The 100,959-nt window shown below is 34.7% G+C and overlaps 5 protein-coding genes, 5 long non-coding RNA genes and 1 pseudogene across 14 annotated transcripts; 7 read left to right on the forward strand and 4 right to left on the reverse strand.

Moving 5' to 3' along the window:
* Positions 1-887: 887 nt before the first annotated feature.
* On the reverse strand, positions 888-23,469 carry LOC124451653. Of its 2 annotated transcripts, none has more exons than XM_047002262.1 (3): positions 23,362-23,469; positions 7,283-7,402; positions 888-6,039 (listed from the first exon to the last, which is right to left on the reverse strand). In XM_047002262.1, the coding sequence occupies exon 3, from the start codon at positions 5,928-5,930 to the stop codon at positions 3,417-3,419; it is 2,514 nt and encodes an 837-aa protein (XP_046858218.1). In that variant the 5' UTR covers positions 5,931-6,039; positions 7,283-7,402; positions 23,362-23,469; the 3' UTR covers positions 888-3,416. The 2 variants fall into 2 exon arrangements, with proteins under 2 accessions (XP_046858218.1, XP_046858217.1); XM_047002261.1 differs by lacking the exon at positions 23,362-23,469 and adding an exon at positions 19,630-19,778.
* Positions 15,794-17,308, forward strand: LOC124451655 (protein ALP1-like). Its single transcript, XM_047002263.1, has one exon. The coding sequence runs from the start codon at positions 15,889-15,891 to the stop codon at positions 17,215-17,217; it is 1,329 nt and encodes a 442-aa protein (XP_046858219.1). The 5' UTR covers positions 15,794-15,888; the 3' UTR covers positions 17,218-17,308.
* Positions 23,470-27,447: 3,978 nt separating the features above from the next.
* Positions 27,448-29,302, reverse strand: LOC124451656. Its single transcript, XR_006950599.1, has 2 exons — positions 28,912-29,302; positions 27,448-28,739 (listed from the first exon to the last, which is right to left on the reverse strand). It is a non-coding gene; the product is annotated as an uncharacterized LOC124451656 (long non-coding RNA).
* Positions 29,303-33,514: 4,212 nt separating this feature from the next.
* LOC124451657 lies at positions 33,515-42,194 on the reverse strand. 4 transcript variants are annotated; one of them, XR_006950603.1, is made up of 4 exons: positions 42,110-42,194; positions 41,070-41,134; positions 40,917-40,977; positions 33,515-33,773 (listed from the first exon to the last, which is right to left on the reverse strand). It is a non-coding gene; the product is annotated as an uncharacterized LOC124451657 (long non-coding RNA). The 4 variants fall into 4 exon arrangements; XR_006950602.1 differs by lacking the exon at positions 33,515-33,773 and adding an exon at positions 40,297-40,586; XR_006950601.1 differs by lacking the exons at positions 33,515-33,773; positions 40,917-40,977 and adding an exon at positions 40,297-40,586.
* A 3,023-nt stretch (positions 42,195-45,217) lies between these two features.
* Positions 45,218-48,881, forward strand: LOC124452045 (pre-mRNA-splicing factor SLU7-like). Its single transcript, XM_047002638.1, has 10 exons — positions 45,218-45,294; positions 45,499-45,673; positions 46,187-46,249; positions 47,285-47,372; positions 47,444-47,521; positions 47,974-48,074; positions 48,183-48,245; positions 48,440-48,554; positions 48,627-48,695; positions 48,792-48,881. Exons 1-10 carry the CDS (start codon positions 45,258-45,260, stop codon positions 48,879-48,881), a joined length of 879 nt encoding a protein of 292 aa, XP_046858594.1. The 5' UTR covers positions 45,218-45,257.
* On the forward strand, positions 48,645-63,023 carry LOC124451652 (annotated as a pseudogene).
* A 731-nt stretch (positions 63,024-63,754) lies between these two features.
* On the reverse strand, positions 63,755-66,198 carry LOC124452046 (vesicular integral-membrane protein VIP36-like). The gene is given in 9 exon segments (XM_047002639.1): positions 63,755-63,835; positions 63,838-63,942; positions 64,067-64,189; positions 64,763-64,949; positions 65,046-65,141; positions 65,215-65,297; positions 65,395-65,509; positions 65,584-65,699; positions 66,037-66,198. Coding segments are annotated over 9 exon segments (1,023 nt in total). The 5' UTR covers positions 66,185-66,198; the 3' UTR covers positions 63,755-63,785.
* Positions 66,199-71,003: 4,805 nt separating this feature from the next.
* Positions 71,004-71,534, forward strand: LOC124451888. The gene is made up of 4 exons (XR_006950731.1): positions 71,004-71,045; positions 71,128-71,193; positions 71,293-71,358; positions 71,469-71,534. It is a non-coding gene; the product is annotated as an uncharacterized LOC124451888 (long non-coding RNA).
* Positions 71,535-71,755: 221 nt separating this feature from the next.
* LOC124451590 lies at positions 71,756-72,809 on the forward strand. The gene is made up of 5 exons (XM_047002209.1): positions 71,756-71,948; positions 72,052-72,102; positions 72,417-72,464; positions 72,586-72,630; positions 72,726-72,809. Exons 1-5 carry the CDS (start codon positions 71,769-71,771, stop codon positions 72,780-72,782), a joined length of 381 nt encoding a protein of 126 aa, XP_046858165.1. The 5' UTR covers positions 71,756-71,768; the 3' UTR covers positions 72,783-72,809.
* Positions 72,810-76,949: 4,140 nt separating this feature from the next.
* LOC124451069 lies at positions 76,950-77,758 on the forward strand. The gene is made up of 2 exons (XR_006950332.1): positions 76,950-77,460; positions 77,685-77,758. It is a non-coding gene; the product is annotated as an uncharacterized LOC124451069 (long non-coding RNA).
* Positions 77,759-78,187: 429 nt separating this feature from the next.
* Positions 78,188-80,397, forward strand: LOC124450904. The gene is made up of 5 exons (XR_006950259.1): positions 78,188-78,269; positions 78,575-78,637; positions 79,643-79,681; positions 79,768-79,841; positions 80,183-80,397. It is a non-coding gene; the product is annotated as an uncharacterized LOC124450904 (long non-coding RNA).
* Positions 80,398-100,959: the final 20,562 nt, after the last annotated feature.

The raw sequence follows: 100,959 nt of genomic DNA on the forward strand, positions 1-100,959 counted from the left end.
TCCTGTCAACATGTCCGATTCTTATTAATCATAATTGCATATTAAACTATTAAGTCATTAGTATTAAAGTATCTGTTTGCTACAACTTTAATGTAAGAAAATTCATAAGATTCTACCTGTAAAAGATGTAATTGTAGGTAATTATCTCACCTTGTGAACCATTCTTTACGTACATATATACGTCATACGGGGTGTTCCAAAAAAGGAACAAATGCAGGATGTATCAAAAAATAGTATTATAAAATTAAGTTTATTCTGAAAATTTAATTCCTGATCACCATGTCCCCCTAAGGCATTTTTCTGAACAAAATTCTAGGAGACTGATGATGTGCATGAAAGTCGTTTGATTTAGATTTAGAATCCTGCAAAGCATTCAAATCGGCAAATCAACTTTCGAATTATGTTTATACAATTAGTTCTATTTTTATATAGGTGCTGTGTATAGTAATTGCGATTGGTTCATTAGTAGTCACATGACATGAAATAAATGCACGTTTTCCTGCCAGTAAAACAAGTGAAAAAGTATTGCCCGCTTATTTTAATATCATACGAATAAAAGAGCTGCCAAGCCGAAAACTGAAGAACGTTTCTCAATCTTGTTTAGTGACGAAAATCAACTATTAATAAAAAAAGAATTAAGAAAACCCTCGGAAGTCAACCTAAAATGCTGTGGTCAATCATAGCATTTTGCAACAAACCTTTTGCCGGCCAATTCCCACCCGAAAGACACAGATTTAATTGACGAGTTGTCGAAATTTATGATTTTTTCACTATATAACAAAACACTTAATGTACTTTCCCTGGAGAAATAGTGAGCCTAATTTCCCGAGAGTCTCAATAAAGGCTTGGCGTTGTGGACAAATGTGAAAATTATTTAAGACATGATATATAGATTGACACACATATATTGTAAAAATTTTGTAGAAAACATATTTATACAACGATTATTTCTTCACTAACATACAAATATAATAAAATTATATTAATATGCGTTAAAAAACAAAGTTCAACAAAACGCTGCGCAAAAAAGAAAGTTTCTCTCTAAATAATTTTTTATAAGTGCTAAATGAATGAATCCCAGGCAGTCTTAAAAATGGCAACGGCAATTGTTCTGTTTTGATAAAATGTGGTTACTTTTCAACTTTCTTTACAAGATGCAGTTACAAACAATGTTGCTGAATGTGAGTGAATGTTATTATACAACTAATGAATGCTAATTTTAAAAATTGGTATTTTTGAATTCAAGATACGACACTTCCTTTTCTAAAGCAATAGCAATCTTCACATGGCAGTTTGCAAATGACTATTACTCTAAAAATGGTGTTGAGTTATGTTGGATTCATTTATTTGGCATTTAAAATTTAAAAAGCAAAAGAAAAATCTAGAAACGTAAAGAAAATGTGCAGTAATGAAAAGTCTGTATACAGTCAAGCTACTCGTAAACGGACATCATAGAGACCATGACCTAATGTAGGGTAGATGTCCGTTTATGGGATGTTATGAAAGATATCTATTCATTATACAGAGATATGTACATAACAAAATGAAATAAATTTAATGATTTAAAATTGTTCACTACATAAAGAATAAAACATCGTGGATTTAGAAACATTAAATCTAGAAAAAGAAAGACGTTGAAATTTTTCCATACTTTTCATTCTCATAACTTGATGTAGTTCTTACATGTTGAATTTATTTTTGTTGTGAATGATTTGTGACCGTTCATATGAACTAAACTGATCACTTTCATTCTACAACCATCCATAGTTGATATTTGTTTTTAATTTTCATGACATCTTGCTGTTAAGATCTTAATTCATATCACAAATGTTGTAGAATCATTCAAGTACGTATATATTTCAGAGCATGCGCATAGTCAATCAAGAGTTATAATATTCACAATGACAGTGTGCTTGTATCAAGAAGCAGCTTCAATTATAGATGCAGCAAAAAAATCCCTTTAGCCATTTCCAATAGCCACAATGTAAGAAAATCAAATTCTTTTTATTTACTCTCATGATTACTTATGAGTTATGTTCACATCAAAACGTCCACATAAGATGATAATTTTCAAGCTTCAGTTTTGTAAAAATTGAACAAAATAAACAGCAAGCTTCACCATTTTAAAAATGTAAAAGTTCACATCTTCCAATTTTGACAAAAGATAACATTTCAATGAACACGTGACAAGGGTGTGGTTACAAAGTACAACAATACATCCACATAGAATCATGGTTCTCCTTCTTGTATTATCGTTTGAATTAAGAGTACACGATGGAATTATATAGAAAAGCCATAAACATATCAAACTTTGGCAAAGTAACTTGCAGTATGTCTACTGATGTTTGAGTTGACGTTGTTAACAAATAATTCCCATAAAGTATCGATTCAAAAAGTAAAGTGTAACAATGCCTGAAATCGACTTTTCATTAAAAGTTAAAAACTTGGCATTAAACATCCTTCAATATGAAACATTGTCGTTTGTTTTCTGCTTCTCTATATTGCAAAACGTTCCTTCGCTTTTGTTAACTTCTCCTGTTCGTACAGTAACACATGCTTTGGAGTGTTCCACCTCAATGGTTAAATTGTTTATCACGATGATGAACGTCAATAATAAGTCATTTCTAGAGGAGTGTACAATTTACTTTTTAACAGTCAGTGACAAAGACAGCCAAATTTTAGCTTTTCTTAAAAAAATTAGCAAAGGTTCCATTTTTTAATTATAAATTTACGTTTTTCAAATTGGTAAAGATGAAAATGTTCATTTAACGGAAGTAACAATTGGGCTGTCTTTGTCTCTCTTAACAACTTAACACATAGATATTTTGTATATTAAAATGCAATAATTAAAAAGTACTAAGAAATTATTTCAGTGCAAGATACTATTGATTCAATTAGTAACAACTTGTTTTTGGTGTAAAAGAGTATCGAAAAACGTGCAATATTAAAACCATCCTACACTGAATACATTTGCATAAAAATTATATGTTTACATGGTGTAGATATAAACAAAACATAACCTATGGTACAATAACCAACAATAGTTTGCATTTTATATGTTTGTGTGATAAGATAAAAGTCAATAAAATCATTTCCTTGTGCAAGGAAACAAAATCTTTTTTTAGGCACAAAATCATTTGTTTATGGTTTGTCTGTATTGACATTGAATTCTCATCTTTAATTAACTTTAGCTTTTATGCATGATCTCTCTAAATGTTGACATCATCGTACACTGCGGTCTCTGTACAGAACAATCAAAATTAGACAAAGGTCGTTTCATGAAATCATACGCAAACAGACATTAATTGAAATGTCAACAATGATAGGGATCATGCACAAAAACTGAACAAGATTATCTTAAAGATAATATAGTCATCATCCAAAATTGTGAGAAGTTTTATCATCAAAGATCAAATTTATACTCGTGGAAAGATGATTTTTACGCAATTGTTTGGGACCTTTGAGAATGAAAAAATGAAAGCAAGTTTGCGTTTACGACAGTAATATAAATTTAGAAAAAGCAAACGCCCGAAAGGTATTTGTGCATCCTTAAAATATTTCAAATCAATCAAAACCAAGCCATCATTAATTATATACCTATCATCAAGAAAGAAGAAGTTATCCCCAAAAAACCACCAAGTAAAATTATAAATAAATTCTTTGTTTTTAACGTCAAACACTTTCACACTTCGTTTCAGAAAACCATCGTCACGAATTAATAAATTATCTGCTGAAGGTGAAAAAGCAGCGTAAGCTATACAATTACACTCAATTACGTCATCCCAACCATTAATAAGTTTGTCTTCATGCCACATACAGTAAATTATCCGATGGTTAATTTCAGCTTTAGCAAACACGTGATACTTAGAGCTACATGCAAATACATGCACATTTCGATAATTTTCAAAATTCACTGATATTTCTTTTCGCTTGTTTTCAACATTGAAAAACACAAAAGAATCAGTTTTTTGACAAGCAAATGATACATCACTCACCTCAAAAATTTTGTTTGTACCTTTTAGTTCATCGAAACTATAAACAAGTTTTGTCAAATCATTATTCCAAAGCTCAGGAATATTTTTTTCCGTGAGCAAAATAACTCCATTTTCTACAGCAACCATGTCACTAAAAAAACATTCCTTGACAACAAAGTCAAATGTGTTGAGATTGTATATAATTACCCTTGAATTTTCTTCATTGCACCGATACATAAATTTTCCATTTGAGCAAAATTTTCCTTTATGAAAACAGTTACTGTTAGTTAAACATGCACGCGGTATTATATAAAGATGTGTGTCAGTTGTACAATAAGTATGAAGAACATTGCCTTTGTTCAACAAAATACCAGATATTCCTTCATAAAGTTTGGAAAATCTTAATTTGTCGCAATTGAATAGATCAAGAGGATAAAATAAACAATTGTAATCAGGATCTAAGTCAGGAAGTTTCTCACAAGTGGGATTTACCATAAATTTTTTTTCCCCACAATAAAACCAAGAATGAAGACCAACAGGGAACAAAACTTCATCCTCATATAATTTATCAGACGGTAAATGATCGTCGTAAACGAATGTTTCATAATTATTTGCTACATTCAATATTTGAACCACTCCTTCTTTCTCAGCAACACACAAATATCTTCCAGAATGAGAAAAACACATTGAGATCACATTATTAAATCTAATACTGCGTTTCTTTTCACCTTTCTTAACGTCCCATACTGTCAAAGTATCTTTGTAACTAGTGACCATTGTGTATTTATCCTTAGAAAAACGTTTCTTGGTAAAGAACTTAGAAGTAGAATCATCACAATGGAACGGACTTGAGGAAATTTTACCATTAATATCTAGTATCTTATCAAGCTGGGAAGCAAAAATGAAATCTTTGAATGGATGAAAAACAACGCGAAAGGCATTCTCTTCATATTGCTTAAACTGACCAGCAATATCTTTTATCCACAAACATCTGTTTTTTCTCAATGAAAAAAGTTGCACGACGAAACCTTCATAACCACACACGACGTAATCATAATTTCGTGAAACATCAACAGACTTTAAATTTTCAAATAAACGCAATAATCGAGCTTTTACAAAACCCGTGTCTCTGAGCTCTAGATATGGTGAATCTTTGAAACGTGTTTGAAGCATTGTGGTTGCTTGAGACGTTAGATCTTTGACGTCGTTGGCAACGCATTGCAAAAAAGATACTTCATTTTCAAAGAATTTAGAGAACGTTATCACAGAATAAACTTCATTAAATAACAATCGAATGTCCTCAGAAATAAGAAAGTACACATCATGTGCGTTGAATAATTTAAAATTTTCAAAAGTACGAGAACGATCAACCAACACAGAAGCAACTAAAACTTCCAAATCAACAAGATATTTACCAACATTTTCAAAGATATAAACATTATCAGAAATATCAAGTAAATGAAGCAACCAATACTTGACTGAATACCTCACTGACGCATGTTTAATGACGTCATAGTTTGCACCTACAGCTTTGAGGTTATCCAAAGATTTTAAACAAAAGTTTAAAACAAGTCGATGACCCCAAGAAGTTTTTACTGAGTAATCATGTTTTCGATCATCCAACAACCAATCATTTAAGGATTTGTGAAAAAACGAAACACATCCTTCTTCATTGCTAACAAGCAGACAAGAGATAATTTTTCTAACCCCCGGTGATTTGGGACTCGAGTTCAAAGAAAGAAAGTCATTGATCATTTTCCAAGGAAGAGGTTCTTTAGCAACAGCCAGAGCATTTAAAATTGACTGAAACTTTTCGTTACTGATATCAAACGAATTTAATTCTTTACTTAATCTTGTTAAGCAAATTTTGTAATATTCACTGAGATCTTTTGGTAAGGACGCATTCAACAAATCCTGATTTTTAACTTCGCTGCTAAGAAGTGATGCAAGCAACATAAGTCCGTTAGCTTTTTCTGCCAAACTGTTTTTAACATCAGGAAGGCAATCAGTAGAGCCAATTCTTTTTTCAATCAAAAGTTTAATATCCTCTAAATTGCGATCATCGCTACTATTAATGAAAAGTGGATTTAATTTTTCAAACTTATTTAAAGCATCTTCGTTAGGTCTCGTGGTAATTACAAAGCGAAAACAATGCGGAAGTTTGTGCAAGTGATTAGCAATCAAATTAGCAAGTTCATCTCTTTCTGGATAACTACATTCATCAAGAGCATCCAGCACAATTAACATTCGCTTGGGAACTTCTGAGATATTATTAAACAGCTCGGTGAAAAGAAGGGAAAATAATCCTTCCACATTCATGTCATTCAAAGGCTCAGAGAGTTTACACGAAAGTTTTTTCACAAGAAGCTGTTTGTAAGCAGGACAATTATGACTAACTTGCATCGCTAAAGATTGAAGAAGTACATTGGCTTTATTGTAACGATTGTTTTTGTGTTGAAAGAAATGAACTGCAGTCAAATATTGTGGATAACGTTTACATAAAGTAGCTGCAATTACAGACTTACCCATACCAGCAACAGCAGAAATAATAAATGCACGATTTTGAGAATTGTCGTCTTCAAACCAATCTAAAAACTTTTTAAAAACCCATTCCCGTGTTCCATGCAAATATTTTTCATAATAATACCTAATTTCACTTTCAAAGTTACAGCTAATCAGATTTTTTGTCAAAATATATTCTTCTGAACCTAAGTGAGTGTGATGTCGTATTTCATGTACTTCGTCTTTAATTACTGTGACACTATCTTTTACCTGTTGTAAATCTTTCTCTACACCCTCCACTGCTTGCTTAATACCTCTCTGTTCAGTTTTAATATCAGTTAAATCGCTCTTTAATCTATCCCATTCTCTCAAAACTCTTTGGCATTCTTCATTACCAAACAAATCATTTTTCAATCTATCTATTTCTTCCTGACTTATTCCTAAACGAGCTAATGGTTTGCTTATTTCTACCCATGAATTTTCAAAATCATCAAAGCTTACTGAAGTGTTAGGTAAGTGAGCAAATCGATTATTACGAAATAACCTGATACGGGTAATATCTGCTTCAGTTGAATGATCAGTGACATTAGGCATGTTTTCCCATATTGGATCACGCGGTGGTTTTAAACCACAAATATTACGCAGGAGAATACAAAGTAAAGTAACGTCAAACTTATTTTCATTTGGTAATATTGGAGGAGGAGGATAAAGTAGATCCCATTGATGTTGCTTTATTTGCTTATCTTTTAGCGACAAAAGCGTACGATAATTTATTCTGTCATTTAAAACATAAAATAAATCAGTACCTGACAGTTGTTTCCTCAATGTTATTCTTAAAGCTTCTCCACCAACATCAACAATTAATCTCATCAACTTAAAACCATTATTTTTCTTGTTTCTGCTTAAAACTGACCCCATGTTGCTCCCTGCAGAAAAAAGTAGGTAAGATTTCCATGGTACAAATTCATTGTGATTATAAAGGAAAACCTGCAACCGCTTACAATAAGGCAGAACAGTTTTATCCATTTGATGGCAAATTGTTTTGAACTTTTACAAAATCTTTTAAATAGGAATAAGATGTAATTTGAACTGAGTAATCATTGAAATAAAATATTTCTTCTAAGATTACAAACTTTCTTTCACCTAAGGAAAATATAAACACCTTTTTCTACAAGTTTGAAAATTTTACTATCCGACAAATATTGCTATCCAGGCTTCGTGCAACCGTCCCCAGATGTACAAGGTACATAAAAATAGGTAGGAGGGTGTACATGTGGGTAGCCTTGACCATAGTTACAGTACATGGAACAAACAGTAGTCAGTAGTCCAACTGCTTAGTGTTGTATTTTTCATTAAATTAAGTCAAGTCCCAAGGCCATTCCCAAAGTCAAGTCCCAAGATCATTACGTAGTAAAAAACATATGAAAAATAACAAAAAATATTTTCATGTCAAAATGCCACAAAATGAAATCATTCCTTCCTTTGGCACTTCTCTTTGGTACAAAATTTCTCTGTGCTCAATGCTTAATAAAAATGCCCAGTAACTATCATGAATATTATATCTTATTTGTCTAACAAAGGTGTGGTGAAAAGATATATTAAATCGGTTTGTTTTGTTGTACGAATATTTGCTTTTCGATAGGACTATGTTGCCGATGACTCTGTTCCAATTTAAATTTTTGTGTTTATTGTTAAAATGAGGAGGCATAGCACATGGCACATATATCATTGCTGATGTAGTTATTTTCTATAGGAACATAATATATTTAAATTCTTCGTCATTTTTGACGATCTGTTAAACCCAAATCGTCGTCATTACTAATCGTCGTCATTACTATTCGTTATCGCTCGAATTTGCGACTATGAACGAGGACACAGTCGAAGATATCACGACGGACAGACAGACAGACACTGACTCACTCAGATACTTTTTCATTGTTGCCACCAAAATTTTTTTAGCAATATGAAATCTGTCTATGATTTTAAGGCTTTTTAAGGAAAAAACTTCAAAAATTTGGTCAAATAAACAAGCTTTTATGGCATCTTGAAGTTGTGCATTTTTTCCCAACGCCATCGTTTTCTATAATACAAAAGAAACTGGCACTAGAAGGTATTTTGACTTCATCCAATATAGTCAGCATTCTGGCATATTTAGCTTATATTAAACATATACGTTCTTTCGCGCTGTTCAATTATAATATTCGAGAAAATTATGTCTTGCAAAGAAAGCGATAAATCAAAATCAGAAATGAGTGTTCAGTCAGATAATTATGACAAAAACTTTATTCCGGGATACGTGACGGAAAACTCGGAAAGCAATGAAACTTGGGCGATAATGATTCGGATTTTGACTCCAAAGCATGGAAAGACACAAATTGTAATCTCATCTTTTTTAAGACCTGGAATATTAGCGTTCTTTTGATACGGCAAATTACTATAATGCGCTCCAAATCCTCTGGTTTTAATCGAGCCGAACAAAGTGTTGAAGCACTGGAAGGCTCAAACACGCGCTTTACTTTAAAACCTAGATATTCCGTCTTCGCTTGTCCTTGGGTCTTTTATCATTATAAGGCATAGTGTGAAGACTCATACGAGAGCAAAGGGTTGACTCATTCGTACAATTGGCTGCAACGCAACTATTTACCTTTTTTCTGCTTTTACTAGTGCAAAGGCAATGCTTTTAGAAGCTAATAGACATAAGTTGTGCCTCAGCCAGCATTGACTTGATAGCAATTGAATACACGACTCGTGTAACACGAGTACCTTGGATGACGTCAGAAAATTAGCTTGTTTCAGACTCCTCATTATCATGGACATGGTTCACACGAATATACGATTATAGTGAATTTAACGCTTTTACAAAAATCAAACGATTTTAGCAAATTTAAAATTTTTTCCTCGACGAGCCTTAAAGTCAGCGACAGATTTAATATTGCTGAAATATTTTTTCGGTGGAGGGTACACTTTCATAACCATTCATAACCATTTTCATTGTTTGGAAGGTATTATGATAAAAAAATGAGCAGGTGTAATTTATTTGGTCTAGTGCTTCATTCACAACTTACGACCTAAGGAAGACATAATGAAATTGGGGCACAGTTATAAAACATATAGTATAATTTTATAGAAAACATACAGTAGATTGCATTGAATATTTTAGTGCTATGCATATTTTATTCCGCAAGTGATTACCATAGTGGCAGTCAGACACTACCATTTTTTGACCAATAGGGGCACTGTGCTGGAAAATTACACCCAGTAATATAATTATTTATACAGCAGTAAGTTGCAAAGAAAGTGGTCCTATTGTATATTCTCAATACTGTGGTTGGGGTGACATAAACATTTGGATGTAATGATCCATCGACAACAACGGTTTTCAAAGGAACTTAACACATGTAGACTATATTATGCATACATAATATGATCTCCAAATTAACAATCATCCTACAGTCCTGCCACAGTTTTTCTTGTTAAAAAAGGTAGTGTGTCGAGAAGTCAGCAAAAGTGATGAAGGCAATAAAAATGGTCAACAAAACATTTTAATAAGAAAGCCAATGAAAAATTGGTGGACATAATTTTTATAAGAGTTGATCCAAAATTGTGTAAAAGAAGTAAGAATGTGTACGCCTATGACCAAAACCATTTTTCATTGGTTAGATTATTATTCTAAAAATATAGGCAAACTACATGAAATAGCTAGCAACTGAAGAATAAAAACATATCATTAACATAAATTAATATGAGCCCCCACCCAACAATTATTGATCTTCCTGTACATGAATGAATCCAAGTAAATAGATAAATCTTGTAACAAAAGTATATTTAACGACCACACATTCTCTAAAATCATTGATCAATTATAAAAGATGAAGAACACATATAAAATATTGACTTTAGTATGTTATTCAGTAGCAAATCAACACATATCAACAAACAAGTTTAATCATATCAAAAGTTCAAAGTATGTTGATGTTCGTTGTCATTAGTCAAAGTCTTACGTAAATTTTAAAATGAAAAACTGTCTTTGTTCTACTTAGATAGATACGTAAATTAAAATTAAGCCTAGTCGCCATCTAAGGATGTAAAATCTTTATCTTACTGTTTTATCTGATGGAAGGAATATTTCTTGATATCATGATCATAAATCGCCAGAAAATATCTCCAACTTACGTTGACGTTCTGATATTCAATAACATAAAAATTTTTAAATATTTCTCACAGCAGGCTGCAGCTTCCTTATTTATGTGCAATGGGTGTTACGCGCGCGATCTCGCAAGACTTCCACGTATGTATAGTCAAAGGTCTTACACTTTGGGCAACTCTCAACACAATATGACCAACCGTTAACTCAAACACTTTCACGAAACCGTTCATTAAAATATCTCATACGTAAATAGTAAAACACGAAAAAAATAGGGCGCAATAATAACGAATGACTTTATAATGCATGTGAAAAACGAGAATGTTTTTAGTGTTTGTCATAGCAAATGTTTTTCAAAACCTATGCTAGGTTTTTCGATATCTATATCACACGTTTGTGTTAATTAGCAGGCCGTCATGAATATTAGTGTAATTTTAAATTGAGAATATGAAAGTTTTTATTGTCAATTGTTTCTCGGTCTTGTCAATTCCTTGGAGAAGATGGCAAACTTCATTTTATTTCTTGGAAATTATGAAAAAACCCATAAAAGTGGGATGACCACCTTTAAAAGCAAAGCTATAAATGGTACTGTAGCATCTCTGTGGTGTCAGCTGTAGTCTATGTATTTAATGTATTGATCAATTTTCAGTCGTAAGCAAAACATTATAAATGCAAATTTCAATGTTTCATACGAACGCAGATATTTGCGCAACTTTCATTTTCACTGTCCTTTGTCCAAGATCAACTGACAATTGTTTAATATATAAGTGTGGTTGGTCCAAAATTCATAACATTATCTACTTGAACCTGACAAAACTTCAGAATGTTAACATTGTGCCAGCACTAATGAAAAGCGTTAGAATAAAAGCGCAGTTTTTTTGCATTAATGAACTTTCTATATTATTTGGTGTTTATAGCACTTTCATTATACTATTGTGAGCCTTTACAGTTCATAGAAAATAAGTGCGTGCACATTTAGATGTTTCTTAGCACTGATAACAAATCTCTAAAAAATAATAAAACATAAAATGAGCGTTGATGTTAGACACTCCCCCGATTGTTTACATTACTACTGACACCTCACCGGAAACTTAAAAACAAACTGACTCATCGCGCCATTAACCGTTTGAAAGTTAAGAGAAAATCTTGAATGTCCTTAGACTTGGTTAATTCCAGATGTAATGCTCTCGTGACTGCATATACATACACTACAATCCTGGCTTTTCCTTCAATACTTTTCCTTTTACGATACTTTATTGGGCCACCGTAGTTCACATGCATCAATTTTTAGTAACGGTAAACGCCACTCAGTACGATCTCTAGGTAGATTTCCAGAGACAACGCTTGGGTAGGGAATGGCTTGAAATTTTTTACATCCCCTTACACCCGCCTTCGGGATACTAGTCCGCCGCTTTACCAGTTGAGCTACCAAGCCCACAGGGATTGGAGACTAGTCAAATCTCTTTTAAACTGCGTATGGACTAGAGATTCTTGCCACTATAGCAGTTTACTGGATGGCACCGTTTTTCGACTTTATTCCAAAGCCATCATCAGAGAACATATATAATATATTACTCCTAACACGGTTTTAGTATGCACATGAAAAACATGTGACTTGGACGAGATTTTAACTCGCACCTTCGTTCAAATCGGAATACTAACGCGAGTGAAGTTATGAATAAGGTTTGTTGCCGTATGTACCAATAAAAGTTCTAGACGTCGTAATAGCCAGTTTCTCAGCAAGACGAGATTTGGCAGCCACCAAGCCCTTGCATGAACCACTCTCTTGATGAACAATGACCATCACTATTTTCCCAACTCCGTGACTGCTAGCATCAGCAAAGGTATGCAGCTTTTTGGATGATTTCCTGTAAACACATGAGTTTTAGTGGAAATTTGATAGATTGTGGAAAATATATTACCTAGGATGACCATTTATCTCTGATTTGTAGTGGTAATTCCTCATCCCACGATAACTTGGCATCACGGCAGTCTCGATGGTGGAGCTTGGACAACAACGTGACCGGAAGACATTAAACTCGGTGGGTCATAAATCTTCACTGTCTTTGCTAACCTCTCACGCTTCGTGTTGTGAGACATGTTCGTAGGTATCCAAAATTTGATGAGATTATTCTTTTTGTCCATGATAGCGCAGAAATTGTTTCTTCGCATGTCTTCGCTCCATATTGTTGCTTTGTATATGTAGTCTCATCCGTTTATGCGGTTGTAACGATTCCAGTTCAGGTACGTTGGAGTGCCAGTTACGCAACGTAAACTGCAGCTAAATTCTAGACTAAAGGCTTCTAAAGAACTTGCTATTTTTTAATTTCATGATGTAATTCTACACAGAAACAACTCCTTTCATCGCCTTTCTTTCTTTACATTGCTTACGTCATTTCCTTGTAACAACTATTTAAGATCACGCATCCTTGTACATAATCACTCAGCTTCATGATGACTTTGAATTAAAGTCAAAATATTGCTTTGAATCTTGTCTCTTGCTTTTACAACTCGAATCTTCAGTTTACAAGATGATGTCTTTTGGAGTGTGTTTTTTGCTTAAATGTATTGTATGTTTATGCTCATTCAAAATAAACAAAAAGGTATGTTCAAAGAGTGTAAAATGTACTGCCATGTTTTATTTTTACTAATATAATTCACTCGCATGTTTATTTTGTTGACAATGACAGAGAAAAGAAGCATTTATGTATTTGAACTCTAATGAAATTGATGTCATTGTTTGTTATTTGAAAACGATTAAATTCCTTGGAACTTTTAGTTTATTACATAGTTCATTGACAAATTTTCGGATCCTGCGAGCACAAAAAAGTGATCCTCCGACAGCCCGATTTGTCCATCTAAAATATCGTATGAAAATAGAGCTTGTTCTATTTTCATCAAACAAGACCAAAGAAAACTGACCAGTCAAATTACATAGATTTTAAAAAGACAAGTAAACAAGAACAAAATACGAAAAGTATATCGATAAATGTTCTGGATAACACAAATATAAATATCTAAACGAAAATAAATATCAACAAAATTAGTCAATAAACCAAAGTTAAGTCGGAACCGAAACAATCGGATACGACAAATCTTATCGTGTGAACGGGCATATGTGCATAACAAACGCAAGTCATGAATTTTCAGTGCTAAGAATACATTTTAGTGTTAACAGCAGAGAACGTTGATACCTAGAGAACATAATGCACATTCAAGTGTGCATAGACAGAAATAAAGAACCCCCGAGAATTCAACATAAACTTTTTCTACGAACATCTACTTTTAAAAGAGCAATTCTCTTTCATTTTACCCGCTAAATTTAACCTGCAACTTAAGACATAGGGTCACTTTTTCAGGCAGAAAAACAATGTATAGATAATGTCTTTGGCAGAGAGCTTATATGCTAACTATATTCACATGTAAAATAAAATTTTGCGAAGCATTTTTTAATTGATTTTTTAGAATTATTTGGTTTTACTTTCCTACAATTTGGCACATTGAAAAATTTCATGACAATTTTGTTAAACACAACTAAATGAAAAGAAGTAGAATTTTAGGAAGATCCGTGTTTAATCCCCTTATCCGTGTTTTATCCCCACAACCGTGTTTTATCCCAACCCGAATTGGACTATATACCAGACAGACAGTACAAGTTGTTAGTACCGGTCGCTGGAAGGGATAAAATTGATATTTCTGATCACTTGCGTTAATATGTGTGAGCTAAGAAATATTAATACGCGACGTCCGAATTACAATTTGCCTAACCTTTTGAGGTTAGTTAAGATAAATTCTTTGATTAAGTATAAAGTCTTAAATTAATACGAGATAGCATTGTCCAAATGATCTTTAAAGTTTCGGAAAGATCAATAAAGATACATAAATAAGAACCTCATGCAGAGTACATAATAAAATTAATATTAGTCAAATTCCAAAGGACTACGGCTAAATCTTATAAAGTTTCAACAAGTTTTAACTCAGGAATATAGAATCACCTATCTAAGACAGGATTTGAATGCCAATGATTTAGACACGATTTTTTAAAACTGGAATGGACTTTTTCCCTTTATTAATCAAAAACTCCAAACATGTATATTCTTGCATAAGCCGTTCATATTATATAACACGTCTGTTATTGAATGAACCATCGTAAATTATGAATACATGGCAAACATTATTGCACGCAATTATAATTACTTATGATCAATAAAGACACTATAGATACAATAGTAAAGGATGCAATAAAAGTAAACTTTAAAACTGTTAAACAAACATGATCAAAAGTATAATTTTAAAAGCTCACAATGTTGCATGAATCAAGATTTAAAAAAAAATAGATTCGGTTGCGTCTTTTCTCTGTGTAAATACATTCTTCCTATGTTTAACATTTGCTAATTCTACAAATGTTTTTACTTTAAAATGAATGGTTTGCTCAATACAATTAACAACATTTTGTTAGACACACAGCGATTAGTCAAAAGTGGCGTCGGCAAAAAAGGGAGGTGATGCATGATTGGACATGCTATAACCCTACATAACTTTTCACATATTCCGTTTTTCCAAAGACAAGAATGCTATTTCACCTCTCCAATACCTTTGAAATGGTTGTGCTTTTCTTTACCATGCAGCTTACATCAATAGTTAGAAAGTTGGTATATCAATTAAGATATGATTTCTCATGCATGTTTAGTCATACTTTATCGAGATGCTTCTTTAGCTAATTTGTTAAGCCTAGTTCTCATTCATCGGGAAACGTCGGCGATAGAGCTTTTGCGACGTCGGCGAGCGCTTACTATTAATGAGAACGCGTTAAAATTTATGTCGCCGATTTTTTGTGACGAACGCCGAGCGTCGGCGATGCCATCGCAAGAAACAAAACGGTTTGTTTCTTGCGATCATAGCCGATCATTACCGACAACTTTCCATAATCTAGTCCAACATGGCTGCTCTTGAAAAAAGACGAAGAATCAGACTTTGTTGAGTCATGCTCATAAACCACAAAAACATGTTAAGGAAATAGTATGTGCGTAGTTTAGTTTATCAATGTATCCGTTCCCACACGGCTAAGAGCCAAGGAACAGTTATTGACGTTAGTTAAATTCCTTATGTACCATATATAGCTTAAAGAGAGGAACTACTCCGACCAATAATATTTTTTGTTTGTAATAAAGACTATAAATACTGCTCTGTAAAACAATAAAAATCAGTTCGATCATTAAATTCACTCGTGGTTGTTACTGAAGGTATAGAGTATATTAAGAAATAGATATGGCGAGTAACTCGAACACAACAGACATCGATAGAAGCTTGCAATTGAATATTGTAATTTCTGTGCAGCTTCAATTGTATTTATTGGCTTTGTTAATAAGGAAAAAGCAAATTTTACTCAGATTAAACAAACCACGAAAGAGAAGGTTTTGGATAAGAGAAATGTTGAAGAAACGCCAGCAGGAAAGTCAATTTCATATTTTGGTTGAAGAGTTAAAATTGCACGATCGAGAGTATTTTTTCAAGTTTTTAAGAATGAGTCCAGAGAGGCTAGAGCATCTATTAAATCTTGTTGCCCCCTACATTACAAAAAAGAAATGCAACAGCAGAATACCAGTTTCTGCAGGAGAAAGACTTGTCGTTACTTTGCGATATTTAGCTACGGGGGATTCCCAACAATCCCAAGCCTTTAATTTCAGATTGGGAAAAAGCACAGTTTGTAATATCATAAAAGAAACATGTAGTGGAATATGGAATTCTTTATGTACCACATACCTGAAGGCTCCAAAGTCTGAGCATGAATGGAAAGAGATCGCAAATGAAATGTTTACTCAGTGGAATTTTCCAAACTGCATAGGTGCATTGGATGGAAAACACATTGCAATTGAATGCCCTGCCAATAGTGGATCTAATTTTTTTAATTACAAAAAGTTTTATAGTATCGTATTGATGGCCATGTGTGATGCTAGGTACTGTTTTACATTGGTGGATATTGGAAATAATGGAAGAGACAATGATGCACAAATTTTCAATAATTCAGCAATGGGCAAAACTTTGTCAAATAATGAATTAAATGTTCCATCCTGCAGTTCCATTGTTGGCCATACACTGCCTTATGTTGTTGTAGCCGATGAAATCTTTGCACTCAAACCATGGTTAATGAAGCCATATGGTGGTAAAGGATTACCACAAGATAAAGAAATATTTAATTACAGACTTAGTCGTTGCAGACGAACAATAGAAAACAGTTTTGGCATCCTTTCAGCAAGGTGGAGGATTTTTCGCCGCCCAATCAAAGCCAAGCCTGAAACAGTTGACTTGATTATAAAAGCATGCTTATGCCTGCATAATTATTTACAGCTAACATACAATGCCCATTACATCCCAGCTGGTTTTGTAGATGCTGAAGATACTACAGGTAATATCGTACCTGGTAACTGGAGAAGCATTACATCAGGTGATAATGGTGCAATGGAAGCATTCTCAGTTGGAAGGGCAAATAATAGATCTTCCTTTGAAGCTATTGAAGTTAGAGAAAAATTCAAGAAATATTTCACAAGCAAAGAGGGATCCTTGTCTTGGCAAGTCACTTATGTTAATAGTTTTTAAAGTTAACTGACATATTGTTTGGAGTATAGTCTAACCATAATCTGCACCACTAATTTCAGGTTTCATATAAATAAAATTATTAAGTTGTTAATAGCCTTGTTATTACAATAGTTGACCACATGGTTTTTATTCACAGATCAGTGATAGTTATTTGTAAAAAGCCAACCTCATTGCAGCATAATTTAGCATAGTTGTGTGTATGCAAATAAGCATTTGAGTTAAAATTTATCCTATCAACATCTTTTTATGCTTGATGGCAAATGAAATTATTTGCTCCAGGACTATTGACTCCCATGTTATCTACAACATTTACACTGCATTGCAAGATTTTAGACATTGTAAAATATATATTTGAAACTAACATGTATTATGAACATTAATTTTAAACTATGTAAACAATAATGAGTTAATGAGTATCTTACTCTACTTGCTAAAAACTGAGTTATCAACAAACTAAACAGTGCAGTAACTTACTTTGTGTGGAAATGATTATTTTAGAGCAACTGGAAGTGCTTATATTTGATTTAATATATTTGAAAGTTCTACAGTTGTATTTTTGGGAAAATTAGATAAAGTTAGTGCACTGAGTAGTTTCATGGTAATCACACAAAATAATGAAGTTTTATTACAGTAAGCAACAATTTCTTCTGAAACTAAATAAAGTAAATGTCTTATCCATCAAATAACAAACTAAATGATATAAACCTGTTTTGACAATAGCCGATATGAAACTTTTAATTATTCCCATAATTTGCTTGTCTATTTGGCACAGAACCAACAAAAGTTGGAAATGAATTCAAGTAATTTGGATTTGAAAAACCTCCATACTCAACTTCCATGAAAGCCTTCTCAATTAAGTTCCTAATTAAAGCCTTCTTTTTTCCATCAAGCCTTCTCAGTCTGGGGGCTAAACTCAAACAGTAAAAGTAGTCTTCATCATTCTCCACATTAGGTTTATCTTTTTGGCTGTTTTCCAAACATTTTAAGGACTTGTCCAACTTTGACATGGCTTCTTTAATTTGTTCATCAGTTTTTTTCAATTGCATTTTGTTATTGATTTTAGCTCCAACCCAGCTTGTACCACTAACATCTCTTTTTTGCCTTTTTATTGGCTACTTTTGGTGGGTCCCATTTTCTGTGTCTCTTATTTCCTCTGCAACATCACAAATTTGTTCAGTTGCTTCGCCTTGAAAATTGTCATCTACAGATATATCTAATGTTATATTAGTTTCTTCATATTGATCATTTTCTCTATCTGATAACTCTTCAACCAAGTCGGGATCTTCTGCACGAAGTGTAACTATATTTGAGACACTGTCTTTGGTTATGTTTGGTTGACTAAGTGATACATTCAAGTTACTTGTCCCTTGTCTTGAAGTCATATGGATTGTAAGCCATCCAAGATTCTCGAACCTTTGATCAATATTCGGAATATCGCTTACTCCAGACCCAGACTTTAACTTTTGTTTTGAAAGATAACGAGAAAATGCAGTACGAATAGTCTTGTATCTCCTTTCCACTTCTTCTGTTGTAGTTTCAAGCAATTCAGCTATTCGTTGCCAGCAGTTAGCTTTCTTTCGTTTGTCACGAAAACCGTTTGTTCGCTTGTCGTATATCGTGGGAAATTCACGAATAATTTCCATAAAGCTTCTATCATCGTCCTTTGCTTTAACAGCAAGAACATTTAATGCTTGCACTGAATCGAAGTCTGTTGTGTTCGAGTTACTCGCCATATCTATTTCTTAATATACTCTATACCTTCAGTAACAACCACGAGTGAATTTAATGATCGAACTGATTTTATTGTTTTACAGAGCAGTATTTATAGTCTTTATTACAAACAACAAATATTATTATTGGTCGGAGTAGTTCCTCTGTTTAAGCTATATATGGTACATAAGGAAATTTAACTAACGTCAATAACTGTTCCTTGGCTCTTAGCCGTGTGGGAACGGATACATTGATAAACTAAACTACGCACATACTATTTCCTTAACATGTTTTTGTGGTTTATGAGCATGACTCAACAAAGTCTGATTCTTCGTCTTTTTTCAAGAGCAGCCATGTTGGACTAGGAGCCATTTTTTTTCTCAAAGCAATCACCGACCATCGCCGATGGTGTGCGATGCTTTGCGATTAATGAGAACACAAGGCCATCGACACCGACCATCGGCGATACTAGCGACGTTTTGCGATGAATGAGAACTAGGCTTTATGTCTGTAATGTAGTTCTAAAATATTGCTTAATTTTTCTAAAATTACCATCGTTTTTGAAGTAAGACGACCGTGTAAACAAAATCATGCTTGCTTTAGTTCTATACATGTCACATACACAACAAACGGATGAGAGATTTAATATAAACAGCGCAACCACATACATATCAGTTAAAAAATAATGATCATAATTTATACCTTATTGTTACATCAAACTTTTATCTATGTAAGTTTCGTTACATAAACACAAATAAACATCGATCAAAAATGAAGAGTGATTCAGGATCTCCTTCAACAAACAGTACAATAAAACATTAATGACATCTATGTAGAACATTCTACTTATATAACTAAGTATCTTTCACTGACTAAAAACAATTGTTATAGAAATAAAGATACATAAATAAGAACCTCATGCAGAGTACATAATAACATTGAGATTAGTCAAATTCCGAAGGACTACTGCTAAATCTTTTAAAGTTTTACAAGTTTTAACTCAGGAATAGAGAATCACCTATATAAGACAGGATTTGAATGCCAATGATTAAGACACGATTTTCGAAACTGAAATGGATTTTTCCCTTTATTAATCAAAAATTCCAAACATGTATGTTATTGCATAAGCCGTTCATATTATATAAAACCTTTGTTATTGAATGAACCATCGTAAATTATAAATGCATGGCAAACATCAATTGCACGCAATTATAATTCTTTCTGATCAATAACGACACTGTAAATACAACAGTAAAGGATGCAGTGAAAGTAAACTTTAAAACTGTCAAATAAACATGATCAAAAGTATCATTTTAAAAGCTCAATGTGATGCATGAATCAACATTTCACAAAAATAGATTCGGTTGCGTGCTTTCTCTGAGTAAATACATTCTTCCTATGTTTAACATTTGCTTATTTTACAAAACTTTTTACTTTTAAAATGAATGGTTTGCTTAATACCATTAACAAAATTTTATTAGACACACAGCGATTAGTCAAAAGTGGCGTCGGCAAAAAAGTGAGGTGATGCATGATTGGACATGCTATCCCCCCTACCTAACTTTTCACATATTCCGTTTTTCCAAAGACAAGAATGCTATTTCACCTCTCCAATACCTTTGAAATGGTTTTGCTTTTCTTTACCATGCAGCTTATATTCAATAGTTAGAAAGTTGGTACATCAATTAAGATATGATTTCTCATGCATGTTTAGTCATACTTTATCGAGATGCTTCTTTAGCTAATTTGTTATGTCGGTAATGTAGTTCTAAAATATTGCTTAATTTTCTAAAATTACCATCGTTTTGAAGTAAGACGACCGTGTAAACAAAATCATGCTTGCTTTAGTTCTATACATGTCACATACACAACAAACGGATGAGAGATTTAATATAAACAATGCAACCACATACATATCAGTTAAAAATAATGATTATAATTCATACCTTATTGTTACATCAAACTTTATCTATGTAAGTTTCGTTACATAAACACAAATAAACATCGTTAAAAAATGAAGAGTGATTCAGGATCTCCTTCAACACACAGTATAATAAAACATTAATGACATCTATGTAGAACATTCTACTTATATAACTAAGTATCTATCACTGACTAAAAACAATTGTTATAGAAATAAAGATACATAAATAAGAACCTCATGCAGAGTACATAATAACATTGAGATTAGTCAAATTCCGAAGGACTACTGCTAAATCTTTTAAAGTTTTACAAGTTTTAACTCAGGAATAGAGAATCACCTATATAAGACAGGATTTGAATGCCAATGATTAAGACACGATTTTCAAAACTGGAATGGATTTTTTCCCTTTATTAATCAATAATTCCAAACATGTATGTTATTGCATAAGCCGTTCATATTATATAAAACCTTTGTTATTGAATGAACCATCGTAAATTATAAATGCATGGCAAACATCAATTGCACGCAATTATAATTACTTCTGATCAATAAAGACACTGTAAATACAACAGTAAAGGATGCAGTGAAAGTAAACTTTAAAACTGTTAAATAAACATGATCAAAAGTATAATTTTAAAAGCTCACTGTGATGCATGAATCAACATTTCACAAAAATAGATTCGGTTGCGTGCTTTCTCTGAGTAAATACATTCTTCCTATGTTTAACATTTGCTTATTTTACAAAAGTTTTTACTTTTAAAATGAATTGTTTGCTCAATACCATTAACAACATTTTGTTAGACACACAGCGATTAGTCAAAAGTGGCGTCGGCAAAAAAGGGAGGTGATGCATGATTGGACATGCTATCCCCCCTACCTAACTTTTCACATATTCCGTTTTTCCAAAGACAAGAATGCTATTTCACCTCTCCAATACCTTTGAAATGGTTTTGCTTTTCTTTACCATGCAGCTTATATTCAATAGTTAGAAAGTTGGTACATCAATTAAGATATGATTTCTCATGCATGTTTAGTCATACTTTATCGAGATGCTTCTTTAGCTAATTTGTTATGTCGGTAATGTAGTTCTAAAATATTGCTTAATTTTTCTAAAATTACCATCGTTTTTGAAGTAAGACGACCGTGTAAACAAAATCATGCTTGCTTTAGTTCTATACATGTCACATACACAACAAACGGATGAGAGATTTAATATAAACAATGCAACCACATACATATCAGTTAAAAATAATGATTATAATTCATACCTTATTGTTACATCAAACTTTATCTATGTAAGTTTCGTTACATAAACACAAATAAACATCGTTAAAAAATGAAGAGTGAGTCAGGATCTCCTTCAACAAACAGTATAATAAAACATTAATGACATCTATGTAGAACATTCTACTTATATAACTAAGTATCTATCACTGACTAAAAACAATTGTTATAGAAATAAAGATACATAAATAAGAACCTCATGCAGAGTACATAATAACATTGAGATTAGTCAAATTCCGAAGGACTACTGCTAAATCTTTTAAAGTTTTACAAGTTTTAACTCAGGAATAGAGAATCACCTAAGACAGGATTTGAATGCCAATGATTAAGACACGATTTTCAAAACTGGAATGGATTTTTTCCCTTTATTAATCAATAATTCCAAACATGTATGTTATTGCATAAGCCGTTCATATTATATAAAACCTTTGTTATTGAATGAACCATCGTAAATTATAAATGCATGGCAAACATCAATTGCACGCAATTATAATTACTTCTGATCAATAAAGACACTGTAAATACAACAGTAAAGGATGCAGTGAAAGTAAACTTTAAAACTGTTAAATAAACATGATCAAAAGTATAATTTTAAAAGCTCACCGTGATGCATGAATCAACATTTCACAAAAATAGATTCGGTTGCGTGCTTTCTCTGTGTAAATACATTCTTCCTATGTTTAACATTTGCTTATTTTACAAAACTTTTTACTTTTAAAATGAATGGTTTGCTCAATACCATTAACAACATTTTGTTAGACACACAGCGATTAGTCAAAAGTGGCGTCGGCAAAAAAGGGAGGTGATGCATGATTGGACATGCTATCCCCCCTACCTAACTTTTCACATATTCCGTTTTTCCAAAGACAAGAATGCTATTTCACCTCTCCAATACCTTTGAAATGGTTTTGCTTTTCTTTACCATGCAGCTTATATTCAATAGTTAGAAAGTTGGTACATCAATTAAGATATGATTTCTCATGCATGTTTAGTCATACTTTATCGAGATGCTTCTTTAGCTAATTTGTTATGTCGGTAATGTAGTTCTAAAATATTGCTTAATTTTTCTAAAATTACCATCTTTTTTGAAGTAAGACGACCGTGTAAACAAAATCATGCTTGCTTTAGTTCTATACATGTCACATACACAACAAACGGATGAGAGATTTAATATAAACAATGCAACCACATACATATCAGTTAAAAATAATGATTATAATTCATACCTTATTGTTACATCAAACTTTATCTATGTAAGTTTCGTTACATAAACACAAATAAACATCGTTAAAAAATGAAGAGTGATTCAGGATCTCCTTCAACACACAGTATAATAAAACATTAATGACATCTATGTAGAACATTCTACTTATATAACTAAGTATCTATCACTGACTAAAAACAATTGTTATAGAAATAAAAATACATAAATAAGAACCTCATGCAGAGTACATAATAACATTGAGATTAGTCAAATTCCAAAGGACTACTGCTAAATCTTTTAAAGTTTTACAAGTTTTAACTCAGGAATAGAGAATCACCTATCTAAGACAGGATTTGAATGCCAATGATTAAAACACGATATTCGAAACTGGAATGGATTTTTTCCCTTTATTAATCAAAAATTCCAAACATGTATATTCTTGCATAAGCCGTTCATATTATATAACACGTCTGTTATTGAATGAACCATCGTAAATTATGAATACGTGGCAAACATCAATTGCACGCAATTATAATTACTTATGATCAATAAAGACACTGTAGATACAATAGTAAAGGTTGCAATAAAAGTAAACTTTAAAACTGTTAAACAAACATGATCAAAAATATAATTTTAAAAGCTCACACTGTTACACGAATCAAGATTTAAAAAAAAATAGATCCGGTTGCGTCTTTTCTCTTTATAAATACATTCTTCATACGTTTAACATTTGCTTATTTTACAAAATGTTTTTACTTTGAAATGAATGGTTTGCTCAATACAATTAACAACATTTTGCTAGACACACAGCGATTAGTCAAAAGTAGTGTCGGCAAAAAAAGGGAGGTGATGCATGATTGGACATGCTATCCCCCCCTACATAAATTTTCAGAGATTCTTTTTTTCCTATAGACAAGTATGCTATTTCACCTCTCGCATACCTTTGAACAGGTTTTGCCTTTCTTTACCATGCAACTTATTGTCAATAGTTAGGAAGTTGGTTGCTCTAAAATATCGCCTAATTTTTCCAAAATTACCTTTGTTTTAAAAGTAATACGACCAAGTGAACAAAATTTTGCTTGCTTTAGTTTTTACATGTCACATACTCAACAAACGGATGAGAGATTTAATATAAATAAGGCGACCACATACATATCAGTTAAAAAATGGTGTTCATAGTTCATGCCTTATTGTAACATTAATTTTTTATCCATGTGAATTTTGTTACATAAACATACTAAATAAACGAGCGAAGATAAAAAAATGAACTAGGATCTACTTCAGCAAACAGTTTATGAAACATTAATGACATCTTTGTCACAGTATAGGCAGAGAATAAGAATATATAGAAGAGTCACTTGTGTCGGAACCAGGGGCGGATCTAGGATTTTGGATACCATAGGCAAAACATTATGACGTCATTCAGTGCTAAACCTATTACGTCATACTTTGCAAAACATACTACACTATTTATGCTTTCGATAAATTGTTTAAATCAAACAGTCTAATCATTCAGCTATGCAGAATCTTGTAGATCTCAATCGTATAAATACATAAAAACATTGTATATTTATACTTACATATCACAAGGTCGTTGATTTTCACTATTCAGAATATTGAATGCACACAAGACTGTTTCGCCCCACATAAGGGCTCATCAGCATGCCTAGGAACACTTTAACGCAAAACAAAAAATCGTGATCCGGCATGGACAGCCCTGTGAGAGCCGAATTAAGCAGACTGGTTATGGCGCCAGAAGTGCGCCTACACACCTTTGAAAAAGGAGTTTGGTTAGAAATGGGTGACTATATGGGATATTTCATGGATGTGATATTGCTCAATTTTTCACACCATCCCAGTCAATTCCAACCCTTTACCCCCCACCTAAAATGAGCACTCTGGTTTTGAAGGCGCCAGAAACTCGCCTTTCACACCTTTAGCAAATAGCAAAAGGAGTTTGGTTAGAAATGGGTGACTATGTGGGACATTTCATGGATGTAAGATTGCTCAGTTTCTTACACCATCCCAGTCAATTCCAACCCTTTACCCCCCACCTAAAATGTGCACTCTCATTTGCCAACAAATGAGCAGAATGTAAATGTAATGTAATAGTCAAAATAGAGCTTTGTATAAAGAGTCTTTGTGAAGACTAAAATTTGGTGTAAGGAAAAATTATTCTATTTATGCTTAACAATTTTGTGAAAGTAAATTTATGTCGACAACGGCCGAGTACCATACACGTACTCAGCAGTTTTAAGATTGGAATGTATATAGGGAAAAACCTTTATCGGGCGAGCTATTAGTTTGATGCAAATTCTATTGACGTTACTATTGTGTACAACGCACAATAAATGGTTAACATATGGACATTTCAACAAAATAAAAAACTAGGATATGAATAAATTCATGCAAATTTTAGCCTTGTATTTCCAACAGCAAAAGTATTAATAACCTCACCAATATCTGGTACAATTTCCTGATGAATTTGCATCAAGGCCAAACCATTTAAGCGTTCCCCAACCATGGTACTTCGCTGATAGTTTTAAGTGTCCTAAGGGAAGAAATAGATCGTTCACATTCACAAGAGGTAATGGGAGCGTTCCTAAAATACGTAGTAAAATTTTAATGTTTTCAAATCCGGCGAAATGAACAGATTTTAAAGTCTGGGCAATGTTATCAGGAAGGAGGCCGCAGTGGGTCTCCCAATAAGTGTACCACAACCTAAGTTCAGCATCTAAGGCCAAAGGATTTGGCAAATCATCATAATAAAAGTTAGCCACAGTTTTGAATGGCTCTTTCCAATCCACCCCATCTCTTGTCATGGACATCATTTTCGTCGGTACAATGCTAAGGCCTTTATAGACATTCACACTCTCAAGGTCGAATCGTGATTCTAAAGAAGATTGCAAATGATCTAGTAGAGGAAGAGTAATTGCACGTTTATAATACTCAGAAATGGTTGTGTGGGGATATTTTCCTGGTCGTTTGTTTGCGCACTGTTCTTGGTTTCCATTCTTCAATGCCAACTTTTGCTGCCAGTTCAAGCGCTTCGTCATACCAGGTGTCATGATAAAAATCAGAGGAATTCCTCATGTTCACCACCTCAGTTTTCAAAGTTGAAATTAAATGAATACCATCCATTATATCGATACTCTTACCCTGTAATAACTGTGTTACTGGAAGAGTTGAATCAAGAATATTTCTCGTGATAACTAAAGCAACGACGAAATCAAACCTGTCAATAAGTTGAAACAAAGATGAGGCATCAGACTGAAGCGACGGTTTGAACTCACCATCTAGATTTTCAGACATATCGTTAAGGGTGGTGTATACAGGTACAAAAGCTCTTGGAATGTATCTAAACCTTCGATACGTTCTACCCATCTAGTTTTGCAAACGTCTGTTAATCTAGTCTTTTCGAGTTTGTTTCTGAATTACGTATATGTTTTCAAAGGGAATATTGCGAGTTTGGGAAATTTTAATAAAATTAGTGGCATTGTTAACATGTTTCAACATATCATTGACAACACGTATACTCAAAGAATCGCAAAGGATAAGTTTAACCTATGACTATAGCAGTGTGTATAAAGAGCCTTTGGGTTAAGCTTTAAAATTTGAGCTGCTAGACCATTAGTGCAACCAGCAACTGAACCAGCCCCATCATAACCTTGCCCCCTACAATCATCTATTGATAAAGTCAGTTCCTTTAGAGCCTCTAAAAGTAGCTTGGAAAGTTGAGCACCACTTAGTCTCCACTTACAAAAAAGAAATGAAATGAATTCTTCCCTGATATTCATATCGGTATCAACAAAGCGCAAAACAAGAGACATTTGTTCTTTATGTGAAGAATCAGATGCTTCATCAGCAATAACAGAAAAAAACTTACTTTTTTTGATATCAGAAATAATCTGATTACTGATTACCTGGCCACAACATTTAATGATTTTATTTTGACTTGTTTTAGAAATATAACTTCTATTCTTACCACAATTCTTTAAATGATTTTCTAAAACTGACAGAATCATCACGATGCCCACGAAGAGGTAAACCTAGACGTCCACAAAAAATGACAGAATCAATAATTGGAGATAGTACTTCCCTATTCTGCTCTATTTCTTTCTTGATACCAGCATCCATGATCATCTCGATAGGCTGCAGAGTACCTGATATTTGGGAACGCAAAGCATCAAAAATTGGTGATGTGGATGCATGCAAACCGACTTCCCTCCCTTCACTTTTTCCAGCATGTTGAGTGAAAGAGCATTTAGCATTCTACCAATCTTGAAGAGGTTCAGTAAACAACTTTTTTACTTTACTGGCCTTGCCTGGGAATCTATTGCCAAACAACACACACGATAGACAATACGCACCATTTTGTGAAGGTGAATAGCAAAGCCATTCATGCTGGTCTAGCCAATCATGCCTAAATGATCTGCCATTAGATTTAGGAAAATGATACTTTTTATCTGGTTTATATACATTTTTTATCAAATGACATATTTCAGAATTATCCATACCCTTAACTTTCTCCCTATACAAGGAAACATCAAAATTATGGGTTAAAACAGCAGGTTGCATATCACCAGAAGTTGGAATACCAGGCAATAGTTCCTGGGATGATGTGTGAAGCAAAAGACTATTGGCTTTATTTAATGTCTGAGCAAGAGCTGCAGCAGAAGAAAAACTCTCATTGGGCATCCTTTTAAAAGTTGGTTGGGCAGCAGGCCTATTAGTTGAAGTAAAAAAATTTGAAATGTCAACTGTTTTTGGTGCAATATTTGGAAAAATTTTGACAAATTTTCCTTTCTCTGTTGTTGAGCTGCTAAAATTAGACTGTGTACAGGAATTAGACAATTTTCGCTTCAACCTGTGGGCATGGAAAATGAGAGGCACAAAATGATTAGACTGAAAAGTCTCACCTGGTTGTACAGATCCTTCATGACAAAACAAAATATTAATAGCATCCAAACCTCTTTGGCTTAATAACCGGGGCTGAACAATACGATTAAATAACAATTTATATCTACTTTCACCAGAATCAGGATAAAAAGTATGAATTTTTCTACCTAAAACAGAAGATAGGCCCAAAATACAAAGAAAAGATGACCATTTCTAGTCATTACAATTTAAAATAGCCTCCTGTTTTACCAGTTCATCTGTTGTATATCCAGTGTCTAAACATTCTTTAGACACTGACAAAGGCAAAAGATTGTTTAAGCTTTGGGCAAAGTAATCACTGTGCTCACTTATAGCAGACAAAAAGCATGGGTGTTGAGCATAAAAAGCAGCATGACCAAATAGCTCAAGCGATGTTAAAATTCGCAAAGTAGGGACCAATGCATTGTTACCTACCAGAACTAGGGAAGCTGAACTGTAGAGGCAATTGCCAGAAGCTTCAGTCTTAAAAAATATTCAAGAAAAGAAATTAATATTTTGTTTGGTAGATTGATTGCATTGTATGAATGAATTGCTGACTGTAGACAAAGATATAGCCTAGCGAAATTGAGATTTAACCATTTTACACGTATATATAAATACTACAATACGATATATATAATTATAATATATTTACCTTATTGCAGTACAAGTCTTTCCGTCATGAGCGTGCTTTGGCACATATATTTCATCTCCAAATTTTCGACACAGAGTATGGTCGGGGTCATAAATTCTATCTAACAGCTGCTCGTTAGTAAACATAGGTCGAACGTCGACCAATAAACGAGAATAAAGCTCATTAAGGCATTTTAAATCGTTTTTGGCCAACGCAGACTGAGCAGTCTCGTATAAATTACCACAACACAATGAAGACATTATAAAATATCACAAAACCGTAAACTGAGCACAGAGGCTGTTCAGAAACAATACGAGTGTATGTTAATTTTCAATTGCCTAATTTGCCTAGCTCAACTATGCTTATCAACAGCAATGATTGGTTGGAATTGCTCAAGTTAGGCAAAAAAAATTGACCAATGAGAATACCTATACGCGATGTCAAGTTAGGCAAATTCATCTTGTTTAGGCAAATTGCTAACAACCAATCAAATGGCTAGATCGCCTTCTTGACTTAGGCAAAATTGCTTCTTTGCCTAACGACACGAAGCTTTATAGATAATCATACGCATCTGGACTACAATTCATATCAAAATTACGTCATTTAATTGCACAACATTTCTAAACAAAAGTCAGATGATTTGACTGCGATAAAGTGCTATTCATAGTTTCATAATTCGATAAATTCGTATCGAATCTAAGTCGAGGTATATTTTGGTAATTTCACCATAGGCACTTGCCTATGGTGCCTACCCCTAGATCCGCCCCGGGCCCTCACTTACGAAGGTTTACAATGCTCTACGAAGTTGTGATACATGATTTTTTCTTTTCCAATAGGAATTCTTAGTTCAAGAAATATATGCTCTAGATGATTAGATGAGCAAATGATCTGGGGAAGCAAAATCATGAGAAAACTTTGGAAATTCAGATCTCTAGACGGCTGAAAATGGCCAATTTATAGATAACTTTTTTAAAGTCATTATATTACTTGCTCTACGGAAACAGCAACATCTTAGAAATTGTTTTTTCAAAACATTTTTTCCAATAATTAAAAGCCCAAAGGACCAAGGTGTTGATTACATAAGAAAGTTATCAAGGCTAGGAGAAGCAGAATGTGATTAATATATACGATGAATCCCAGATCTACTGTGCTTAGAAACAAAAAGAGGGATAAAAAATTCCGTTGAATATAACCAATTTACACATTGCTCATTGACCAATATGTTAAGCATACTTACGAATAAAGTTAATGTACAGTTACAATGCTTAATTATTCCCAATGGTTGTTGAATTTGTTAATTGTTGAATATTTAATGAACTTCTCGGCTAACCTTGACAATTCCAATAACTTGTTGACAACATAAAACTTATTTGGTTACAACAGATAGGGCGCCCCTCCTTATTTAACTAGAAATTATTGGATACAAAAAATATCAAGTTCTTTTTCCCCATAATATCTCTAACCTGTAACTCGAACTAAGCCACACTATCGCAGATTGTGCTGTGATACGATATTTAAATGTGCAAATTCCAGTACTTAAGCCTTCGTCGCTGCTGATGCTTTCAAATCGAGCTACACTTGAAATCAATTTTACGGCGATGTATTGGCGTATTCTGCAATTTTTTTCTTACAAACTTTAGTCACAATGATTTATTTAATAAATAGTGCAAAAAAGTTGATGCAACCTTCGCGATTTGCTAATAATTGCGAGATATTAACTTGGACCACATATTTTCTAATACAACGTCATATTGATTCTCACTACTTTGGGCTCCGGAGTAAATTTGCCCGGCTTCAACTTGTATGGCAGTATCTAGTGTATTATTAGATCTGTGGTGTGTGCCTATAAAAAGTGTATGCCTATAAGTATGTGCCTATAAGTGTGTGCCTATAAAAGTGTGTGCCTATAAATGTGTGCCTATAAATGTGTGATATGCCTATAACTATAAGTGTGTGTGCCAATAAGTGTGTGTGTGCCTATAAGTGTGCCTATAAGTGTGTGCCTATAAAGTGTGTGCCTATAAAATATGTGCCTATATGTGATAGGAAGTGCCTATAAGTGTGTGCCTACAAGTGTGTGCCTATAAGTGTGTGCTTAAAGTGTGTGCCTACAAGTTTATAATACGCTTGGACGCTCCCCATTAATTTATCTTATTTCCTTTTTATTGTTGTAATTTATGTACAATATTACTTTTATGTAAACTTTGTATCACTTATTATTTCACTCGTACTGAAGATGGCATCATAAGATGTCGAAACATGTCTAATTTATGATTCAAGTACAGGAATATTTTTTCCTGATAGCGATAGCAAAGTATGGTATCAATGCACGTAAAAATTCCAGAATATATATCCACGAAAAAATAACTTAATGCTCAGCAAATCATTTTTCTAAATTTTTAAGAAAACTAAACAAACAGAATTGTTAACAAACAATAATGCAGGTTTAATAGTTATTGGCAATTTAACAGTTTTTATTTTTATTGACATTTTCTATATTTTTAACTTAACCACTCAAACATTTTCAATGTAGAGAGCTATGATAATTGACAATAGTAATCTTGAGGAAGACGAGTTGTCTCTTTTTGAGTCCACTCAACCCCAGTCCCACTCATTATATGTGAACCCATATGATAATGACTTGACCAACATCACTGGCGATGAGTTTACTAAGATCTATTTGGAGTCACCAATCACTCTATCTTCCAACTATATTTACATTTCAAGTCACCAGGAAAGTCTTCTCCACGAAATGAAACGTCTTCGCCACGAAACAAATATGGCATTGCCCGTACAGGAGACTGGAGTGGCGATGAACAAGGTTTTGTTTTCTTCCACATTTTTGACATTGAAAATAGTAGATTAGCGGATGAAAAGACGCCACGTGAAGTGTGATTTTTCCCAACGGATTTGGAAATTCATTTTTTGGCGGCAAGGGAGGCTCAAAGCGTCGAAATTTTTCGACAATTTTTGGGGGGTTTGAGAATTCCTTGATAAACCTCAAAAATTCTTTTATTATCAGCAAAATTTATAAATCATTTTTATTATCTGTTTTCAAAGATCGATTCACTGAATATTAGAATCGAGGCAGTTATAGCTCTCTGGCAACTAACAGCACATACAAAGAAAATAGATTAAAAATAATAAGGTTTATGCATGAATTGCCAAGTGAAATTATTCACTCTTCACTGCTCTTGCATTATTTTTATGTATTTCAGTACATTCAGTTGTTTTCAAATCTCCGACAAAATCGGCGATTTGACAAAAAATGGGGAAGCAGTTGTCCCTCGCCACCACTGAGATTTCTACCCCTGGGGACATAAATTTTAGTAGTGTGTACCTCACTTTTTTGTAAAATATTATTAATACAATCATGAGCTTTTATTGTGTAGATATTAATGATGACACAGCTTCGTCGTGTTTGTATGACATGTATTTGTGTCCGAATATAACAAAATGAATTAATTACGATATATTTCAAAATATTATGAATATAATATTAAATAGATAAAAGGTAGTATTATGTGTTCATATATTTGATGCTCTTTTACTTCATATAAAATCACAAAATAAATTATAATGTCAACTTCTCCTGGAAAAAATGACAGTTTAAGTATTGCCTGCTCTTTTTGTCAATAAAATATTCACCCAGCAAGACACGAAAAAACTATAGACTTCCATTGTTTTATGGGCTTCGTTGGGGCAGATGAAGGCTTGAGACACAATCTCACGCCGGACTCGATCCCCCGGGAAAAATTGAAAAATTGAAAATGAGGGGTCGAAAACTTTATTTCCTGCGTTTTCATGATCAAATTATATGGTTTTTTTATCGCTTGATTCCACGTTTTTGTCAAATCATTTACAGTCTTACTGTCTTGTGTTTAAACACGTTATGCATCACCAGTGATAAAGGACCTTCACTATATATCATAGGTAGTTCTCTGCATGAAAACAGAATCACAACTTGAGACTCACTATAGTGAAACGTTCTTATTCATTGACAATGACGTATTAATTCATCGAAAATTCTTAGACAATTTATAGAGCGAAATTTCATTTATGATAGATATAAAGATGATCTCGCAATAAGAAATAGGACATGTTCACAAGTTAATCAAGTAAAATTATGCAAATTTCATTAGCTTCCTATAGCAACACATTCACGTAAGATAATATTCCAAAATCTTAGACTTTTTCTCTTATATTTTGAAGCTTTACACTATAGATATCGCTTCTACATGTGTTTGATACAGATGTTAGTCGTGCGGTTAAGAAAAATTGCAATCAAGCTACGCGATAAGGATGACCATAAGCACAATAAATGAGCACAAACAGAAGTACACGAACAGAAACAAAAATACACGAACACAAATAGTTTACATGTTAATTGCTAGCTACTTAATACTCCGAGCTTACATTCACAAGATCGAAGAAGCAATACAATATTAATTTAGTAGGAATTATTAAAAAAAACTACAAGCACTTTTATACGTTACAATACTGTTAAGGAAGTGATGACAAAATCCTACATGGTTGTTGACAAAAAAACCAGACCTAAAGCTAACTAAAGCAGATATTTATAGTTTCTACAAAATACAAATAATGAATCAATCAGTTGGTGAAATAATTGTGTCAACAGTATATTATGCATTTCACCACAAACAGCAAATACAATATTGGAATGTCATATAATATTTAGGCTGCGTTTACACTATACCGTATTCGCTGATCACGACATCTTTATTTGCTTTTAAGGGGTAACTGCTCGGAGTAAAAGCTAATTAAGCTGATAGATTTAGTCCATTTGATTGTGTTTCTGACGTTGACAATATCGAACGTCCATGAACTTTTCTCGCGAAGAATGGATAAAGAATCTTCCGCTACTTCATTTAGCACTGATAGGTGCTGGGAACTTCAAGTTAAGGACCAAAAGTATGCACAACAGGCCGACGGGCTGAACATTTAAGTCAGTGAATGTGATCTTCCACTTTATTTCTGGCAGAAGGACACTGGTTCCAATAGCGATCTGAAGAAATGCAATGACGTTACTTCCCAGAGATTTAATGAATTAGGTTAAGTGGTTTATTCGGTGTTTGTTGTCGTTTTTGTGGAAATGCATCAAGCATTTTAATGGCTTTCTTCGGTGTAGGCTTTTCGTAAAACAAGAAATATTTGAGATATTCTAAAATAATGCACCTTCGACCTTCAACGATTGTAGTATCGGATTCCAGCAGCTGCAATTATTTGGTAGTATAGTAACGGATTCCAGGGTTAGGAAATTACTTGGTCATATAACTAAAAGCATTTTCAAATCTTGAAAAAGTTTGACAGGAATAATATTAAATATATAATTTTGTTTTAACTATGTTGATTAAATCTACTTCATTCAGTAGCTATATACTTGCAGGCTAACATGTACGCATTGCGTACCTATTTTCTTAAAATGTATGCCATGTATTTAATAAGCGCAGTGTTTTGGGAGATATACCCAAAGGCCATGAAATGAAGAAAACAAACGTGAATATTCATGATAGCAACAATAAATAGTGTTCTGACAAAAAGTTTCGCTTGGCCCCAAATGTGGACACTGTTTTTTCCAAAACAAAACGAAATGTGAGGAAAAACCGGTGGATCTGGTAAAAAACCCTCTACATAAAAGAATCAGGATCCTTTTTAACGATCTCATGCAGTTACTTATGGAAGTTAATTTTAACACTCATCTACTCAACCTACAAACCTCAAGACATGGATTGTGTTTTTCCTCTCGCTTGTTTTCCATTTTCGTAGAATACAGTACGTTTTTAGTCCAATCACTCCAATGTTAATGTTCATACGTACATATGCCGTTATACAATGTCCATTCAAAACGTTTGTACCATTCCATGCACGAAGTTACCAGCATCATTAACCAATAAAGTAGCTACTGAGATCATGAATCGCTATTTCCATAGATTTTAATTGGTAACTTCAAGAGAAGGAAAAGGGATCACTTCAATACCATAGTTATATCATCACTCAAAGAATGCTTAGTGCAGAAATCATCTTCTGTAAATGACACCTGACCACCTTTAGGTGGGCTCATATAACAATGGAGCCCATCATCATTATATAAACAAACAACTGACATCAACAAAAAATCCAAACTACAAATGAACATTCTTGGCCATGAATCACCATGACACATGAGTAATGATAAACTAGTAAGAGTAACTGAAGTGAATGATACAGGTGGTAAAGGTACTTTCACAACTCCATCCATGTGGGATCTACAATATAAGAAAATATGAATCAGATATATAGAGGGTGAGCAAGTAGCAATATGTTTTCTGTTTGATTATCCAAATGGTAAAACATTTACCTACATTGCATGAATAGCATTAGTCAGTTGAGTTTGAAAATTGAACGATGCAACAAGAACTTTCAAACGATCAAATGCTTAACATCGTGGTCGAAGCATTTTACAGTGAAAGTTTTCATATTACAGAGCCAACAAATAAGACTAGTTGTTATTCCATGTAACTCTTACTTCACTACTTAGTCAGTAAAAAGGAGAGAATTTATATTATTTTATAACATTAAGGTGACTAAACCGTTGTTAACATTTCTTTAATATAAGTCATAAAAAAGATTTTTTATAGTGATTGTCTCCTTAGGAGCATGTCATCCATTTAAAAAGACAATAAGTAATCCTTCAGTGAAGGCTTCAGTGCTTTTAAATAAAAATAATTCATCTGAATTTTCAGATTTTTTCGCGTTTATATGACGTTATGCAAAGTAACGTGATATGATGTTGTAGATTGGGATTTAAGAGACGATAAGTAATGTAGAAACTAGACTTTAAATTTGTCCAAATGTTTATTGCATCTTGTAGTCATATCTTGCTAGGTTAAGGTTAGGAGAGGGTTTATATGCGTTCTGTTTGCCCTGAGTTTTCTCGACTACTAAAAATATTGTAAAAAATTCGAGCAAAAGACAATTATGGATCTCGTTTATTTCAATTCTTCACCACAATCTGAAAAAATTGCACCTCTAGCGCTCAACCACATAGTGCATTGGAGACAGACGACAAATTTAGTGCATTTATCATTGCATCTATTCAATAATGACTAATGTGACATTGAAAAAATAAACCAAAAGTCAATAGCATTAATAAAAAAACATTGAAATTTTCAGAAGAACAATATAGAGATAAATGAAGAAGCAAATAATCATTTATCGTCAGCGTAGTCACTTACATTTAGTTTCCAGCCGTGAGATTAATTTTTATACATAATACCGAAGTAAGTACGTGGGTAAAACATTTTAAAAGGGTTTGAAGGCAACACCTTTATTTTTCTTTGCACAATCACAAATCTTTATACTTGTCGTCTATGTGTATAGTCTTGTTCCATCTCATGTGAACAATATCTGCTTTCTACGACGCCTCGTGATTTACTTGTAGCAACATTTGAAGTGAATAGTATTTTTATGCATGGTGTTAAGCACGTCATTATATGTATTTCTTCCACATGATTGTTTAACATTCATTTTTCGTACTTGAACAAATTACCGAATATCTATCAAATCTAATTTTTTAAAACAAAACGTATTGTTATATTTGTACAAAATTAAAGTATAGTTTCCAAATTTAATATCGTCTCATGAATCTAAACCTACAACATCAAGCATCGTTACTTTGGATAACGACATTAAAACGTAAAAAAATCTGAAAATTCAAATGACTTTTTTTTAAACGCATTGAAGTTGATTTGAACGCAAGTCTTTTTGATAGATGACATGCTCCTAAGGAGCCATTCACAATAAAAAATTTTAGTCACGACGTTAATTAAAGAAATGCTAACAACGGAAAATTAGTCACTTAAAGGGCTGTTTATATGAGCCTGGCTAACCGGAATTCAGTGAGGCGTTAAATGATTTCGACGCTATGAAAGGGGGAGGGAGGGGGGGGGGCATCTCGAGAAGATTTTTCTTATGATAAGTATAGAATCGTTTTAGAATTGTATTAATAGAATTTTTGTCATTACTTTGTGTTGATGCTTGGTTTAGTGTAATAGTTGTTTTATGTTTGAAAAACATGTCCCAACAACTGTAGGATCAAGTTGCAAAAAATTTTATTAAGAAAAAAACTATGTAAGAAAAAAAACATGACTGAAAACATGTTTTTTGGGGAGGACATTTTGCTGCGTTGCGGTTATTGATTGATGATTGGGGGGGAGGCACTAATATTTATATACCGTATACATGTTTTACTATGTTAGTTATTTAATTTCTTTTGAAATCCATAGTGATTAAGGATTATACAATATGAATAATGACAATAAACTAATAAAAAGGTTGACTTTTTGTGCATCTTGATTCCTACAGTAGGTAGCAAAGAGTTGAAAACCCACAACAGACATGTTCATATATTTAAAATAATGTTCCATTTTATAACTTAATTAAGGCAAAAAATCTGCAATGTATAAATTAAGTGTTTCATAATTGTGGAAAAGTGTGAATTGGTAGAATATTGTTGTAAAAATAAGGCAGGTTATAATTTCACCTATCAAAACAGAAGATAGTCAAATTGTCAAAGTTGTGATGCAGTTGATGTGAAATAAAAAACACCCCTTAATCAATGACACCAAAAAATGCACTGTTTATAGGCAAACCTTGCTTCTATAGTTTCCTCAAGGATGCGACAACTTTGGGTAATTATATTTGTCGAATGGAGATTCTCATGTTGATTCACCCCACCACTAGCTTCATCTTTAATACAAGTTTCAACTATAGCCACAAATGAATTTTCAAACAAAGGTAAGGTCTAACTTCTTGGGGAAGTTGGTTGAAGCTATCTGAAGAAATGTAGAGAGATTAGGAAGATATAAAACAAAGTAACAATGTCCTGTAATACTCCAAGCTTGGTAAAACAAAACTCTGTAATTCAAATGCATCATTTACGTATATTAATATGCAAGTTAGGCATAGTAAAGGGTTCAAATTGGTATTTGAGGGAAGGAGCCCCTTTGCTTAAATTTCTCTCACAAAAATCAAGGCAATCTATAGTTGATAACATTGATAGAAAGCCATCTAGATTGAAACATTCACTAATTTAGCTTCAAAAACAAACTTAAACTTTTATGACATTTTGATTACCCTACTATGCTATTAAAAAGATAAAAAAGTGCACTATGATTCAATGTATTGACTTGAAATATATAATTTGCTTAATGCACATGATAAGGTAAAATTGTAACAGTGTTTTGTGAAGACGCAAATAATGCCATGTTCCTTGGTAATTCAGAATGCAAGATTAGTTATAATTATAATTATAAGTCAATATATATATAATTATATAGTAATTATATTAAGTCAATATATAATTATAAGTCAATATCTTGGGAATAGTAAAAAGTATCTTAAGTCTTAAAGTATGACTTCGAAAAACATCATAGTATTAAACCAAACAGAGGTTGATGCTATTGTTACTGTTACATTCTTAGGTCATTGGTGTGTAGTCTAATTTAACACATAAAACCCGATTTCCATATAATCGTGTCGATCGTCTTCGTCTGAAAGCGTGTAGGGACGATATTGCACGCAGTCGTTTTAATCGTCTAGATAGAACAGAGTTCCATCTTGACAATTGTAATCGCTTTGATGGCCTTGTTCGTTTCGATAGTCTTGAATATGTTTCCATAAAAACGCTCTAATCGTCCTTGTATGCTTTCAGACGATTGACGATCGAGAAAATTATATGGAAACCGGGCTTGAACGAATGCGGCAATGACATTTAAAAATATAAAATAAAATGAAGAAAAAAATGTGCTGCCTTTCGGACATTTCACTATACATCATAATTCATAAAAAATTGAAAATTTCGGTTTAGTTCAAAATCCACGATACTAAATCATCAATAAATTTAACTCACCTCTGTATATTTCATACTGTGTTGTAAACATTTATCGCAATGTCTTCTTTACGGTTCTCGGTTTGTTTGAAATTGCATCTTTAGTGGTCACTTACTTACATTTTTTATTCTATTTTTGCTCGCACACATCTATTTCCAAACACCCATAAACAAACGGGCAAATTCGATTGTATATTGTATTGTACGCGCGGAATATGTCTGTCGGGTGGACTCGGGAGAAGGTGAAACGTAAATAACGCTAAAAATGTTTTTTTATTTCAACCAATCATTCGCGCCATTGGTTCCCGCACTTGCGTAAAAAATTTGAGGTTTAAATTTAAATTCATCCCGCTGCACGAATCTCAATTCGATTTCATGCGCCACTAAAGAGAAGCTTTATATAAGGAAAAAGGTAAGTTATAACTTATATGTAGATCGGGTTTATTCAATTAGAATAACAGCAAGATGGATAGTTCTAATTAAAAGTACTTTGTATTTTACACAGATAAATTTGAAGTTATTGCCACATGATAATAAACGAAATGTAACTATTTAAGCTGATTTGTTATTTTCAAATCATTGTTACATAAATAAATCGTAATGCCAAACGCATTTTGGAAGTTTAACATACTAACGATGGTACAATTGTACGTATGTCGCTAAGTAGTACAACTGCACGTCGGCGAAGGCCGACCGAACTCTAGTGGACGAAATATACACTATAGCAGGCACGTTTATATGAACGGGCTATCTACAGGGTGTATCAATAACGACATTTAGAAACTAACCTATCGTGAAATTTCAAGACCTGATGACGATGCTAATCACTGTGATACATTTCAGCGCATGTTTTGTTGTTAGAACTTGTGTCAAATTCCCAGGATAAGAAAAGCTTTTGCGCAAGTATATACACGTAGCTAACAATACTTTACGCAGTAGTGAGCCGAGCCTAGTCGTAGCAATTGAAATTATCACAATACGTCAATTTCTAAAGATCTTTGATACACCCTGTACATTTTACACCCTGTATACATTACACCCTGTACACCATACACCCTGTACACAATAGACCCTGTACACTTAACACCTTGTACACAATACACCCTGTACACAATACACCCTGCACAATACACCCTGTACACAATACACCCTGTACACAATACAGCCTGTACACAATACACCCTGTACACAATACACCCTGTACACTTAACACCCTGTGCACAATACAGCCTGTACACAATACACCCTGTGCACAATACACCCTGTACACAATACACCCTGTACACAATACACCCTGTACACAATACACCCTGTGCACAATACAGCCTGTACACAATACACCATATACCTGCACACTTTACACCACGTACACTAAACACTCTTCAAGATTCATCACTAAACACTGTTCCAAGGGCATTAAAAAATTTAAACCATTTGAAATCAACTCAAGTTTCAACTATAAATGCATGGTTCAGCAGTAATTGTACCCCAAGGAGGCAGCTAGTGCACATAGTAAATCCAAGAATACAATTCCTTTTAATTGTGTTTACGCCTCCTTGTGGATCAAAGGAAATTCTAAAGGTCAGATGATATCTACGGATTGAAGTTTTTTAACACACCCTGTATGCTTTATATACACAATTTGTATAACAATGTACCCTCCTGTGAAATGGTGGCTCAGGACTGGGAAGAAGAACAGATGGTTACACATTGTTACTGTTTTACACTAGAGTCGCCAGAGTGCTCAAACATGTAGAAATATTCCTTCGACTTTTATGTTCTTGAGGACAATATTCATAAGACATCCCTACAACATAAGACAAGGTATAAACAGATTTTTAAACTTGTGGTTTGCCAGAGGGGTGAGGGCATCTTTAAAAGAATGTGGTTATGTGAATTCCAAAGATGATTATATAAACAGGAAAGGCATACTGTATATAATCTCAATGTTTAAAGTTGTGTGCAACACAAATATTGAAAATCAAATGGTCTGTCTGTACTGTATGCATGTTATTCAGAACTAGCTTCATTTAAATACTGAGTGATGCAATGAAATGCTCTTCAAAGTAATGTTTAATGGTGAACATTTCGTCTCCAAACGCTTTCATGCTAATCTTCTATACCCTAATATGCTTACTTTGACAAAAATTGCAAATGAGAAACCACACAATCAGCACGATGATGCAAATATAGATTATCTTAAGCAAAAAGAACGGAAAATTCACTTGGTAAATTAAAGCTTAATTAAGGTTTTTAGGGAAGCTTATTGAGCTTTAAATGAAATACATACCATAAGCTACTTTGAACATGATCGTATCTGACAGTGAGTTTCTACTCAACTTTAAAAGCAAGTTCCTGGAATGAGGAAAAAATTATTTTCAGTAAAGAATCACAAGCTAATTACTTCAACTAAAATGAATACTCCTCCTTAAACAAAACATTAAGATGCATTATTAGGGGTGTTGAAAGCATACAATAAGTGGAAAACATGACACAACTGCCAAATTGGTGAAGACGATTTTAAAGATATGCCGCCCCCCATTTTAGTCCTTCCGGTGCCGCTGTGCAATAATATAGGTTGCACCTGAATTTGTGCAAACTTGAAATTGATAGTTATTTGAATGCACCAGAAGAATGGCCAGCTTCAAAATATTGCACTTCATTCTTTCTGCACATGATAATATAGCCATAGCGCAACTATTTTTTTTTGAAATTCTCATGATTTTTTAAACTGCATCATCTTGTCTACAATAATTCCTCATTGGCATCTTGGTTGCAAAATATTAATTTGTAGAATGACAAGATGTTCATTCTTAGTGACTAATCCAATGTGACAATTTATGTTTAATACATTATGAGCATTGATCTGTGTAGATTGCTTCCCCTGTTCCATATGTTGTGATCATTTAAAGCAGGTAGGGCTGTCAAAGCTCGCCAGGCTGGATCTGGTAATAAAAATTACCAACTCTGATCGCACTGAACTAACCTCTCCTAAAACACTTGCAAGATACAAATAAAGAGACTTGATTCTAATTATGCATTTTAAAAATTCACTCTATATTCAAGGTTAGTTGTCGAAGGACTGCATCTCAAATTTCAAAAGACATTAAAAATTTCAGGACAACACTTTCCCAGGGCCACTGCTACAACATTAGTTAGGGAAGGGTGTTATTCATTAATGCAACAGATATGAGTTGGACGCATTGAGTTCTCTGTGACCTTGAGGTCTTATACAACTCAATGGTTGGGTGCAACAGAATATATGAATTTCATAGCCCCCACGGTACGACCCTGTCTAATCATTTAATACTTGTTTAACAAATATTTCACCTTCGCAGCTATTCTTTTCTTTGTCTTAGCACTTTCCATGCACATTGACCAGAGAGTTTCACAATGTTTATTCCCGTGTATAAAGTTCACCCCTTTCTGGCTGCAATTCAAACAGTCATTTCCAAATTGCAATTGGCTCAATTTCGATTCAATACTTCCCCAGTCTGCTTCCACATACAATCAAACTTCATGATTCACTACGGCAAGAGTTCAATCACCCTATCAGTCCAAATGGGACGGTCTTTCTGTTAGAAATGCGTCGAGATTTCGACTGTCATTTGCCGCCATACGGCTACTCCACATGCACTAGTTCGTGTTGCAGGGAAATGACGTAATTGTAGAGAGATAAATAATGATTTTATTTTAATTTTTTTGCTTCATCGGATTGGATTCATGATTGGATTTCGATTCCGACACGGTATGAGTCCAGTATCGTGTGAATAGTACTAGTACAGAATGTACATAAGCTTGCATAGGAAATTATGGTATAAAAATAGAATTAAGTTAAGTTTATGGTACAAATGCCGGAATTTTTTCCCAGATAACAAAGCGTGCCATTGAAGTAAATGTGACTTTAATCAATACTTTTTACCTTATGCTCTTGTAAAAAAACCCCAGAATATTTCTAGATAATAAAAACTTTAAGCTCAGCAAGTCATCTTTCTAAATTGGAAAGGATGTGCTATAACTTATCTAAATTGACTGGTTAAAGGATGTGCTATAACTTATCTAAATTGACTGGTTAAAGGATGTGCTATAACTTATTGTAAGGAAACTAACCAAAAAATTTAACTTTTCTTGAATTCGGACATGCCCAAGAGTGGACATTGTGCCATTGTGCCATGGTACGTGGGCCCTTAATAGTATATGAAAATGGACCCTTTATACACACATCTATGAAATACCAATTTTACTGAAATTTAAAGAATTATTTGATTCTCGTACTTTTGCAGGTGTGACAACGAAAACAGTCAAGAAGTTTAAAGCAGTTCAAAAGGTGCGCAATAAAACTCCCCGGATGTTTAAAGACAACAAAAGTTCCAAGAATGTGTAAATACTTCAGATCAGCGTCAAAGTCATTGAAAATGAAACAATTTCTTTTTTTGCCGCTGGGGTTGGTTGCAAGAAGAATGGATAGCGTTATCCACTGGATAGTAAATTTTTCTGAACGCTCATAAAATCTCTCATAAGAGAAAAATATACGATTTGAACTGTGCAATCACTGAAATAAAATATTCTTTCGAAGATTACAAAATTTCTTTGTCGTAAGAAAAATATAAACGCTTTTTTTACAAGTTTGAAAATTTTCGCTATCCAATAGATAACACTATCCAGGCTTTGTGCAACCGGCCCTAGGACTGTGAGCTGGATAAAGACTACATACAACATGTAACGATACTCACGGGTTTAAATCATTCACTATATCAATAAAACACCAATATATTGCCATTCGTGATTTAATCAATATTTTGTACTTTATTCGAGACATCCTTTATATTACAAAACTTAACCGTACTTTTGAAACTTTCTATATGTAGAAGTAGAATGGTTGGTTACAATAATGGATCTAATTCAGCCGATGAGTTCCACCTTATTTTGCCTATTCAAGAGACATCTGATGGTGAGTATACTGCCATGCCAAATCATGGACCAACGACTTATCAAAACATATCTAAACATGAATCCTCGTGTAGTAATTATAGAATTGCGAATCAAATGACTTTTCTTTTGACTTAGGAGAAGTTATCTTAATGATGATCTAGATGATGACGAAATGTATTTCCCAGTGCATAAGGAGGAGTCCGTTGAAGATGATTTTCTTAGTCAGTTAGAAAACAGCAAAATAAATAGATCTTTAGATAAATAGTACTGCCCAGCAAACAATACGTAATATTTAATGAAATAGATTTAGTTGACATATATGTAATTTTAATTTCTTAATGGGTGTATCAATGATGTTCATTAAAAAAATACAATTCTTGCCAGCACTAAAGGAAATTTGCCGGAAAGAATGAACATCTGCGTATTGCTGCGTGCGTATAATAAAAGTTTGTATCAACGCACATGCATTTATGATTAAGAAGTGAGAAAGGAGTTTATTTTGAGTAGCTACTCATATTCAGACATCATTTTGAGAGAATAAGAAAGGAACTATTCCGTAGTCAGTCTGTTAAAACATATATAACTCGGGCAAAACGAGATATATTGCTGAGCATTGCAGAAATAATTCACATACTGCTCGTAAAACATTTCATGTAAATGTGGAAGCTTATTCTATTGGAATATTTTAGCAAAAATCTTGCAATTGTAGAAGAAATCACTCTGCTATTAATTAGAGAGAACCCGATTAGCGTGAGAGAGCGTTTAGAAAACGGGCGTTGGTCTCAAATTCAAAATAAAATTTACTAAAGCGTATGGTACGTAGCTGCCGTCTGGTTTAATAGACCTCACTAGCACACCAAAACTGCTTTCTCTTTGAAAGTGGTGAAAACAAATCATAATCTTTGAAAAAATGAAACAGGCTACGTCACCTGTTCAATTTGTATCCTCTCACCAAACTGCTTAGTAAAGTATAAAATCGTGCAAAAATTGGAGCAAAGAGAACTGTGATAACACCACTGAACTATTAAATGAAGATATGATCTTCGCACTTTGCTGGACAATTTAAGCAATCGTCTCAGGACCTGAAAAAATCAGGTGACATGCTTGTCGACAGTTAACTGAAAATGTAATTGACAGAAATTTATTTGTTGTTACATTTAAAAGCTTGCCTGCGGGTTTTAATAAGAGCATGATATTTAATAAATATATATTGTCTTTATTATTTGAAAAACTAAGCCATGAATCATGCATCATTGAAAACTTTACAGCATTTGCCAGTTAGACGAATCGCAGATGCACATCTTTCAATATCTTACCATAGGTTATTAGTATAGTCGTTTAATCGGCTTGTTTGCAAGATTTCAGCGAGTCCAATCTTTTTCTTTGCAAATCAAGAATTTTTATGTGATGACTTGCAGCTAAATCGAGAGATCGGAGCACAGACGCCATATTGAAATTTGATGCGTGGGTTCAGTATATTACGTCATTATTTCTAAAACACGGCAAAACACTTGCCTAAATATATTTTCTTTTCCAAAACCAAACGATGTCGTTTATTCGTATTCTGTCTGGTAAGTGTCCGTGTAAGTATTTAAATTTATTAACACTTCATCCCATGCACTGTCTCAAATACAAATACATTAACACAAGAAAGTGGAAAGAATTTATTTATTTTATGCGCATACGATGATGTTTTTTTACAAAAAAGTTAAAGTGGGTAAAATCGTATTTCGCGGCAAGACGATAAAACAATTCGCGCGCGCAACGATGGTGTATTTATCTTTCAGTTCACGTTTCACGTGCCAAATTTCAATATGGCGTCTGTGCTCCGATCTCTCGATTTAGCTGCAAGTGCGGCAAGTTCTCAGCAAAAAATGACAAGAACAGATTGGATGAAAGAAAAGAATTAGAAGAAGCTAGAAAGGCAGGAACTGCACCAGCTTTGCAGGATGAAACAGGAAAGTATGTGTACCGTCTAAACTTTCTTTTACTTGTCAAAGGCTAACCATCTTGCGCCTTTTATGTTCGTAATTTTGTGATTGCGAATACTTAACAGTTTCCTTCTACTTCAAACATTCGATTTCAAGTTCAACTAATTTATATCTCATTATTTATGAATTTTACGAAGCATTTCAAATTAAAAATATATTACTTAGAAATGATTCACGTTATATATAAATAAATTTAAAATATACTAGTTTGTTTATTGTTTAAATTTTAAAGTTTATATAATAATTCTAGATTGTATGTGGAATAAATATAACACATATTGTGAGAGAAAACATGTCATGTGTGTCTGAACCATTCACTTTATAAAATCCTATGTCCAAGTGTTGTCTTGTTATGCGATAATTAAAATTACTTGGTTTTTTAAACCACTGAAGATCTTGTAAAGTAGTGCTTAAAGTACTTTATTTATGAATTGTGTAAATATTTTCATAATATCTGATACGTTCAATATTTTGCTTTATCTAGAGACATCAACCCTCATATTCCTCAATATATTTCGGATGCACCTTGGTACTATGGAGCATCTGGGTATGTTAAATAGTTTATATTGTGTTGTTTCGTATAGTTTGTTGCTGAGGTTGCTGGCTTGGATTTTTAAATTTGATGCAAAATCATATATTCAACTTGTTTGTTTACTGAAATACAAATAGTATATGCAGAACAAAATTGTTGACTTTAGTGTAAAGCAATCAATTTCCGAAGTTCAACATCAACATCTTGAACTTTCAAAGCAACTTGCTAATGCAAAGAGTAGTTTTCGAGGGTTTTCACCTTCACCTCAGGTTCTGGATCTGGTCGGATAAAAACTTCAGCTTTGGCCAAAAAAACTTAGTGTTAATTTTCACGGTCTTTCAAATACTGTAACTACCCACCACACTGGAAAATCTTGCTATGAATGAAGAAAAGGTTTTTTACAAAATAGTTTTACTTTCATGAAAAACAGCACCTTGTCTCTGAATCACTTTGTCATAAAAATATTTTTGCTCTCACATTATGCAGTTGTCATAGTGTGAGAGCAAAAATACTGCTCTGAGAGTTGTCATAGTGTCAGATACAGTCGAAATATAGTATTTTAATTTATGTATAACGAAAGATGTCATGTTATCTTTCGTTATACATAAATTAAATACTATATTTCGACTCTATCTGATTTTTGACTTCAAACATTAATGTTTTTACTCATTTACAAAAATCTGACTGCCAGAGCTTTTGTTTTGACATAAATTTAGACTCCCTTTGAAAAATATATCAAAACTGCTGCAAGTGCACAGTACTAACCAAAAATAAGCCTTTACTAGAATTGAACTCCCAATAGTTGTTTAACAAAAAAAAGTCAGATATGCTACATTGACAAGTAACCATGGAAATGCAATCCAAGCTTGAGAAACACCATTCCCTTCACAAAATCATTTTTAGATTCATCCTTGTGTTTAGCAATGAACACCACATAACATTGCAATGAATATTATTCTATAATGAAAAGGTGTAAGATTGTTTTATTTCGAACCACGTCCTGTGTAAAAGTACAAATGCAGACCTTAAATGATTTTTCTCAATATTTAGACCAACTCTCAAGCATCAAAGGCCACAGGAAGAAAGGCAAAAACAGTTTGCGAAAATTGATGCATCGTATAAACGTGGCTTGAAAGAGGTAGTGAGTTACACGTTGGTGATTTTTCATCGTTTTGAAAATTATGTAATGTAAGCCATCTAAATCTTTAGACTGCAGCGATAAAATTTCGAAAGGGAGCCTGTGAAAACTGTGGTGCGATTACTCACAAGAAAAAAGACTGTCTTGAGGTTTCTTTCATGATAATTATGTATTTGAAATCTTTTTTAACTCTTGTTGTCTGATGAGATTGATTAGTGGCGTCGGTCTTTTTTTATGGGAATTTTGCCTAGCCGAACATCGAGGATAGTAGAGCCTAAATCCGGATCCGGTTATAACTTTAAATCAATCACTTGCATGATTAAAGGATTACCTTAGACTCTCGACTGTAAGACCTGCACGTGTTACTTTCGTGAGCGATATATGATGGGCTAATACAATGGGCGTGTTGTTATATTCAGAGGGCTTAAAGTCAATGCTTCACGGTAATCTACGCACAACAAGAAACATTTAAACGACTCTTGTGATTGCACCCTGCATGTTGTAATTTAATAAAATGATCTTTAAAGTATGAAAATATGGCATTCATAAATCGCGTTGCTTATTTTACAATCTGTAGTATTTATTTCACTTAACTTGGTAGCGTCCTAGACGTGTAGGTGCTAAATTCACCGGTGAAGATATAAAACCCGACGAATATGTCCCTGAACAACATAGCTTTGACTACGATGGCAAAAGAGACAGGTATACATGGTTTACACATGAAGTGGGATTGTTCAGTGATACGTCGCTGTAGTTATGTACACAGCGAGTACTTCGCCATTGATTTTGCATGGTGTTCGTTACTTTAAGATGGGTTGGATATGATCCTGAAGAACACCAAAGGGTGCTAGAAGAATATCAAAAATGGAAATGGTAAGCGAAAGTTTTGTGAACAAAGAAACCGAACTTCAAATTGTTCTTATCATCGCATTCTTACTTAATGAACCTCTTGGCCAGTAGCACTGCGAGTACTCATCACGGAGTAAAGTTCTCTTTTCATTCATCTAAATATTCTACTCCGATTGATCTATATTTATCATTGATACGAGTACTTTATGCACCCATAGGCGTACGGGACAGGGCAGTTGGAAAGTTGGGCAAATTTTAACGGGCGAAATTACGGCGGGACCTCTTTGTGAATTGGGAAAATTTCTTACTCCCTCTCCAGAAATGATAGCTCCCGTGCGCTTATGTATGGACCTCATCTTTATCTATAAGTTTTCTAAAGCGAAGCTTACTGATATTTCTTTGTAGGCGAAACAACAGCTGAAATCGGATAAACTGCATCAAGATTTAATGGACGGAAAGAAAGTTGAGGAAAAAGTGCGTTCTTGAATTTTGAATTCTCCCCCCCCCTGTTTCACCCAGTATCTCGACGTTTCAGTTGTCACTTACGTGCATAACATTTTATGTTCATAGGAGAAATTAAGTGACGATGACGATGACGATGAGGATAAATATGCTGATGATGTCATTATACCTGGACAGAAGTTTGACAGTAAGAGGTGAGATCATGGTAGTTGCCTTTGAGATAGATCATGGTAGTTGCCTTCAATACACCACAGAGAGTGAGATAGATCATGGTAGTTGCCTTCAATACACCAGTATCCACAGAGAGGTGAGATAGATCATGTTGCCTTCAATACACCAGTATCCACAGAGAGGTGAGATAGATCATGGTAGTTGCCTTCAATACACCAGTATCCACAGAGAGGTGAGATAGATCATGGTAGTTGCCTTCAATACACCAGTATCCACAGAGAGGTGAGATAGATCATGGTAGTTGCCTTCAATACACCAGTATCCACAGAGAGTGAGATAGATCATGGTAGTTGCCTTCAATCCACCAGTATCCACAGAGAGGTGAGATAGATCATGGTAGTTGCCTTCAATCCACCAGTATCCACAGAGAGGTGAGATAGATCATGGTAGTTGCCTTCAATACACCAGTATCCACAGAGAGGTGAGATAGATCATGGTAGTTGCCTTCAATACACCAGTATCCACAGAGAGGTGAGATAGATCATGGTAGTTGCCTTCAATACACCAGTATCCACAGAGAGGTGAGATAGATCATGGTAGTTGCGCCTTCAATCCACCAGTATCCACAGAGAGGTGAGATAGATCATGGTAGTTGCCCTTCAATACATGGAGCGATACTCCCGGTTCAAACCATTCACTTTAAGCATCATCACAAGTCAAATAGTTACAGTGAAAACCACCATTTCCTAATTGACTTACTTCATTTCCCAGGCGAGTCTTGTCATGGACCCGGCCGCCTTTCTCGAAAGACGAACTCAATTGAGAATTGAAGAACAAACTGAAAGGATTTTATCCGGAGCGCGAAGATTATCCGACTTACCAACAACACGTCCAACAACGAAGGAAAGGTTACTCGAAGAATGCGTCAAAGTTCACACGGCCCTACAAGAACTTGTTTCTATATACATACATTATGTAAGGCTAAAGTCATGCCGTTTACGTTGCTGGAAATGAAATTGATGGTCTCGTCTTGCCTTTATTTGGTTTGTTTTTCTTTTTGCGCAGGCCGAGACAAAACAGACACCGACACCGAACGATGAACTTAATGAGTCCATTGATAGCATGGCCGACAAAACTCAAGATCTACGACGTCAAGTTTGTATCTTTATTCTCCAATCTGTAAAACGTGTAAAACTTGTGTAAAAGTGTGTTGACTACGGCCGTAAACATCATGCGTCAACACTCAACAGACATACATGGCTTTCTTATTGTCAGAAATTTATGTTTTAGATGCGTGTTGCCGTGGCTGATCATATCTCGGATACCTTTCTCGACACTCTTGTACCGCTGATGTTGCTTGTTGACGCTGCCAAAGATGGTAATCAACGTGGGGTCGAGGAATGCGCCATTGTGTTCAGCGAAGGAGCTGCGAAGCTGGAAGAGGTAAAGAGTTGTAGCATACAGTATATGTTATTTCAACCGTTTAGTCGTAACGAAAAGTAAGATAGTCTATCCACCTTGCGAAATGTATACTCACCACCAGTTGGTACGTGGCCTTATAAGTACGAGTGCAAGATAAAGGAAGAAACTATTGGAGCACTCCGGGAAAAAACCCAGCATAAACAAACCTGGAGGGAGAGGGGAGATAAAACGCGCACATATACCCAATCTCGCTTGCTCTGTGTACTTATGTGTACCTGCATTGACTAACATATTTTCAAAATTGCAACAGGTTAACGTAAATGTAAAAAATGCCATTTTATTGTGTCACTTGAGGTCGCCAATCTTGCTTGCTCTGTGTCTAATAATGCTGAGGGAGTTAAACTTGTTCGAGTGATCACCAAGAAAATTCACAATTTATGTCCACAGGTTGGTAAAACAACTATATATTTGTTGTTGTGTCTGTGTAGGTCTTATGAAAAAGTTTGCATTCAAATGTATTGCGACACATTGTATTATTCAGCCCCAGTCTTCTTATGCTCGCACACCGCTTTTTTTTTGCCTAGCTTTTGCGAGTAAAGTCCTCACTTTTAGGTGATAAATGCAGCCCGCACGTTGGCAGCCCGCCCACGTAGTCGTACGGCACGTGCCAATATCGACACATTCAAAGCGACTTGGGAAAGTCAAGTTCATCTTCTGGTTGAAGCTGTGGATGAGATCACGGAGATTGACGAATTTCTAACTGTTTCAGGTATGAACACATTGATCACCTCACCTGCTTAATATACTAATGATTTATCATGGTGTATTCTTAGTGCATGTTTGTGTTTGTTGTGTTATGTTTTGTGCTGTGTGTCATTTTGCTCAATTAAGTCTAGTGACTGTCGTCGATCCTAATGAGTTCAACGTAGTAAGAAAGATTACCTAGACACAAAATGTACAACAGTATTAGCCAGTTTCCAAGCGTGTGTTTTGCTTCAAACTTTACCACAACATTCCTTTCCTACTAATGTGCTGTTTACAGTTGCTGTATAAGTATTTAATTGTTTTTTTGATAGAAAATCATATTGAGAGGACGTTGAATCCTGTATCAAGGCGACAAAGGAGAGAGATGTGGAGACGCTGGATGGGACTGCTGGTCTCATTCGTGGATGCACGGAGCGCGTTGCTGCAGTGGTATTGGCTGAAATGGAAAATTTCGAGCAATGACCTTATACTGAAAATGTACAGAAGACTGTGAAATCACTCGAGGAAGACAGTAAGTGTTTTCCAACTTTCACATATGTTCGATTAACGCTGGGTAAAATCTGTCACTGGCATGTAGCTCTGGTTGGATATGTGTAGCTCTGCTGGGATATGTGTAACTCTGGTGGGATATGTGCATTGAGTTCTATAATAACTGGAGCGGCTAACTTTACTGGGGCGAGGTCGCCAAAAAAATGGCGGCCAACGGACGTATTTCCGCTGAAATGATCGCTTTGCAGAAAAATAATATTCTCGACCTCCCCCTGGTGTCTATAGTAAATTATAAAGAATTTTTCAAAAACAAACACGATATCACAGAATATGGATATCGTTAGTTCCATATTCTGTGACGATTCTTTTTTGGCATTTCTTTTATAATGCCAACACTTCAATCGTTCAATTGTTGGATGTCGTAGTTTCCACAAAAAGGAACATATCGCTTCTCACAGGTGAGGTAGTTGTTTGTTTTGTTAGTCCGTCAACGATTGAAAAGCAATTATACATGCACTTGAAAAGCCATAAAATACATATTAAAGATCGTATTTTTTAAGACTGACTTGAACGCCAAATATACTGATGTTTTCCTGTTTTTGTCTATAAAATTCTGCATACTTTTCTGTCATTTGTTAATGCATGAAATCGTAAATTTACCTATCTATTTGCAAAATAGTTTCCCTAAAGCAAAAAAGACCCTGCACACATTTTGCTCTGTGAAAAGTATCAAGAAGAAATGATCAGCCCCAACAGTACCCATGATTTGGAGCAGAGCTTGTTATGTTCTATTTGCTGACAACATGCAGGGAAGACCAAGGAGTAAAGATGACTGGAAGATGTTATTGACCAGGCAGAGTCTTAAAAAAATGATAATGCTGTAAAGATAATTGATTTATTGTCTGCCTTATCCAGAGTTATTTAATTTGATCATGGTCAAATTCTATGGATGGAGACAATGGATTCACTAATGATGCCTTGAATGCTTTGAAGTTAAAGTTCATGAACCAAAAGAAAAAGAAGGTTGTGTGTGTTTTGATGCTTAATTAAATGTCAATTCACAACATATAAAATGGAAAGGCCATAAAGTTTGTGTCTATGTAAACATTTGTACTGAGATTGATGATGACTTGATGCAGATGTGAAGCATTAAACTGAATAAGCCATTGGGTTTTATATAACTTAATGTTTAAATCATGTCATATCTTTATCAAAATATTTTAGTTGAGTGTTGTTTAAATGTTACTAATATCTAATGCACTATACTGAAGCATTAAAGATTCAGTGATGAAACCTTTAAAATTACTGTACTGTATATTTCTTATATATTTCTTATATTTCTTTAAGAAACAGTTTGAGCTTATTTACCTATTAGAGTACAGAATGGAGATTTATCATATGCATCATTGCTGCTTTTTAAATAAATGTTTTTTTTTCAAAGCTTTTCTACAAATATTTTGCTTCTTATTTCTTTTCATGAGATTGATGATATAGAGGTAATATAATCCAATAACTTTATAATTTCTAGAAAGCTTTTAAGCTTCTAGCATAAAAGTACACTATAGGTATTTAATTCATTTGGTTTTATTGCCTTGCATATCCATATGCATTTCATCATTCATGTATGAAGAAAACACCAAATGTGGATACTCAGAGAACAAAATGCACTACCAACTGCTTATGAAATTTATTATTGAAGTGAAAACTGTGTTAATCATTCAAATTGTGCACTTATATTGAAAATATAGGAAAAACAAAACAAAGTGAAAAAGAAGGGTAGAAGTATTAAAACTAAAATGAATTATAAACACCATTGGAAGCATAAGTGTTTTGATGATTATTTGCATTTTGCCCAATTTATATATCAATACAACAAAATCAAAATGTGCTACAACTTTACAAGTATTTGATGCAGTTGCACTTCAGAACATCACAAAAGGTTACTTAAAGTAATTTCTATACAATATTGTTTGTTTTCATTTACCAAACCTATGCAGACTTGAGTCTTTTTGAAATTTAATATGAAACTCAATTACAGAAAATCCGTAAATATCCAGAGATTTAATATTTACTTTTTTAAAGAAACAAGTAAAAATCCTACAATTGTGGCGAAAAAGCCATTGCCTTTCCATGAAAAGAAGCAAAATAGCAATGATAACAAATAAGCTAACTTTCTCTCGTGAACCACTGTGGAGATGAACTATGATATACTTTTTTGTATAGACTAAAGAGTTTAATCGATCAAACAAGTTTGACGCTGGTAAGAAAACGACGCATATCTGCATTCATAGATGTGTAGCCGACATATAGCTCTTTCGTCGATAGTTATAAATACATCCTCGTAGGAGCCGATAACTGGAAAGCTAGGTTGACTCGCTGTTAGGAATTGTAGGTTTTTATCGTGATTTTCATCAAAAAATTGCTTGCCAAATCCCAAATACACACATACATTTTCTTCACTCTTTCCTCAGGAGGGAGTGGGAAATTGTGAAATTTTCGGAAAAGCGGTCAATTTCGGTAAATCTCAGCGGCAACGGACGAAATCCGCCATTTTTTTGGCGTCATCAGATATCTAAGGCCGCGCTTGAGATAGCCGCTCCAGTTATTATAGAACTCAATGGATATGTGTAGCTCTGGTGGGATATGTGTAGCTCTGGTGGGATATGTGTAGCTCTGGTGGGATATGTGTAGCTCTGGTTGGATATGTGTAGCTCTGGTGGGATATGTGTAGCTCTGGTGGGATATGTGTAGCTCTGGTGGGATATGTGTAGCTCTGCTGGGATATGTGTAGCTCTGGCGAGATATGAAATCGATAGGTTCGAGTTTTTGACTCTTTGATTACAAATGGCTAAATGAACAGATAATTGTCTGCACAAGTTGCATTTCCGCTAATTAGCACAAAACAAAGCGCGTTCATAACTTAACACTTCTGTTTGTTTTTCTAATTGGAGTTGAACGAATACATTCAAATAGCAAAGTTTCATCTTTCAGTACAACTATATAATATCCGTTGGAATCGTTTTATTCCAAATCATGAATTGGATTGCGAGTGTGCAGTTGATAAGTTAGTTGTTAAATCGCTCTATCGTCTGTTTTTGTAATGACCACAAGGTCTGTAGCAACTATTAAAAGAATTTAAAACTAATTATTGCTTACATTTATAACTTCTACAGTTATTCCAAGATTTTCCGACGTCGTCGATTCAACTGTGGAAACTTTGAACCGAAATCCTCGCGAGAAAATTGACGGGGAAGCTGTTGTTCAGGCATCGCAACTTGTAAGTAAACATCATGTCTGGTCTGGTGAAGTGTTCACCAAATTTTCACCGAACTTCATGTTGTTACATCTTGCTACATGTTTAAGGCGTTTAAAGTGCACACGACACGAAAGTTGTGCTATTTAGATTATATTTTCATTGAACATAACGTTCAAATAGATAGCGTTTCTTCTAAAACCGTTTATTCGTATGACACTTCGTTCTCAAGATATTGTAGTTTGTGTCGTTAATGTACGCTTTGCAAAATTTGTGACGTCACATTGCATCATGAAAATTTGAAATTTTGAGGTATATTTGCTGATTTGTTACGTCAGTGGAGCGGAGTTCCTTCGTTGTGAAGAATTGATCGCATGAAAACTGCCCAATCGTATCAACCAAAAGTTTGCAAGGAAACTGGCGGATGTCTGAAAGTGTGCGTCGATTTATTATGCAGAATGACTTCACGAGTTGTATGAGTCGGACTTATTCAAAAAACTTCGATATCTTAGGAATGAACTCTAGAAAGTGCAGTGTCATTTTAAAAGTTCTATTCAATGAAAATATAATTTAAAATGTCACACGCACTTAAAGTTAAACTGTTCATTTTTCTATCGCCGTAGCTATAACATGAATTGGATTATTATGAAGACTGTAAGAATTTGATTATTATATAGGTTTACGATGCAATAAGAGATGTGAGAAAAGCAGTTAACGTGAAAACGGTATGAATGTTTTTGCATCGTTTCCTCGAAGGTTTTAGGCTCTTGCTAAGGTTTACGTTCTAATTTGATGTAGAAACGTTACATTAACGGGTTGGAAACGAATATCGATCCAATTTACACGGCCCAGGTTCAACAAGAATTGACTGTCGCTAAAGAAGAGGCCGCCTATGAACAAATACAAGCTGCAGGTAAAAGTGTTTAAGGTAGAAACAGTGTTTTAAAATTGTTTTAAAGTGAGCAATTGCCATGGTGGAAGGCCAAAATAAGCTAGGTGTTCTAACGTTTACTTTTTCATTCCATTATGAACGTCGATTCAATCGATTGATTTTACGTTTTCATTTTGCAGACGTTGACACCTGTTTGAGTAGTCTGTCGGAATGAATCCCGTGTTTTAAAACAGTTCTTTTTAGATTTATTGGGTCGGTGTTTTGGTTGTAAACCAGTTCTTTTGCTAGAAGTCTTGCGTTGTTTTGGCCCGTATACCATGGCCATTGCTATTTTTGAAACATTTTGTAGATTTATCACCACGACAGAGTCTTTATTGAACAGTATTTTATTTCAAAGTCTTCTTCATCTCAGACTCGTCCAAGCATATGACCATATTTGAAATAATTTTCCGAAACAAGATTTTTTAAACTCCTCTTTCGCCCTTCACTTTAATCTCGTGACGTTTTTTACGTTCATCTGTGTTAAGCCCTTCAATTCTGGTGTCGTTCTCTGTATTCTCTTACTGCTGTCCTTGAAAAGACACAATTATTGTATTTTCATGATTGATCGAATTGTATTTGTTTGTATATTCAAGATCCTCACATCACTTGTGTGTTTTTCATTGAAGTCCTGCATTATATGGTCATTAAAAATACACAATACACATTAATATCGTTATCTACTCGCACATAAACACGCACATATACCCAAACATATTACGTATAATAGTTGCAACTAAAAGTTACGACAATTTCATGAAGTATATGTAATAAAACATATTCGGAAAACTGTAACTAAATATAACGAGATGAGATAACCCTCTTTCAATTTCATCGAGAATGTTACAATTTAAAGGAATAGATTTCTGACTTTTGTGTTTGTGTGTAATAATTCGCATTAAGGTTTGACTGTTTTATAACTTTTATTTTTTACCAAGGTAAAGTTCATTACGACATCCGGGCATCTGGTGGCGATGACGTTGGTGGTATGGGTGTGGCATCTATCAAGGTGAACGGAGTAGAGTATTGTCACAAGCGAGTTGGACATAACGTGGTCGTGTTGGATCCCGCAGGAGAATTTGTGGCGTCGGAAAATTTCGACACAACAGCGCCAGAGGGTGGCGTTGCCATGGGAAAATTTTTGGATGAATTGCCCGAAGACCATATTGTATTGGTTGCTACCCAGGAAACTACTGGTGCGTTTTATCAACTTCAGCCTCTTTTATTATTATTGTTGTTGTAATGTCGTTAACCGTGTAGGTCCTGGGGTCGAGTACGCTGCTCCCGCCCTTGGAAGACTTGGAGCTCAAGGGCCATTTGATTCCGGTTACCGATCATCTTGGGCGTTTGCTGGATACACGGGACCTGAGCAGAAACCATGGATACACGAGAAGAGTCGTCCTGCAGGGCAAGGACCAACGTTGGTGTCGAATCTCATGTTCACACCGGCTCATGAACAGGGTAACAAATTTTAAACATTGCTGCCCTGTATGTGTGTAGTCAATGGTCTAAAATATCTATTGAAGTTGGTTTTGTCCAAAGTTAATCGAAATTCCTTTACATTAAGATTGAATTTATTCTATACCAGCAAAAAAAGATTTTGTCAAATTTAGAAATTGTTTTAAAAAGAGAAAATACCACGGCGAATGGTCAAAATAATAACATAATAGTTCTTAAAAGAACTGTTTGAAACTGGAACACTAACCCAAAACGGTTTAAAAACAGTTCTTTTAGAATTGTTTATTTCCAGCATTAAGCTTGGGTATAATCATAAAATTACAGGGAAAATCAAGATAGTTCTTCGTGGCGAAGGCTCCGACGACCCTAACAAGTTAGGCTACTGTAGCATAAAAGTAAACGGTGTAGAAAGAAGCATGAAACACCGAGGTCATAACGTTGTCGTCCTCGACGACAGTGGAAACTTTGTCACATCGAAATGTTTTGATACCGGTGATGCATCAAAGAACGAAGGTGTTGAAATGCAACGTTTTCTCGATGGTTTACCGAACGAAAGGATTGTACTCATTGCTACACAAGATACTAAAGGTATGCAGTATTATCGTAGAGGGAAAGTAACTGCAGCCCACTTGAAAGCAGCCGTCTTTTTTTAACATTTAAACTAAAGAAACGCGAAAGTACGACCGCCTTCACGAAAGTATAAGAACTTTTAAGAGCTTTGCAGCATTTACGTTTTTATTCAAATAAAAGGGTTCATACGCGTTTGTATCAACTACCTCAACCTTCCATTCCTTTAAACTCATTGAAAAATATCGTTTTTACAACGTGGTTTAAGATTTGACCTTTTGAGTTAACCGATATCGAAAATAACTCGTGCGTTGGGGCGACTTTAGAGACTCTACTGTTGTTTTCCTTATACGGTCGTTGTGAAGAATAATGGGGAGTTTTAGCAAGAGTACGACTACGACTACGAGTACGAAATTTGACCGTGTAAGAGAATGGCACGAGGAAGTTTGTTGTCGTTGTCGCTTGGTCAAAATTTTGCTTTAGTTGTAAACAATAGAACGAGCCTTTTTTATTGTGTAAAACACCGACGTTTGCGAAGCAGCTACGGCTCTATTTTTCAATAATGATATCAAAGAATCGATAATACTGGTTTTACAAGAATATAGGACTCTTTAGACTGAAAAATCTTCACTATTTTAAGTTTTATGTACGATATATTTGTACTATTTTATTGTTTGTTTACCTTTCACTTTGCGTACGAAATACATGAAAGTTTTGCAGGTCATATTTTCCTTTTTAATGAACATCTGCGCTCAAAAAGGGTTCTAAATTAAAGCCTGGATGCTCGAAAATAGTACTGTAAACTAATTTCTTACAGAATGAAGACATATACCTACTTTCTTTGCTTAAAAAGACATCGTAGTCGCGATTACGAATTTTTTACAAAACATCGTACTCAGATTGATGACGGCTACGTGTTTTTGTTGTCGCAACAATGTTTTCGCGCCAAAATGACGTAAATCGTACTCGTAGTCGTACTCGTAGGCTCTGCTAAAACTCCCTATTGTTAGCTAGAAGAGAGCACACGTCTATACTAAATAACAATTATATGAATGCAAGAGTTTAGATAAATTAGATGAAGATATGATCTTCGCACTTTATTGGACAATTTTTAAGCAATTGTCTCATAAACCTGAAAAAATCAGGTGACTCAACGGGATTCGAACCCATGACCTCTGTTTCAAACACCGCACTGCATAAAACATTCATAGTTTAGATAAACTCCGGATTAAATTAGATCAATGTCAAATCCAGATTTACGATCAAAGCTCATTTACAGGTGTTAGTGTTAATGAAGCAAAGGATTCGCTTGGTCGTATCGGTGCTACTGGTAATGTAAATCCTGGACCAGGTGGCTCTTGGGTATTTATGGGATACACGGGACCAGATGCAGTAGATTGGGTCACACAGGAATCGAAGCCTCGATACGAAGGACCCTCAGTATTATCCGACTTTGTTTCTTTACCCGCTACCGTGAAGGCAGTCGAGGAAGAACCAGGTATTTTGTTTAACGAATTTTGCATCACTATTAATGAAGAGCTTTGCAGAGATTCTCCGAAATGCGTGTGCAGCACGTTTCAACACGTTTCCTGTTACTTTTAGTTCGTCCGCCTTCGCTTGTCGCCGTCGACGGTTTCGAACTCGCAGCCGAACCCGAACCTGAACCTGAAAATGATAGCGATGATGAAGAAACTGGAACGAGTTTCGCGGAAATGAGTGACAGGGTAAGTATGCTTTATATTAATCATTACTAAATAATATTTTCATGTCCTTTTCTTTGATAAAAATTTCCCGTTATGGCAGACTGTATTGGTGGGGTGCCCTCTTAAATTAAACCTGCCAACACCTTAATGAAATTGAGACAGTTGTAAGATGGCGCGGTGCGTATCGATCTACGTATTTCCATTTTAATATCTACTTACATACGTATAGCTTAGCCATATACCATGATGCATTGCGTTGTGCTTTGTGATTGGGTCAGTTTTTCGATCTTTTTTTTCATAAAACTAGGCAAAAATGAAAGCGATGCCCGCCGAAGATAAGGCGAAAATTGAACAACTGTCAACCGAGCTGCGTTCAGAGAAATCGAGGTTCGAAAATATGTTGTCACAGTGGGATGAATCTGGCAACGAGATTGTTGTTTTGGCTAAGAAGATGTGTGTGATGATGATGGATATGTCGGACTTTACAAGGTACGTTGATTACATGTTTGTAAATGTAGATCGTCCAGGTTGGTATAGAAGGACTGTTTTCGTTGTTGACTCTGAAGATGACTACCGCTAAGGTTGTCGAAACGTCAGTCAACAACAACAAAAACAGTCCTTCTCAAGACTATACCAACCTGGACGATCTACATTTACAAACCTGTAACGATACTCCTGGGTTCAAACCATTTACTTTAGTACGTTGGTTAATCACGACTTTCCTTATGTCATCTGAGATCAAACAAACGCTGTTTGTTTTTTTATATTAACAGAGGTACTGGAACATTGAAGACAACCATGGACGTTATAACTGCGGCAAAGGTGAGTGTCGATTCTGAAGCAGATGAACTCCGACTTGTGATTGATATTCTAAAAAAAAGTAGAGAAAAATCTGCCTTATATATATGTCAATGTACAACACAGCACAAGAGAAAATTAAAAAAAAATAGTCACAATATAATGTGACGTCAATGTAATAATTCTGGCCATTTCTATGTCAAGATGACCATTGAACTAAAATACATGGAAAGCATGTATTTTAGTTCAATGGGCATGACTTCAAAGTGCCGGCTTACAATATGTAGAAAATTTATGTTAATTATTCCTCTTGTGGGTGATTCTGATATTTTTTTGTTTGCGTTTGGTTGTAGCGTATTGCAAAAGCTGGCGAAAGAATAAATCAATTATCAACAGAAGTTGCTGAAAAGGTGCTTGTGATTTATTTGTTGAGCAAACATAATAGCGAACAACAAGGGCAAATTTTTGCCGCCTGAAATGCTTCATTATGTGAGCATTGTACGTCTCTAATGCCCGGGCAAATTCTTTCAGTTTATTTTAAACTTAATTATTGTGAGAAAATTACATTTATGTCTCAACAAGATAGGATGTTCTTGCGATGGTATCCAGTGGAAGATAAAATCTGTCCTTTAGACAATGTCAATGTTACCCTTTGCGTTTGCCAATTGTCTAATCTGGATATTTAAGCAAACGAAAGAGATTGTCTTTCTAAAAAAACAAAATGAAAGCTTGAGTTTCTTGTAAATATTATATTGCAGAGACCGGTTGCACGAAGCCTGGATAGCGTTATCCATTGGATAGCAAAATTTTCCAAAAGGTGTTTGTATTTTACTTACGACAAAGAATATTCGTTATCTTCGAAAAATATTTTATTTCAGTGATTGCTCAATTCGAATCTTATATTTTTGCGTTATGGTTTTATAAAAGTTTAAAAATTGCTGCCCAATGGACAACGCTATCCAGGCTTCTGCAACCGGCCCCAAGGGCCGTACTTTTTATTGCTCTCTATTGCATGTATTTGATTTTCGCACTCGTGTTGCATCCAAGTTTCTTTTCCTGACTTTAGTGTCCTCATTCTCAATCGAAGAACGATCTTCTCGCATACATTCAACGCGTCTCTCTTTTTTCACATCAACTCACCATCACCAGTCGAGTGAAAGCTGATATCCAGACAATCAGTGGCGTCGAAGTTGTGTCAGCGGTAAGTCCGTTGTTGTGTCAGCGGTAAGTCCGTTGCCAGCGGAGATATTTGTGACTTTCTTTTTCGAAATAAATTGACCACTTTAGCGGTAGTTGCCATAGCGTCCAACTTGAAATGAAATATGCGGAGCTAATTGTGTCTCCTTTGCTTAATTAATATACTAGCTAACTTCGAGACCATGATTTAAAGTTTCCTTTTCTCTTTATCAGTTGGAAAGTGCAACTTCTCTTATAACAGCTGCGAAAAACTTGATGAATGCTGTTATACTAACAGTCAAAGCTTCTTATGTCGCTTCTACTAAGGTAAGTGAGCAATAAACAAGTGATTTGACTCAACGTTGAATTTCATAATTATTAAGATTTGCCATTATTCCGTTTCTAGTTTCGAGGTTCTAACAGATCAGTGGTAAGTTATTAAATCATATTATAAATTAAACACAATGAAACGTGTGCGCTGATTGGTCTAGAGCTGTGTTTGCATTGGCCTTTGCAAAACACAACTGAGCTCAACCAATCATAACAATCAATCAGTCATAGAGAATTTGCAAATTGAGCATGAATACATTTTAGAAGAAAAATTAAAATGTTTGTCTTTTTTGCATTTTTATTTTTAAAGAAATAAAAGATGTTTTTCGTGTTTACACAGGCTTATGCAAACCTCTCGAGCATGTGCAACCCTCAACCTTCGGTCTCGGGCTTGCACTGATCTGCTTTCGAGTTCTTCCGAAGATCTCCTCGGTTTGCATAAGCCTGTGCAAACACAGTAAACATCTTTTATTTCTTAAATATCGTGTTTTATTCATGAGTAAATATTATATTCGCCCATCAAACTTTAGGTTGTGTTACATTAAGGTTTTGTCGATGATAGATGTGTATAGATTACTACCAACGATGATCATTACATGTGTAGCTATTTGTGATTGCTGGGGCATAGTTGCTTGACTGCAAGTATCTTGTCAATTGGAATGACCAATTGGATTGAAGAAAAAGAGCAAATAGTGACGTATATGACAAGGTCACGTTTGACGATCTCTAAAACGTAGTTCTTTTTCAGGTCAACTGGACAATGAAAGCGCCCAACATGAAACCGCTTGTCACTCAAAGGAGTTTCGCAGACGATGACTCATCACCTCGTAGGTTAACCAAGTCGACAAGATATAGTGAAGTAAATCCACTTGTCCCTCTCGATCAATTCGACACATCTCGACCAATGAAAAGAGCAGATTTCTAGAAACTATCGATTTTATAGGTAAATAGTAACTTATGTATGTTATCGTATTGACAGGTATGTGTGGGTAATTCAAGGCTGCGATAGATGCACTTTGATTGTATGAAATTTTAGGTAATTTTAATGACGATTGGTGATGGCGGTGGCCCTAAGGGCTCGCCATCATTCAACTCACCTTATTTTGTGTCAAGACTTGCTTGCAGCTAATCATATAGCTGCAGTGTAGGAGTTCTTGTCTGTAAAATGAACCTTAGCACGATGTATTACAGAGGCTGACAGGCTGATATTATTTAACTTACATGGATAGACGAAGCGTTCTATCCTTTGTTTAAAAAAACACGTATTTTACTTGTAACGATGTCTTCAATTAATTAATTATGTCTTCGTCTAATTTTCAAATAAAGAAAATCCGAAATATTTTTATCCAAATGTAATTTGGATATTTGCTAGCGTCCGGATTTGTGATGTATACACAGATTATTGAATGATAGAAAAAGTAGCTAAAATAGTGAGCACAGTAAACATATACGTTAACCAGTAAATTGATACCGTTATGCATTGCGCGGCGGCGCCTTGTTTCTTCCAGTTAACTATGGTTGAATTACTTTGCCAATGAAAAAAAAAGTTCGAGTGATTAGTCTTTCAACGACCTGTTTGAGCCCGCATTCCCGCGATAATTTATTTTGAATTATTTATAGAGCTACAACAGGCGGTGAGTGTGTTGTTGCCTCAAACAATGTGGCAATTCAAACGCAACAATTTGTAACTTCTCGATTGTGAAATTAACTGCAGATGGCGGATGAGAATTTTTCCAATAACTGGAGATGACGGAAGAGTATTTTTCCAATAACTGGAGATGACGGATGAGTATTTTCCAATAACTGGAGATGACGGATGAGTATTTTCCAATAAGTTATGAATACCAAATTCGATTTGACGTACATATTGTTGAACAGACGTCGTTTCGAGATTACACACGCACAAACACACATTCATCCGTTTTGTGTGAAGATTGAAATGCATTCTGGTAAAATAGACATGCCGCCAACATTCTTGAGGCATTTTGTGTAAAGATTACAAATTTTTAGCGATGCAGAAGGGTTATTTGTTCATTTCGTTAAAAAAATCGTTTGCGTGCAGCCTCCTGTTGCTTCTTGTATACAAAAATCCGACCACACAAACAATGACACCGACCACTAAAATCCAGAAAAACCACGTGAACGCTTTCGTCATTCGCCGTGTATAGTGTCCTTTCGGGGAATTCTCGACAGGCTCTGGAAGAAAAAAATTTTAAATGTCAACGTCGCTGGTATGATGAGTCATGATATTGTACAAGGTATGCAAAACAAAATCGTGCCCTAGTATGTATGAGCCATGATATGTATTGAACTTACTGACCTTTAACAGGTTCCGCTTTTACAAATGGGACAATGTCATCGGTGTTTTCTGTACTTCTAACTGTTTGTTCATCTTTCTCAACTTCCAACTCGTAGAATTTCAAACCGACGATGTCGTGATTATCTGTTGTGCAGGAATTATGATTAGTACCACGATAAAACGACGTTTTTCAAAGATGATCTTAACAGGTAACGCGACATCCAAAGAATGAATATTACAGCACGCCTGTGTTTACTACTGGAATTAAACTTCTGATATATGATGCAGATAGTTCAACTGAATAACTGAACTTAAAATAACGTCTTTCTCCAAACTTTACTCTTGCTATTTCGTCTTCATTTCATGCCCTACCACGCTTTAGCGTTAATAGACCAGATTTGGCAGGAAAGTAGACATTTTGTGGAACTAACAACCTAAAATGACGCCATCATTGGATGTCCCTAAATGGCTATGGCTCGCTAAGCGCGCAAGGCATTACTGTTATACTCGTTCTTTAATGTCTTTGTCAGCAATGTGTTACGTTTGAAAGCAAAAAAACTACCAAAATCCTATTTACTCAATCTTTTCAGGGAAACAAAGAAATGCTTGGCCGACACAACTTTACCATAACACAGTTCAGAAGAACGACTTTTCTTGTATTTTATCAATATCTTTTTTGCTCCTGAGAAATTCATAAGCCATTTTACAGTGACCCACCTGCCAAATTGCCAGTAGCAGCGCTAAGACCAATGAAATATGAAGTCGGAAGTCGTATACCAGAGACCTGAAGACATGCTTTCCATTCACCATCACTATCAATGTCTGTCATAACTGTTAAAGTTTCTTTGCTACCCAAGTACTGAATCAAAGCATATGTTTCCGCTCCATTATTGCGAAAAGAAGCCTAAGAAAATATCTGAACTGTCAAAATTGGACCATGAAGATATTCAATGAGCGCTTGAAATCATGAAAACAGTTATACAAGAGGTAAAATACAAACCGAGCAGCCCTGTATTTGTGAATAAGCACCATCACGATTATGGTCGTAGTTTAAGGTACCATTGTTTACCATAGCTGATATATAAGGGTGGTCTGCCTATATCAAGAAGAAAAATCATTGCTGAAATGTGGTTTGCTTTGAAGAAAACTTCAATGGATATCAATCTTACAGCGTTATCACCATTTGCATTACTATAAGTGTCAAAGAAAACAGCAAGTCCTGAGAAGAAATTTTTGCTTCCAAAGACTGGACCTAAACAATACAAATAACATTTGTGCATAAATTTATCATATGAACTTTCCACATCCATAGATTTAATGAAATTTACTAAATAAACTCAATTTATTACCGAATTCCATTTTCTCTTTAGCATAATGGAACGCAAAGCCATCTCCATAAAGTGAATCTCCAGAACCATGAACTGAAAAATGGATATGGATTTCCCAATCGCGAGCTGTTACAGGCTGTATGGTAAAAGAAGTTTTCATGTTAATTCACTACTCGGACATAAAACAAATCTTATTTTATTACCACTGACCAATGTGTTCCAAATAAACCCTTTTTGACTTTGATGATCCTCGGTCAATCGGATATGATTACTGGTTATCAATGTGTCACCACCAAAATCCCAAAATTGCAGGCTAGTGCTACCAACTAAATAAAAACTGCTGTAAGCTCTAAGGACTATGACAAAAACGCCACAACTTACATGTTGGAAAACTTTGAAATACTACTATTGATTAATTCTGAACATGCTGAGTTAGCAAATCAATTGTAGATTTTCATCAATGTCAATTTATTTCTACATAAATTAAAAATAACCAGCAGCAACGCTTAAGAAGTGTCAAGAAGGCGCATATACAAAAAGTGCATGTTTTGAGAGCGATCCAAATTTGATTTCCGTCAAATTTTGGAAGGCTCAAAAGTCCGTCGGGCGCCGAGCACGAGCAGCCGGTTCGACCGAAGAAAAATAGTTTTTAAAATGCAGCACCTTGAAATGGTTTCGAAAGTGAATGTTCTCTTCTCACATATCCATTCGAGCTTGCAAGTTCCAAACCGTATATGCTTGAGAAACTATGACAAAATAATGAAAAAAATAACACATTTCGAATGAATATTTGGCCACAGCGGTTCGCCATATTGAAGAGCACAGATTTACTGAAAATATAAATGATGAATTTTCCTTTGTGTTTCCATTTGTTAAATACTGCAACCTTACGAGACATCAGCCAATCATATTACGAAGAAATTTTTTGAGTCAATACTAACATAATAAAAACACTTAATTCACGCAAAAAATAAGTGTTCACTGTCCTAACATCAATTAAGTTTTTTTGGCTTTTTTCAGTCACGGTTCGCAGCCTGCATAACATAGCAGACATGCCTCTGCTTTACACTTTTTCCATAGACAAGCAATTGATTCGGGGAGGGAGGAGAATTCAGCGTCCCACATACACATACATTTTCTCATCTTATTCTCCTCCGTCCTCTTTTGAACAGGCTCCGTAGTCAGTGTTTCAAATTTACTCGCTTGTTCTGCTGAAGTTTAATTATTAGGAGAACTACTATACCTAATTTCAATACAATGCCATATACGACCTCAATAACTGTCTAGAGAACAGCCAGCTATACAACACTAGGATCCACTTCAGTGTGTTTGCCATGATTTAACGTCACAGGTTGTGCTAGAGTTCCCAAGGCACGACCAGCATGCACCGGGCTCTTTAGAATTAATGGTGTAACAAAGCGCACGGAACCAATTAGTGACGTAACAATGCTCACGGAGCCAATTACTATCGTCAGAATAAACACGCAATGTTAATTTGTTCATTTCGCAGCAATAGCTCGCATCGCAAGGTTCTACATATTTTCAAAGCAATTTCGAAAGAGAGATATTTTCATTGCAGTTAAGTAGCAACGAGAAAATGGGTAACTGTTTCTCTTGCTGCTTCGGAAAGGATAAAAGCAAACGAGAACGCAGAAAAACTGCGTCTCGAACTCCGAATCCAAAATGTTCAGCGTCACGATCGCGGAGAAGACATCAAAAGTTGATCTTTCTGAAAAAAATTCAGACGAAGTAAGTACCAATCATTTTTATAGTATCTTGTAAAGTTTAATTGCTAAATATGCTCTTTTGGGTGAGTAGCTATAACGCAACAAGTTAAACATTTTTATAAAGTTTTCTGAAGTTTTTGTCGCAATTATATTACTTTGTAATGAATTATGTTATAGCTAATTGTGTGTTTTTTCTTTACAGTAAATAAAAACATTTTTTCGTGTTTTTGTTTTGTTTTGTTTTTTTTTCTTGGGTCAATAGCTTTCTTATGAGTAATACGAGTGTAGCATTTTTTCGCTATGAATCGAAAGGTTTTCTGCGCTTTCTTGCTAAAACTAATTATTTGTCATAGCAACAAGAAACTCAGACCCAGGTCTCCTTTAGCGATTGTGCTACGAAGTGCATGCGCACGATTGTGATTGGTGAGAAAAGTTTGATGAGGTTACTGATAATTGAATTGGAATAAATGAGAGTGCATTCATTTCGGAAAATTTTCAACCGTTTTGGAATGTAAACATGAAGTCCAATTTTCATAAAGACGAAATTGCCTACGGAACAAAAGACGAAAGACTACTTCCTTTAACTTAACTCGACGCATTTTCAAGAATTTCAATTGTTTTCGATTTTTGGAAAACATACAAAAACATTCACCAAAACAAAACAGTATTTTATTGCTCTCAACGCATCCCGATTTCATCTTGAACTTTTAGCTACACTATGTTTGACTTGAGCAGAACAAAACTTACATAAGCAAACATTTTAGCTAATCACTTTTCTAATCAAAACAAGTCTAAATAATTTCTTCATGAAGCCATGGCATCTTTACATGATCATGCATTACGTACATTAATTTCTTCATGAAGTCATGGCATCTTTACATGATCATGCATTACGTACATTAATTTCTTCATGAAGTCATGGCATCTTTACATGATCATGCATTACGTACATTAATTTCTTCATGAAGCCATGGCATCTTTACATGATCATGCATTACGTACATTAATTTCTTCATGAAGCCATGGCATCTTTACATGATCATGCATTACGTACATTAATTTCTTCATGAAGTCATGTCATCTTTACATGATCATGCATTACGTACATTAATTTCTTCATGAAGCCATGGCATCTTTACATGATCATGCATTACGTACATTAATTTCTTCATGAAGTCATGTCATCTTTACATGATCATGCATTACGTACATTAATTTCTTCATGAAGTCATGGCATCTTTACATGATCATGCATTACGTACATTAATTTCTTCATGAAGTCATGTCATCTTTACATGATCATGCATTACGTACATTAATTTCTTCATGAAGCCATGTCATCTTTACATGATCATGCATTACGTACATTAATTTCTTCATGAAGTCATGGCATCTTTACATGATCATGCATTACGTACATTAATTTCTTCATGAAGTCATGTCATCTTTACATGATCATGCATTACGTACATTAATTTCTTCATGAAGTCATGTCATCTTTACATGATCATGCATTACGTACATTAATTTCTTCATGAAGTCATGTCATCTTTACATGATCATGCATTACGTACATTAATTTCTTCATGAAGCCATGGCATCTTTACATGATCATGCATTACGTACATTAATTTCTTCATGAAGTCATGTCATCTTTACATGATCATGCATTACGTACATTAATTTCTTCATGAAGTCATGGCATCTTTACATGATCATGCATTACGTACATTAATTTCTTCATGAAGTCATGTCATCTTTACATGATCATGCATTACGTACATTAATTTCTTCATGAAGCCATGTCATCTTTACATGATCATGCATTACGTACATTAATTTCTTCATGAAGCCATGGCATCTTTACATGATCATGCATTACGTACATTAATTTCTTCATGAAGTCATGTCATCTTTACATGATCATGCATTACGTACATTAATTTCTTCATGAAGTCATGTCATCTTTACATGATCATGCATTACGTACATTAATTTCTTCATGAAGCATGGCATCTTTACATGATCATGCATTACGTACATTAATTTCTTCATGAAGCCATGGCATCTTTACATGATCATGCATTACGTACATTAATTTCTTCATGAAGTCATGTCATCTTTACATGATCATGCATTACGTACATTAATTTCTTCATGAAGTCATGTCATCTTTACATGATCATGCATTACGTACATTAATTTCTTCATGAAGTCATGTCATCTTTACATGATCATGCATTACGTACATTAATTTCTTCATGAAGCCATGGCATCTTTACATGATCATGCATTACGTACATTAATTTCTTCATGAAGCCATGGCATCTTTACATGATCATGCATTACGTACATTAATTTCTTCATGAAGCCATGGCATCTTTACATGATCATGCATTACGTACATTAATTTCTTCATGAAGTCATGTCATCTTTACATGATCATGCATTACGTACATTAATTTCTTCATGAAGCCATGGCATCTTTACATGATCATGCATTACGTACATTAATTTCTTCATGAAGCCATGGCATCTTTACATGATCATGCATTACGTACATTAATTTCTTCATGAAGTCATGTCATCTTTACATGATCATGCATTACGTACATAGAAATCATCTGTGTTTTTTACTTAACTTTTTTGGACACATGTAGACAGGAAATCTATGATAACTCTATAAAAACTCTGTATAGTCTTTAATACTTTTCGCTGGTGAAATTAAGCTCCACGTCAAGTATATGAAGACATTACCGTATCCAGCAAACGTGTTTCGTCATTTTCACTGTATAAATTTCAGACATGATATCATTGCGTGTATATATTTGCTCTGGAGGAGTAAGCTAAAATGGACTGGCCAGTAGTAGTGCCCCATCGTTTATGTAGCCAACATTTACTGCACATAAAATGCTACGAACCCTAACATTTCGTGACTGTAGTGATTGAGTCATTGTGTAAGAATTGAAAAGTAAAACTTTTACCAAATGAGCCAACTTTGCACGTTGTGTCTGAGTGTAAAATCAATACTTATTTGATTAATTTGCTACGTAGCACAAAGGCTTGCTCTTGGCTATCCGTTTTATATTAAACATTCATTATGTTGATGATCCATACTTTCCCCATAATATAACCTGTTTCATTCATGCAAACGAATTTTAGGCGCAAGCTCCACAAAAGCAACAACAATTGGCTATGATACCATACATTGACATCAGTTCCAAGCTTGTGAGTTTTCGTTATCTACCTCTTGGCTATCTATGAAACCATGAAGTTGACTAATATCGTGAAAAATTTTAGATGCCCGTGTTAAAAAGAAAACTTGTCGTTGATCGTGAACCTCACGAGGTCAATGTACCAGAAAACGTTAGTCAAATCTTTCTTAAATTGATAAATGTTTCATTTGACTTTATTGACATCATTTGACTTTATTTCATTTGACATTTGACATCATTTGACTTTATTTCATTTGACATTTGACATCATTTGACTTTATGTTTGAACTAACTGAACTATTTTTTATGATCATACGCACCAACCATATTCATATTTCATTTCATTTAAAAGATGCAACAGTTGGCCATCATAACATACATCAACATGAGATCCAAATTTGTGAGTTTAGTGAGTCATCTTTCAAATGTAGTTAGTGATCGTTCCTGAGCCCCGTGGCTCTTCGCGAACCATTTCTCAATTGACAATATGTCGTGAAAATTTCAGATGCCCGTCTTAAAAAGAAAACCAGCTTATGTTTTTAAGCCTTATTTGGCGAACACACCAAAGAGCGTAAGTTCAAAGTCAACTTGTATCTGTTAGATCAAGATCTATATTTGATAAATCACTGAATATTAATTTGTCATATGTTGCCACAAATTTCAGATCCAACTTGTTCCAAAGCAGAATGAGTTATCTATAATACCATACATAGATATGACATCAAAACTTGTAAGTTTATCGTTTGTCAAAAGATCTTTCAAATCCAATCACCTTTACTCTATGTACAATCACGTCACTAAATAAACTTTAGATACCAATGTCAGAAAGAAAACTGGTGGTTGCTTATAATCTGTACGAGATCAATATAGAAAAGAGCGTGAGTTTAATTTAATGCCAGTTACATATAAATGGTAAAGAACATCCAATCTGATAAACCAATAAATATTGATTTGTCGTATGTTGCCATGAATTTCAGATCCAACTTGTTCCAAAGCAGAAAGAGTTATCTATAATACCATACATAGATATGACATCAAAACTTGTAAGTTATCGATTGTGGAAAGATCTTTGAAACACGATAATCATCTTTACATAAAGATTATTTGCTTTTTACCATCACACTTATTGATAATATCTCTCGACCAATTTCAGATTCCTGTGTTGGAAACGAAACTAATGCTGGTTCATAATCTGAATGTTGAAAACATTCCAAAGAGCGTGAGTAATTTTTTCGTTGATAGTTATATAATTTTCTAAAAAGATATTTTCTATTCGTCTTGAATGATGATCACAATTGATGATCATCATTCTTGGGTATCCATGATCATTCTATATCCTTCGATCCCACGATGTCATCAATTGATGATGACATCTTGGGATCGAAAGATACAAGAAGATGAGTTGAACGACATTGAAGTGCAGGAGCATAACGAACATCACATCCTTCAGAATATGAAAGACGAAGATGACATTGACAATGACATCATGGGATCGAAGGATACCCAAGAAGATGAGTTGGACGACATTGAAATATTGGAGCGTAAGGACCTTTCGGATGATTCTGAGGACGAGTCATGCCATTCGAAGGAAAAGAACAAATCTGAGCCACGTGTGTCTATAGATCCTTCGGAGGTAAAGTCATATTTGTTTACAAGAACGGTGAGCAATTTCCAACTTGCGAGATCGAATAAGGATTTCATGGAGCTTGTGAAAACTTTATGATTTTATTTTGCAGCCGTTGACAGCAGCCTACATGAGCCAGACATTATTTAATAATCTCAACATTGTAAGTAAAAAACAAAATAATTTCAGCATTTATATATTTTTCAAATATTGCCGTTTTTTAAAGGAACCCATGATTTTTGTTGGGTTAGTTAATCCAGAAATTGATCAGAAAAAATGAACAAACATTTGAACCTGAAAAATTCATTTTCTTGAAGACTTATCTTGACTTTATACAACTATCGCAAAGAAGTTAGTTATCTCGTACCAAACATTGTCTCCTGTGTCAGTGGTCATTAAGAATGTATACGTCATCTTCATGTATATAGTCTGTGACGTATACATTACGTAATTCATAATTTTCTTTAATATCTCCAGGTTCTGTACGTGAAGATAAACGTTCTGATGCATCAACCGACTATCGTAGTAAGTAGAAAATTTATATTACTTAGTCATCTTAGTCTTCTCAAGACGAGACTTGCAAATGGCGTTTTTCAAATTCATTAAATTGTATGTAGTTTTACTGACTTGTTACCTTTTATCACAGAGAACAGCCAAACAAATTGGCCTTCTCGATGTTCATCCCGATACGGTGAGATTCTTCTATCGTGTAAAACACGTCATCATTAATAACGAAGACATACTTGAAAGATATTGTTTATATTTGGAAATTTATTTACTTTGCAGTCGTTGGTCGGAGTAATGGGATCCAGGAATTTTATATCACTGTTGCATCAGGTATGAACTATACGATTTTATGGTTTGTTTTTCGCGAATGATCAATCCACAAAACAAGTGGGCTGTTCATTTGCGAAATGTTAATATGTTATGGTTTTCCCGTGTAGATTTACAAAAACTGCAGGAATACAATTACGTTGGAAAAAACGATTTGTTTGAACTGATTGATGTGGTACGTGGAGTAATTTCATCTGTGCTTCATTTTTTGCTGCAATTTGTTGACGTTTGTTCAAACAAAATAGCCTCCTGAATATCTCTAACATGTTCCATTCTTATTTTTACCTCAGCCGAGTTATATGAATGAAGGACATTGCTCCGATGATCTTGATGAAGATGATACGGTAAGTTACAAAAAATACCAAAAGTTACCTAAAAACCAAAGGAAAACAGTAAAACAAAGTTTATTTACAGTGTATAATCAACTGCAAAATATTTTCTTCATCAATTTAACATTCTGAATGCATATATATCTGAATATCCATGTATATCCATATTCTGATAGCGTGTATCCTAATATCCACGCGTGTATCCTCTTTAGTAAAAACGTTGTTTGGGTGCATGGTAAATAACCTTTATCAAATAAGAGAGAGCTAGCATGAATTAGGAATGCTGCACGATAAAAAGCATGTTAGGACACGGGTTGTAAAACGTGTATAGCATAACAGAAATTTATCAGGCTAGAAATAAGGTAATCAGATGACAAAATCACGTGAGTTGAAATAGAATAACGCAGATTACAAAGGAATTTACGAAATCATGCGTTAATGGCTATTTGCAGGACTCGTCCGAAGATACATCTCGATCAGATTGTCTGTTTAAAGAGGTAAGTCTCGAAATCTTTGGAAAGTCTCTATTTGCCAAAATACGTTCGTCATATAACTCTGGTGAAAATATGCTTTTCTATAGAAAAGACGTATTTTCATATCATCAAAATAAAGCATAAAAATGTTGAATGATGCGTTTTTCTTGACGTTTACACTGACATATGATATTTTCAGCCAAAGTCACAGGATGAAGAGGCTGCAAAAGAAGCAGCAAGCGTTGTGGCTGATGTTGTCAAAGATGTCATTGATGAAGATGTACGTTTGAATTTCCTCGAAACGGTGTTTGTGATTTGTATAATTTTCTGGCATTTTCACGTACACATATTTTCTTGCGTGAAACTTTCAAAGTAACCATAAAGCCAAGATGCATATTCTAGTAATGTTTTTAGGAATCGAATTGCGGTGATGAAACCACAAAAGATCAAGGATATACTCCGCCGTCATCCAAGAATAAAGTTAGTTGAAATTGTAGAATCGAAAAACTTAACAAGGACTAATTAAAGGAAAGATTTTTTATCATTTGTCTTTTGTACAATTATTTTAGGATGACAAAGTTGACAAACAAAATATGAATGAGCATGGGCACAATCCCGTTGATGAAAAAGTAATTTTTAATTTCAAAATCGACGAGATATAAATACGTTTATTCATTCGTTTCCTCAAATGTCTGCTTTCTGAATATTTTTAGTTTGCTAATGTTGAACAGCAGGAAGCTCCAAATGAATGGTCTAATGGGAATGGTGATCACTATCATATTCCCAATCAATGGCACAATGTCCATGCTCATCAACATGAAATTCCCAATCAATGGCACAATGTCCATGCTCATCAACATGAAATTCCCAATCAATGGCACAATGTCAATGCTCATCAACATGAAATTCCCAATCAATGGCACAATGTCAATGCTCATCAACATGAAATTCCCAATCAATGGCACAATGTCCATGCTCATCAACATGGGATTCCCAATCAATGGCACAATGTCCATGCTCATCAACATGGAATTCCCAATCAATGGCAATTGTCAATGCTCATCAACATGAAATTCCCAATCAATGGCACAATGTCCATGCTCATCAACAGGAAATTCCCAATCAATGGCACAATGTCCATGCTCATCAACATGGGATTCCCAATCAATGGCACAATGTCCATGCTCATCAACATGGGATTCCCAATCAATGGCACAATGTCCATGTTCATCAACAGGAAATTCCATATCAATGGCACAATGTCCATGCTCATCAACATGAAATTCCCAATCAATGGCACAATGTCCATGCTCATCAACATGATTCCCAATCAATGGCACAATGTCCATGCTCATCAACAGGAAATTCCCAATCAATGGCACTTTGTCCATGCTCACCAACATGGATTCCCAATCAATGGCACTTTGTCCATGCTCATCAACAAATTCCCAATCAATGGCACAATGTCCATGCTCATCAACAGGAAATTCCCAATCAATGGCACTTTGTCCATGCTCATCAACATGAAATTCCCAATCAATGGCACAATGTCCATGCTCATCAACATGAAATTCCCAATCAATGGCACAATGTCCATGCTCATCAACATGAAATTCCCAATCAATGGCACAATGTCCATGCTCATCAACATGAAATTCCCAATCAATGGCACAATGTCCATGCTCATCAACAGGAAATTCCCAATCAATGGCACAATGTCCATGCTCATCAACATGAAATTCCCAATCAATGGCACAATGTCCATGCTCATCAACAGGAATTCCCAATCAATGGCACAATGTCCATGCTCATCAACATGAAATTCCCAATCAATGGCACAATGTCCATGCTCATCAACATGAAATTCCCAATCAATGGCACAATGTCCATGCTCATCAACATGAAATTCCCAATCAATGGCACAATGTCCATGCTCATCAACATGAAATTCCCAATCAATGGCACAATGTCCATGCTCATCAACATGAAATTCCCAATCAATGGCACAATGTCCATGCTCATCAACATGAAATTCCCAATCAATGGCACAATGTCCATGCTCATCAACATGAAATTCCCAATCAATGGCACAATGTCCATGCTCATCAACATGAAATTCCCAATCAATGGCACAATGTCCATGCTCATCAACATGAAATTCCCAATCAATGGCACAATGTCCATGCTCATCAACATGGAATTCCCAATCAATGGCAAAATGTCAATGCTCATCAACATGAAATTCCCAATCAATGGCACAATGTCCATGCTCATCAACATGAAATTCCCAATCAATGGCACAATGTCCATGCTCATCAACATGAAATTCCCAACCAACAGGAAAATGACAATGCTCATCAACATGAAATTCCCAACCAACGGGAGGATGACAATGCTCATCAACAGGAAATTCCCAACCAACAGGAAAATGACAATGCTCATCAACATGAAATTCCCAACCAACAGGAAAATGACAATGCTCATCAACATGAAATTCCCAACCAACAGGAAAATGACAATGCTCATCAACAGGAAATTCCCAACCAACAAGAAAATGTCCATGCTCATCAACATGAAATTCCCAACCAACAGGAAAATGACAATGCTCATCAACAGGAAATTCCCAACCAACAGGAAAATGACAATGCTCATCAACATGAAATTCCCAACCAACAGGAAAATGACAATGCTCATCAACAGGAAATTCCCAATTAACGGAAGGATGACAATGCTCATCAACAGGAAATTCCCAACCAACAAGATAATGTCCATGCTCATCAACATGAAATTCCCAACGAACGGGAGGATGACAATGCTCATCAACAGGAAATTCCCAACCAACAAGAAAATGTCCATGCTCATCAACATGAAATTCCCAACCAACAGGAAAATGACAATGCTCATCAACAGGAAATTCCCAACCAACAGGAAAATGACAATGCTCATCAACATGAAATTCCCAACCAACGAGAAAATGACAATGCTCATCAACATGAAATTCCCAATCAACAAAATGGCAATGCCATCAACAGGAAATTCCCAACCAACGGGAGGATGACAATGCTCATCAACATGAAATTCCCAACCAACAAGAAAATGTCCATGCTCATCAACATGAAATTCCCAACCAACAAGAAAATGTCCATGCTCATCAACATGAAATTCCCAACCAACAGGAAAATGTCCATGCTCATCAACATGAAATTCCCAACCAACGGGAAAATGTCCATGCTCATCAACATGAAATTCCCAACCAACAGGAGAATGACAATGCTCATCAACATGAAATTCCCAACCAACAAGAAAATGTCCATGCTCATCAACATGAAATTCCCAACCAGCGGGAAAATGACAATGCTCATCAACATGAAATTCCCAAACAACGGGATGATGAAAATGCTCATCAACATGAAATTCCCAACGAACGGGCGGATGACAATATGGAAATTGTGATAAAGATGACAAAGATGGAAACAAAGATACAAAGATTGCAGCAAGAGTTGGAGCAATTACAAACGTCCGAAGCAGACCTTAAACGAAGAATTGATGTTGTTCGAGCTAAGAGGGTTAGGATCCGGAGGATGACAATGCTCATCAACATGAAATTCCCAACCAACAAGAAAATGTCCATGCTCATCAACATGAAATTTCCAACCAACAGGAAAATGACCATGCTCATCAACATGAAATTTCCAACCAACAGGAAAATGACCATGCTCATCGACATGAAATTCCCAATCAACGGGAAAATGGCAATGGCCATCAACATCTCCCAATCAATGGGATAATGACAATGCTCATCAACATCTCCCCAATCAATGGTACAGTACCAATATTGAACAGCAGCTGATGCTTAGTCGATGGTATAATTCAGTTTGTCAAAACGTAAGTTGGAATCTTAAGATAGAAACATAATTTGATAAATGTGTTTATGAATAGTTTGGATGAATGAGCGTGAAAGATTTTTACGTAAGAGCCGTGACTGAGATTTTGCTCTCGCTACGAACTTGATATTTTGTAGTACGCAAACTGTGAACTTCACAAATCCTTCAATAACCTCATCTTGATGCAAGTATAGTAAATGTTATAATGTGTAAAAAATTTTACAGCAAGAAGAATACAACGACAACCAGATTCTGCAAGAGAACGAGCAATGTTCAGGTTGTTCTTTATGCTTTATGAACAAAAATCCCAACTCAAGGTATGGCAAAGAGAAAATAAATTTTGTTCAAAGTAAACTTTTCAAAAAAAGTTGTTGATTGAAGTTCAATATTTGATTAACCAAAAAAATCATAGCTCTTTATTTATTCAAAAAATGTCTAACGTCTTAGAGGAAAGCACCATGTTAGAAGTGTGACTTAGGAAAGATTTTACTTTCTTAGCTTTGATTTCGGCTAAAAAGTTCTAGAAATTTTTGGCTGAAACGCAGATACTATTAACCAGTGCTGTAGAACTAAATTTATCAGATGGGGGGGCTCTCTTGACGAAGCTGAAGTCAAGAAATTATGAAAAATTACCCATTTCAAAGGTAGAAGGGGGCTCCTCCCCCGAGCGCACCCCCCTCCCCTACTTCTACAGCACTGCTATTAACCACACAAGGGATTGACATTATTTCTCCTAACAATTTATAGTCTTCATCAGAGGTACAATGCCATCTGGTTGAAGAGCGGCTCATCTTTGGTCAATATGAGCACGTAAGTTAACTGTTTATACAAAGAAACAAACTAAAAATTAAATACTTTTATAGACTAACCTACAAAAACAATTGACGCCCGCGCATTTTCTCTACACACATACTATGAGGCGGAAAACAAATACTTCGAACCAGACAAACAGTCCTTCTCAGGTTGACTCTGAAGATGACTACCTCTAAGGTTTTAGAAACGTCAGTCATCATCAACACCATAGGCGGGGGATCCTCTACCGAGCGCCCCTACTTTCTTCAGCACTGCTATTAACCACACAAGGGATTGACATTATTTCTCCTAAAATTTTATAGTCTTCATCAGAGGTACAATGCCATCTGGTTAAAGAGCGGCTCATCTTTGGTCAATATGAGCACGTAAGTTAACTATTTATACGAAGTAATGATACAACTTGTTTTGCAGAGTTAGAAAGCTCTAGGCATGTATTATTCAATAAGACCAAGCAATATTCGCCATCGTATTTGAATATGACTAAAGATGACGAATTTACATGTTTTTAGAAACAAACGAAGAAACAAACAAAAATTAAGCACACTTTTTAGACTAACCCACAAAACACAATTGACGCCCGCGCATTTTCTACACACATACTATGAGCCGGAAAACAAATACTTCGAACCAGACAAACAGTCCTTCTCAGGTTGACTCTGAAGATGACTACCTCTAAGGTTTCTAAACGTCAGTCATCATCAACACCAACAGTCCTTCTCGGGTTGACTCTGAAGATGACTACCTCAAAGGTTTTAGAAACGTCAGTCAACTTCAACAAGTCCTTCTCAGGTTGACTCTGAAGATGACTACCTCTCAGAAACGTCAGTCATGAACACCAACAGTCCTTCTCAGGTTGACTCTGAAGATGACTACCTCAAAGGTTTTAGAAACGTCAGTCAACTTCAACAACAACAGTCCTTCTCAGGTTGACTCTGAAGATGACTACCTCTAAGGTTTTAGAAACGTCAGTCATCATGAACACCAACAGTCCTCAGGTTGACTCTGAAGATGACGGTTTTAGAAACGTCAGTCATGAACACCAACAGTCCTTCTCAGGTTGACTCTGAAGATGACTACCTCTAAGGTTTTAGAAACGTCAGTCATCATGAATACCAACAGTCCTTCTCAGGTTGACTCTGAAGATGACTACCTCTAAGGTTTTAGAAATGTCAGTCATCATCAACACCAACAGTCCTTCTCAGGTTAACTCTGAAGATGACTACCTCAAAGGTTATAGAAACGTCAGTCAACTTCAACAACAACAGTCCTTCTCAGGTTGAGTCTAAAGATGACTACCTCAAAGGTTTTAGAAACGTCAGTACTCTGATGATGAATTTATAGTGATTTTTGTTACAATTATTTTTCCATAGATGAAAGACAACAAGGTTCGACCCAATTATAGACAACAAGTAAGACCACTTTCCTGCGTTTTCAAATGGATATTTTTGAAATTTCATATTTTTCAGTACCAAATCTACACTTATACATTCTGTAGTATCGTAGTCAGAAACGTAAATCGATGTACAAGAAATCAGGGTCTGTGCAATTTACAAAAGAATTCCCTTATAGGTAAATATTACGTTACTTTTGAAGAAAATGTTTAGAGGATTATTGGTCATGTTTGTGTTTCAAATACATGGTCGAAACTCTAACTGTGCATAAAATGAATAATGGTGATGAGATACGGCAGGCTAGACAACTTGTATTGCAACAATATCTTTACATGAAGGTCTTTCAACAGCTTAAAATGAGACAATATTCCTAACAACGATAAATAACTGACATCAAGTCATGCAGTGCATGTGATGCAGCTTTAAACTGCATGCTTTGAGTCGATAAAGTTTAATAATTTGAATGACGTATTATTTTTCTATCTCAAAATTGATTAATATTTTTTTCATTCCAAACAGATACATCATCAACATGCAAGATTATGTTTATATAGATGAACCTATATTTAAATATATTTTTCACGTACTGTACTTTAGTTGTAAATAATAAATTTAAAGATTTGTACATTACAGACATGCTTGTCTCTATCTTTTTTAAGAGAAGACATAAGTAACTATAAATGTATTGCTAATGTATTACCAAACTAACATTAATATAAATTTATATATTTGTACTACTCTTTCACTCTTTATATCAACAATCCTTCTTCGTCTAATTTTTACGAATATGATTTTTGGTTTGTTGTTTTATCTTTACCTGGAAGTGTTCTGCTATAATTTTGATTCGAGACCTTCAATGGTCTATTTTTTGCATTAAATACTTCAAGGTAGGAATGGCACTTTAAAATGACCAAGTGTCTTCAACGAACTCTCTGGTCTAGTGGATAGACACAACCTTTCGAGGTTGAGAGTGGAGGTTCGAGCCCTGTCTGGAATAAGATGTAACTATGCTAAGGATGAATAAGAAATAGGAAAATAAGGAAATAGTGCTGGTTAATAGAACAAAAATGGGATTTCTATTACTAAACTTTTCGAGAATGGAATGCGACACTTAGTATAAATTCAGAAAAAAAACGCTCTCCGATGAGAAGGAGAGCGAAGAAAAAAGATAGGATCCCATGCAAAAACCACTCTTAAAAACTAAGTCTTTTGCTCAAATTTTTATGACTCCTGTGATCAGGGAGTTATTTTTTTAAATTTTGAAAAGTCAGGAAACCCAAGAGCAAACAGAACGCCCTAATCATCCCTTTCTTACATCCAGGCACTCGTTCCTCAGTTCGACTTTCTGTCTTCCACATCCACCGCGTACACCTGCCAAGTGTGTTGGCAGAGGGGGCGAACCAAGGATCTTGTGCACCGGAGGTCATTGATGTCGAACTAAACGCCCAACATCGGCCAGTTGAACTAACCGCTCATCATCGAAAGCTCTATGTTTTTTGGAGTATTTGTTAAATTTTTTCAATGTGAAGCGAAAGAAAAGGAGAAGGTCTTGAACCTTAGATGGTCTTGAACCCGAGAAGGTGAGAGCACTGCACCGACATCTTTACCACTCAGCCAGACGGGTGAATTGGAAAACCGTTAAAACATGTCAAGTGTTTCTGACTAAACAACACTGTCTTCATTTCTCTTGAGGCTCACATTTAATACTGTGTTTGTTTTGTTCTTGGTCACCATCATTGCAAAGATGAAGAAAGAGACTTACTACGCATTTTAGTTGTTTAGCTCTAACATTGCAGGATAATAAATGATATAACCGAAAGGAGGAAGACGAATGGAGTATGCACAATGTCAGACATTGCCATGTGGTGAATCAGAAAAACAACGCGCATGTTCGTAGTCAATTTAATGGCGCTGGGAGTTTCTAACTTGTCTGTTCAAAGTTAAATGACATATTTTTTACCATTATGCATGATAATATTGTAATGGTTTGTACAAAAGCATATGGTTCCTACAGAACAGTATCCACTTACTAATTCAGGTCTTTTGTCAATTTACAATCTTGCCATGTCTTGAGTGTCATCATTTCAACTATAGTCAATGTAATCAATATAGCCAATGCGGTTTTTGTCGACATTTGTGTCTATCTTCTTGTCTACCTTTGTGTCTACCTTCTTGTCCACCTTTGTGTCTACCTTTGAAATGACTAATTGAAAAATTAGTCATTTCATAGTCGAAAGTATTCCAAGTAATCGAAGGTAGTCAATTCACGCGATGCCATGTGGTAAATCAGGGCAGTGACGAGCATGTCTTAGGTCATTTTTTCCGATGCAATGGCGTCGAGATCATTTGACTTTATGTTTGAACTAACTGAACTATTTTTTATCATCATAACGCACCAACCATATTCTTTTCATCGTTGGTTTTGGTTGCGCACAAACAAAAGTTAAATAGCAAGGACAAAGAAACCTATGAAATGGCGTCTTTTATGATATCGTCTTTTATACAATGACAACTTTTTCTCTTTTATGTAATCGATTACATCTTTTTCTCTTTCTATTCATGCATTTTCACAAATCTTAACATTTTTTCCCCACAAAGACTATAATTCATGCACTTTCATAAATTTCAAAGCATTGAATTCAGTGGATTATAGCCTTTTTGTGAAAAAATGTGAAAATTTATGAAAATGCATGAATTATAGTCTTTGTGGGGAAAAATGTTAAAATTTGTGATAATGCATGAATTATAGTCTTTGTGGAAAAATGTTAAATTTGTGAAAATGCATGAATTATAGTCTTTGTGGGGAAAAATGTTAAAATTTGTGAAAATGCATGAATTATAGTCTTTGTGGGGAAAAAATGTTAAGATTTGTGAAAATGCATGAATTATAGTCTTTGTGTTAGAAAATGTGAAAATTTGTGAAAATACGTGAATTATAGTCTTTGTGAAAAATGTTAAATTTGGAAAATGCATGAATTATAGTCTTTGAAAAATGTTAAGATTTGTGAAAATGCATGAATTATAGTCTTTAAAATGGAAAAATGCAATGAATTATGTGTTAAAATGCATGAATTATAGTCTTTGTGGGAAAAAATGTGAAAATAAGATTTGTGTGAAAATGCATGAATTATAGTCTTTGTGGGAAAAATGTTAAGATTTGTGAAAATGCATGAATTATAGAAAAAGATGTGAAAATGCATGAATATAAAAAGAAAATTATGCATGAATAAAAGAGAAAAAGTTGTCATTGTATAAAAGACGATATCATAAAAGACGCCATTTCATAGGTTTCTTTGTCCTTGCTATTTAACTTTTGTTTGTGCGCAACCAAAACCAACGATGAAAAGAATATGGTTGGTGCGTTATGATGATAAAAAATAGTTCAGTTAGTTCAAACATAAAGTCAAATGATCTCGACGCCATTGCATCGGAAAAAATGACCTAAGACATGCTCGTCACTGCCTTGATTTACCACATGGCATCGCGTGAATTGACTACCTTCGATTACTTGGAATACTTTCGACTATGAAATGACTAATTTTTCAATTAGTCATTTCAAAGGTAGACACAAAGGTGGACAAGAAGGTAGACACAAAGGTAGACAAGAAGATAGACACAAATGTCGACAAAAACCGCATTGGCTATATTGATTACATTGACTATAGTTGAAATGATGACACTCAAGACATGGCAAGATTGTAAATTGACAAAAGACCTGAATTAGTAAGTGGATACTGTTCTGTAGGAACCATATGCTTTTGTACAAACCATTACAATATTATCATGCATAATGGTAAAAAATATGTCATTTAACTTTGAACAGACAAGTTAGAAACTCCCAGCGCCATTAAATTGACTACGAACATGCGCGTTGTTTTTCTGATTCACCACATGGCAATGTCTGACATTGTGCATACTCCATTCGTCTTCCTCCTTTCGGTTATATCATTTATTATCCTGCAATGTTAGAGCTAAACAACTAAAATGCGTAGTAAGTCTCTTTCTTCATCTTTGCAATGATGGTGACAAAGAACAAAACAAATACAGTATTAAATGTGAGCCTCAAGAGAAACGAAGGCAGTGTTGTCTAGTCAGAAACACTTGACATGTTTTAAACGGTTTTCCAATTCACCCGTCTGGCCGAGTGATAAAGATGTCGGTGCAGTGCTCTCTTCTTCTCGGGTTCAAGACTATCTAAGGTTCAAGACCTCCTTTTCTTTCGCTTCACATTGAAAAATTTAAAAAATACTCCAAAAAACATAGAGCTTTCGATGATGAGCGGTTAGCTCAACTGGCCGATGTTGGGCGTTTAGTTCGACATCAATGACCTCCGGTGCACAAGATCCTTGGTTCGCCCCTCTGCCAACACACTTGGCAGGTGTACGCGGCGGATGTGGAAGACAGAAAGTCGAACTGAGGAACAAGTGCCTGGAAGTAAGAAAGGGATGATTAGGGCGTTCTGTTTGCTCTTGGGTTTCCTGACTTTTCAAAATTTAAAAAAATAACTCCCTGATCACAGGGAGTCATAAAAAAATTTGAGCAAAAGACTTAGTTTTTTTAAGAGTGGTTTTTTGCATGGGATCCTATCTTTTTTTTTTCTTCGCTCTCCTTCTCATCGGAGAGCGTTTTTTTTCTGAATTTATACTAAGTGTCGCATTCCATTCTCGAAAAGTTTAGTAATAGAAATCCCATTTTTGTTCTATTAACCAGCACTATTTCCTTATTTTCCTATTTCTTATTCATCCTTAGCATAGTTACATCTTTTTCCAGACAGGGCTCGAACCTCCACTCTCAACCTCGAAAGGTTGTGTCTATCCACTAGACCAGAGAGTTCGTTGAAGACACCTGGTCATTTTAAAGTGCCATTCCTACCTTGAAGGATTTAATGCAAAAAAATAGACCATTGAAGGACTCGAATCAAAATTATAGCAGAACACTTCCAGCTAAAGATAAAGCAACAAACCAAAAATCACATTCGTAAAATTACACGAAGAAGGAGTGTACATATATAGTGTGAAAGAGTTGCACAAATATATACATTTATATTAATGTTAGTTTAATAATACATTAGTAAAACATCTATAGTTACTTATGTCTTCTTTAGAAAATCAAAGAGACAAGTGTTTCAAAAGCAGCACGTTTTCTTACGGCTAAGCCATGCAGATTTCTTTTAGCGGCTGCTGTCGATATTAGCTTTATCAACCCAATGGCACTTGTCGTAGTTCACTCGTAGTAATTTAATTCGTAATAATTCCGCTTTGACAGTTAATAATTTGCGTGCAATCCACGCTGAGAATATCGTTCAGTCAACAGCAAATTCTTTCCCAACATCAACGTTGACTTTTATCCAAAGTTCTAGCAGTTGATCGGTTTATATACCCAAATTCTTCTCGACAAATGCTCACTTTGTTAAATTCAATTTCATCGTTGTTCTGCCATTGCACTTGCTGTCGTTGTTTCCTGTTCACCTTTTAGTCGGGCTGTTTAGATGTAACATGCTTTATTATGTATGTATCGTACACAGGTGATTCCAAACAGTTCTTCAAAACGATTCTTTCTTGCGACTCGATATACGACTAACACCACCAAAAACACCTAATTATAAAAAGAAATACACAAAACAAAATTATTTTTTTAACCTAAGACTAACAAAATCACAAACAGCAAGGATTAGACAAACATCACACTATGACTAATACTATCACTATCACCATCACAAACACCAAGACCAACATAAGTATTAAGACCTACACTAAACTAAGACTAACACAGTCACAAACAGCAAGGATGAGAGCAACATCACACTATCACTAATACTATCACTATCACCATCATAAACACCAAGACAAACATCAGTATTAAAACCACTAAATGACTAATACAATCACTATAACTAATACTATCACTAAAACCAAGTCTAACACTAACATCAGCATGAAGATTAACACTACATTAACACCAAGATTGAGACTAATACCAACTTAAAGACTATCTCTAACACTACACACTATGACTAATACTATCACCATCTATAAGAGCAACACCAGCACTTAGATTAACACTATCAATGATAGCAAGGCTAAGAACAAAGCAGTACTAAGACTAATACCAAGCCTGTGAATAGCACCAAGAAAAAGGACTAAAACAAGAATGAAAATGAACATCAGCATTCTTTTAAAGGAATTATTCACTCATGTACAAAAAGAGGACATTTGCATGAGATTGTCCCCAAAAAAGGACAATTCAAGCATAATTTCCAGAACAAAGGGAAAGGGTCTGCACATTGTGCCAAAGAAGATGAAAATGAACAAGGTGAAAATTGTCAAGAAGATACTGATGAGTAGCGTTAATTACAAATGGAAATGAAAGTAGATGTGACTGGATAATCCATTCTGGTGCAACTCAGCACATGACGTTTGAATGTGACTACAGCCAACTAAAGCTAATCTTGGGATGATCGTGTCATATTGGCTTATGCGAAAGGAACCTATCACCGAACCACTTAATTAACCTCACCAGAAATCCTATAAGTTCCATAATAGAACTAAAGATATAGATGTGTGGTATCATTATATTTGAGAACAAGTCGAAAGTAACATCGTTTCTATCAAGTATTGTTATGTGACATTATGACCAAGGGACTCTCGAAAGTTCAATTTCAAAAGTTTAGGAAGTTATTTTGGGTAGTTGAAGTCAAAGAACAATAATTAGTTTTAACTTTAAGTGTATAAGAATACACAATATTACACACTAAACCATATTGCAAAGCTAATAAGTAGTTAATAAATATAAATAAACCTATATCCAACCATGCTATCTTAACTCCTGAGACTCGTAACTTTCTAACCAAAACGTCTACAGCTTTTGTAGATGTTTTGATTCACTTGTCACGTGTAGGTAAATGTATATGAAATTATATGAAATGAACTAGTGAGACATCATACTATGTCTAAGATTTCTTGTACTAAAATACAAATATTCAGCAATAATTTCAGGAAATGGTAAACAAACCGTTAATATTTATTTCTTATGGTCATCAAAACCATCCTACTTTGTACCAAAGAAAGCAAGCCGTGAGACTCTCTGCTTGGCTTGTCGACAAAAAGTTTGCTCAGTACGCGAAAGATTTTTTTCAATACCTTCAAGACAAATAGTCGTGTATTTGACAAGTTAAGCTCACTATGATGCTATAAATCTCATTTATTGAACAAATAATGCAATATTTCACCTAATACTTACGATAAAGACTGTATTAGCACAGAATAGATACATATTCTGTGGTATTAGGAAAAAATCCATTTAAACATGGCGCGTGAAGGATCGGCAAATTTAGTGCCAATTATCAAATGTAATTGGTCAAAATAAGTCACGTGTTCCTTTAGAGCAATTACAATTTTGAAGGGGTTGACTACTTGGTTGAAGTGAATGAGATAATTGAAGGCTTGACAAAAAGGAAACAAAAATGCAGATTGTGTTCTCCACCTTTACTTTTTAACTCCAGCCTCGACTTTCTATCCTTACTGCTCAACTTTTCATCCTCACTCCCATAAAATTTTCCCACAATCAAATATCTTCAACGATTAGGCAACAACAGATCTTGTATACCAGTCTGTCATGCATTGTACGGCCACAGTATAACCGTAAGCCTATGTGAAACCCAATGAACTCAACAAACTGTCAACACCTACATAGACTCGGGGTATTCTTGTGTTCACTAAGTGCTTTATAAGCATCAAGAGAGGTGGTAAAAGATTTGCCAAACTTAATTAATAAATTGTGACAAAAAATAAAAATATTTCACTTCCATCCTTACACACTTATCTTCATCTTTCAGATTCTCTTTCTAGCTTGATTGCACATTGACATTTTCATTGGTCAACGAGTCCTCATCAAAAACTCTCTAATGTACGCAAGGTGCTTTAACTACGTTGAGTTTCATCAAGATATCCTAAACCTGGCGTCGTTTTTTCAAAAGCTGGTACTGCTTTTTGCCATTCAAAGAAAAAATGGATTTCTGTTTTCCTTATTGGGTTGCGTATTGCCCTATGAAATTATAAAATCAAAAATGGAATATCTCCTGCCCTCATATTCTACATTTCCATTTTATAATTTAAGTTACATTTTCATTGATGTACATACTAGCATATATCATATAACCTTGATTTTTGTGTGTTTCTTTTGTAAACATAAAATGACTTAAATGCAAAATAACATTGTTAAAATAACTAAGAATATACAAAAAATACAAATTCAACAAACATGTATTTAGAAATAAATCAGGGGGGAGGTAAACGAAAAATTCATAATTCAAAATGGCGCTTTCTGCGGCAAGTTATGTGATGTGAAGCCGCCATGTTGGTTTGTTGCTTCAAATTTCCGACATAAAGATTACATTTTTAAATTCACTGATGAAAAGGAAATTAGTCAGAAAAATTTGAAAAAAAGTGAAATCCAAGATCTTTGAAGGACATCTTAATTAATTCGAGGACTTTCAAGAATATTCAAGTTTCTGTGTATTGTGTACGAACTCTATTGAACATATCAACATAATCAACAACTTCAAAGGATTCAGCCATGTTCATCCATAACAAATCCAGATCAAAGCATGCATTTCTCTTAAGATATTTTAAAATGTGCTAATAAATATGTCACAAGAGCTAAATGAAAGTATATATTTCATGATAAATGTAAGTATTTATTACATTTTAGGAAATAGTTTATGAATCATCCAAACCTGAACGTGAAGCCAAAGTTACAGGGAAATTTGCCAACTTTCGCCATCAACCAACACTTGCTTGTTAAAATTTCAATGACTTCAAATAATAAATATTGTCGAGGTTTGTTAAGCGACGCATTTTTAATACAACTGACATACGTAAAATTTTCCCACAAAGTAGTCGTATGAACAGATGCTTGATAGGAATAAAAATAGAAAGAGATGAAGTTCGTACTTGTGTCTTTGAGAAAGAAGCTAAAGTGAAGGCCGAATAAGTCTGTGACGTCATAGCCTCCATCATGTAATATTCATAAAGTAACTCGATGATAATGACAGAGTCAGACAATTGCTGTATCGCTTGCTGTGTGCAGTGAACATCGAAAATAATACAGATGTAATTTAGAATACGGCAGCACTTCCTTGTTCTTTTACGAGAATTATCATTCTGTAGATTTGTCCTCATACTGGCGATTCACAAGAAGAATTTCTGCCATGCGACGACATAGTCGAGGGCCTCGAGGCTGTTGTTTACCGTAGCAACTAAAAGCAAGTGGCATCATTGCTAGTATCAGTCGAAGAATTGTCGTGTAGAAAGACTTTGTTGCTCAGGAGAAAGAACTTGTAAACGCTTTAGAGAGTCAATTAGATTGTTGCTTTCGTTCAGTTCTGAAATGGTCTTAGTGAAAGTATTTATCATGTTTGTAATTTCCCCTACTTGCATCAATATGAAACTCAACTGCATACTTCGTTCAAGTGGGAGTGAGTCCAGTAAGAAGATTGATCAATACCGTATATATTATAATTCTTTGTGAGCAAGATAGGGAAAGTGTTGTCGTTTCGTTAAACTTTATCTTTTCCTTCTTTGAAGCAAGTGTTTCAAACTGATCATTGTTTTTGAAGTAAAGCAGGCCAGACATAACCCCAGTTCCCAAGATAATCGGAGACTAACTTCCCAACGACTCTAGCTAATCTACAAATTGTGATCGACTGCGTGTGCAACACTTCAGAGCAAAGCTTCTTGATCGTAAGAGCTTTCTCTTTGGTGATTTTATCAGTCATTGTTATTAAATTAAGCAAAAATCCTAGAATGGCTATTTCTGTTTGAGGGATAAATGATGATTTGGCACGGTGAATGATGAATCCAAGCTCTGTAAATAACACTATTGTGGTAGTTGAATTCTCCACGCACTCAGGAGCGTGAAGAAGTAGAGAGTGAAGTCTGTGTTTTTTTGAGGGGTAGGGGGGTCTGAGCGTCAAATTTGCCAACAAAGTGGGCGTGGCATAATCTTGGTTTGGGCGTAGTTACTGAAAATATATTGAAACTTAGAAATTTGCCAGTAGATGACCAATTTTTGCGACAGAACGATTAAGTATTGGGTTAAGTATGAGTCCGATTCGAGATTACGTTTAAAAATATCGGTAAGATTTGTCGGCTGTATTCAATTGACATACCCATAATATAAGAAATGATAGTGGTATTTTTTGCCATACAGAAAAAAAGACAGACTTCCCTACTGAAAGTTTTCCACACTTCTTTGTGAATATTTTATGTGAGCTTGGCACTATATAAGAAACAAAATTTTTACATTTTGCTTTATTTCTGTCCGCTGTCTGATTATTTCCTGTTTCTCGGTTGTCCTCCAAGTGAAAGTGTTTTTTTTCCTTGAAAATACGCCCTGATGATAGTTGTTTTTAACAGAGAACCTGGAAGAATATGATCTTTTTCCAGCTATATAAGGGCTAGCAAACATCAAATTAAGTTTGCTTGTTTCTTTAGAATCTCGCATTCTATATCGTCTCCAAAAAGCAAATTGCTTGTGTTTTCAGTGTTATTACATGTGTTTGTCTAATAAGCTTTCGAAATTGGCTTTATACTGGAGCACCGTACGCAAGATACAGCATTATACACATAGTCTAAAAGGCGACAGAATCTACACAATTCATGAGAAGAAGTTTGGTTTATGGTTCGTCTATTTTCAGCATTTATTTTTAAATTTCGGTTTGCAAAAACAACATTTCATAAGATTTGTTGATTATTTGCCAAAGTAGATTAGATGTTTTTCAGTGATGACTATATATCAGAATTTACAGTGATTGGGGCTATATTTAGAGCAGTTTGCTGGAAATATACATAGTGTAAGCAAAACAAATACACTATGTAATAGCATGTGCAAAATCTGAGCTCAACCAATCAAATCAATTAATAATTCCAAGAGAATGTGCAAAATCAAAAATATATGAAACGTTTAAAAAAATTATAAGAAATTCTTTACTGAAGTTCCAACGTCAATTCCTTCAGTAGGAACGGTAATAAGTTCGGATCATAACAACAACGACGATAATAATTTTGAGAAGAAAAGCCATAAAATGATTTAAATAAAATTGTTATCCCTGCCTTTCACACTTCTTATGTGGAAAACATGTTTTGTACTTGTTGTTTAACAAAAGGCTCTGTTATTATTATAAACTATAATTTATTTATTTTAGCATAGGCATACTTTTAACAAACTTGTGCATTCACTTTCTCTTCTTTAATTTACTGACGCAGGATAAACCTGAAATGAACATTATGATCTTATATAAAGATACAATATTACTTAAACATTATTTGGATGCACAAATCTTTGTAATAAATTTTACTGTATCCGAGTAATCAATTAGACATGTTGTTTGAAGGAGTGAAGTCTGCATATTATGATAACTGGCCCAGATCAGAGAGTGGTTTGAAAAGCAAAATCGAAAATCAATGTTCTTAATTAATTTTATATAAAAAATAATTACAAACTGAATATGACAGTTTTGCCAGAAAGAAAAATTTGAAACTGAAAAGATGCACAAGACAAAATAACATAAAATCTCTTCATGTATGATTCGAACATTTAAATTGCAAAAGTATGTACAATTTTAAAGTGTCAGTTTATCGTTTGTATTGACGTAATGTCCATCTCAGCTCATATCCTGATGTCTCCGTAAGCAAAACAAAGAAATTGATATAATGACGTCATGTCATTTTAGTGATTTAAAGTAAATAACGATATAAGTCAACGCAGCCTGTTCTCATGAAATTATATATCTTTTTTAATCAAACCTTACATACTCTTACTTTAAGAATGCTTTTGCTCATTACAAAGTGCGCCGACGACATATATTTTCTTTTTGACTTTATATATTTGCTGCAACAGCCAATCAGATAGCAGGAAAGACTAGGATTCCGTATGCTACTGATTTGTGAAACAGTTAACACCATGCATGGCGGCAGACTGATTTTGGGGGGGGAGGATATTAAAATGTTGAAAGTTAAGAATGTTATTTTATAAATCATGTTGAATTTTGTCAAATCATCAGAGTTTGCTAAAGAATTTGTCAAATATGTAGCATGTGAAGAAAAATTCGGCAAGAAAAAAGAAAAACCTCAGCAATACGGCAAAATTGCAACAATGCAGTTAGCTTGAAAGACCACAATTATTCTCAAGCTCATTGTCTCAACTTTAAGACCAATATTTTTATCAGTCTATCATTTTTGATATGGAAGACGGCTAAAACGTTGACAGATAAAATAAATAATCATTTGCGATTTAACATTTTTCATTTTTACTGAAAGATTCTTTATTTTTAAACTTAACCAAATAAATTTTCTTCATTTAGAAAACAAAATGACTAATAAGTTGTCTCAAGAGGGTGCAGTGGGCGATAGCCATGCAATAAAAGATGATTATTATTCAGATCATTCATCTCAAACAGAATCCTCTGATGAGCACTCGTCTGATGAAAACTCCTCGGACAGTGAGTTTTCTGAGTCTTCTGTAGACCAATCATCGAACGTGGACTCGTCTGATGAAAACTCCTCGGATAGTGAGTTTTCTGAGTTTTCTGAAGACCAATCATCGAACGTGGACTCGTCTGATGAAAACTCCTCGGACAGTGAGTTTTCTGAGTCTTCTGAAGACCAATCATCGAACGTGGACTTGTCCGATAGTGATTCTCCTGAGAACGAGTTTTCTGAGTCCAATTTATGCAGTGCTGACATACATAATGACAGCACAGAGTCATCCACTCTACGATCGATGGACACTCATTATAACGAAATGCAGAATGTCTCAGAAAATCAAGCTACTGAACATGATGAGAGGGATATACTTGTACGAATGCCAATCCAAGAGACTGGGCAAGACGATGGCCCAGATGAGGATTTTCTCTTCGACGAAATTAATTGGTTGTCTGATGATGACGTGACACCTCGTGAATTGTGACAGTTAATATAACAATTGACTTATAAGACATTTAAAATAGACGTCAAAAGAAACGAAGTAGTAGTTGTTGTGGTTTTGGGGGTGTAGTTCGTTAACAAAAGTAAAACAGTCTGATGTAGTGTAATCGTTGGGTATGACAGGGTTAAGTAGAGTACATAAGCACTAGGAGAGATTAAAGTTATATGAGTTGGTGGACGAGACTATAGGTCGAATGGGAGGGGCATTATAATTTTCTCTATGTGTATGAAGTTTTTGGGGAGACCATAAAAGCGAATTAGTTGTGAGCCTCTAAGGAAAAAAAGATTTGGCTTGAATACATTAATTTCTTTTTATTTTTTATATTTCATAATGTCAAATGTTTGTGGATGCATATTTTCTTAATGCAAATTTTGATAGTATTTATCTTAGTTTATGAATATTTTAATACATATTTCAAATTAGTATGTGCTAGTCAATGTGTAATTCATTTAATTCAATGAATTTAATTAAAAATATTAACGTGCATAACGAATGTTGGTATGTAGTTAAGCCAACTCAAACTTGTATTTCATATAAAACGAATTGCAATCGTTTTCCTGTAAACAAATATAAAAGTAGGTACGCTAAGTGTACGTGGGTAGCTTTAAGATCAGAGTAAAATGGTAAATACATTAGTACAACTGCAAACTTCTTTCGGCAAAGTGAAATGAAAATCATCAAGTTTTCAAAAACTCCGAGAGGTTACCAGTATTTCATCAGTTGTCTAAAAGCTCATCGTATAATTGCAGCAACTTAAAGAGTCATTTAAATTAACATTTAACATGGTTAAAAACTGATGAAGATAAGTTTATGAACTGTCTATACATTATGAACATTGCTCTGTAGAATTTTAATGAGCTGTCTTTGTAGTGTACGACTTATAAGCTATGGTGTATGACTAGCACATGAACCGACTTCGTAGTTTAATTGCTTCCAAATAGAGTAACGTCATGATGGCTGTAGACACGTTACTCTTCTCACATAGTAGTCTACTGCGCAACTCCAAACTAAAAAGCGAGCTGCCTTTGCCACTTATCCGATAAAATAAAATTAAACAACAATTCGTAACATTAACACCAAATGCGCTTATATTAGAGATTTAGCAAACGACGTATCGTCTAAGACGTCCTGAAAATGACGTAAAATGGCGTGATTATCCCATATATGGTTCGAGCCACGCCATACGCCATTTTCACGGCGTCTTAGACGATACGTCGTTTAAATCTCTCTATTGGTTGTCTTCTTTCGCTATATCTAATATTCGTCACGTTTTCAAAGAGCAGTAAGCTAATTGTCATTCAAAGATTATTGATGTGTGTACTACGTAACTAATGCACATTGATGGTGGAGATTAAGTAGAATTTCTTGATATACTTTTCGACAGATCCCAATAGCAATGTAATTGATCGAATACTACATCCTGTTAATACATTTTTATTTTATGAAAAAATGTTATTCCACCAACAAACAGTGAAAAATTGTGAAGCACTTGCTTTTATTAAAACAATCTTACAGTCATTCTTTTGTTCAATAGTTTTCATGAAAATTGATCGTCGACAACAACACTACACCAATTAGAAGAAACTATGTCGTAAATGACTAATTTTGAACTTCACTGAGTCGACTTTCAGGGCATCTCCAAGCATTTAAAATTTCGTCCGTACTTACATCGGATTGATGACGTCTTAGTACGTCAATTGACGTCAAAGAACAACACAAAAGTCAAGAGAAGGTACGTTTGTGTATGAAAAGGCTATCCATATATCATTAAAACGAAAATTCCTTTATGCGTTATAACATTCAACTTAAGGCAATAATTCTTCCCAGCGTTTGCATAGCCACTTTCACTTTTCACAAGCTTATAAAAACCGAGTTTATGATCTGATCTGCTCGAGAGTTCTAACAAACGTCTCCGCGATTTGCAGATGTCAGTGCAAATATGAATAATATTTTTCCGTCTTTTTATACTATAACAATAATGCGAACTCAGGTTTTGATCAATTTTCGCACACGTTGTATTGATAATTTTCATACCATTTTATACCATTTCATATCATTTATACAGAGCAAAAATTATGAAGCGGGTAGGGAGGGGGGTAGGGAGTGTCATACCCGAAAAAGTTGTTTGGATTTGCAGTCGGTAGAAGTACGATGTACGGATTAATCTGAAGAAAAAAGATTTTTTGACGACTAAACAAAACATTACATTAACAGTGTCACAATACGAAGAGAACTGGCTCGATTACTGTGTGATTACTTTGAGATTACTGCGATATTAATTAATAAAATAACACATCCTTGAAAATTGTCGAGGTTTTGTCCTATAGTGTATTCGGTACAAGTACTTTGACCAGTTGTTCGAACGGATTACACACCCCTTCCCCCCTGATGAACTGTGTAAGGACGGCCTGCATTTAAATTTAACTTTCAAAAATTATCAGTAATACATTAAGACATGTATTAAGCTGATGAAACTTTAGACCACGTTAAAACGGAGGAAAAAATGAACTAACCTTTGATCACCAGCTGTGGCGACAGACCATCGTCATCGACAGTTTAAAGAACTTGAAACACAGGCCAGCCATGTACAACAAAGCCATAAACAGAAAACATTTCTCAAAACACTATTGGGATTTTAAAACGTTGATAAATAATTTACATTTGACGACTTCACTATGTCTCTTGCAGCTGCCAGCAAGTAAATCAGGAAAAAACTTTCTTACAAGCAAAATTTCTCAAATGATGCAACGCAAAGCGCGCAACGTATTTATATAAGAAGGTCCCACTACAAAGCAAGGGAAATTGAGTTCAAGTACTTTTGAAGGACTTTCAAGGATGTACTTAAAACAATTGAAGGCGAGTAAAAATTAATATTGCATGTAAAACACAACAACAAAAGAGCTCAATATCAAAAATAAAGTCAAAGAACTTTTTCAAATTAATGTTGTCTTTTCATTTGACGTGAGCCTCCATGTTTGTAGATTAAAATGTTAACTTTATTAACGAAAAGTAAACTAGACACAGAAATTTGACCGAAACACTTAAAATTCAAGATCTTTAAGCACCACTTTATAAATTAATGACTTTTCAAGGACATTGAAGTGTTGTACAAATCTTGTTGAGCTAAGAATTAAAACAACTTCATGAATTCAGTCTTGTTTATACACAACAATTCGCATTTCTCTCAAATGACATGCATGAATGTACTAACGTAAAACGAACATGAGATGAATTATAAGAAATAATTCATGAACCATTCAAACCTTACCTGAACAAGAATTCAAGTGTATGCAATATTTTGCCATCGCTCGCCCTCAATCATAAACCATGCACATGTTCGTTAAAAATTCGACAAATTACTTCAGAAAAACATATCATCCAGGTTTGTTAAACGACGTATTTCAATTCAACCGACATAAGTAAAGTTTTCCCGTATATTAACCTTTACAGTTTACACAGATACTAATAGGAAAATGTCGTTTGTATTTGAGAAAGAAACTAGCATAAAGTTAACATGAAGTACTGCCTGAGGCAGTGTTGCCACTCCTATTTTTTACATTTCACCATTTTGAGGAATGATGAATACGTTTTACTATTTTGCTTTCCATTTCAGTACGATGTTTGTAGGGTTTGTTTAACATTGACCTGACGTGGGTTGCTAAATGTCAACTGCAAAGATAAACTGTTCATTCTTTATAGGTAAAAAAAATGGATAACAAAAAATAGGGTCGGAATAAATCCATGCAAGACAAGAGTTTTCACAATTTTGAAACTGATGTCTTTGGGTAGGATAACACGCTCTAAAGTGCCTGACTCATTTAGATATAATTACATGTGCACTAGAATAATATTTTCATACAAGTGCCCTTTAGAGTACAATAAGTTGTCTAAATTTCATTCATGGGGTTTTCTACCAAGTTGAAAAGACAATAATCTTTTCAGCAAGTCGTTTAACAATAATTACTGTGTTAAGTATTTATCCTTCTATAAAGCCTTCCCTTATCAAAGTTGTCTCCAGCCCATATGTGCATAAAGCATTTGCCATGGCAAAGCCTTTGAAAAGATTGCAAATACGATAATGAAGATGACCTTTTTCATGGCAGAAATTCAGATGGTAGCATGTTCCAAATACAGCATTATGTCATCAAAACATTGATATATATAAGGTCAGTGTGTGGTATATGTCACGATAATTGTCACTTCATCAACATTTAGGTATTAAGGCAAAAAAAGTGGCCGCAACTGCGGCGTTTATTTGTTAACGTTTGCATAATTGTCTTGTAGAGATTGGATATTGTTAATTATGTAAATAATGTAGGCCAAGAAATGTCCACCATCAAGATTTGTGGAGTTATTAACATGCGAGGTTCAGCACAATGTGAAGCACACCGGGATTCGTAATACAATAACAACCATTACAGAGCATTTTTGGATAATCCGTGGTCAAGAAGCAGTAAAGAAAATCGTCAGGAAATGTGTTGTTTGTCGTAAAGCGGAAGGTCTTCCTTATGGGGGAACGCCTCCTCCAGATCTTCCTGTTAGCAGAGTGTCAGATGATCCCCCTTTCACAAACGTAGGTTTGGACTTTGCCGGACCGTTGCTCGTACGAGAGAGTTTCGAAAGGAATAATTTGTCGGATATACCAACGAAAGTGTATATTCTATTGTTTACGTGTGCGTCTACTTGAGACATTCATCTGGAGCTCACTCCTTCCTTAAGCGTTCCAGCCTTTCTCCGCGCGTTCCGCAGATACGCTAGTCGAAGAAGCACTGCCAGCTCTTTTTATATCCGATAATGCTAAGATTTTTCGAGCTTCATGCTTAGAAATTCGCAAGTTATATCGTTCTGAGGAAGTGTTACGCTATCTTGCAAACCATCAGATTACATGGCAATTTATGGTCGAAAAGGCCCCTCGGTGGGGAGACTTCTGGGAAAGTTTGATTCGAAGCGTGAAACGTCCGTTGCGAAAGGTAATTGGTAGAACCAATCTATCCTACGACGAGTTGCAGACTATTGTGGTGGAAAGCGAGGGCGTAATAAGTGCACGACCCCCTAACCTACGTGTACGACGATGAAGAAGCTGTATCTCTTCCGCTAAGCCCGTCGCACTTGGTGTATGGAAGACAAATAACGACCATGCCAAACAGTGAGCACTTTGAAATTCAGACCACGTATCAATCTTTGACGAGAAAGGCGAAACATCACAAAAATTTGCTGCAACGTTTTACTCTTCAATGGAGAAACGAGTATCTTTTAGCCTTACGAGAGCAACACACTTCAAAATTAATAGGTAATCAAAATTCCGAAATAGCAGTTGGAGATATCGTAACTATTCGCAACGATCAAACAAAACGTATCTTTTGGAAGGTAGCGAAAGTTGAACAATTGTTACAAGGTGACGATGGAATTACACGAGCTGCACAAATCAGAGTCCTACGTGGAGACTCTAGTCATTCACACTTGTTACGACGTTCTATTCCAACTGAAGTTCATCAGGAAGAAGACAGTAACGGAAGAGTAGAGAACGATAAGAACGGCGAAGAAGAACAAGTGCTTCGTCCAACTGATCGACCACAGCGCAACGCGGGAATAACAGGACAGTTGAGAAGATTGCAGAATACAAACAAGCTCTACACAACTGTATATTCTTAGCTAAAAATAGTTTTGTTTTTTTGTTTTGTTTGTTGACAACATTTTACTATGTCAACCCTGGGGAGTGTAAGAAAGAAAAACATGTCAGTCATACGTCAGTAAAATATACATCTTGTTTATTTAGTGAAAAAAGATTTGTGAGTGTATATTTCGAACGATCATTAAACAACTGAACAATAGGTTCTGTGCCATGGCAAGACATGATTGTAAAAAACACGACCCTGTGCGTTTTACAGACTTGTAATAGGTGAAACAGTGGATTGACATACACTCTTAATGGTTAATTCAGCATTAATCAAAACACTATATTCCTTTTTTTAATAAATATACTTTTGTCCTCAAACACCATATCAACATATTTCACAATAAAATTTGAAAGAAATATCAATATCATAGTTTTTATATGGGAAATGACGCTTGAAACCTGTACTTCGTTTACATACATATTTTACTCACTTTTGCAATTTCATCATCTTCCTCAGATCCACGACAAAATAATTCACCTGCTTCACAAGCTTTTTATGCTGCTCATTAAATGTCGGATCCAATGTCAACTGATTAAATCTCAAATTTCTGTACACTTGACAACTTCAAAAAGCAAAGTTCTTGCTCAATAGAAACAACATTGTATTTCACAACGCCATAGAGAATGATACTCAAGCAACTTTAAACTTTAACTTTAACATTTACGGTGAATGTTTTAACTTGCTTTACGTTTGAATCCACATCTTGTGCTTTTAGCTCATCATCTCAGAGTTAATCGTGTCTAGAAATGTTTAAAGTTTGCAACTCCACAAAATTCAAACATCGCTGGTCACTCTTTCTCAGATATCATAACAAACCACAACACAGTTACAATAAAACACAAGTGTATGAAAGCAAAGCTATCATGAAAATAGCATGCAAAAATATGAATTTTAAATAAAGTAGAAAACCAAACCCTATGGATTCCTCACTCTTTTGACGCAAGCACTAATGGAAACTTCTTTATTGTTTATGCTTTCACGTTTTGTGTTTTGTATTATAACTAGTTCTGGTACAAACATTTGTCTGCACAAATATCGTCAAATTACTCTTTCGGGAAAACGTCTTCCATCGTATAATCGCTAACAGCCTCAGTTCCTAACTGAAGATCATAAGCAGGAAATGGAAATGGGGGATAATTGCCGGCAAAACTCTCATTGCAAATTTAAGACACATTCAATTTTTTACATTTCAATCAGACTTAATGTTAAGTGTGTGTATCAATTGCTAACTGCTTACCCATAATGAAATGAAGCAAAACTTTAAACCAAGACTCTTCTCCTTGACACCCAAACATTTAAGGACGAGAAAATCAAATAGAAACTAGTGTATCGTGCTATAGTCGAGAACCTGTATAAGAGTTTGGATGCACTTCATTTACCGGAAGTAATCTCAACTGTTTTTGAGTAAATTGACCATGACGAAAAACATGGTAAATGTGCCATTTCCTCAAACAGGTACAAAACTCCTGAAATCAAGACGAACAATAAAATTGCACAATAAAAAGAAATCACATGGTGTTCAGAGTGCTTACAAAAAAATATAAATGTTACTTTTCCTTCAAGACTGTAGGATTTTTTGTAATGTCCTTTAATTTCAATCTAAGTAACATCAATACTTTTAAGTTCTATCTACGTTCTTTTGTTGTTTTCTCACTAGCTTTCATCCCTTAATATAGCTCTTGTCAACATATCCGATTCTTATTAATTATAATTACATATTAAACTATTAAGTCATTAGTATTAAAGTATATGTTTCCTACAACTTTAATGTAAAAAAATTGATAAGATTCTACGTGTAAAAGATGTAATTGTAGCTGATGATCTCACCTTGTGAACCATTCTTTACGTACATATATATATTATACGGAATGTTCCCAAAAAGGAACAAATACAGGATGTATCAAAAAACAGTATTATAAAATTCAACATATTCTGAAAATTTAATTTCTCATCATAATGTCCCACTAAATTCTAGGAGACTAATGATGTGCATGAAAGTCGTTTGATTTAGATTTGGAATACTGCAAACTATTCAAATCAGCAAATGAACTTTCGAATTATGTCTATTTATACAATTAGTTGTATTGTTATATAGGTGCTGTGTTTAGTAATTGTGATTGGTTCATTAGTAGTCACATGACTTGAAATATATGGACGGTTTACTGCCAGGAAAACAAGTGAAAAGGTGTTGCCCGCTTATTTTAATATCATAACGAATAAAAGAGCCACCAAACCGAAAACTAAAAACCGTTTCTCGAGCTTATTAAGCGACGAAAATCAACTATTAATGAAAAAGAACTAAGAAAACACTCGGAAGTCGACCTAAAATGCTGTGGTCACCTATAGTACTTTGCAACGGAATTTAGCCTGCCGAATCTCCCAAGGAAATTTTGATTTTGTTGAAAAGCTGTCAAAATCTTTACTCTTTTCCCCTAAATAACAAGACACATTCTGTATGCTCCACGAGGAAATAGCAAGATTTGTCCCCTGAAGGTTTCAATATAGATTCAGTGTAGGACAAATATGAAAGCTATTTAATACACGATATAATCAACACACATATATTGTAACAATTTTGCAGAAAACATATTGATACAACGATTATCTTCTACATTAAAATACTAATATGATACA

Source organism: Xenia sp. Carnegie-2017, unplaced genomic scaffold (genome assembly GCF_021976095.1).
Source record: "Xenia sp. Carnegie-2017 unplaced genomic scaffold, XeniaSp_v1 HiC_scaffold_24, whole genome shotgun sequence".
In the NCBI taxonomy this organism is placed as follows: Eukaryota; Metazoa; Cnidaria; class Anthozoa; order Malacalcyonacea; family Xeniidae; genus Xenia; species Xenia sp. Carnegie-2017.

What these genes read in the sequence shown, in the direction of transcription:
- LOC124451655 (XM_047002263.1), top strand. Translation starts at nt 15,889, where the DNA reads ATGGCGAGTAACTCGAACACAACAGACATCGATAGAAGCTTGCAATTG.
- LOC124451653 (XM_047002262.1), bottom strand. Translation starts at nt 5,930, where the DNA reads ATGTTGCTTGCATCACTTCTTAGCAGCGAAGTTAAAAATCAGGATTTG.
- LOC124451590 (XM_047002209.1), top strand. Translation starts at nt 71,769, where the DNA reads ATGAAAGACGAAGATGACATTGACAATGACATCATGGGATCGAAGGAT. An exon ending in TGCATCAACCGACTATCGTA is followed by an intron (nt 72,465 to 72,585) that starts GTAAGTAGAAAA and finishes CTTTTATCACAG; the next exon opens with AGAACAGCCAAACAAATTGG. An exon ending in TCGATGTTCATCCCGATACG is followed by an intron (nt 72,631 to 72,725) that starts GTGAGATTCTTC and finishes TTTACTTTGCAG; the next exon opens with TCGTTGGTCGGAGTAATGGG.
- LOC124452045 (XM_047002638.1), top strand. Translation starts at nt 45,258, where the DNA reads ATGTCGTTTATTCGTATTCTGTCTGGTAAGTGTCCGT. An exon ending in ATAAACGTGGCTTGAAAGAG is followed by an intron (nt 47,373 to 47,443) that starts GTAGTGAGTTAC and finishes CTAAATCTTTAG; the next exon opens with ACTGCAGCGATAAAATTTCG. An exon ending in GAATATCAAAAATGGAAATG is followed by an intron (nt 48,246 to 48,439) that starts GTAAGCGAAAGT and finishes ATGCACCCATAG; the next exon opens with GCGTACGGGACAGGGCAGTT.